Genomic DNA, 144,179 nt, shown 5'->3' on the forward strand with positions numbered 1-144,179 from the left:
CTAACAGTGTATGCAAGTGAAATGTTATCCAGGAATATATGGTAGATCTGTCAACTGACAAACATGTGGCCAGAAAGCAGCACATTTAAAAGAGTTCACATTTAATCAATCTTGTCTTTTAATAAACAGAACCCTATGGGTTCTGTTTTCAATTTTGGGCCCAAGGCAGGTTCTGCAAGTGGTTATAACAGAATGAATACATTGACATTTATCTGCTTTTCAGGTCTCTCAATAAAATACATTCATTGTGTAATATTATAAATAACCGAATATACCAGAATGAACAAGCAGATCGCCTGTGTGTCTCTCAGTATCTACTTCTATTTATTTCACCAAATGTAGGAAAGCATTGACCTTGCTGGAGTCTAAAATTTAAATGAGACTACAACAAGTTTTCTCTCAGAGTTGGTCATAATTTTTTTTTTGTTGGAATACCCAGAGTTGGTCCCTATTTACTTGTGACGAATTCCCCAAGATTCAAAATACTGAGAATTTGTTATATAGGTACTATGCTCTGGCCAGGGTCTGCCCCTTTAATGGCTAACGCTATAGGAATATAAATATTTACTTTATAGTTTGTTTTGCTTCTGGATGTTGAGTATGCTCATCATGCCCTAAGATCTTATATTGCTTTTCCTTTTATGAACTGACCATCTATGAACTAACCATATGTACCAATGCTAGGCCTCACCACATGGCACCACTGACCTTATACAACGCTCTGTGCTGACACTCACTAGCTGAGACTGAGTGTGTGTGTGGATGTGTATACATATATATATATATATATATATATATATATATATATATACATATACAGCTCTTCCCTACTGACCTAGACAATTTTTCTAAAGTTTTAATTTCTTTGCTTTTGGGTTTTATGAACTGGCCCTGTTTGTATTTAAGGATTGCTAAAATTAATGTTTTATAGTTTTATACTAAAAGTAAAATCTAAAAAAAAGAAACAAAAGAAAAAACGCGATTGTTTATAAATAAAACTCAATCTCCTTGCTGTGTGTTGTTTGAAACACTGACTATTAGCCCTCTGAGAAGGAGAGGGTGACAGAGCATTGTGCATCCCTTCTGGAACTCGAACGGTTGAGCACAGACGTCCGGTCTATATTCCCATGCCAACTCGTTGTCATTCTGGGTATTATCACTCTTAGAATAAAACACAGACTGCTTTTTGTTTTGTCTCTCTCGTTTTCAAATTTTCATGGTGAAAGGTTGTTGTCATTTCAGCAATCTTAATGTCTTTCTACAGTCTCTTTGCAATTTTTGGGAGATGTGACCGACTTAAAGAGCCCTACCCTGCAGTGTGCTCTTTCCATACAAAACCCTCTATTTAGAAAGAAGACAGGATGTATCTGCTTCCAAATATTAGCTCTCTTACTGTGTTCCTGTTCCCGTTTATCTTTTTTTTTTTTACCACATCGACCTTCACCCTTTTTCTGTCCACTGCTTCATTAATGTCTCTTTTCTTTAGTCTATTTCTTGCCTTCCTCCTGTCCCTCGCACTACTCTGATTTTTTTCCATCCCTCACTACCCTCCTTCTCTTCTGCTATAATAACCTCTTGATTGTCTCAGCAGTTCACTGTATTACTGCAGGGGGAAGGGGGAAGGGTTTCAATTTAATGTCCTCAGCAATGGTCATTTTAATCACCCTGACCATTCCTCCCCACTCAGTCGCTATTCTCCCCCCCCCCCCCCAACAATTTAATTTCAGATCCAAAAAATGAAATTGCATCTAACGCTACCAGGAACATTGCACAGAAAGTTCACTCCACAGAACAGTGGAAAAAACATCTAAATCTGGGGATTTAGCGAAGACGGGACAAAATATAAGAAACAGTAAAAAAAAAAACCATGTACATCAGTAAAAATGTATTTCTCAAAGTTGTATTCATACTTTTTAGGTAGAATTTCAGTTTTCTGTCTTCTTGATGTTCTGCCATCAGTGAACAGGAGGTTGAGAAGGTTCACACATGTACAGCCATAGGCGTGCACAGCCTATTGCATAAGGGTGTGCCCCCTAAAGCATAAACACACACGCCGTGTATATATATATATATATATACACACACACACACACTGCTCTGTGTGTGTGTATATGAGGGTGCTGTGTGTAGATTCTGTGTGTGTGTAGGTTCTGTGTGTGTGGGTGCTGTGTGTTTGTGGGCGCTGTGTGTGTGGGTGCTGTGTGTGTGTGGGGGCTGTGTGTGGGTGCTGTGTGTGTGTGGGCGCTGTGTGTGTGAAGGCGCTGTGTGTGTGTAAGGGTGCTGTGTGTGTGTGTGAGGGTGCTGTTAGTGTGTGTGTGTGTGTGCATGTGAAAGGGTGCTTTGTGCAAGTGGTCTGTGTGTAAGGGTGCTGTGTGGGAGGGTGCTATGTGTGTAAGGGTGCTGTGTGTGTAAGGGTGCTGTGTGTGTGTGTGTGTGCGTGTGTGTGTGTGAAGGTGCTGTTAGTGTGTGCTGTGTATGTGTTAGGGTGCTGTGTGTGAGGGTGATGTGTGTGTAAGGGTGCTGTGTGTGTAAGGGTGTGTGTTCTGTGTGTGTATGTGTAAGGGTGCTGTGTGTGTGAGGATGCTGTGTGTGTCTAAGGGTGAAGTTAGTGTGTGCTGTGTGGATGCTGTTAGTGTGTGTAAGGGTGATGTTAGTGTGTGTGTGCTGTGTAAGAGTGCTGTGTGTGTGGGGGGGGGCTGTTTGTGTGTATTGTGTGGGGGTGGGGTGGCCGTTTAGTTAATATCTCCCCTCCCTTCTTACCTTTTGTAGGGAGGGGGGACCGTGTTGCTGCCATCCCTGTTGGTCCAGTGGTGAGTGAACTCTAGCCTGCGGGGCTAGAGTTCACTCCCACGAGATCTGAGTGTTGCCGCCTACGGAGGAAGGCACATAGTGCGGTCCACGGGGATTAGGGTGTGCCCAGGCACACCCCGTGCGCACGCCTATGTGTACAGCCCCCACTTAGGTAACATGGGGCCCAAGAACCTCTACACCCAGGCACTAGGACAGGGGTAGGCAACCTTTGGCACTTCAGATATTATGGACAAAATTGCCCATAAAGCTCTTACAGCCATAATGCTGGCAAATCATCAAAGTCTCTGCACTAGGAGATCATTAGATCAGGTGTGTTTTTCTTTTCTCTGTAATCCTTTGCTCTTATTACATAGCTGAGATTAGGTTTTTTGAAAGAAGTAGAAGTTTGTTAGTTTGTCATCTGCTGTTCCTCACCGAGCCAAGGTTTGAAGAATTTCTTTCATGCTTCTTGCAGCACAGAGGTTCTACTGCACTTCTAGTTGCTACATTAAAACATAAGACAGACCGCACCTAAATGGCTCTCTTAATTTGTGCAGTAATTCCATGAAAGTGATGATTTATTTAGAAACTTGCATGAATACAAAGCAGATAATACCCACTAATGTATGGATCCAAAAATTACCAGACAAAGCCACACATCACAAAAGCGGTGAAAAAAACAGAAGAAAGAAGAGATATTACAGAAACTGGACGCGTTTCACATTTGTATTGCTACTTCTGCAGCCCCACTGTGATATGTCCTTTAAACATTTTTTTTAAAGTAGGTTGTTTTGGTCAACTGAGCTACTGTTGGCAGGATCAACATATATTTTATTATAACAAATGCTATGTTTTGGGGATGTGACTACCAACAGCATCAAATGATGAAGTTTTTATTTATTATTTTTCAGCAGCCACTCCTAACGCGTTTTATGACCAGTGGTAAAGTTAGCTGCAGCCCACCTGCTGAAGACACATTACATCATTGTCATTGTTTGCCAATCTGTACTGTACTGTAGCCTATGTTCCTAAGTATGATATATTCATTACTATTTATTTTATAATGAAGACAGATTTGAGTGAGTGATGGAAGGGATATAATGTGTGAGGAAGTGTAGAGAGGCAATAATGGAAACTTAATCAGGTTTAGGGCAGCTTGAAGTATAGACACATCACATGTTGATGTGATGTCCTTTACATGGTGGGCAAGAAAGTGTTGTCTAAAAAATCACAGCTGTACTGCAGTTCTTAAAGAAAAAACAAAACACATCCACCACCAGAAACCATTAAATGCTAAGGATGAAATGAGGGCGAGTGAACATAGAAGTGATCTCGACTCTCTGTGGACAACCGAAGCTTAGAGCCACCAGACATATGTGTCTGAAATAGCAGGACATCTGAACATATTCAAATGCGTGGTCCACTGTCTCTATAATAGTGTGGGGTTAGATGGAAAGACACAGGGATAAATGGTATTTTGCCTGGTAATAGTATACTGTAACATGAATATATGTCTATTTATAGCTGTTATTTTTCTCTCTAAGGGAAGATAATAACTATATGTTTACACACTTCACTGTATGATGAATCCTGTCTGTGGAGTAAGTGTGCCTGTGTATACATATTGTCATAAATATTTATACATGTATTTAGCGTGGCATTGCGGCCTGTCCCCGTGGGAGCTCAGACCTTGTCAGTACAGATAGAACATGCACTTAACTGTATCGTGTATGTGCATGTAATATGTATATTTGTGACACTCAATCAATCTAGGACATTCAAATCCTGGAAATATACACGGAGGTATAAATATCCAGGATATAAAAGCCCCAGATTTTTCTAGATTATGTGCAAGAAATGTTCCCACTGGCTATCACTTTATTCACTTACTTAAAACTCTGAAAATCCGTGAGTCAGTATATACACTGTAAAGCATAATTTTATCATGCTTGTTGGAATACAAATAGAACTAGAAATTATACCCCAAATTCTTCTTGTTAATATCCAAATGTGAATTATATGTGTGTCTGCTTGGTAAAAAAAAAATCTAACAAAGGCCTTGATTTAGTAAGCTTTCTAAATGATTCATAGAATGTGACGGCAGATAAGAACCATTTGGCCCATCTAGTCTACCCAATTTTCTAAATACTTTCATTAATCCCTGGCCTTATCTTATAGTTAGGATAGCCTATCCCACGCATGCTTAAACTCCTTTACTGTGTTAACCTCTACCACTTCAGCTGGAGGCTATTCCATGTAATACTTCCTGATATTATTTTTAGAGCTTTGCCCCTGTAATTTAAGACTATGTCTTCTTGTTGTGGTAGATTTTCTTCTTTTAAATACAGTCTCCTCCTTTACTGTGTTGATTCCCTTTATGTATTTAAATGTTTCTATCATATCCCCCCGTCTCGTCTTTCCTCCAAGCTATACATGTTAAGTTCCTTTAACCTTTCCTTGTAAGTTTTATCCTGCAATCCATGAACCAGTTTAGTAGCCCTTCTCTGAACTCTCTCTAAAGTATTAATATCCTTCTGAAGATACGGTCTCCAGTACTGTGTACAATACTCCAAGTGAAGTCTCACCAGTGTTCTGTACAATGGCATGAGCACTTCTGCTAGCATTTCCTGCTGCTCTATTACATTGTCTGCCTACCATAAAGGCATCTGAAATAATCACCCCTAAATTCCTTTCCTCAGATGTTTAGGTTAGGACTCTATCAAATATTCTATACTCTGCCCTTGGGTTTTTACGTCCAAGATGCATTACCTTGCACTTATCCACATTAAGTGTCAGTTGCCACAACTCTGACCATTTTTCTAGTTTACCTAAATCATTAGCCCTTTGGCTTATCCCTCCTGGAACATCAACCATGTTACATATCTTAGTATCAACAGCAAAAAGACATACCTTACCATCAATTCAATACTGTTCCAATCTATTTATCCACAAAAAAATCGCATAGACTGTAATGGTGACTTCTAAAGATACATCATTTGAAATAGTTTTCTAACAGTATTGATTCACTTGGAGAGACTTTTAAATCAAGGCCAAAATGTTTTATGGGATATATTTGTTTATAAGAAAATCTTCAAATACGCAAAGACCATTGACTCCAAAGATTAGAATTATGAGGTTTGGAGATACCTCAAAATAATACATGAAGCTAAATCTTTAGAAATGGGTTCTGAAGAATTTAGTGGCAAAATAAGGAATTTCATTTTAATATTCCATGATGTATCAATTGACATCCTGATTGGGAATGTTCCCATAACAGCATAACTGGGCAGTAGCCATGTGCACCTGGATCCCTTGATAACCTTGAGATCAACTCTTCTCAGTTCACTTACTTTATGTACGTGGGGTGAAATGTTCATATTATGAATGCCACATTTGTTTCCCTCACCCACAATGCATCTAGTGAAGTGGGTATAAAAAACAAAAAAAAACTATTCATTTAATACATAATAATTGGGTATGTTTTCCCCATGCTCCATCCTCTACGTCAAGACCTGGGGGTCTATTAATAAAGATATGCCCAACTATAACCTGTCATAGCAAGGGGAGAACTCTTATTTCCTCTTACCATGTGTGATGTAAAGGGTTAACATAATATGGATGGCCTATATAGCCTCTAATTGCCTCATCTCATATGATTGGGGTTACACTGGTTTATATATACACAAACCTCTTCATGGGGTGTACCAGCAGCAGATAGTGGATGTGGCTCACATGACAAAATCCTACCACTGCTTGGAAAAGGAAGGACTGAAAGTCAGCACTGAGGCATTATTCCTAGCAGCCCAGGAAGAGGCACCCAGCACCAGATCAATAGAAGCTGGGATCACCACACCAGGCAAGACCCAAGGTGCAGACTCTGCAAATAGGCCTCTGAAACAATCCAGCACATAGTTGCCATTTGCAAGATGTTAGCAGGAACAGGATACAAAGAGAGACACAACCAAGTTGCTGGGATTGTGTACTGAGACATCTGTACAGAATATGGGCTGGACCTGTCTAAGTCCAGATGGGAGATACCTCAAAGGGTAATTGAGAATGACAGGGCCAAGATCCTGTGGGACTTTCAGATCCAGACAGACAAGCAAGTGCTAGCCAACCAACCACATAGTGTGGTGGTAGACAACAAACAAAACACTGCAGTAGTGGTGGATGTGGCAATACCCAGTGACTATAACATTGGGAAGAAAGAACATGAGAAGATTGAAAATACCAAGGACTGAAAGAAGAGTGGAACTCCTGTGGAACTTGCTTCCCTCCTCCGTTAGATGCTCACCCAGTCTCCACTCCTTCAAAAAATCATTAAAAACCCATTTATTCATAAAAGCGTATCAACTAACCCCTTAAGGACACATGACATGTGTGACATGTCATGATTCCCTTTTATTCCAGAAGTTTGGTCCTTAAGGGGTTAAACTGTTAAAGCGGCACTGTCATGCCGAACTTACCTTTCCTCAATCTCTTCCTCTTCTCCCCCTCTCTCAGGATCTGTTATTCTTTTCTTCCTGTCTTCTTTAGTTTTCTTTAAAATCATAAGACAAAGTAGGGACTCTTTGTCTTATGGAGGATTTCTCCGCTTGACCAGCTCAGAGCAATTTTCCCATGATCCCTAGCTTTCCTCCCAGTTCCCACAATGCTTCCTGTCAGTATTGCCGAACGTCCTGTCACTTAGACAGAAAGCCGGCAAAACTGCCGAATTGCATCCTAACAGAATGAGCACTGTTTCTCCATTGGTGTTAGGATGCAATTCGGTACTTTGATCGTATCGGAATTTCATTCTAATGAATGAAACTCCGATCCTATTAATTGGCGCGGCTGCATCTTGCAGCCGCTTAGTAGATAACTCCCTAATTCCCACGGTATTAGGGAGCTATCTACTAAAAGGCTGAAAGACCTAAATTGGTCTTTCAGCCAAATGTACTAATACTAAGTAAAGATTACTTAGTATTAGTAAATAATATGCCCCTACTCGCTATACCGCGAGTAGGGGCATGTCTAGTAAGCAGTGAGCAGCCTGTGGCTGCTCACTGTAAAAAAAAACGAAAAACCTAATTAACCCCCCCCCCCCCCGCGCGGAGGTCAAAGATGGGGGGACCTACTGTCCTCCCCCTGGCCCCCACCCCTGCGCGGTGGGTGGGGGCCCTCCTAATAAAACAATAAGGGGGGGGACCCACTGTCCTCCCCCCCCTGGCCCCCACCCCTGCGCAGTGGGTGGGGGCCCTAATAAAACAATAAGGGGGGGGACCCACTGTCCTCCCCCCCCTGGCCCCCACCCCTGCGCGGTGGGTGGGGGCCCTAATAAAACAATAAGGGGGGGGACCTACTGGCCTCCCCCTGGCCCCCACCCCTGAGTGGTGGGTGGGGGCCCTAGTAAACAATAAGGGGGGGGAGACCTACTGTCTTCCCCCCCTGGCCCCCACCCCTGCGCGGTGGGTGGGGGCCCTAATAAAACAATAAGGGGGGGAACCTACTGTCCTCCCCCCCTGGCCCCCACCCCTTAGTGGTGGGTGGGGGCCCTAAATGAACCCCCCCCCATCAAGGTGACTAGGGGTCCCAAGCCCCTAGTCACCCCCCCCCACCCAAAACATTCTATACCCTACCTACCCCCCTCACCCTAAAAATAGTGAGGGGGAATAAAATAACTAACCTGTAAAAGAAAAAAATTAAACTTACCATTTGACGTCTTTTTTCTAAATTCTTCTTTCTTCAGCCCCCAAAAAAGCCAAATAAAAATCCATCATACCGTCGCACTTTAAAAAAAAAAAACGAGCGCCCAAAAAAATTAATCCATGTTCACCCATGGAGGGCACGCCGCGTACTGAGCTCCGCAGGGCGGGTCAAGGCTTATAAAGCCTTGCCCCGCCCTGCAATTAGGCTTAGAACACACTGATTGGTTGGTTTAAGCCAATCAGAGTGCTCTGTGTCATTTTACACAGCGTGGGAAAATTCAAAAGAACTTTCCCATGCTGTGTAAAATGACAGATCACTGTGATTGGATGGTTTTCAAGCCATCCAATCACAGTGCTCTGTGTCATTTTACAAGCGTGGGAAAATTCCAAAGAACTTTTTTTTTTTTGTGCGACGGGTATGATGGATTTTTATTTGGCCTTTTTGGGGGCTGAAGAAAGAAGAATTTAGAAAAAAGAAGACGTCAAATGGTAAGTTTAATTTTCTTTTTTTACAGGTTAGTTATTTTATTCCCCCCTCACTATTTTTAGGGTGAGGGGGTTAGGTAGGGGATAGAATGTTTTGGGTGGGGGGGGGGGTGACTAGGGGCTTGGGACCCCTAGTCACCTTGATGGGGGGGCTTAATTTAGGGCCCCCACCCACTGCGCAGGGGTGGGGGCCAGGGGGGGAGGACAGTAGGTCCCCCCCCCCCTTATTGTTTTATTAGGGCCCCCACCCACCGCGCAGGGGTGGGGGCCAGGAGGGAGGACAGTAGGTCCCCCCCTTATTGTTTTATTAGGGCCCCCACCCACCACGCAGGGGTGGGGGCCAGGGGGGAGGACAGTAGGTCCCCCCCTTATTGTTTTATTAGGGCCCCCACCCACCGCTCATGGGTGGGGGCCAGGGGGGAGGACAGTAGGTCCCCCCTTATTATTTTATTAGGGCCCCCACCCACCGCGCAGGGGTGGGGGCCAGAGGGGGAGGACAGTAGGTCCCCCCCCTTATTGTTTTATCAGGGCCCCCACCCACCGCGCAGGGGTGGGGGCCAGAGGGGGAGGACAGTAGGTCCCCCCCCCTTATTGTTTTATTAGGGCCCCCACCAACCGCTCAGGGGTGGGGGCCAGGGGGAAGGACAGTAGGTCCCCCCTTATTATTTTATTAGGGCCCCCACCCACCGCGCAGGGGTGGGGGCCAGAGGGGGAGGACAGTAGGTCCCCCCCCTTATTGTTTTATCAGGGCCCCCACCCACCGCGCAGGGGTGGGGGCCAGGGGGGAGGACAGTAGGTCCCCCCCCTATTACCATTACATTACACTGTTGGTAGCCCCAAGAACTGAGAGGTGAGTAAATTGTGCTGCTGTTTTCCACCAAGAGTCTTCAGGCACCCTACTTATTGGAAATGTTCTGTTCTTTAATTAGTTGAGTAACCCGCTGGAATGACAGTCTCCATATTATTGTCTGTCTGGATAAATCACAGTAGAGATTGAATTGACTTCCTTCAAAGGACACAAAGGGAGAGCACCTAGCAGCCCCCCATGAGGGATCCTGTGCCAGAGTCCTGCAAACAGTTAATGAAGATGTCTCTGAGTGCTTCTTGAGAAACTTTTATGTTCCTAAGAAAACAAAATATACCATTACCATTACAGGCTGCTCACTGTTTAGTGGACATGCCCCTACTCGCGGTATAGCGAGTAGGGGCATTGGGGAGATTTTAATCTCCCTTGTACTATTATGGGGGTCATATTGACCCCCATAGAGTGAGGGGGGGGACCTGGGGGGCTTATGAAGTGGTGGGGAGCTCTGCTCCCTGACGCTTCTATAGTTACATATTACAAGGAGGGAGCTGCACGCCGGTAGCTCCCTCCTTGTAATAAACTGAACGAACAAACGAACACTGATACTCAGTGTTAGTTTGTTCATCTGATTTTTTTCTATTCATTCATTCGTCTGTCTGATGAATGAATGAATAGGTGAAATTCCCGTTCGCATGTCCAGGTGTTTCACTGGGCATGTGCGGGAATCTCACAGTCTGTGTAGTGTGGGCAGATGACGTGTCCTACAGGGACTTCACCTACCCACACAAAGATGGCGGCGCCCTGAATAAAGATCGGGGCAGAAGATAAAGAATAAAAAATAGGTAATGTGGGGGGCTTAGGGGCATTTGGGGGTGACTAGGGGGTCAATTGGATGTAGTGGAGGCGGGAGGGGGGTTAAAAAAAAAACGGGATTCGGCATGACAGTGCCGCTTTAATAGCTCCCAACTGATTCCTCTTCTGCAACTGTCACTAGTTTAATACTATCCTTACCTTTTTGTGTCATTTTACCCCACTCCCTCTAGCATGTAAGCTCATTGAGCAGGGCCCTCAACCCCTCTGTTCCTGTGTGTCCATCTTGTCTGGTTACAAGTACATGTCTGTTCGTCCACCCATTGTAAAGCGCTGCGGAATTTGTTGGCGCTATATAAATAACATAATAATAATAATAATAATAAAGAGCTAGAAAATATGTGGAAAGAGAATGTAGTAGTAGGCCCAGTTGTGATAGGAGCCCTCGGGGCAGTGATTCCCAATTTGGAGGAGTTTCTTTAACAGATTCCAGGTGGGACATCTGCGATCGCTGTCCATAAGAGTGCAGTTCAAGGAACAGCTAAGATTTATTTATTTATTCATAAAATATTTTACCAGGAAAGATACATTGAGATTTCTCTTGTTTTCAAGTATGTCCTGGGTCCACAAAACATTGTATTGATACATTAGGGTACAATAACATACAAAAACAATATTAATACACAATATATATATACAAAATTTAACATAGAACAGGTAGGAAATATATAATCAACCATGACAGGTGCATTCTGTTTTGAGGTATATAGAGAGGGATCTCTTAAAGGACTTTAGGCTTGGGGAAGATTTGAAAGTGTGCGGGAGGACGTTCCACAATTGTGGCGCTCTGTAGGAGAAGGAGGATCGGGACGCTTTCTTTTTGTATTGAGGTAGACTAAATAAAGTGCTGGTGCTGGATTGGAGGTTATAGGAGGTGGGAACAGCCGAGGACAGTATTCTGCTTAGGTAGGGCGGTAGTTTCCCAGAAAAGCTCTTAAACACAAGCCTGGAAAGATGAAGGGTGCGTCTGGATTCCAGCAACAGCCAGTTTAGTTCTTATGCATGTCACAATGGTGGGTCCTGTAATTACATTGTAGCACAAATCGGAGTTACACAATGTATCGAGTTTATTAATGTGGGATTGCGGTGCAGGTGCATACACTACATCCCCATAATCAATGATTGGCATCAGTATTTGCTGTACAATCTTTTCCTTTACTGTAGGGCTTAGGCAGGATTTGTTTCTCTACAGGGCACCTAGTTTTGGATAAAGTTTAGATGCAAGTCTTTCTATGTGGAGGCCAAAAGATAGATTGGGGTCTAACAACATACCCAAGTATTTGAAAGAGTGGACTGCGGTCAGTGTGCTATTTGATTTTGTTTTGATGGATAGGTGGGAATTGTGTAATTAGTGTAATTTAGGTACTGTTCCAAAGATCATTGAGACAGTTTTGTCAGTGTTTAGGAAGAGTTTGTTTTTTGCGATCCACTTTTCTACCTCAGTAAACTCTGTAAAAGATTCTGCGCAGAACCCTCAAACTCTCAGGCCTCTGGTAGAAGACTCGAGAATGAGGAATAAATATACCACCCAGGAGAGGGTGAGAAAATTAATTTAATTTATTTATATATAAATATATAAAATGCAGTGCCAAAATTAAAAAAATATATAACAGGTTCTCTTATCTTGGAAACTTGAGAAATCAAATTTTCACAAAACATATGTTCACAACTAACCCAGAGTTCCCAACTTCAAATGAGCATAAACTATTTCCAGCTGCTGAGTCCAGGCCTCCCATCATTGCGAGGTATAAAATCAGGACGGGTGAGTGGGCCTGAGAAGTGACGTCACAAGTGATGCGTCTCATGTCAGTGGCAATGCCCATAATGGGCAGGCCCGCCACAGAATAGGCCTGTGTGCATAATGATGTGCTTGTGCTGTGCTGCCCATGGTGTCCCTAGATGCAGGACGTCATGACAAGACACAGAATTTAGGACTACAGGGGGGTTTGTGACATTAAAGGTCACTCTCGCCACCATAATTACTGCCCGTTATAGTATTTATGGTGCCAGAATGCCCCTGGAGCTATTCTATCTCAAAAAGTTTTTGCATTGTTTAACACAAACTGAGGGTCCCAAGGCGATGTAGCCCATCCCCTAGCTGGGCCTATCGCAGACGTTACATATACACATTAGGAATATCATTTTCAGGAGCTCTGCACTGCACAGCTTCAGTCACATTTTACCATTATGATTTTTAATGCATGGCATGATGTCATGCGTGCGGTATGGGGTTTATAAAACATGATCCGTCAAAGTAACCAACATATTTTATATATATATATATATATACTGTGAATGTATGCAGTGTATATATTGATGTAAACTGTATGCATCTATATTTATTTCTATATAAATGCACAATGTGCAGAGAGCAGGATGTTACACACAGACATACATGATTTATTACTCACAGAGAAACAATAACAGTTCAATAGACAGATGAATATTGTACATTATCCTCATGGGGGGATTGGGGAAGGGGGAGGGCACTGTCAGCTAAACATTACCCAGATGAGTGGGCAAGTTACAATATGTATCCAAGAGTTTGTCAAATTACAGAGCATTATCTTGTCCCATGTTAGGGACCTGCAGTCATTTCCTTTACAGTGAGAGATGAATACAATATCTCAAATTTAACCAGTGATGGCTGGCGAAGTTTCAGATGGTGGTGTGCTGCCCCCCTGACTTGTTAGGTTCTATCCACTTAACCCCATGAGATGCTATGACTTAATCAAAACCAACCAAGGAATATAAACAGCCCAACTGACCCTATGATCTAGCCTACACTATTAACTCTTTCCTGGTCAGAAAAGACAGAGTACTTTTTACGGGGACCTGCAGAAACAGTCACATTAAAGACTCCCCTGCTAAAGGATTTAGATGCACTGAACTTTTCCTTGGCACGTCACTCCATTTCCCCATCAACCCCATGGTATGAAAACACAGAGTTCAGCCACACCTAGACACGGGGACAAGGCAGGCACTGCTCATATTTAAACATGTGGTGGTGACAGAAATTGCATTAACAGATGGGTTTATTCAATAAACTAGGAATTGCAGAAAACTGGCAAGGAAATTGCATATTTTATGCAGCAAAATGCAGAAACTGGAAAAACACACCAATCTAAACATATCTCTAATATTTAATCTGACATTTAAGAGGTTTTATGAAGCTTTACATACATGCTTTTAAGAGACACTCCAATTGCCATAATCATTACAGCTTATTGGAGTGTTTATAGTTCAAGGAAGCTTTGGCCCTCAAGACATTTTATTTTTTACATTTTTCTGTATTCTTAATCCAAGAACAACATAGCACAACATTGATATGTATCTCATATAAAGTAGAACAGCGCAACATACTGCATGCCAGAGTATGATATAATCAGTGGATTGAGTGGTTTGAGTGTTTCAAAAATACTAGAAGAAATACAAAAAATAATACAAATATAAAGCTTCCAACTTTATGACCATTTTGCTACAAGTATATGTCGGAAAAATTGAGGGGACAATCTGCTAAAGTAATGTGCAAAAGTATAAGCCTAATGTGGACCTGAACTGAATAGCATGTATATTAAAGTAGAAATGCAGGGATCTAAAGAGTTTTCAATATATGACATTTTTGCCTACAGAGACAGACTAACATATTGATTAAATTAAAATTGGAAAGAAAGAAACTGAAAAGTCCTCCAGACCCCTCAGGTTGGTTAATCACTTGATGGAACACTCCTTGGCACAAATGGTGTTATCTCATCCACAGACTATGTAGGGTGAGACACTGTTGGTAGCCCCAAGAACTGAGAGGTGAGTAAATTGTGCTGCTGTTTTCCACCAAGAGTCTTCAGGCACCCTACTTATTGGAAATGTTCTGTTCTTTAATTAGTTGAGTAACCCGCTGGAATGACAGTCTCCATATTATTGTCTGTCTGGATAAATCACAGTGGAGATTGAATTGACTTCCTTCAAAGGACACAAAGGGAGAGCACCTAGCAGCCCCCCATGAGGGATCCTGTGCCAGAGTCCTGCAAACAGTTAATGAAGATGTCTCTGAGTGCTTCTTGAGAAACTTTTATGTTCCTAAGAAAACAAAAACTGTGATCTATCACTGTTTAGCTTGTTTAGGTGAAAGTACAGTTTTGATAAGTCTGCGTACATAACGAGGAAGTTCCTCATTGGTTATGGCCTCAGGGACACTTCTTAGCTGTTTGTTTATGGCTTTGGCTCTGTCCTCCATTTTTGCCATGCAGCCAACGATTTCCACGCACTATTTCTGTAAAGAACAAGGGGTTGTATCAGTAACTGTTGGGCCACCCCGGCACCCCCAAGGTCTTGCTTTACTGCCACGATATGGTTAGTGAGTGCAGAAACCTCCTCCTGAACTATCTCTATGTCCTCCTGGAACATAGCCCTGATGTCTGTTATCAAAGCCTTAATATTGGACTAGTGGTACTTGGGAGAATGCTGGTGTTTGAGTAGTTATGCTATCCTTTTCTGAGGAAGCAGAAGAGTAGGTCTCTCTAGGCGCTATCTTGGATGTTTCAGGCTATGGAGCCTGCTGCATAAAAGTCTCTATATCTCGGAAACCGGAGTTCGGATCTGCCCGGTGCTTCTTGGACTTCTTCCCCATCTCTGGCAGGATTGTTAGAATGTCAAACCCGAGCAATTCATGGATGTCAATCACAATAAACAGTTACACCAAGATTGGCACTATAACATAGCTCCGAGAGGGTGCAGGCTCTGCCTCCTAAATACACTTTTATACAGTTTAAGGAAACTCTCAGATTCACAATGGCATATTCTACCTCCTTTGTCTCCTCTAGTTCACTAACCGTGTTACAGGACAATCTCAGTTAGTCAGCACTGGAGGGATTAATGGGGATTTTAGGCAGCCATATTGTTCTAATGAATGCAAATATTTGGATAGGGTAAGTGAATTTTTTAATACACAACTTAGGCCAGTTGAGCTAAAATTGTTGCATGTTGGTGATTATATGTAATCTGTTACTGCACCTGACTGTGTAGTTATTTCTACTCATTTTGTTGCTTATTTTCTGATGGATTAGTAGTTTCTTACAAATGGCTATGCCTATTCCTTACGTGAAATATATGTCCTCATTATCACGTCAGTGGCAAAGGGGGTGGTTTTTAATGAAAATAGTTTGATAGAAATTGTAATGACTGCATCTACAGCCTCCTTACACTGTATTCGCTAGGTTACAATATGCTCTAATGATTTGGGTGTTTGGAGTGTTCATTCAAATCTGATTTATTGTGGACTGTCCCCGGAAGTACCCCTTTGATGTTTACTTGCACACAGGGCTCGAGTCCTGCAGTAATGCGTCGGAACGGCTTTTTTACAGCAGGAATGCCATTTCCCCTGCAGGCACTAACCAGGGGGAAGCAAAAAATGCTGCCCCCAAAAGCCCCCGTGTTCCCCTTCTCATGGGGGGGGGGGGGAACACCTGATGGACCCCCCCGGTGGGCAGCTGTCTACCAGTCAGACGCGGCGAGGGAGCTGTGTTTTCCCAGCTCTGCTCCCTCGCCCGCCGTTTGCTGATGCTGGTAGCTGGAATATGACGTCATATTCCAGCTCCTGGCATCAGTAGACAGCCCGCGCAGAGTGAGGGAGCAGAGCTGGGAGAACACTTTTTTTTGGCATACTCTCCATTCCGCTTGCTTGTGAACCAGATGTATCCATCTTATCTTCTGTTGCCATATCCACAGTGGAAGAGGGGGAGTCAGCAATTCCAGGTGGCATAGCAATAAGGGGCACTGAACTCTCCCTAATAGCTTCATGACATGGTAGAGCTATGAGCTGTAATATTGAGCTTTGGACGTGATATTGAGGAATGCTCCTGCTTCGGGCTGGACCACCGTTAAACAAAGTGGAGTGTGTCTGTGTGTGTCTCTGTGAGTGAGTGTATGTGTGTGTGTGTGAGTGTCTGAGTATGTGTATCTGTGTGTGTGAGTGTCTGAGTATGTGTGTGTGTGAGTGTCTGAGTATGTGTGTGTGTGTGTCTGTGGGTGTGAGTGTCTGCGTATGTGTGTGTAGGTGTGAGTGTATGTGTATGTGTATCTGAGTATGTGTGTGTGAGTGTACGTGTGTCTGAGTATGTGTGTGAGTTTCTGAGTAGGGGTGTTTGTCTGTGTGTGTATGTGTATGTCTGTGAGTGTCTGAGTATGTGTGTGTGAGTGTATGTGTGTGTCTGAGTGTGTGTGAGTGTATGTGTGCACACATTTATATATGCATACGAGTGTATAATGTATTTATTTTGGGGAGCGGCTTGACCCCTGCTTGCACAAGTGTGAGTGGGCATGGCCTCATGATCTTTCCCTAGTTGGGAGCAGGGTAAACCTAAATTACTATACCTAGACGGGGCATGTGATTCTGTTTTCACTAAAACGTAAATTGATGATACTCATCATCATCATCAAAATTCATTGTGAAGACAGCAGGGTTCACTTTGAGAAACAATGAGAGCTAAAGGTCACAATCAGGCACTAAGATGTGTCAGTGCTGGTCAGAATCAGACACAAGGTCAAAATGAAACACAGAGAGGCGTCACAGATCACATTCAGACACAGGGATGTGTGTTGTATCCTTTCAGATTGTGACCCCTACTCCTTCCAACACACAGGAAGATGCAGATCAGTCAAACCACAAAGTGCCATGAAATACGGGATTCACTACAGACTCTAAAAGGACCCTTTGTATCACTTGTCCCCAGAGCGGCGTCAATCCCTACTAACTTGGACACAAGAAGTTCCCTTCCAGTGGTATTTGGGATATGCCTTCTATAATGAACAGTCAGAGCCACAACCCATACACATATTAAAATAACAGGGTCTCATGTGTCCTGACTGCCAGTGAACATTGACAGTAAGACTCTAGTCCCCACCTGATCCCTCAACACACACAAACATATATACATACATGCTATACCAGATGAAATCAAAACAGTATTTTATAAAATTACATATATTAACTATGGGGCTTATTCACTAAACACAAAATTACAGTGATGTGATGTAATGTACTGTTTGTAGTCCATATATCAGATGCTGTAACAGTTATAACAGTTAATATACCCAGTCTCATAAATGTAAAATAGTATATCATATCCATATTTGCACAAAATCAACATAAAGATACTAATTTGTGCCTGTCTGTAAATTTATGAATCATAAATAGGGCACATCTGCATTATAGTGCTCATATATATTTGGATCTCTGATTAAAATATTTTGATTTTATTATGAGGCTAAATAGCAGAGCCCTTAAAGGACGACGTTAAGTTGTTATGGTACCAGGAGTGTTCCTTTAATCTATCTGCCCGCTCACTAGAGGGTTTCTTCACTAATCAGCAATTTTGGCCTGACTTTTTCTATTTAGCTTTCAATTAACCAGCGTACTTTATTTAGTGAAATAAACTCATCACATACGAGAAATCCAGAATTAAAAAAAATGTAGGCAAAGACAGCAGATTGGAACAATAATCCGTGTCACGTCTAATTTTAGTTTGGGTTTCGCTGTTCGTGTTTCGCTTCATGCTGTCACGACATTGTATTATTTTGTGATCAGTTTACAATGTTGAGAGTTAGCTTGTAATTTCCCTGTAACACGTTCCACATGTCACATGGACTCTAATCCCCAACATTCCAATAAATTGTTAAATTGTGCATTAGGTCAGCTGTCCAGTATATCTCCAAAGCTCTCAGCTCCCTCCATCCCACCATCCTTCTATCCCTCTCATTCACTTAACATCATCCCCTTGCAATTCTGTGTCTGGCATCTCTGCTCTGTCCCTGCATCCCTCTGACTCCTGTCACATCCTTATCTCGGCTCCCTCACCCCACCCCTCTTCCATCTGACCCCCTCTCCTCACTCCCCTCAATCAGACTTCCTCTCCCTAACAAACTCCTTCTCTCTTTCGCCAGTCCCCCTCTCTCTTCTTCCACAAGCTAATTCTTTATGCTCAGCATCTTGCTCCTGGATTTGACTGCCATCAGCTGTTTTCCCATCTGAAGGATGTTTGAAAGAGAACCCAGCACACACACAGGGGCAGTTACAGTGTGATTTGAGGGAGCTGGAGGAAGATTAGGGTTTAGAATCAGGATAGCAGAGAAGTGGTCTGAATATATTGGAAACATGCATCTCGTCCATCACTTTCACTGTAGCCTGCTTTTCCTAGGTGAGTACTTTTACATCAATCCTCTAACCTATTAGCTAGGAGTCTGACATTATCATGGGTCCCAATCTCAACTTCAGCTCACTGTATCAGATCTACTTCTTTAGATCACACTTTAACATTAGTGCTGCTGCTTCCTTCTGTGTCTCTGTCTGTCCTAAACATACTGTATGTGTCATATCTCCCAGTGTAAGTTTAAGCAGTATGCATTGTGGGTCTGCTACTCTATTATCATATAATGTTTTATGTAGACTGTGAGATAGACTTGACAGTAATATAAGTCTGTACCAAGTGTTGGTATAATGTATTATGTGTATATATGGACATATGTCTGTGAACCTGTGCATCTATGTTGTATAATTTATAAACCTTTAGTCTATAGATGCCTGTTATGAGATATGTTATTTTTGTTATGGCTCTTTTATGGTATATGTATTTTTTTTTTTTTTAATTAATTACTCATTATTGCCTTTAAATGGTGTTAGATATGCAGAGGCTTTGTCATGCTAAACTTATGAATAGCATGAACTAGGCATGTAACTGTATGTTATTACAGTTATACACCCCTCTAAAGTGGATGTCTAAAATAATTCTCTCTAAAGTGAATTCCCTAGAAATACAAGATAATTTTCAGCCCCTCTTAGCCTGTACAAAATAATGTAAAACATTGACTCATGGACACTGAATTAGTGATAATTGTTTAATTTCATAAATTCTTATATATATATATATATATATATATATATATATATATATATATATATATATATATATATATATATATATATATATATATATTTATTTATTTAATGGTGCAAGTGAAGATAAAATATGTGTTTCTCTGTTTTCTTTCTGTTTATCAGTAGCAAACTTGTGTGTAGAGTTATATTTCAATACACTTGAAATTTTCTTACAGGACCACTTCCATTATAATGTTTCTAAGATGCATGTGATATATCATTATAATTATATATATTTGGTCGATTTGCTTCTGTATTACAGCCTAGGTTATGTGTGTGTGAAACTAAATTAGTTTATTTTCATTACTATTTTAATGAATATATTGTTTAACCTGTAGTTATCATTATAAAAGATCTAGGTATCTCTGGTACAATACATTTAACATCTTTTTTAGTATATTTGTATTACACCTGCTATAGAATTGTCTTGCCATGTGTAATTTAGACAGAGTGTGTGTGTGTGTATTTGAATTACTGTATTTAGGACATTCTTGTGCAAATTATATACAGCATAGGTGTGTGCCTGTCTGAATCTGTCTTACAGTATGCCTTATATAGAATGTGTTTGTAGCTTTCTGTATTACAGTATACATTTTATGAATGTGTGTATAGAGTCAGGCTACAGAGCACACATCTCTATGTGTATATGTATTATAGTATATGTGATGGACTGTGGGTATCTATATTATAGTTTTTTAAATAGTTTATATAACATCAATGTTTCTGTGAGTATCTGTGTTATATATAGCATTTTGTGGTGGAAATTGCCTCATATTAGCGTGGTGTACGAAGGCAAATGGCAAATCTGGCCCTGGGTGTGTACCTGTCTTACAGTGAAAGTATATTTGTGTGCTTACACTGAACAATTTCCTTATATTTATTATAATTGTATCATACTCTTGCATGTAGAAATGATTAGCAGAACAAAACCGTTGTGTAAAACTATTTTACTATCAAAAGGGTACATGCAATAAGCAATTAATTATCTCCTGTTCTGGCTGATTCAATAGGTTTATCTCATAACCTTTGCATATACCCTGACAGTCATGGATGTGCAAACATGTCCACATCTGGCTGTTGTATTTGCTTGCATGCAAGCACACCACACACATGCACACACATTTAATGTTGATCTGTCATAACTGAGATATAAGCATCACCTAATAGCTAAGTTGTGCTTTAAGTAATAAAAAAATGAGTCTGTTTATATTTTCATTTGCGCATCCAATATGCAATGTTCCGTAAACATGAGCGTATGCATGTGTACAGCACAATGAAAAGAATACACAAGCATATGCCGTGTGGCATTTCTGTGCAGCTGTCTGAGAATGCAAAAGCACACCCATAACATCATGGGGCATTGACATGACCCTGGACACAGATGTCCTTCAGAGGTAAGTGGAGTTCTCAGTTACCTCTGTTTTGTTTTAATCACCCCACTTCAATAACATATAAGGTAAGGTAAGGTAAGAGCATCAGGGACTACTGTCCAGGTAAGTGACATTATGACAAACAATTAAAAAAATACACTTAAAAATACGGCCATTGAGTGACCTGTCATGTAACAGGCTGAAATTATTGACAGAACAGCCATTTGAAAGACTTTAAAAACGGTATATAAAAACACAGAGCTTCAAGCCTCCACAACATCTTTTCCCATCTCACCAATTTGCTGTTTTCCCCCAAAAAAATTTCACTTGGACTTATATGTTTGAGTCACCACATCTGCCTCATCACGTTTTATTCCGATTACTGGTTTCTATTCATTTTCCTTTCTTATATCCAAAACCCTTAATCAGGTTCCTCCTTTATATCTTAATATCATTAAGATATATTATACCTGAAATCCTTTCGTCTGTATATCTTATCTCCATCTAACATGGTTCTCTTTTTACTTTGCAACCATTTTAATATTCTCAGGTACCCTATCTCTAAACGTGTAGCTTACTGGCTGTCATGCCTGACACAGCAAATATGTATCAAACATTACATATGGATTGCGCTAGAGTGATTGTGATGCTGACAGCTTCATTGCTTTGACCTTTGAACTGGAGACATTGATCAGGCATCATTAGCGGTGACTAATTATCATGAAGATATTTTTTTGTTTTGTGGGGATGTTTGGCAGGCTCGTTACATAGTGAAATAAAGTTATTCTATTAGGTTTTTGCTGATATGGAAATTATTTCTCAATCCATGGTCTGAGTTCTTTACTTGCCATTGTGACTGGAAAGTGTTTGAACGTCTTCCTATTCCAGGTATCTCCTAGGTATGAAATTGACCAAACTTAGGAGCAGTTGATAAAATGTAATGCATTGGTCTAGGTTTTATCCAAATACATTTAAAACAGTGTCTTTCAAATGTGTATTTTAAATGTCTCCAATAAAGAGTGGACATATGTCCATTGGGAAAAAAATATATTATTACAACTACTTACACTAAGGTAAGATCAAGTTTAAGGAGATTTACGGTTGGGGTAGATGGATATTAGGGGTTATGGGATAGATGGGTTAGGGGGATATTTAAGGTTGGAGTAGCAGTTGATTGGGTTAAGATGGACTTAGCTGAAGTTGCTGCCATCGGTAACTCTCATGATCCTCAGTGAGACTCAGTGACCCCCTAACACTTACAGGATTATTCACTAATGTGCGAATTGTGAGGAATTCAAAGTGAATTCCAAATTTTAGGTCAAAATAGGCAAACTGGAAATATATCTGACCTAAAGATAAAAGCATTTACTTTGAATTCACTTTGCATTACTATACGCGAATGAATGACCTTACCCTAAGTCCCTCTTACACTACTTCATCCCTAAGCCCTCAAACCTATGCTTACCTTAGTGGCATCCTATGTAATGGTGTGCCATTATAGGACTACAGCACCATTATCCTATTCATCTATGCCTTTTTAAAGTAGACTTTTCAAAGCCACGTTTTTGAAAATAAACTGCATTATTTATACCCTGGTTAGATTAATATCCTTATTACCAATATGCAGCAGACTAATAGGTGCATCTATACCATATTTCATGTATTGATCTATTTCATAACGGTAATGATGAAATTTATGCAACATTGAATGTCTTCAGTATTTTGGATAGTTATTCATTTGTTCCTGACTTTTCAATCAGCCTGTACATTGTTTCCTCAGTATTTCAGCTACTGAAAGGGATGGTGAGCCATCAGTTATTGTCTGATCGATTGCTGGCTCAAATTCATGACAATATCTTTCCCTCCTCTTACAGAATGATTGCTTAAAACAGAGCTTTATTTAAGCAATATGTGTTCAGTGCCAAGTAAAATACACAACGGTCTGGCAATCAATTCGTGCACTGTCTCAACGCTTCTTTTTAATTGTAGAATCTGTGGGGTTTTTTAAATCCAGATTGAACGCTTTATTGTAGCCTGAAATGCCTGAAGAAAAAAAACACAAGTTTTATGATGCTCTTTTAAAAAAGGAAAATGGTGCAGAAACGGAACTCACATGTAAGAGAACTAAACTGTGCAGAAAAATCTGGGAATATATTGAGTTTGCTTGTGGGCACTATGGTTTCCTTTACAGCTGCAGTGTTGAGTGGTAAAATGGTCGGCACACTTTAAAATGATACGTACTTTGTATGTCATCAACATGTTTTCTTTGTAGAAGAGCTTTCTCAAGATGTTATTGATGTATGAGTAGGTTCTTCATTTAGTAACTGAGTCTGTCACATTGATATTTCACCACTTAAATCTGCAACATAACAGCAGACCACCAAGAACATAGAGGAACAAAGGGACTCTTTTTCCATCAAATTACAGAGGGACATTTCATTTTTTTTTATATGCATATTGAGCCCGATGAAGGGCTTAATGGGCCTGGAGCTACAAATTGTGATAAGGCTAATTACCTAGCTTTCCACATTGAAAAACGTGCAACAAACTTGTTAAAAAAAAAAAAAAAAATATTTGAATTTTAAATTGGTGAAATGGAAGTCAAACTTGACTTGTTGAATTTTTATGTATGTCTTCTCTACTCTTGCACAGCACTGCACAGTATGTTCGCACTTAATAAATGATAAAAATAATTAACTTAAACGGTCACTCTTTCTATAATCACAAAGTTAATGGTACAGACAGCCTCTCAGCGCTCAGGCGCCCAAAATGCTAAAGTTGCCCAATATCAAATTTGTTCAAATTGTGTGTTCAGGGTGCACTTTAATGTTTAGTAGCTTTTCCTTTTCATTCAGAGTCCACTGGAAGCCACCACTGAATAATGTAAGCATTAAACTACCAATGCCTGTGCTGTGCACCCTCTTGTTGCAGATGCATTCATACTGCTCCAATTGGCACTCCATTATATGCCTTTTTATAGACTATTCTGACCTCTGAAATCACTGATTTTGGCTCTGTTTTACTGTTCTCTTACTCTTGTTTGCTTGCAGACTAAACTCTATACTTTCAAACATTTACCCCAGCCACCCACAAGCTGGGCATAATGTCTTTCCTGAGGTTTGCATGTTAGGGTGTCCAGCATTAACAGAAATTTAGTATGTAGGGGGAATCCTTGCTCAATATTAGTGCTCTTCGCCCCGATGCACATGAGGTAAAGGACAGGAATACTCATCATGTAACCGTTACCCAATTAATGACACAAGAGGGCCATGGTTTTTTGTTTAGTTTTTGGGGTTTTCAAGCATTGTTGGAACTACTCATATTTGTTTGAATGAGGAGACCATTTGTGACTTGTTCATCCTTATAGGAGGACTCCCCAAAAGGTTGAATTATTGTTCTGCCCTATTGTGTTTGATTCAGTGCTCTATTTGAGGGTCCTCGGCTCCCAGTTTTAGTTTTACTTAATGTAAGAGGCAGCTATTTATTCTATGTAAGAGGCAGCTATTTCTTCTGAGACTTGAAATCATAGCTTGAAAATAGAACTGAATGGTTCGAAAGGGTTACATCAGATCCCTTCCCAGATTCGTTGGTGAATAAACCAATGTTTGGTTGTATGTATGGTCAATACTCTGTGGTTAGATATGGACATTATAAGAATGATGATATTGACAAAATTATTATACAGCTCTGGTCATCTATGTCATTTCACATCAAGGTAATAACACTTTAGCAGCCTTTCTCTTGTAATAAATCCTTAATAATATTGTGAAATATATGTTTATTGAAGGATGGTTATCAATTCCTAAATCCAAACACACATAAAAATCACAGCTGGTAAATATAGAAACATAGCTAACATAAACAGGTAGCATATTTCATGTTCTCAAAATAACAGCCATTCATGCAAAGACCAATCCTTACAGAATACAAATATTTATCTGGACTGTATGTTCTTAACAATATTTATCTAGCGTGGTCCCATAAATCATCAAAATATGCTCTGATGTCACGAGTAAAAAAACAGAGGAACGGCAATGTTGGAACAGCTTTGAAGATTGAAAGTGGGAGAAAGTGTGGGAGTAAAAGTGAGGAATACATTATAATCAGATAATAAAGGTAATGATGCCCAAACATTTCATAAGTGGTGGACTATGTTCTTCATGATGCTTAACCAATCAGTCCAAATAATGGGTATACAAGGGCTAATAAACAACAGATTTCTCCCCTAAAGGACTACCTAGCTTCCCCTTTGCTCTTGCACTTTTTTTTTTTTTCTCGTAAAGGTAAGAATATGTCTGTCAGGATTCGCGTGGTTAAGGTAGAAGTGACTAAATTCCTCTAAATCCTCATGTACTGACATTTGTGATGGAATTCCTACACCTAGTATTTTGTCAAACACAAAGGATGTACACCAATCAGTGACTTAAATCACTATATGTATAATGATTGGTGACATATGGGTCCACTGATATATTACATGGCCATATAATGGTTTGCGTGACAGTACTCACGGTTTGGCAGGTTCGAACATACATTTAATTGCTTGTTTGAAGACTATTTTACTACACTGTGTTATGTACATGAACCCAAGTTAGCACTGGCCTACTTATAGCGGTCACAGGGGTCGCAGCTGCGACGGGCCCGTCACTCCAGGGGGCCCGGCCGCCCTGCAGACCCCTGCGACTGGGTGCACGCCATCATCATATGCGGCCCCCTGTGATGAGATCTGCCCGTCACTCCTCCCAGCTATCATTGAGAGCCCTCGCGGTAGGAAGCAGAGGGAGTCAGAGTGGGAACTCTGACTCCCATCAACCTGAGCCACCACTGGACCCCAGGGAAAGTCACCCTCCTGCACCTAAAAGGTAGGAAACAGGAGGGTGACTTAAATATTATGTGTGTGTTTGTTTGTATGTATGTATGTATGTGTCTGTGTCTTTCTGTCTGTATGTATATGTGCCTGTATGTTTGTATGTATGTGTGTGTGTGTCTGTATGTGTCTGTCTATCTGTATGTATGTGTGCCTGTCTGTTTGTATGTATGTATGTGTCTTTGTATGTATGTGTGCCTGTATGTGTGTGTGTGTGTGTCTGTCTGTATGTGTGTGTATGTCTGTATGTGTGTGTGTGTCTGTCTGTGTGTGTCTGTATGTATGTGTGTGTGTCTGTCTGTATGTATGTGTCTGTGTTTATCTGTCTGTATGTATGTATGTATGTATGTATGTATGTGTGCCTGTCTGTTTGTATGTATGTATGTGTCTTTGTATGTATGTTTACAATAGAAGATGGAAGTGCACTCAACCCATCTGTCTTGGAATCCAGGGTGCTCCAATGGAAAAGTCCCAGTACCAAATGGACCAAATATGAAATATAAATGTAGAAAGTAATCCAGGCAATCCAACGTATTCCAAATAAATAGGCAATTTTATTAGAACCAGGAACTACACAGCAACGTTTCAACCACCTAGGGTCTTTGTCAAGCTGGACAAAGACCCTAAGGGGTTGAAACGTTGCTGTGTAGTTCCTGGTTCTAATAAAATTGCCTATTTATTTGGAGTTCGTTGGAGTGCCTGTATTACTTTCTACATTTATATTTGTATGTATGTTTGTCATGTGTGTCTGTATGTCTGTGTCTGTCTGTCTGTGTCTGTCTGTCAGTATGTATGTGTGCCTGTATGTATGTGTGCCTGTCTGTTTGTATGTATGTGTCTTTGTATGTATGTGTCGTGTGTATATGTGTCTGTATGTATCTGTCTGTGTCTGTGTGTGTGAGTGTCTCTGTATGTATGTGTGTGTGTGTGTGTGTCTGTCAAGGGGAGGAGTTAGAGGGGGGTAGAGGGAGGGGGTGACCCCATGGACCAGTTTCACCCCATGGGTTGTGAGTACGGCACTGCAAGTTAGCATTATTTATTCAACACATATTAAAGGCTGTTCCACTACATTTACATCAGCACTTGAACCAGATTCTTGGTCAAACTATATAAGCAACACAATTAGCTTATAACTTGCCAGAAAGTGGGTACCATAGTCAAAAGTATTTTACACACGCAACGGTGAAATACATTTAAAAATAATTAAATTGGGTAATATGTGTATCATTCCGGCAAATGTTATTTTGGGCATTTTGGTTATTTCAACTGGCTGACTTTCAATGTCCATCAGATTAATGAGGAATTACAGTGAAAAGTGCTGGTAATATCACTATCCAAATTATCTCCAGTTTGATACAAATTATCATGGAACTGGCAATGAATAACACACTATCTGCTTTTCAATCACGAAAAGACTTTAAAAAAGTATAAAAGACTCCAACTGGAGGTTTCTGTTATCTTACTCACTACTCTACAAGCAAAAAGCATACATTCCAAGTGTTCCTATTTAGTAAGGACAGTCCCTATTTTGGGCCTAAATCCCTCTGTCTCTCTATTCTATCTTAATGTCAATCTTTTCTATGAGCTCCATATTGTTGGATTGTCTGAGTGTATAACAGGGCTCCAAAGCAATAATACTCTGAGTCTTTAAACTACAATACATTTGTTCAGCAATTAGTCTGTATAAATAAGATACATTGTTCTTGCCATAAATTATATTTTAGTTGCTTAAAGTGTTATTCATAAGTCACATAAAATTTATCTTGGCTGCCCTTGTCCACCCCCAACACGTCGAAATGAAAGTGTCTATTTAAAGGACGTATAAAAAACAAGTGACATTATGAGTTTTATTAGTTTTTATTAGCCAATTAGTTTCATTCATTCCTTTTTTTTTTCTTCTAAGAATTAAGCTGCAAATATGTATAGCTGCTGTACAGTATGTCTCCTGGATAACTCTGATATTGTCTGTACAAGTTAAGGATTATTATTGCATGCTGATGCTGCAAGTGTGCCTGTCTTACAGCACCGTGTATGGTCAAGGGAAAGCAATGCTTCCCCCTGTGACATTTCAGTGGGGGCTGAATGAATATGTAGCTGCAGCAATATTAGAAAATCATTGCAGATACAAAGAGACTGAAGCAGGGTGCTCCTGATTCTTGGATAATTATAGTGCTTGTGATGTCCTATTAAATAGTCACTTGAACATTTTCAGACCATTTTCGTATGTTTTTATTAAGATTTCGCACGTGTTAAACATAGACAAATATCAATAAAGAGCATCTGTGCAACATATGAGTATCTAGAAATGTATATATATATATGCACTTCAAAATAACAGATGCTGCATAACAGTAATTACATAGATTCCTAATGCCTGAACCATAATAGCAAACATCAAGACTACTTTTACATTTTTTCTATTTAAAAGTAACCAAGCTATTTATAAAGAAACAATGAGTCTGGTGGTGGTCTATCCGCAAGTAGCTTGGGTGTCAACATCAAGGTCCCCTTTCTTCCTTAGTGATTAGCTCTGAGAGTGATGATAGCCTATTTCCAAACATTAGTCGAGGCTTAATGTCATGGTGAAATCAGATTGATTTATTGTCAGGAATGTTGCCTTTTTATACCTGGGTTCCCAACAGGGGGACACCAGGAGAACATTAGGGATTTCACAATACCTGGAACCTAGGTGTCTGTAGCTTACCAGTTACTTTTATTAGCGCACAGACACCTTGGAGCCAAATAACAATTTTATACAATAAGCTGGGTTCCCATGCCACATCTCCTAACCAATGCCATTCCCAGAAATCTCTCTCCTGAGTGCCCATTCTGTCCAAAAAGCGCTTGTATCAGAGGTGTCTAGCCTACAGTATGGATGTTTGACTGGGCCGCAAGCATCCTCCGATCAAGCACAGAGTTCCACAACGCTGAGTGGGAAGTCCCGGTCACCTTCAATTGTGGGGCTTGCAGTCTGTTCTTGGTATGGTTCGATGCCTCACCACCTACTCTATCACTCCTCAAGATAGCGCTCTTTTTGGTGACTCTGGGATTGAGAGCACCCTTAACAAAGGGATCACAGTGGCTCTGTGATCCAATTAGGAGTTCCAGAGTGTTTATGGGTTGCATTCGGTCAGGTTCACCGTGGCTCTGTGAATTCTGCCACAGCCGATGCTGTCTCCTGGGTCGCTGGGAAGCCCTTCTGGAGGGGCAAACGTAGGTGATTATATTACGGGCGATTATATTACTTTTAGAGGGAGGTGGTGGTTGGGGTGTGCAAGTCCTAGGTGACTAGGTGATCTGTCACAAGTCTGAACTGTGTGAATAGAATATCCACAGGCATAGGGCTGTGAAAGAATACTCTGGCTCATGCACTTCATCTCAAAATCTAAACCACTTAAATGTTTTCCTATTTTATAACAGCTATGAGCTTCTCTGGTTTGTTTTGCAGATAATTGTGCCTCTTGTTTATGTTATATACAAATATTAATATTTCTGTTGCAATAACACAAATGGCAATGGGAAGACATTCGGCTTCAGTAAATGTTTGCCTTATTTAGCAATGTCTACTAGAACTGAGAAATAAATGCCTAAAGGAACACTTTAGTGTTAGAAATACAAAGATTTATTCCTAACACTATAGTGTCCCTCTGCCAAATTACAATTTAAAGTGATGATAAGCCACTATTGACACTCAACTGGGTGGTTAGCAGAGTAGAAAATATATTCTTTAAATAGGGGTCACTCCTAGCACCGTAACCACTATAGTTCAATATAGTGACTGTGTTGCATTGAGTTTTTGTGTACGGTCTCCCCAGTTTCTGTTAAAAAAAACTTGTGAAGGGAAATATGGTGGTTTCTTTCTTTCAATGACCAGGCACTTTGCTGTGACTTGGCTAATGTAGAAGTAAACATTTTGACTTTTTTCCCTCAACTGATTGGTTGAGAGCCCAGGGCTAGTGCTTATAGTGTACCAATAAGTAGCTGTTTCGTATACGGTTGGAATTATGGCTGGTTTCAGATTTAGTAAAAAGATTAGTGACTCTTGACTCCATGTTAAAGAGACACTCTGGGCTCCAAAAGAACCAGCGTGCATCTCATAGCTCTTGAACTAAATATTTAGCCGTATGTCTTCACATGCTCAGTTTTGCATAGTAGTTGGAAAAAAAAATGCTTCAAAGCATTCTGCATTTTAGTCACCACATCATATGACCCATCTACATGTTCTAAAATAAATCCTACTTGCTGGTTACTGCACTTCAGTATATGATATTACTGTTAGGCCACCGACAGTAACCAGTGCTGAAACACTGGCATCATTGTAGAAAGCAAATACCTTTGTGTCCTCTTGTCACTTGTCCCTGCCTATAATATTATTTCACACTGGCTGCAGTGAAAGATATGTTGGCTATTACAGTTATTTATTCTGGGTATGTTTTTGTTAATGAGTCTTTTTTTTTTTTTATAAATACTTTTGCTCCATTAGCTCATGTTTTCTGTTTGTTTTTCTTAATCTGTGTTTCTCTTTTTACGCCAGTCACATAGCCATTGATGTACATGTCATCAGGTAGCACAGCAGGGATATCTGGAGATTTTAGCATCACTGCATAAATATGTAAAAAGCTCACATGTGAACTAAACCTCATGGAACCCCACTGCTCTGCCCGAAACATTCTGTGATTTATGTGATAAAGTCAGAAGTCAATGTTGCATCCTAATTGGCTGTTCTCTTTCTGGTCATGGTAGTTGTAATAAAAATTGATATGTTACTGGGGGACTTATTAAAGAGGTGGTGTAACTTCCCAGGATTTGTATTATGTTTACTTATCCCCTACATTTCAGAAAGATATATATGTGTAGGAGTCTGAAAATAAAATAAAAAATATTATTTGATACTGCTCTATCCTGGGAATGAGTTCCATCTTAGCTCCTTGTCAATCAAGACATGCGCATAGTCCTATCGGCATTTTAAAAATGTAACCCTTATAAAAAACCATATTCCCATAAAACATAGACACCTTGAAGTTGGGTTAAATTTATCACAGCTTTATTAAAAATATTTAAACTTGTATTTAATAATTAAATAAAGGTCATTATCAACAACACATAACACATTAATAATTAAATAAAGGTCATTGTTAATGAAATCAGAGCACCTAACTTTAACCCCAGACAATTACCGTGCCATAAATAACATCAATACATCCTTATAAACATATAACATTAATATAACACAAACAGTTAACGCAGCCACCAAGGGCATCCATTTCCACTTGTAGGGGTATTCCAAGATACCCCTACACACCCAGGTTCCGAGCTACCGATTAGCTGGAACCTACCAAAACCAAATCAAACATCCTATTGCTCCTGAATTTAAAATATATCCCACCTGTTGAGCCAACCTATCCCCCAATTTCTCTCTCCATCCCCGGAGACCAAACAGGGGAAGAACTAACCCACAAAATACAGCCAAAACAAATTAGGGAGGGAGGATGGGCCAGAAACCAGTAAGTGAAAATTTTCAATTAGAATGGTTTATCACCTAAAATGGCTGCTATATATATATCAACCCAAAGCCCCGCCCCCTTGACTAGGTGACAAGACTCACATTTTCCTATGCTTGCCTCCTAGCTATGTCAAAGCCCACTCCACCATTTGCACCTGACAGTCAAGTTACAAAGAGAGTTTATAGAACCACTGTAATGTATTGTGGGCTCTAGCTGTGTCTGATAACATGAAAAATATGGTAACGCAAGTTATAGGGGATTTTCGGCATTTTATTCAATGGTGTAATTTCCAGAGAAGTGACAGGTCTCCTTTAAACCTAGAAATGTATTCCAAAGGCAAGAATTTCCAATTTGAGCATCATTTTTATTTTATAATTGTACTGTATTGCAAAATGGTTTGCCAATTCCAAACTGGAGTGACCTTTTAAGCTAGAGGTCAGTTTGGTTAAGAGTTATTATATGCAGTGTTTGTTTGCGGTATCTCTAGCTTGGCAATAGAGGGACGATTGTGATAGTTTCTTCCTATTTGTTACTAAATGGTGTCTTGGTGGAGATATAAACTAGAAACCAAATGATCTGTAATTCTTTCCAAGTAATAACACTGAGTGCTAAGAACTTTCACGTACAAATTCATGTGCAAGTTGTGAAGAATAGGAGTCTGTGGTTCATAGGAGAGTTTGCTACACAAACGATGTGCACTTTCTTATGACACCTTTACACTCTCCTTAAAGGTTCAGCATCTCCTAGTGCAATACTCACCTTAGGTGATAGAACTACTGACCCATTTTATCTGACTCTCTTACCTGAATGGGAGGGAGGGGTCTTTCTTCTAATGGCTGCCCAGTCTCATGCCAAGGATATTTCGTTTTAATTCTACCTATACTAGAACCAGAGTTTGTTTTGTAGCACTTGGTGTGTCCTCTACCGTAACACCGAACTCCCAGAAAGAAATTCATTATGCAGCATCCCTCATATAGAGCTCTGCAGCTGGGAAACTACACTTTTAGCTTACAGTACTTCCAAGTATTCTCTAAAGGATTATCTAACTAACCTGAAAGAATGCAGTGATATTCATTACATCTATCTATCTATCTATCCATGGCCGGCGCTACCATTAAGGCGAATAAGGCATTCGCCTGGGGCGCCGACCTCTAGGGGGCGCAAACCGACAGGTTTCCCGGTGGGCTGCCCTGCTGTCGCTGTCTGGGAATGCTGTGATGGGTGAGCGGCTCCTTAGCCACCCCCCAGCACAGCCACTCACCTGCTGGGCTCCCTCTGCAGCCGATTACCTTCTCGGGCAGTGGGGTTTGCTATAACCCCATACCCCGAGCAGAGCACTGTGCTTCCTGGAGGCAGGGGGAGCACCGGAAGCACGGTGAAGGGAGCAGGAAGTAGACTGTGCTCACAGTGCACGGCTCTCCTGCTCCCCCAGGAGAAAGAGCAACATCCTGGATCCTGCAGCCTGGACCTCTTCTCTTCACAGTACCCAGGTATGGCATGGTTAAGGTGGATTTCTTATTGGGTGCATGTTTGTAAATGGGGGAGTGTGTAAATTGGTTTGTTTGTGTGTGTAAATAAAGTGTGACTTTATGTAAAGTTTGTGTTTGAGTGACAGTATGTGTGTTAATGAGTGTGTAAGTGACATTGTGTGTTATTGTGTGCAAGTGACTGTGTGTGTGTTAAGGAGAGTGTGCAAGTGACTCTGTGTGTGTGTGTGTGTTAAGGAGAGTGTGCAAGTGACTCTGTGTGTGTGTGTGTGTGTGTTAAGGAGAGTGTGCAAGTGACTCTGTGTGTGTGTGTGTGTTAAGGAAAGTGTGCAAGTGACTCTGCGTGTGTGTGTTAAGGAGAGTGTGCAAATTACTCTGTGTGTGTTAAGGAGAGTGTGCAAGTGATTCTGTGGGTGTGTGTTAAGGAGAGTGTGCAAGTGACTATGTGTGTGTGTGTTAAGGAGAGTGTGCAAGTGACACTGTGTGTGTGTGTGTGTGTTAAGGAGAGTGTGCGAGTGACTCTGCGTGTGTGTGTTAAGGAGAGTGTGCAAGTGACTCTGTGTGTGTTAAGGAGAGTGTGCAAGTGATTCTGTGTGTGTGTGTGTTAAGGAGAGTGTGCAAGTGACTCTGTGTGTGTGTTAAGGAGAGTGTGCAAGTGACTCTGTGTGTGTGTGTGTGTGTGTGTGTTAGAGAGAGTGTGCAAGTGACTCTGGGTGTGTGTGTTAGTGAGAATGTGCAAGTGACACTGTTAGTGAGTATGTGTTAGGGAGATTGTGCAAGTGACACTGAGTGGTGTTAGAGTGTGTAACTGACAATGTGTATGCCAGTGAGAGTGTGTATAAGTGAGAGTATGTAGGTGACATTGTGTGTGTTAGTGAGAGTGTGCAGGTGGCACTGTGTAGGTAAGTGAGAATGTGTATGTGTTAGAGTGTGTAAGTTGGTTAGAATTTGTAAGTGTGTATGCCAGTGAGAGAGTGTGTATTAGTGAGATTGTGTAAGTGACACTGCAAAGGTAATTATTGCAATTTTTTAAAGAAACTTCAATAATTACCGTTCAGGGTTAACTCCTCTAGTGGCTATGCACGGGGACGTCCAGTCACAGAAATACCACTGCAAGCGCGGCCAATGAGGAGCGAAGGCGGAACCAAGCCTGCGGAGCCTAGGGCGGCAAGAATCCTTGCACCGGCCCTGTATCTATCTATATATCTATATATCTATCTATCTCTATTTGTGATTGAATATATGATTAAATTGCATGTATGGAAGGGGGCCAGTGCTCTCCATGTCTCCTTTGGATGCGATATAGCACAAAATATATTTTGATTGAACGAATAACAAGCTTCTCAGTGTGATACACGTGGAAAATTACTGGGTATCCAGTTATCTCCCCTGTTTTTACTCCAAACTGCATGTTTTATGCTCTACGGTTCTGTGGAAAGAGATCTTTTGTATACAATTTAAGTTTGTTAATACCTATACAATTTTATATATATATATGTAGAAAGATTTATAAATGTATGTGTCATGTCCATAAACATCTATCCTTTTCATTTATATGCATCAAAGACCCCTTTAGTTAACGGGAAATATTGACATTTATGAGGCTTTACAACAGAAAGTGGATCAAGTAAGCCTGGGGTTCATGTTGAGGGTTAGAACACATGCCAGCCTTCCCTGAGATCCAGATGTGACAAAATAATGGGTTCTTTCCTTATTGATGGCTATCCTGAAGAATAGATACAACTACCTCCTAATGTGTCTTCCAGTTGCCTACGTCTGGTAGAACACTGAGGGAGCAGTATTGTTGTAATGTAGGTAAGCCGATCGTTCCCACTAGCACATGAAGAGCAAGGGCCATCATGCTTTACGAAATATATATATAAAAAAAGGGGGGTGGGACACATATAAAATAGCATGTGGAGAAGGGCGGCACAGTAGAAAATTGGAGCAGTATATATTAAATGGAGGGACTGTAATCATAACATTTGCCGTTACCAGATGATAATGTGAAAATCCATGGTATGAACCCGTATGTGTTACTGTGTGAAAAAGATGAGAAATATATTAATGAGGGTTTCTTCCTTCGTTACTTAGCGTTTAATAGAATAATATTTCAGAAAGGAGGGCAAAGAAATTCAAGGGAGAAAAAAAATTAACGCATATAAGCGTGCTTGCTGTTTAAAAATGTCTGTGTTTTTCTTTTACTTTTTATTAAGAATAGTTACCCTTGTGATTTTTTTTTTTTTTTGGGTGGGGGTATTAACTACATACTTATATATGTTCAACCTGTGAGGTCAGGTTGCTTACAAATGTTATATGTAGGTGTAAACAATATTTAAAAAAATAAAAAATAAAAAAAGATAGTAAAATAATACAATAAAAAATTAATAAACTCAAAGTTACCTCATACTTAGTGAACACCAACATAGCAGATATTGAATTGTTACTTTGGCACAGGGCTATTTAATGTTTTATATTTGCCTCTACAAACCATGTGTTTGAAGCATGCTATCTAATCTAAGAGGGTATTGGGTTTTCTTTGTCAAAGGCTCTCCCCTCTTTTGGCATTGCTCTTGGAATGGTAATTTGGTTGCGCCCTATCTGCACTCATGTTGCACATATTAAAAACCATGTTTAATGCTGAGTTTGAAATATCCTCAAAAGTTAAAGGATTCCAGAATGTCATTAGGAACATTTTGTGTACAACACGGTCTACAGAAATTCCTTGTATTGAAATTGAATTCATTTGTATATAGAAATCATTCATATCCCTTTGCAGGCGCCTCTGTTACCGTATAAACACACCCAATTTGGAAAGCCTGGCTTCAAAACGGAGAACTTCCATTCCTGTAATAGTTTGTTTTGCCAATCTCTAAACCAAACTGGAACTTTCTCCATTTATAGCAAGTTTAGTGACCCCTATATTTCTCTTTTTAAACAGTTTTCTGCCAAGTATAAAATCGTTCTCTGACCTAGGTCTATACATGTAATTCACAAAGTGAACTTTTATTCTAAATAGATCACATTTACTGCCCCAAACTGCATTATATTGTGTCTTTCTCTCCCAAAGAAAAGTACATTCACATGACTTATTACTCATACACTCCCTCTTATGACACTTTTGTGTAAAACAAGTTCATTGTTTTGTAGAACTGCAGTTTAATCTATTTGTGTGTTATGTGAGTCACTTTGAATATGGGCTATTTTTATTTATTTCTGGTTAAGAGGGACAATGTACCAAGTCTCACGGTACCTAATGCTGCACTCCCAGTATTTACCTGCAAATCTGTCACATCTAAGGTTCAAAACAGCACAGCTTTGAGATATTGTACTTACAGAGAGTGAAAGGGTAAAGAGTGTATGTTAAAAGAGGAATAACCAGAGGAAAGAAAGAAGAAAAAGTAGAGCTGATATAGAAGGGAAACAGGGAGAACTGAGATGGAAGCAGTGAGGACAGATGTAGAAAGGGTAAATCATATGGTCGGAACAGCATTGAGGTTTTGATGGAGGGTGAAGATGCAGGGAGTGTTATTTTGTCAAGAACGGGTAAGTTAAATGAGGAATGAGAAAAACAACATATTGTTAAAGGGATTTAAATGGGTAAAAGGTAAACAAAAATAGCCTGCCAACTTTCAGATCTGTGACTTGATTTGTGGAAAAAATGGGCTCAAACTTAAAATTGGCTTTCTATCACATAAGTTATTTCAGTAACCGCCCCCCCGCCTGGACTCAGCTTAGCTCAGTCTCGTGGTAAGCCTAGCAAAAACTGAAAATCTGTCTCAGTAAGATGAAAGTTCTTGTTTTAGGTATGTATGTGCATTACATTTATATAGCGCTGAGTTCTAACATGCCTAAACTAGGCCTCTACAGGTTACATTGTTTAAGGTGAAGTATGGACACTGATTACAAATCCGTTATAAAAGATGTAGAATACTCAAGTCTTAGGGTATGATAAGTGAGGGTGTCCCTGCCCCTTACATCTTTTTTTTTTTTATCAGTTCTCAGTGGTAACAGGATTATTATCATTGACACCCAATGTTTTTCAAGGCTTTTAGAGTTGAAACGTGACTGGGTACACATTGGTGGAATAAACGCTCATGTTAACTCTTTTAACTTGAGACTGGTGTTGCGTATCTCTCATATTATTCTACAGTACACATGTTCATTAAAGGAGCACTAAAGTGTTTGGAACACAAAACATATTCCTTAAACTATAGTGTCCCTCTGCTTCCAGTGCCCCCTCTCCCTCCCTCCCCCTCCCCCTCCCCCCGCACGGTCCTTACCTGATTTCAGTGTCGAGGTCCAATGGCACTGGATTGGGCCCCTAATCCGGGAGCCAAATGCACATGAGCGACAAGAGCCACGCGCACATTAGGTCATTGAAACAATGCTTTCCTTTGGGGTTTATTTATTTATTTTTTTAAATTCTTTATTTTGTAATGCAAAATATTTTCACACAAGCATCTGCTGCCAGTTCAGAATTATCAAGCTTTGATATCTGGTGTGGCATTAGCATGCAACAGAGAAACATTGCACATCTTTTCAGTAAGGAATAACAGGAACAGTAAACAATTTGGTTAGTAACATCTACATAGTGGAATTGGCCCAGTGGGGCCGAAATGTTCTTGTCAAGTGAGAGAATTTGTGGGCTGGGATTGTTGTCATTTTGTTGTATGCGACTATGTAGTCTGTGTAATAGAATTTAGACTCTACTAAGTAACAAGCTAGTTGTAGTAGAGCGAATGCTGGGCAGGCAGGGTGGTTCTTAGGCACTAACAGCTGTATGTCTGGCTGGTAGTCTGCTCTCATGAGGGCATTGATCTTGTTTAGAGTGTCTATGGTCGTGTTGAGTCATGCTGTGTATCTTGTAAGTCGGGAGCATAGACATTGCATTTGTGTCAGGTGTAACGGGTCTGTAGGCAATGCTGGCGTTGGGAATGCCCTGCTTTGCCTCTGCATTGAGGGTGAGAACCCCTAACCAAGAGGGGAAGGGGTGTGTGTGTGTGAGAGCTAGGCACCTGTCTGGGTGTCCTCATTTTGGCCTTTGGGGTTTTTAAAGACGCTGGATGTCCTCGTGGAGTTAAGCTCTTTGTAAATGCAGGAAGTGCCAACAGCCACTAAAGACAGTCTTAACATTGCAATGTACACAGGGAAGAGAAACACTGTTAAGTGAACAGGAGAACTGCAATAAGATGAAGTGAGAGTTCTGAGTGCCTGCGATGTCCCTTTAAGAGCCAAAGGGTCTTAAAACTGGAAGTTAGTGTCTGAAGATTCCTGTCTTGCCTTCAGAGGCAGTAGACTGGTGTGGGGCTGTGACAGCTCTGTAATTTTTGCAGTACATAATTACTTCATCATTAAGTTACAGCTTAGAGATTTGTTCTTTAAGTATTACAAGTAGTAGCTTAACATAATAGTACTTCTTTATGTCCTTCCAAGCATGCAAAGCATATTTAACTTCTGCTCTCATGCTGGGACCAGTGATCCATCTAGGAAGTTTTTTTTTTTTTGTTTTTTTTTTATGAACAATCCAAAGATAAATAGTTAAAAGAATAAGATTGTATATGCCATTTGCATACTATGGTTATACAGACAGAATAATTTAATTGTCCAACTAAAGAAAAGGACCTCCAAGGTAGGATTTTCAGAAACCTTACCTGTGCCGCACGCTACAGTAGAAAGGCAACTCATACCTCCACTGCAGCCCCTAGTCCCACTGCAGCCTCTATCCCCTACTACAGTCACTACCCTTCAAATGTAGCTCCTATCCCCCAATAAAGTCCTGACCCCCAAATCAAGCCCCTACACCCCAATTACAGCCTATACCCCCACTACAGTCTCTAGCCTCCCTACTACAGCCCCTTATAATCAAACAGCAGCCCCTAACCCCTACTAATCCCTGCTCCTCACATGCAGCCCCTGTCCCCCTACTACCGCCCCTACCGCCCACTCCCCCACTACAGCCTCTACTCCCTCACTACAAACCCTACCCCAACTGTATGTGCTATCCCCACAATAGTCACTACCCTCCAAATGTACCTCCTCTCCCACACTACAGTCTCTACTCCCCAAATGCAGCCCCTATCGTCCCACTACAGTCAATTTCAATCTATATCCCCCACTAAAACACTGCAGCCACTATCCCGACACTACAGCTCCTACACCCACTACAGTCCCTATCCCCACTACAGCCCTACCTATCTTACAACCCCTACCACCCCACAGCCTCTATCCCCCCTTGTGCAGTGCTTATCCCCTACTAGAGCCGCTAACCCCCCCATTTTACACCCCATACCTCTTAATACAGCCCCTATTTCCTTACTAAAGAGCCTACCCCCACAACAGTCCATATACTCCTCACTACAGCCTCATCTACATCCAATTGCAGCCCATATCTCTCACACCACAACCCCTTTCCCAAATTGCAGCCATCCCCTTACTTCAGCAATTAACCCCCTACTACAGCCTCTATCCCCCCACTACATTTCCTAACCGCTCAATTACAGCCAGATGTGGTTAGGTGTGTTATGTTTGTGAAGGGGAGGAATAATCGATATAGCCACGCCCATCCAAGAACGTAAAAAATATTCTTGCACCCAGGTCTCAGAGACCCTAGGAGCGGCCTTGATATCATACACTATGCAATATGACGTAATAGGCATAATGGAAACATGGTGGGATGAAACACATGACTGGGCAGTTAACGTACATGGTTACTGTCACAGGTTCTCTAGTCTATTGTCGTTATTCCTTCAATCAATCTGAGCTTTATTAGGCCACACTCTGCTTTTTATGCAGTGCCCCTAGCATGGGGTTTCCAAGACAAAATCACAGGGGTTTCCTTCCCACAGGCCTTTGAGTTTGAGAGATAATTGAGTTCCAATTAAGATAACTCACTTATCTCTCAAATACAAAAATTTACTTATCATTTTAACATATCACAAAAATACATGAAAACAGTACAGGAACCCCACAAAAATAATATATCCGAATAGCCCCGATCTAAGTGCACAATATATCCAAAAAGCACAAGGTTTGATAAAATGAGAGACACGTTCTAACAAAGTTTTCGGGGGTTCCTGTGCATACACCAACATGGCTTTTAAGGAATTAATGCTTCCCATCTTCAGTATTTCCTTACTCCCAAACGCCTTTCTCCTAGATGGTCGGGAAGTCGGACGGCAGTGGTACAAGTTTCCACAGGGCCCGTGTAGCCGACCCAGAGATCCATGCAGTCGACGACCATGTACCACTGCCTGCGTTCGGGAGACAAGATTGCCACCAGTCCTGATATCACATGTGTTAGTATATGCGAATGGTGGCCACCCAGAGAAGCACTTGAGATGATTGCTTGTTTGTGGTTAACAGCCAGGGGTAGTCAGTGATTATGAGGTGCTAACAAGGGGGACCAAACATAGTCTGTTCGGTAATCGAACAGACGTAAATGGATAGCTGAACACAAGGGAAACAATTATCCATTCAAATACAGAGTGATGTTAGACAATAAAAATAAGGGAACACGTATGAGGAGTCCTATCTCCCATGACAGTTACACATTATTAGGAAGGAGAAGAAAAGATTGTGGGGTGTGCTTGTATGTCAACTATGAATCAATGCCAAATATTCAGCAAGTGGAATGTAACAAGGAAAATGTAAAAGCTGTATGGGTAGGTATCTGCTTGGTTACAAAAGCAGGGCTGTATTTACCGTGAGGCAAACAAGGCATTTGCCTAGGGCGGCACTTTCAAGAGGGCAGCAAAAGATGATGCCTTAAGTGCCTAGACAAATCCTGTGTTTGCCTCATCTTTGATGGTCCAAGAGGTGGCTGGCTGGCCACCTTAAGGCCCCCCAATGCATTCAGATACTCAGCGTGTTGGCGGGTGGGGAGGGAGCGAAGTCCTCTGAGCTCTTCCTGCTCCCCCCGCGCCCTTATATGTTGCTGGGAGCCAGAATATGACATCACTCAGCCCCAGCGGAACAGAACTGGAAGAGTTTCCTCGCCGCCTTCATATCTGCCCAGCCAGCAGCCCCAGCCAGCCCGGCAAGGAGCCTGTCAGCAGCCCCAGCCAGCCCGGCATGGAGAGTGTCAGCAGCCCCAGCCAGCCCAGCAAGGAAAAAGCAGGGTTTATAGGCGCTCACTATACCGTAAGATAACAATGGGGGCTGCTGTATACAATACAAGGATTCCCAAACCTTGTGTATTAGTGAAACAGAAAATATAGGATATGGCGTATACTGCGCCCAAATATTATACGTACATACACCTCTGCGAGGAAAAGTTGGTAAAATACCTCGGAATAATAAAACAGAAAAAAATAATAGTGCAATACAGTATATAACAGTGCAAATATTTGTGCTAGGTAACTGTAGGAAAAACACTCACATACAGTAGAGCTATATAAGAGCTCTACTTTTTTCAGCGTGGACGGTATAATCCCCGTCTAAGGATGTAAGGTGGTGAAGATGGTACTGGTCCTCCAAATGCACAATGGGGATAAAAGAGAAAGAGACGCTCTGATAGTGTAGTAAGTACTATAAAATCAGGGTGATAAGATAAAGTAATGTACTTACAATTTTTAGAGCAAGACTTGCTCTAGTTATCACAGCATGGGTGGTACTATCCCCACCTAAGGATATGATGGCACCAGGTAGTTGAACAGGACATAGAGGAATAATATATAAAATAATAAAAGAATAAATGTCTAAAAGTATAAAATAGACTATTTATTATCAAATATCACATATAAAAATATAGGTACAAATGTCCAAAGTATAAGGGGGTCCCACTTGACGCGTTTCGCCTCTCCAGAGGCTTTATCAAAAGTGACACTTTTGATAAAGCCTCTGGAGAGGCGAAACGCGTCAAGTGGGACCCCCTTATACTTTGGACATTTGTACCTATATTTTTATATGTGATATTTGATAATAAATAGTCTATTTTATACTTTTAGACATTTATTCTTTTATTATTTTATATATTATTCCTCTATGTCCTGTTCAACTACCTGGTGCCATCATATCCTTAGGTGGGGATAGTACCACCCATGCTGTGATAACTAGAGCAAGTCTTGCTCTAAAAATTGTAAGTACATTACTTTATCTTATCACCCTGATTTTATAGTACTTACTACACTATCAGAGCGTCTCTTTCTCTTTTATCCCCATTGTGCATTTGGAGGACCAGTACCATCTTCACCACCTTACATCCTTAGACGGGGATTATACCGTCCACGCTGAAAAAAGTAGAGCTCTTATATAGCTCTACTGTATGTGAGTGTTTTTCCTACAGTTACCTAGCACAAATATTTGCACTGTTATATACTGTATTGCACTATTATTTTTTTCTGTTTTATTATTCCGAGGTATTTTACCAACTTTTCCTCGCAGAGGTGTATGTACGTATAATATTTGGGCGCAGTATACGCCATATCCTATATTTTCTGTTTCACCAGCCCAGCAAGGAGCCTGCAAGCAGCCCCAGCCAGCCCAGCAAGGAGCCTGTCAGCAGCCCCAGCCAGCCCAGCAAGGAGCCTGCAAGCAGCCCCAGCCAGCCCAGCAAGGAGCCTGCAAGCAGCCCCAGCCAGCCCAGCAAGGAGCCTGCAAGCAGCCCCAGCCAGCCCAGCAAGGAGCCTGTCAGCAGCCCCAGCCAGCCAAGCAAGGAGCCTGTCAGCAGTCCCAGTCAGCCAAGCAAGGAGCCTGCCAGCCCAGCCAGAAGGAGCCTGCAAGCAGCCCCAGCATAGAGCCAGCCCAGCAGCAATTAGGGACAGGATCCTCTTCAGCTCTCCCAAAGGTAGGGAGGTTGGGTCAAAACTAGAAAGGACACCTGTCTGGATCTGGTTATAACAAATAGGTCAATCTTCTGGCAAACGGACAGCACTTGGGAAATAGTGATCACAATATAGTGTCTTTTGAAATAAACTCAAATAAGCAAATGCACTTGGGCATACTAAAACATATTTTAAAAATGGCAATTTCAGCTTTACAACATAAAAGCTGGTATAAACACAGAGGATAAATGGAATATCTTTAAACAAATATTACAAAGGTACACTTCTCAGTATGTACCATTTGGGCAATATATATATAAAAGAAACAACTTGAAATTATTATGCCTTAGTGGGAAAGTAAACAAAGAAATTAAAAATAGGAAAGGCACTAAAAGCATTAAAATGAGACAAATCAGAGGCATTCTATGTAAGATATAAGGAAGTCAATAATGCATGTAAAAAGGCAATTAGATTGGCTAAACTAGAAAATGAGAAAGTGATAGCCATAGAGAGCAACACCAACCACCATTTTTGTACAAATGAATACATTAATTCTGAAATACTAAAATATGAAAGTGTAGGTACACTGAAAACAGGGATAGTTGTGTTAGTTAATGAAGATCAGGAAAAGGCAAACATTTTAAATACCTATTCTCCTCAGTATATATTAAGGAGGATAAGCAAATGATTGCTGCAAAAACTTGCAGAAAATTGTGATTGGGTACTCTAGCAACTAAAGAAAGTTCATGTAAACAAAGCTCTGTGGCCTAATGGTATTCACAGACGAGTACTAAGGGAGCTAAGTGTGTAAATAAGTGAACCTCTGTTTTAAATCTTTCAGGATTCTTTTCTATCAGGAATTGTACTGGAAGATTGGAGGAAGGCAAATTTTCTATATTCAAAAAGGATTCAAAATATTTGCCTGGAAATTATAGACATGTGAGCTTAAGTTCTGTCTGGGAAATTATGTGAAGGGTTAATAAGGGATAATAATCAGGAATTCATTGGGAAGAATATTGTTATATAAAAAAAAAATCAGCATAATTTATGAACATAGGTCATGTCAAACTAACTTGCCTTTTACAAAGAAGTAAGTAAAAGTATAGATCAGGGTGTTCCAGTGGATGTGATCTACTTGGATTTTACCAAGGTGTCTGAGACAGTTCCATGTAATAGGTTATTGTTACAATGAAAAGCAATTAGTCTAGATGAAAAATCTTGTTTTTGGGAAGTGCATTGGCTTAAACATAAAGTATAGAGAGCTGTCAGTAATAGTAAATTTTCAAGCTGGACAAAAGTGGTAAGTGGTGTCCCTCAGGGTTCTGTTCTATTTAACATATTTATAAATGATCTTAAAATAGGCATTGAAAGTCATGTTTTAGTGTTTGCACATGAACAAACTCTGTAAAGTAAAACAATGTGAGCAAGATATTATTGTGCTGCAGAGGGATTTAGATAAATTGGAAAACTAGGCATTCCAATTGCAGATTAAATTTAATATAGAAAAATGCAATGAAAATATAATGTGCCCTCTTTATAAATATATGTTAATACCACACCTTGAATATGCTATGCAATTATGGCCACCTGTTCCAAAGAAGGATATTATGGCACTAGAAAAAGTGCAGAGGTGGGCTACAAAATTAAGGCATTGAACATTTTAGTTATGAAGAAATACATTTTTGTCTGTTTATTTTATAAAAATGGCACCTCAGAGGGGATATGATAGGATTATACAAATATATTTGGGGCCAATACAAAGCATTGTCTTAAAGTCTATTCATAAACAGGATTATACATAGGACACAAGGCCACGCATTTAGACTGGAAGAAAGGAGATTTCATCTAAGGCAAATGAAAGGGTTTTTACAATAAGAACAATATGGATGTTGAATTCTCCGCTTGAAGATGAGGTTTTATTAGAGTCAGTACAGATGTATAAATAGCAACTGGATGAATGCTTGCAGAAACAAAATAATCAGGAATATAATTTTTAATTTGTGGGGTAATACCTTATTTATCCAAGTAAAGATCTGACTGCTATTCTGGGGTCAAGAAGGAATTTATTCCTAGTTTGTTGCAAGATCGCAAAGCATTTCAAGCTGTGTCTTTTGCCTTCTTTAGGATCAACTGCAAAAACAGATGTGAGAAAGGCTGAACTTGATGGACACATGTCTCCGTCACACTGTGTAACTATGTAAAATATGTCTATATTCCCCTCTGTAGCAGATTTATATTTTAGTGTGTTATATAGTTGCCTGTATGACTCTCCATATGATTATGTTTTATGTATTGTATTGAGTGTTCCTTAAGGAAACATGTATTCCTAATGCTAGAATGTCCTGCTTGTTGTTAAGGAAGTTGGCCTCACTTGTAAGGAGTAAAAACTTTGATTTACTTATCTTATCTCCTTCAACGCAGTGCTCTCTCTGTGCTTGACACACATGAACAGATACAGTGACACACACATGCACACACTGACACACATAAACAAACATGCACATACAAATACACACACTGACGCACACACACGCACACATTCACAAACAGCGAACCATATGCACACATATACATTTGACTCACCCTGACTTGGAGTCCAGCTCTCCTTCGGCATTGGCAAGCCCCCTGACTTGCAGGGGCCCTGGTGTGGTATAACCAGCTGCTCCACCAGTAGTACTGCCCCTGAGTCAGGTATCTGCCTGGAACAACGAATGTGTAGAGGGATCTATTCCTGTGCAGGAGAAAGAGTGTGTGAAGGGGTCACCTGCCTGGGAGGCATGGTGGATCCTGTCGCTCCTGGAGGTGGGACAAAAGACCTAGCAGGACAGTTCTTGATCCCAAGCTGGGGACCATTCTACCCTGTTTTGTGACATATATTTCATAAGGATTGCTGAATCAATAATGATTTTTATATGAATAGTAATATGGAAAACCACATAGTGTGTGGAGAAAAGTATCCATGAGATGCAGTTGCATGAATTGCTCATAGCAAAAAATACCTCTTTAGTTTACACATATAGGGTTGATGTTCCAGGAGCGATAAGCCAAATGGCAAATGATTTAGGTGAACTAGAAAAATGGTCAGAGTTGTGGCAACTGACATTTAATGTAGATAAGTGCAAAATAATGCATCTTGGATGTAAAAGCCCAAGGGCAGAGTACAGAATATTTGATCCTAACCTCAACATCTGAGGAAAAGGATTTAGGGGTGATAATTTCTGATGACTTAAAGGTAGGCAGACAATGTAATAGAGCAGCAGGAAATGCTAGCAGAATGCTTGGTTGTATAGGGAGAGGTATTAGCAGTAGAAAGAGGGAAGTGCTCATGCCATTGTACAGAACACTGGTGAAACCTCACTTAGAGTATTGTACACGGTACTGGAGACCGTATCTCCAGAAGGATATTGATACTTTAGAGAGAGAGTTCAAAGAAGGGCTACTAAACTGGTTCATGGATTGCAGGATAAAACTTATAAGGAAAGGCTAAAGGAACTTAACATCTTTAGCTTGGAGGAAAGACGAGACAGGGGGGATATGATAGAAACATTTAAATACATAAAAGGAATCAACACAGTAAAGGAGGAGACTATATTTAAAAGAAGAAAAACTACCACAACAAGAGGACATAGTCTTAAATTAGAGGGGCAAAGGTTAAAAAATAATATCAGGAAGTATTACTTTACTGAGAGGGTAGTGGATGCATGGAATAGCCTTCCAGCTGAAATGGTAGAGGTTAACACAGTGAAGGAGTTTAAGCATGCGTGGGATAGGCATAAGGCTATTCTAACTATAAGATAAGGCCAGGGACTAATGAAAGTATTTAGAAAATTGGGCAGACTAGATGGGCCGAATGGTTCTTATCTCCCGTCACGTCACATTCTATATTACGTCCTCTCTATATATTGTAAAGTGAGAGCTCTCATTAATAGTTAGAAATTGCAAGAATGAACAAAATAAAACATAGCAGTCAGGAAAAATAACACGAGGCATGACAAAGACACTGTTTAGTGTTGAAACATCATCCACTTGGATGTTTTGAATAAATTTTCTTACTGAAGTAGTGTTGCAGAGTCTTCTGTTTCGCCATAATTGAATATTGAGTCAATGGTATATTGTGTGAATGCCCTTTCACATTACTCTATACACAGTAATGTGAAAAAAAAGAAAGAGCAAGAATATTATATGGTGAGAGAAGAAAAAAATAAAATGAAAACAATGCTCCCCACACTATTACTGTAGGCATTTGACCACAATCTCAATGTAAACTGTGATAGAGGGGGAAAAAAGAGACGGGGAGAGGAGAAGGAAAAACAGGTAAAAAAGAGTGCAAGACATAGTGGGGTGTGATGATGTGAGTTAGGGGTCCAGTTCTCAAGAAATTTAGGTTAAATATTTCGAAGGATGACTGACTTACTTTGCATTATCATCATGCTGCACTTGGAGAGCTGTCATTGTTACTTAAAAAAAATATGTGGTTTTGTTATTTGGTTTCTGAGTGACACGCATCATGTTCATACCTCTCAACATTGGGAGGTATGTAATCGACACGGGTGGGTGGGCCTTCTTGGGGGTGTCACCAGTGAAGCAACTTGTGTCACTGGCTACACTCATAATGGGCTGCCCACCAGGGCCAGATTAAGAGCCGGGTGGGCCTGGTGCTGACAATTATGATGGGCCTAATTACAGAATCTTATCGACCAAAAACTCTAAAACAGTCATAACTCCCAATCGTCATGTATCTGGCGGAAGTGTTGCTGAAGGGAAACTCATAGGATGCAGCTATGAGAAAACACACACTCTATGCTAATCTCTCTCTAATTGCTTTCATCTTTCAAATAAATCCATACCCCCTAACAGCAGTGTCCAGTAAAGCAGGCAGTCAATGAGCGGGGTAAAAGGACGCAAATCATGTAATCAGAACTACCAAAAGAGGCTAACATGTCTTAAAAAGGGGGCATGTCGGGGGCGGGGCCGGACCGCCGAGCTGGATGGTCGCAAGTGAGACCAGCTCCTGCAACCTAAGGCCTAACAAGCAATATATTTACATTTTCAGGCACAAAACTGACCGGCAACGGCGGCCAACAATGGGCAGAGAGCCCTGGATCCAGGGTGAGGCTGGCCCAACAGGCTTTAGTCCCCTGGAGGAAGAATCCTACCGACACGTCTGAGGCCTACTCTGGAGGCGAGCGTGGCGGACGACAGCTGCCCTGCCGCACGCCGTTCAGCGCTTAGAGTCGGACCCGCGGGGAACCAGCCCCGTACCCCCCCCCCTCTGGACCGGGGGGGTGATCCCGGTCCCCACTCTCAAGACCCAACCGCCGCAAGCACGACAGGCGAAGCCACAGGGCCGCCAAGACGCAAGCCCCAGGCACAGTCACCAAGATGGCGGAGGACACATGCACAGGCGATAGGGCCAGAGCCGCCACAGGATGCTCCCTAACAACAGCAGTACGCCGAGCGGATGGGAGTTGCCAAAGGTACGGACAGGACGGCAGCCCAAATCACCGGTACACACACTCAGCAAGCATTCCGCACGTACCTGTCACGGCCGCGAAGACCCCCGCCCGACAGTGACCACAAGATGGCGCCGACAGCGGAGTCCTTCCACACACGCACACAGCCTAGGCGAGACCACGCTGCACATTGATTATCTTTACCTCACCTTAAGCAAGACCGTATTAATGCTATGCGATAAGGGCTTGGTGCTGCCTTCAGTGAACCTTACCAGTTCTGCTATGCACCATGTGGACATATAATGACTGCCTGATCATCAGATGCAATGCTATACATAACCCTGTCGTATTAGTTATGACATAGTACAGCTTGAACAGTGTAGCATCTTAACGTTTTTATCAGGGTTACCATTGTTTCACTTATATTATTCTTTATTCGTTTCATGGTCTTTAACTGTCTGACGACTTAGCATTCTCAGAATACTTTTGCAAAATCGTATACTGTCTTACAATTCATGCCAGTCATGCTCCCAGATAGCCTATCACCTACTTATTTTATGCTGTCTAACCTCACTGCCTGGCAAATCCTGTGGTACTTTTCCTTTCTGGTACTAGTATCTTAGAAGCATGCATTATACTTATGGTCCCATATAACCGCATATACCTGAGCAACTGCCTAACTAGATAGCGACCCAACACCTACCCAACACCCAACACCTACACGGAAGCATATGCAGGCAACATTGACACCTAGCATAGCGCAGGAGAAACATGTTGAACAGCATTTCTCTACTCGAGCATTATTATAACATAACTTGAAATGTATACCTGTGGCTCCACCTACTGTATATTATGGTTATTTAAACCAGAAGTCAATGTACGATATGCATGTCCCTCTCTTAAGTATAGTTGAGCATACCTCTATCAATGTCGAGAAACTGAAGCGATGACACCCAACATATATACTCATTTTAAGCTACTGAGCTAAACGTGTTTATACCTTAAAATTGCACTGAACTATCAAGTGTTTAAGCTACCCATGAACCTAAACCGTTGCAATTTTGTTATCTGTAACAACAAAAAATGTGCCTGACATTCGACTGCCACAACATGTAATGCAAATGTTCATTGATGTACCTTGAAGACGCTGTTGTGGCTCACCAAGGCGTATTGTTATTTTTGTGCACACCAAAATAAAGAATATAAAAAAAAGGGGGGCATGTCTGCCTAACGAATTGGAAGGCTAGCCTGGCATGAATGCATACTATGCAGACAGCACCCTGAGCTTGGCATCTAATGATGAGTTCGCTCCACGCTTTCTAAGGACTGTCCCCTAGCACTGGCTGGTCCATTCCTCTCCTTACCTCCTTACTAGCAGGTAGAAGCTCCTGGTATATAGTCTTAGACAGATAAAAGGTGGATGTAGTGAATGTAGAAGAAAGGGAACATGCCACAGTGTTAGAGAGACTGAAGCAGCAAGAGCATTTGCATTGTGCTTTACTGATTTCATTGTAAGCCAGTCCACACAAGTTTTGTTCCCATACATCCCTCTAAAGATTCCATATTTAAGCAAGAGTATGTGAAGGATAGTTACCTTTCTTGGAAAAAAAAATACCAGCCTTACTAATTTGCATAATTAATTATGTATGCGTGTAAATCACAAGGAGTGACCTAAGAGAAAATTCTGTAAAATCACCAAAAAAACTACCTACATTTATTCTGCTGAATAAAATATGGATTACTCCCCGTGTCTTCCTGTCTCCCCGTGTCTTAGTGTCCCCTAGTCTCCTAGTTTTCCAGGGTCCTCATGTCTCCCAGTATCCCGTAGTGTCTGTGTCCCCTATGTATCACAGATTTTCAGTGCCTCATGTGTCTCAGTGGCCCATGTGTCCATATTGCCCAATCACTTGGACACCAGGGGACACTTAAAAGACATGGGAACACTGTGAGACATTGGGATACTAGGGGACACTGGGAGACACTGAGACATAGCGACACTGGGAGCCATGCGGACACTGAGACACTAGGGACACTGGCTGGGAGATATAGAGACACTGAGAGACTTGGGGACATTGGTAGACATGGGGACACAGACGCTAGGGACCCAGTGTCTCAGTGTCCCCATGTCTTCCAGTGTCCCCAAGTGCCTCAGTATCCCTTAGTGTCTCACAGCGTCCCCTAGTGTCCCCTGATCTTCCAGTGTCCCCAGGTCACCCAGTGTCCCCTAGTGTCTCAGTGTCCCCATGTCTCCTTGCAGCCTTTACCCCATCCCTCACTTCCCTGAGCTGTAGGCTGTCTCTGCAGGCTGGGAGCTGCTGTCTGGACTCTCTGTGCTGTGTAGATGCTCCTCTGTGGATCAGTGAGTAGTAGAGAGATGCAGGGAGAAGCTATAACTTTCTGTCCCTGCCTCTCTCCACACACACAGCGACCCCTACTGGCAGGCGCAGATATTGCAGAGTAATCTCTGTTTATACATAGAAATGTGCTGCGATTTGTATTGCCGGTTTTACTGCAATACTGACACTGGCCAGGGAGCCTCAAATACCATAAAATACCAGCCAGATGGTAACCCTAAGAGTAATGTGTAAAAAAAAAATTTCTTCAAATCAATGGGCCTATTCCATGGGCCTGGGCCTGGAGCTGCAGCTCCATCAGCCCCGATGTTAATCCGGCCCTGCTGCCCACCCTGGGACTTGGAGTGCCCACCCACTAAAGGGTGTGTATCAGCATGCTGACAGACAGCCTCCCAGAGAACTCCCCACATGTGGGACACCTTCTAGCGTTCTCTGATTGGTTCTAGTGCCTGCTGAATAGGTTTGTGCTGCCCAGTGAGAGGACATAAGAGAACTATGAAATGGGGACTATCCCGCTGAAATACTGTTGGGAGCCCCACATCTACTTCCTCCTCTGAAAATTATCACTAATCCAGGTTTATGAATGGCTTCTTCGACTTGGCATTTAGTCATCAACTGTGGATCTGACTCACAGTCACATAGTTCTGACATTTTTTATAGTGGTTCTCCAGGCTGGATTTGAGCACTGTTTTAATGCATCATATAATTTTATATAAAACATTAAAATTAAAATTGCTCACCATTGTTATTCCTACATTCACAGCAAATGCTCAGTGTATTTGACATGAGCATGGTCCAGACCAGAAAGTATCTCATTGGCGGAACTATCGCCGGGGCCTGCACACTGAGGTGGCCTATTAGGTGCCCATGCACTTGAGGCTCTCGATGGATGCACAGGGACCATTTAACAGCATGACTGGGCCTCTGTAGTATCAGCAGAGCTGGGAGAAAGTGAGAGCCTGTCACTTACTCCAAATTACAAAGGAAGCTGCATGGGAAGGAGGGAGAGAAGGAGGCACAGTGAGTATGGGGGGAGAGAAACAAGGAAAGCTGCTCCAGTCAGTCCCACACTCCCATCAGGCTCAGCCAGAAGAAGGACAACACGGAAGCCATAAAAGGTATGGTAACAAGAGGGTGGCTGAAAATATAAAGAATTATGACATATGGTTTTATAGACTCCATTTTGCCATGTTTGTTCACTAGCCTCCCAATGCTGACAGGAGAGGCAGGACGGCAGCGCAGAAAGGGAGAAAAGCAAAGTAAACTACCAGTTTTATTCCTTACAGGTGGGGACCGGGGATCTAAACGGCTACCAGGATGCTAATTCCTAACGCTATAGTGTTAGATTGAGGCCGAAATAGCTGAACTCGAATAATTCTCCCAGTTAGTTATACTTTCAGTTCAGCTATGTTGCCCTCAGTCTGAAATGCACTTTGAATTTAAATTAAGTTTTTGACAATTCTCACTTTTACTAGATAACCCTACTGGAATATGTTTCCCTCCCTGTGCTACCAATAATTAATAATAAAAAAGTAAAATGTATCCTTGATTAAGCCAAAATGTATCAACAGTAGTTAGAGGTTGGCTGTCTCTGAAACATTGTTCCTTAACAAAGGACGCACTAAAGGTGCTTATATTTGTATGAACAAAGAAGCTGTCTATTTATGCAGTGATGAAGCTGTCATCCAAGGAATTGTTAATGAAAGTCACCTTTGATGTCCCCAACATCCTTTCTTTTTCCAATATTGTGGACTGTCCCACATCTGTCTAACAGCTGCCCCCATTCTATCAGTGCTTGGAGCCCCCATAGGACTTCATTAAGAGCTGAGCATGAGACTGAGGGATATGTTCTGCAAAGTACTAATCAGGGGATCAGAGCAATACTCTGCAGAGGGGAGGACTCCGAAGCAATGCTCTGCAAAAACAAGGACATGATCAAAGCACTGCATGGGAATGACTCAATAAACAATTGCTGGCACACACCAACAATTCTGCGGGACTCCAATAAATAAATAGTCTTCTTTGACCCCTCCAGCTATTCCCCCCCACCCCCCCCACCCCCCTGAGAAAATGATGTATTTTATTAGATTTAACCCTTTATTGTCAGGAACCTGACCATCCTTCTATTAGCTTCATATGTACTAGTTCCATTGCTTGAGGTCTGTGCAGTCATTTCTTTATAAAATCCTATACCTTTCTCCCTATGGCTGTGCAGTACGTCTCTTGGATATGTTCAGCTCCTAACATTGCAGATACTGCTGAACATCATCGCTAAATTCCAGATTGTAGTTTATAATCCTAATTATTGTCCTATTCAATAGACCTATTTGTATAATCTCTCTGTCACTTTAATGCAATGCCTGCACATTTACCAGCTGTGCATTTTAACTGTTTGACTGTATCACTATTCCTTTCTAAGAGAATAGGGACTGCATTCTAATCCGTGCCTGAATCTGATTTACCGAACCTTCTGAAACTTTTCATGCCTGACACTCTGTATCTCTTTAGCTCTAATCCTCTCTTCTTCTCTTTCTCTCTTGAATTCTTCATCCTTTCTCATTTCACTTTTCCCCACCCTCACTTGCCTAATTCTGTACACCCCTTGTCCCTGGGTAACTGATGAAGCAGTTTCTCAAAGTGCTAGGTTAGCAAAGTTACTAAATTGAATTCAGTCCCTTTAGTGACTTTAAAGCAAATGCCACTTTCACAAGGGACTCATGGGGGGTGGGGAGACAAATAGACTGGAACTTGGATTTAAGGTGCAAGATAAGGGATTAGTTTAAAAAAAAAAAATATATATATATATATATATATATATATATATATACACACATACAGTACATTCTATGTTTCTAATGAGACACATACAGGGCTAGGAGTGGGTATAGGAACACATGCAGGGCTGGGAGGGTGCTATAGGAACACATGGAGGGCTGGGGGGGGCTATGTGGACAGAGAGAGGGCTAACAGGACACATGGAGGGTTGAGGGCTAATGGGACCCATGTGCGGGCTACTGAGACACATGGAAGACTGGAGAGGGTGAAATGAGACACCTGGGAAGCTCTGGCGTAATGAGACACATGGACGGGCTGGGGAGTAAAAAGACACATGGAGGTGTGTGGGGAGAAAGAGACAGAGGGGTTGGGAAAGGGGAACAGGAGACACACACAGATGAGCTGATGAAGACGAACAAGAGACACACAGAGGGGCTGGGAAAGGAGAGAATGAGACACACAGAGGAGCTGTGGGGAAAGATACACATAGAGGTGCTGGTGCCTGGGAAAGAAACTCACAGAAGGGCTGGGGAAAGAGAGAAAGAGACAATGGGGCTGGGGCTAAGAGCCACATGAAAGGGGCTTGGGGGAGAAAGACACAAACAAAATGCATCTTCACTTGTGTCTCCTGCTCTCCCTGTAACTGGTGAGAGAAAGATGTCGTATTAAAGGGACACTATAGTCACCAGAACTACTATTGTTTAATGTAGTGGTTCTGGTGTCTATAGCCTGTCCCTGTAGGCTGAGCACTATAAATTCTACCTTTTCAGAGAAAATACAGTGTCTACATTGCTGCCTAGGCACATCTCTAGTGACAGTCACTCAAACGGCCACTAGAGCTGCTTCCTAGTCCAGTGCTGCACATTCTGCATGGAGGCGCTGATCGCTCCCTATAGAGATGCATTGATGCAATGCATCTCTATGAGGAGATGCTGATTGGTGCGGTGAAGTACAGCGGTTTGCCACACATGTGCAATAGCCCCCCAGTGCTTTCCTATGGGAATGGAATTGGCATTGACTGAAATGTATCCAGTTGTCAGACAAAGTGAAGAATACACTCTTATTACTTAAAAAAAAGAAGATAACATCATTTTTATGATGTATGCAATAGCATACATTCACAGTTTCAGTCTAAATGACCAAACTTTTAATATATCAAAAAATGGACTGAAACATTAAATGTATGCAAATGCAGTCTGCTTACAATAAATCCACTGTTGTTTGTTTTGAAGCCCTGTGAGTGCTTTCTTTCACATTTGAGTGATAGTTTTCAGTTTTCAAGGTTTGTTTTTCCCCTGCTTCCATATCTGCTCGTTATGCTGGCACAATGCATTATGGGGCTAGTATAGAATTTTTTTTTCCAGGGCAACTTTTTATTCCCAGTCCGGCCCTGTAAATAGGACTCTGGTGTGAGGCACCTGTGACAGGGAAGGGTGCAAGACTGGAGAGTTGGCCTATATATATATAAAAAATATTTTTCTAAAATGTTTTAACAGAAAAATGTGTAGAGGTGTCTTACATTTTCTTGAACGTCCAGGGAAACGTTTCTTGAACCCAGATCAAGGTAGATAGTTATGACACCAGGAGAAATATTGCTATTTGGGCCTGTTGACTTAGGTGCAGAGTGAGGAGAAGTAGGTAGGCATAATGGAGCCTGTGCCATGGACTGCTTAGGGATGGGCTTTGAGCAGAGTTACAGGGACAGAAGAAAGTATTTGCATGTTTTATACTGGATTCTTATACTGAACATACACTGTGTGTTTTAACCTGTCATATAATGCCCCCTGTGAGGGGAAAAGAAGTAGACATAGGCAAGCATGAAGCTCAGCTTTTAAACCTAACTATGATGTTATACTTTTAGATTGCTCTATTTCAGACACTTTCCAGAAAATGTTCTTTACAGATAATCCACAAAAATATGGAAATTGATTGCATTTCCTCACTCTCTCTTTTGTTGTAATTTTTGGTGTAACCATAGTGAAGTTTCCATTTCCTATATCTTCTCCTTTCACAAAGAAGTGTAAATAATAGCTGTACTCATTATCACAGCTATGTATTGTTTTTGTGGGGGAGTGAAAAAAAATGCTGGGTAAGAGAGAAATAAATAAAGGTAGCTGGGGGGATTAAAGGAACGTTCAGCAAGCGAGAGACTGCAGAATGGAGAAAGGAAACTGGTGACTAGTAGAGAACTGTAGCTTGGGGGAATTAAAAAAATGCTGCATGGGGGAATGATCTGAAACTCTTAAAGGTTTTAAACATAGTAAGAATGTATTATGAGTAGTCTGCACAATATTAAAAATTTATTATGAGTGGTCTGCTCAGTGGCCCCCTCAATAGAGAATGCAGGGTAATCAGGGCTGGCCCAAGACATATAACTGGCTGGGTCCAATGATTAAATGCACCTGCCCCAATGATGCAGTGTGTGTAGGAAATGTATTTTGTGTACTGGTGAGCCAGTGTGTCTAGGGATGCATTCTATGTGTGAGTGCTTTTGGATACAGTGTCTGTGTGTGCTGAGGATTTAGTGTGTGTGTCTGTTTGTACTGGGCATGTAGGCTATTTGTGTATGTGCTGGGGATGCAGTGTGTGTGTGCTGGAGATGCAATGTGGGTGCTAGGGATGAAGTGTGTGTTTATGTATGTGCTGGGGATTGGGAAGTTTGTCAGTGTGTGTGCCGGCCGGGGATGCAGTGTATTTGTGTGCGCTGGGGATGAAGTGTGTGTCTGTGTGTGCCGGGGATTGGCTTCCTATCTGCAGCACACTGTGTGTACACTGCAGCCAATCATGACATTTGTACTTACTATATCTGTGGCATGGTGGTGTGACTTTGGCCTGGAGTCTGGAGTAATTCCTAGCAGCTAAGCTAAGCACCTAGCAAGTAAAGCAAACCACTGAAGTCCACACAGTGTCACTTACATACTCTCACTAACACACACTCTCACTAACACACACACTCTTTAACTGACATACACACAGTGTCACACACTCTCACACACACACACACACATACACACACACTGTCACTCAAACACAAATTCACACCAGTTTATATATAGTCGCACTTTATTTACACACACACACACAGCAATTTAACACACCCACACACACACCAATTTACAACCTTGCACTATATAATAAATCCCCTTAACCTCCAGATATGCCATACCTGAGTGCTGTGACTGGAGAAGTGGACCAGCCTCCAGGAAATGTTCTTCTTTCTGCTGGGGGAGCAGAAGAGCAGTGCCCTCTGAGCACAGGCTAATTCCTGCTCTCTTGAGAGGGCTTCCGGTGTTCACAGGTAGGGGCAGCCTGGATACCTGGTCACCTCCCAGCTTCCCCTGCTTACAAAAAATAGAGTGTTCTGTTTGGGAGCTGGGAATACAGCACACCCAACAGATAATCGTTGGCAGAGGGAGCACAGCACATGAAGTGGGAGCACTGGTGGTGGCTAATGAGCTGCCCTGGCCCCACACAGCAGCAGGGAGCCCACCAGGAAACCTCCCAACTGCTTTTGGATTATAACAGGGGTGGCAAAAATGCCACCCATGTCAGAGTGCCTGCTAGAGCCATGGTCCCACTGGGACCTATGGACAGGCCTGCCCTGAGGGGGACAGTAGGCAGCAGCAACCTTACATCCTGATTTAGTAGCAAAAGGCATAGAGCATGCAAAAGTTGAGTATGTGTTATTTACAGTTTTAAAAGGCAACTGCAATTTCTCCCTCAAACTTTCCTTGTAATTCTCACTCAACAGACATGGGACACAAAAAAAAGCAGAGTCCTTCCATGGATTACCAATCTACACACAAAAATAGTGGGAATTCTACACACCGTCTCCTACTGCTCAGAGCTGTATGAACATTGCCAGAGGACTCATTTGTTATAATTCTCACTGACCCCAACAATATGTAGATTTGATCTTGACTGCTTTATTTGCCAGAGAACCCACTAGGCCCAGCAAGTGCGCCATTGTCTGCAACTCATAGCAAATAGTTCATTGTTACTGCACTGCACTATACAGAACCACCATGGTCCACAAAACATACTAACAGTGCTACAATGCAGTGATAAGCTAAACTGACCCTATTTGTACAGAAAAGTCATAGACAAACCATAAACATTAGAGTAGCTAGAACATATTTGTAATCCTTATGGTACATGACTACCTTTGTCGTTAATAGTCTAGGAAGTCTGCGTTTTATAGCAGATTGGGTCTTGTCACTAGTGCATTACTATATGTGTTTTTCTGGTCACTTGCTCTATTCTAATTAGCCTTGTGATGCTTTCACACAGTCAGAATAGAGCTTTAAATTGGACACGCTCAGCAACATGATCACTACAGTGAGCAGTAGTGGCTGTGTTGCCTAGAATACCTTGTGCCAAGGCTGGACAACAGGGGTTGGCTGAGAATGCTGAGCTAACATGCCTCTCTCAGCCAATCAAGGTTGTCCAGGTTGGATAAATGTGAAAAATATTGTGAATTTGAGAATTTTTACCAAATGATGCATTAAAAATTATATTTTCTTTTAAGAAAATGGAATAGGAGTTACTAGCCCATTCAACAACCAGATGACCTAATGAGGTTGGTCTGCACTCGATGGACGAGCACTATTACTCAAAAATAATGCAGCAGATTAAAACGGTTTATCTCTCTTTTTTTTTTTTTTGTCAATCTTTATTTTATTTGTGCTTAGAGAGAACAGAGATGCCTACATCGCCACAACAGCAGGTGTAGGCAGGCATATAAACACATCGTAACATAGGCATAGCAATAAAAGACTTTGCATACTTTGCATTAAAGATACCATATTGTGGTACAAGTCGTTAGGTACAGTGAAAGTACGGTAACTATGCACAATTTTTTTTTTTTTATAGTGGGCTAGAGCGTTATAACGAGTTGTCTCCTTTATGACTGGGGGAATGCCAGGCTAGAAATGGCATTGCCAATGTTGTGGGGATGCGTTGGTTTGTACGCTTGGGGCCTATAGGGTAATTGTCCTCCCACCTGGTGTTGGTGTAGCAGGGCCCTGTTTAGCTATTCTGTGTGTTTGGTCGCCCCCCCATTTGTTTGGTAAATTGTAGTGATGAAAGCATGTTGTCCTGCCATAGTGGTCTAGTGGACCCTCGATGCTCTATGGTGGTAGGGTCTCTCACATCCCCCATTAGGCGAGGTCGGTTGGGGTGCCTCTCTGCCTGGCTAGAGGTTCAACTTCTATACGGAGTGGCGTCGTAGGTCAGAGCAAGGTTGTCTATGTGGTCTTTGGGACCTGTCTAAGGTGGTCGTGTGTATTGGCTATATGTCGGGTTCCCGTTGTGGTATGTGGCGCTCCATGATGTGCTGTGCTCCTTTACCCTGGAGCACTCGGGGGGGGGGGGGGGGGTTGTATAGATGTATCGCGGAGCTGCCGCCTTGTGGCTTAGGCCTATTAGAGAGAGTGGTGATGGTGAAGTATATGCGGACTTCAAAACAGAATTAAAACATAAACATAAATTATAACTTGAATGCTTTCTTAGTTGAAGAAGTTCAGGTAAGTCTCTTATCCCTTCCCGGCTCAAGCGTGGGTTTGGCCGTGGCCGCTCTTGCGGGTGTGTGTCCTTGGGAAGTGGTGCGTTGCTGTGGGATACCCAGTGCCGTCAGCAGGGCTGGAATTTCGGCCGGGTCTGTGGCCTTGTATGATTTGTCATCTTTAGTGACCCAGATTGATCGCGGTATCGCCCATCTGTAGGACATTTTTTTGTTTTGCAGGATTTTCGTTAGGGGTTGCATGGATTTCCTCCACATCAAGGTGGCTCTGCTTAGATCTTGGAAGAGAGAGAGTTGGCAGTGTTCAAATTCATAGGGTGACTGTCCCTTCAGTGCTTGTAGGAGTGCCATCTTGTCCGTGATTGATTGGCATCGCAGAATGACGTCCCGGGGCGCTGTTGCTGGGGCCTGGGGGGATTTGGTGATCCTGTACACACCATCAAAGGTAAAGTATTTGGCTTGTTTTGCTGGTAGTAGGGAGGCCACCAGCCTCCGGATAAAGTGTGGTAGCTCGTCGAGTGGGATTGTTTCCAGGACCCCCCTTATCTTTATATTCTTCCTTTGCCCCCTATCATCTAAGATATTCACTTGCCTGTTTGTTTCTGTCTGTGAGGCCTGTATTTGTTGTACCCATTCGCCCAGCTCCTTCAGCCCTTGCTTAAGGTCGAGCACCTCCTCTTCTGTGGCTTGGGTGCGTGCAGTGACGGCCTGTACCTCTGTGGTAAGCACCGCCAAGTCTGCTTCCCACATTCTCCGGAGGTTGTGCTGGAGGTTGGTGAGCATGTCTTTTATCTCTTGTTTGGTTGCAGGAGCTGCTTCATGTGTGTGTGAGGCGCTCCCTGAGACTGGTGCTGGGTTCCGAGGAGAGGCCCCCCCGCCCGACCATGAGGGTGAGGAGTCCCTCGAGCAGGAGAGTTCCCACAAGGTTGGGGCCGGCGTTGGAGGCTGCAGCATGAGACCGATGTCTCGCTGTGTCTTGGCATCGGTTATCGGCTGCTTTTGGGATTTCCTCCCCATGTCTCCCTCCGTCGGTGTAGTTGGTAGGAGCGTGAACAGGCTGAAGTCACTCCACGTCGGGTAACCCCCTTGGTACGCGAGGGCCTGGTCTCTCACGCGGTAGGCCTTTGGGCCGCGGCTGCGGTTTTTTTTGCCCGGTGAGATGAAAAAAGGCATCGGCCGCTGCAGTGTATCGTTCTGCAAACGGAGCTGCCCCTGGTTTCTGTTTTGGTGGTATGATGCCGCCGTTATTCGCTGATTAGTACGGTAAGTCGCAAGTGCGACCACTCCGTTGCGCTGCTAGGCTCCGCCCCTTATCTCTCATTTTAATGTGGAAAAAAATAGCAAATGTTTTTTGATTTTGTTAAAAAAAAATGTATGGAAAATCATTTTACTTTGTATATAGGAAAGAATGACAAAACTAAATGTCCTTTCTCTGATCTGTATCTTAGAGTATACATGTATAGTGGATCTACCATTTTAAAAACTGCCATTTTCTCTGCTTTGTGTCTGGTTTTTTAGGATGGATCCATGAAATATCCCATTTATACAATGACACTGTGGTTTGTATCTCAGTTAATTAAATGAATCATTTTATCTACCTCTTTCCCTGCAGCTCAGACCACTCTTTCACTTTCTGGGTCAACTTCCCTATCATGGCCTGTGCAAACTGACTGTGTCCAAGCCAATGAGCAGTGTAATACAGACCAGTCCTGCAGTTCCCGATACCGCAAACTACGCCAGTGTCTTGGAGGAAGAGACAGGGATGTTCTGCTTTCCAGCCAGGAGTGTAAGACTGCCCAGGAGGTTGTCCGAGATAGTGCCCTCCATCTCTGTCGCTGTCACAGGGGCATGAAGAAAGAGCTGCAATGTCTTCAAGTATACTGGGGAATCCGTGCTGGCTTGGCTGATGGTGAGAGGTGACCAGATGGTTACATTTTAAAGGAGGTAGTACTAGAATTATTTAGGAGCTGGTGTAAAAGAATGCATGTTGGTGCAGTAAAAATGATTTATAGGATGAGCAGGCCAAGGTCTAAGATGGTCAGTGGGAAAGTATCATAATAAAGGGTCATGAACAATGTTTGTGTTCTTTAGTGTAAGTCTTTATGGTAAAGGGAACTGCTGCCTGTCCTTGCTTTTTGTCTCTAAGGTTTCCATTGAAATAGCTTGCCTATTTTCCTGACCCGGCTATGTTACTGCTTTTGCTTATTGGACATATGGCCTTAATGTTTGTTTACCTTAGCCCTTATACATACTATTTCTATCCTAAGCGATATGCATGGCCACTTTAAGGTCTGGTAATAGGCCTTTCTATCATTCCTTTTGTACTTTTTTTTCTGAGGATTTTCTGCTGGTCCTGACAGGGGGTCACATCTAGTTTTCACCTAGCAGAATTCAGTGTGGCAAGAAATATATCGCCCCTCATGGATGGCCCTTAGTAGGGACTATGCTTATTAGTAGTATACAGAGAGAAATACGGAATAGAAATAGGAAAATCATGCTATCTAGCACTTGTGAGACAGTTGAGCTCTAGTATATAATATCAAATGATTGGTGCAAACTAAGAGGGAGTAATAAGCGGTAAAGGAGTGGAAGATTATACATGAAAGGATAAGCATGCAATGACTTACTGCAGTTGGATATCTTTAGTGATCTCAAGTGAGAGTTGCATTATTTTTTTCTTGTTTTGTTTGTGTATGGTTTTGATTAGTCCATAGTAGATCAAATGAATTTCCAAAAATGGCTAGTCTGTATTACCTTCAGCTGTCCAAGATTCAATGAGAAACATTTCGAAATTCCATTTAGTGTGATTGCTGGAGTTATGTATGATATCTAGAAGTTAAAACATGAAGGTAATGTAATTTGTAGAGGAAGTGAATAGAAAAATGAAAGAATGGTGGAAATTGGGAGGATTTCCTTACCTTGAGATTTCTGCTTTGATTGGAATTGTTAGATTTACACATATAACCTCAGTTACCCTTCATCAAATTTACCTCTCACATGTATTAAACTTTAAGACCCTTGCTTACATAAATATTTCCAGTTCTATTAAAAGAATGCATTTATACCCCAATTATAAAGACTGCCCATTCACTGCATGAGAGAATAATCAAGATTCTTGTAGAGTCAGCAAATCTCTCACAAATAAGTATATTCAATTCTAGGATTTAGTTTTAGAGAATTGTAGGGAAAAGCAGCACAACTTAAGATTAGCTTGTAGATCACGTGCCTATTTTCTTCCCTTAGAAGACCAGCACACTACTGCTTCTAAGCCCAAAACAATTTTAATGTGAATATCACACCTAGTCAGGTTACATCCAAATAAGATGAGTCATTTTGTTCTGTCTTTCATAGTTGAATTCTTTCATGCTATGGGTAGACTGTATCAAGATTCCAACAAGACCTACTATCGATAAAACATATTTAACAACTCTTGTCCAGGCCAAAACAAAGGTAAATTCAAAGATTGAATTGCTGACATTAAATGGAACAAGTCTACCCTCATACACGAATACCAGCAATGTATAGGGTTTGACTAACTTTTTAATAGGCAAGCTGGACTAATATTATGAAGAACTAATTGACCTATGGATTTCTATGGATAGAGAAATCTTGATTTCTGATGGGCTGATTTTCTCACTCCTTTTTCTTTTCCGGAAAATAAAATTATGAAAAGTGTTGTCCAGGTACTGAGTGGCCAAGGAATCACTGACACGAGAAACAAAATGAAGAAGATGACAGTGTATCCAATGTATGTAAAATGGTTATGAAACATAATTCCTGGATGACATTTTTACCTAGAGAAATTAGTTAAGGTACAACAATCAATCACAATACTCAGATCATTTGTTGTTTTACCCATTATTGCCCCATTGCCTTATTCTTCTTTTCTTATCCAAGAACAAATGTTGTAAATACTTTAAATAGGTGGTTATGATATGTAATGGCCAACCTACATTTCAGGGATTCATCAAAATAGTTTTTCAAAAGATGCATGTGTAGTTGGGTATCTTTCCAATATACTAATACATCAATTCAAGCAGCTTTATTAGACATGAACAGACATTGCAACGTTTTGGTCCACAATGGGGCCTTTGTCAAGCTAACCACAAATGTATTGATATCCTTTATAAATAGTTATCAATTAAACAATTAACACGGTGCATATCTAGACATAGATAATCGATCCCACGTCACATTAATGTTAATGATGCATACTAATAAAACGTAAAAATAATTCAAAAACATTATCAAGTGCACAAGTGTCACATGCATTATCATCCAGCAATTATAACAATAAAAAATATGGTATAAGAAATGAAATACTTGGGGTTAGCTTGACAAAGGCTCCCTTGTGTGCCGAAACATTGCAATGTCTGTTCATGTCCAAAAAAGCTGCTGGAATTGATGGAGTGCCTGGACCACCTTTTTCTTTTGACTACATGACATTGAGGGATTGCCATCCCTTGTTAAAGAGCACCCTATAACTGTTTATAAGAGTGTTAATTCCTTTTCTAGTGTGTATATACTAATATAGCCATCATCCATCAGAGACATAGCAAACATGGCAATACAGTAATCTTTAGAGCAGGTGTCACCAACCTTTGGCACATGTGCCATGCATGGCACGCGAGGTTCCTTTGCACGGCACTCAAGGCTGCCAGAGACAAACAGGCTCTGGCCTATCAAGAGTCCCAGTGAAAATTCAAATATTTGATAGTGCAACCCAAGTTGTGATTGCAGGTGGTGAGGGACAATCCTCTATATACGCATTGCAGCACTTAGTGGAAGTGAGCTCAGATAACTTCTCCCAGCACTTGTGAATGGGAATCCGCATTGGAGTAGAGCAGTCCACAGCAGCTATCACAGCTCCTGCCCTTGACCTGTACCTGGCCAGCCTGGTCCCCATTGGACCCCAGGGAATCCAGTCGCACTGCTAGATACACACATAACTGCATCACTGACAACCCTCATGGACACACACATACAACCCACAAGCAGCCTCTCACATACAATACGAATTAATGAATAGATGAAATTCCCGTTCGCATGCCCAAGTGTTTAACTGGGCACGTGCGGGAATCTCACTGCACTATCTAGTGTGGGCAGATGACGTGTCCCACAGGGACTTCATCTACACACACAAAGATGGCGGTGCCCTGAATATAGATCGGGCAGAAAATAAAGTTTAAAAATAGGTAATATGGGGGGCTTAGGGGTGACTAAGGGGTCTGTAAGATGTAGTGGAGTCGGGAGGGGGGTTAAAAAAAATGGGATTCGACATGACAGTGCCACTTTAAATCGCCGAACACCGAACTCGAACCCAAACTGTTACTGAAATGTCCGAGTTCTGGTTCAGGGTCAAAAATCATAATGTTCGGTACGAACCCGAACTTTACAGTTCGGTTTCGCTCAAATCTAGTCATGAACCCATTTCCAAGGGGCTGTATTTGATGTCCCAGCCAGGGATGTATTTACCACAAGGCAAACAAGGCATTTGCCTAGGGCGGCAGTTTCAGGGGGGGCGCCAGAAAATGCCACCCCATGCTCCCAGACAAATGCATTGTTTGCCTCGTGTTCTTGGGGTGTCCACCTTCCTGTGAGTGAGTGAGTGAGTGAGTGTAGTTGTCAGTGTGTGTCTGTGAGTGAGAATGGGTGTGCCTGTGAGTGTGTGTCAGTGTGTGTGTCATTTTATGTGTATCTGAGAGTGTGTGTCTGTCAGTGAGTGGGTGTGTCAGTGTGTGTCTGTCAGTGAAAGTGTGTGTTGGTTAAACAGTGTGTGCCAATGACTATCTGTGTGCCAATGACTGTGTATCTGTCAGTGAGTGTATATCAGTGCAGGTATCAATGAGGGCATGTGTCTGTCAGTAAAAATGGTCTTGACACAAATTGGAGGGGGGGGGGGCAAATTTAGATTTTGGGGGTGCCCGAATTTAGTTGTGCCTAGGGCAGCACAAATCCAAAATACACCAATGGTCCCAGCTACTATATTACTACCAAAGACTTTGGTACCTCTAATACCATGTTAAAGGATTAAAAATGAAAAATAACAACCTTGTTGTATAATATGTAACATCTCTACACCCAAGAAACACAGTGTCTCCATATTTATGGATGTCATAGATCAGGTGCAGCCTTACCACAGAAAACTTTGTTAAACTTTGTTAACTTAATCCTTTTTTGTACTTCTATTTCTCAGTCCTTGGTTTTATTTTTTTTTAAATTCACCTTAGTTGTTTTTAGGGACTACTTTTTCTAAAGGAGAGCATGATTTTTGGCATATTTTGGCAATGGGCGGAACTGGAACAAAGTTCCATAGCACAAAAAAAGAAAAATAGGAGGAAATCTGAGTATCCAAAAACTAAATGTAAAATATAATAATATTGATATAGTGATTGCTGGCATAAGTGGAAAGATACCTAATTCAGTCAAAAAATGACTGAACAAACAAAAAAAACTAAAAAATTGAAACTTAACCTTTACTAAATACTCGTTAAAAAGTGTGATTAACAAAATGCAATAACACCCACCAATAAGAGAAAACACATAGACAATAAATAAATAAATAAATAATAGACTACAAAGGGAGGATCTACTAAATGTAGAAACAGTCTACTTATGTTCCTATAGATCAGGGGTGGGCAACTTTTGACCCTCCAGATGTTGTGGACTACATCTCCCTAGATGCTTTGCCAGCATTATGGCTGTAAGAGCACTATGGGAGATGTAGTCCAAAACATCTGGATGGCCGGAGGTTCCCCACCCCTTCTATAGATAAAGGAAATAAAGAGTAGGAAGGGTAGGTCTACTAAATTAGGTAAAGTAGTTTTGCCTTCAACCATCCAAGTAAATGTAATCCATAGAGGTTATGTGTATAACAAAAGTCTCTAAAAATTCTAGCTAAATGCTAGAATGAACTGACAGACACAGTGTTCCATTTCTGTTCCTAAACTAATTCACCCACAGTCCTTCAGTCAAAAGAATTTTATAGCAGAGCAATAATATTTTAATCTTTACTAGGGATATAAGAAAAGAAAAACGAAAAGAAAAAGTAAACATGAAAGTCGCTTTAACCCATACATTCATTAATTAAATCAGAGCGCTGTCCGCGCGGACTTCTGCACTATATGTTCACGAGAGCATCGCACAGACCATTAGGGCCGATGCCCTCGCGACAAGCCAGCAGCGCTCGCGCATTAACCCTCCCACTGCTAACCCCGCCACACACATGTGTACTCGGTCAATTGACCGTGTACTGTCTGAAAGTGCATAAAGATAGCAGTAAGAAACGGAAAGCTGGGCAAGTAGGCAAGTGATTTCTTCAAAAATGTTAAATGGAAATTTTTTTTAAAAAAAACAAAAAAACAAGAGATGGTATATTTTAACATAGATAATATTAGGATATTGAAAAATAATTACAACAGTGTTTTTTAAGCAGAGACAGAGACATAATCACATATTACATTTTGCATGTATCAGTAGATCCTATTCTATCTGAAAATCTTTTTTGATGATATATATATATATTTTTTTTTACCTAATATGATGTTTTTCACAAGCTGAAATTATGAGATTGTGTTAAGCTGTTCATAAATGCTTTTCAAATTGTGTTTGCTTAATAAAGCCTGTATACTACAACATGAAGTGACCTATTACAATACAACTGAATGCATCTATTCAGCACATTTGGGTACATGAAAGTGACTTTCCCTTGTTAACAACCATAGGCTACTGAAAAACCCCAAATCTCAGAATGCAAATTCAACAAAGAACAAACAGCTAACGTTAATTCTCAGTACAGAGAATTTAAATTGTAGGGACTCAGCAGGCTAATGTTGCTCATCTTTTTATGCCATATACTAAATAAATAAATAAATGCATAAAAGTAGTAGTAATAATATACTAATAAATACAACTAAATTTCCTCATCTGTTGAAAAAAAATACTCAGGATTCACAGATACAGCCGTAAAATGTTGTCAAACCAGGAAGTGGCATTAAGTCGTGATGGTCCCTTCTTTTTCTATGGGGGTTCTAACTAAGCATACCCTATAGGTGCCTGCACAACAGAGCTTTATGTAAATCTTTTTATTAAGGTGTTTTCAAGTTGTAAAAAGCATTTAGTTGGTAAACAGTGTGAAACTCGCAGGTTTCTGTTATTTGCCGAGGCATATTATACATTGAGATATGCAAATCTCTGCGCAATCTTCGAAAGGGAGACTCGCAGGTCTCTTAGCAAGGTAAATATAATGCTTACACGTTGTAGGTAGCGTAAGTGCACAACAGTGCGAAACGGTGGTACCCTACAGAATAATACGTATGGAGCGATCAGAGGGCATCACGTAACAAGGCTACGTGTAAAGGACAAACACAGTTTGTATCGAGACATGCCGTTCTCAACGATTTATGATGTGAGTCACACAACAATGCGCTACCTGAACGTTTGGGCGGGATGTTGAAGCAATAACAAGAAAGGTGGCTCGCAGGCCCCTATTGAGTTCAGACTCGCAGGTCCGCATTGGTGTCGCCAGGTATATCCTAGCGTGCAGGAGTGGTGGGATTACTAGGGCCGTGTTTCGTAGTTAGCGTCACAGTCTTCAGGTATTCACCTGTTCGTATAAGCATATGATTTCGGGGCAGAATCTCCCTCTAAGCTATAAAGGTGGGAAGTAGTTTCCTCTCTTTGGCTGTAAGTACCCATGGGAGATGCCATACACTCCGTTTTGCTGGTGTAATTGGTTATGGCCATTGTCGTTACCCCTCTCGGCAGAGCCTGCAGTTCACGGATATCCCAGGATGCGAGTTATATGTAGTTGTCGGTGACAATGCAATTGTCGAGTGTGAGTAATTGTGCTAAGTCATTAGTGTGTGTATCTGTGTTAGCGCAGGGTGAGTATGATGTAGGTCTATGTGGTACAGTGTCGTAAGCTGTAAACGTACGTTGTCCCTTACATCGACTAACAGAGCTTTATGGACACAGCAGGGGTTTCTGGGAGTTGTAGTTGAGATGTCAGTCTTCTATGGTATAAATGACAGCAGAATTACAATGTCCAGAAATCCTACTGCCCTGCTTCTCATGATACTGCTGGTATACGTGTTGACATCTCTATGGATCTATGTTTGTATATTTTTTTTTTAAATACAAAACATTTCTATGAAACTGTGTTTTTTATATTTTGTAATATTTTTGGGAGATTTAGGCTGACTCATCCGCATTGCTCTGTGTTTGCTTCTGTTGACATTAAGAGGTGCTGATTTTACTGTGGTCTTTTTATGCTTGCTTGATTGCTTGCTTTTTTACTTTAGCAACAAGTCATTTTATGACGTGCATGCCTACATGCACATCGTAATCATATAATCATATAATGGTTATTTGCTATTCATGGGACAGTTAGGATAAAAGGTATAGAGAGAAAATGTTAAACATTGAGAAAAACTGAACATGGTAGAGAATACTTTATTTGGAATTTTGATTGTAGATGTCAGTGTTTCTGTAGACAGACATTATATGGTTTGAGACAAGTTGCGGGAGAGATGGATAGATAGATAGATGGATAGATAGATGGATAGATAGATGGATAGATAGATGGATAGATGGATGGATAGATAGATAAAAAATAGATAGATAGATGTTAGATAGATAGATAGATAGATGTTAGATAGATAGATAGATAGATAGATGTTAGATAGATAGATAGATAGATAGATAGACCTTACGTTATGTGAAAGGAGAGAGTTTCAGAATATACGTACATTGTGAAAAAGAACAGTTAAGATAGAGAGTAAAACTGGAATGTGATGTGAGTGTATGGAGTAGCTGGCAAATATGAATGTAAAATCTGTGAATGATGAAAGAAGACAGTTATGGCTAAAATATTGCAGGATAATGATGGCGTTAAAAGAAAATAGGATGTATTAGCACATAACAGTAATAGTTGGAGAACAGTAGATGATGATTTGAACTAATAATGAGTTGGGTGTAAAACAGAGTAGCATTGAAGAACAGTGGGAAGGACAAGGTAAAATCAAATAAAGAAAGGACAACAAAACACTGTTTTCCTTCTCTGTGAATGCTCCGTGTAGCTGTGATAAACTCTGCATGTCTTCCCCCTCAGGAGATGAATTTTATGAGGCGTCACCATATGAACCAGTTGCCCCACGCCTATCTGACATCTTCCGTCTGGCATCAATCAACTCTGGTGAGTGAGGAACACAAATTTACATAGTTACAGATGCGGAAAGGAACTGAATGTCAGTACATGTTCCCTGCACACTGGGAACACATTTTAAGAGTGGTGTCTTAATTGATGGCATGGTGTGAACAGAACTATGTACTGTAACTGGAAAAAAATGAATTCGCCATCAGTGAACTATAATTCATTGTACTTTCAATGTGAGATAGACATGCTGAGAGAGGCAGATACATAACTTATCTAATTTAAAGATTGAGGCACATAAGGGAATTGTGAATAAGAGTACCTTGTTTAAAGGGACACTATAGTCACCTGAACAACTTTAGCTTAATGAAGCAGTTTTGGTGTATAGAACATGCCCCTGCAGCCTCACTGATCAATCCTCTGCCATTTAGGAGCTAAATCCATTTGTTTGTGAACCCTAGTCACACCTCCCTGCATGTGACTTCCATAAACACTTCCTGTAAAGAGAGCCCTATTTAGGCTTTCTTTATTGCAAGTTCTGTTTAATTAAGATTTTCTTATCCCCTGCTATGTTAATAGCTTGCTAGACCCTGCAAGAGTCTCCTGTATGTGATTAAAGTTCACTTTAGAGATTGATATACAATTATTTATGGTAAATTACATCTGTTTGAAAGTGAAACCAGTTTGTTTTTTCATGCAGGCTGTGTCAATCATAGCCAGGGGAGGTGTGGCTAGGGCTGCATAAGCAGAAACAATGTGATTTAACTCCTAAATGACAGTGAATTGAGCAGTGAAATTGCAGGGGAATGATCTATACACTAAAACTGCTTTATTTAGCTAAAGTAATTTAGGTGACTATAGTGTTCCTTTAATGATAGTTGAACAACGTATATGCTAGTGTGCTCTCAGAGATTTATCTAATTCAAGATGCTCATATTTGAGGCAGGGCAATATGTTGTGAGAGATAGCTTAAAGGGACACTATAGTCACCAGAACAACTACAGCTTATTGCATTTGTTCTGGTGAGTAAATTCATTCTCTTCAGGCTTTTTGCAGTAAAAACTGTATTTTCAGAGAAAATGCAGTGTTTACATTGCAGCCTAGTGATAACTCACCTGGCCACTCCACAGATGGCTACTAGAGGTGCTTCCTGGGGCAGTGCTGCACACTGTGCAGCACCGCCATTCAGGGTTTCCACCCTCTGCATGGAGACACTGAACTTTCCTCCTAGAGATGCTGATTGGCCAGGGCTGTGTTTGACTTGTGCTAGCTCTGCCCCTGCTCTGCCTCCTTGACTGTCTCAGCCAATCCCACGTGAAATCATTGTGATTGGCTCACAGAATCACTTTTGATGATATTGGCAAAGCAGGCAGGTCAGGGGCAGAGCCAGCATCTGCAGACTTGAATACAAGTAAGAGTTTACTATATTTAGTGAGGCAAGGGGAGGCCAAGGGGGACTAGATGGTGGTTTAAACACTATAGGGTCAGGAATGCATTTGTGTTCCTGACCCTATAGTGTTCCTTTAATGTGCTATGTGTGAGGCATAGCTCAGATAATCAGGTATTTTCAATGGAGGCTGAAATAACTTATAGCGAGATAACTTAAAATAGACAATACAGATTACTCAGTGCAATATGCAAAAGGCACCTGGCATGGTCATAATGAAGACATAGGCATCGATTTAATAAACTTTCCAAATAATTCAATACTAGTAGAAAGACTTTTTAAGTGATTTATCTACAGAAGTCACAGTTAAAGTATATTAATTTTTGCAGATATATAATTTGGAAAATTTGTCTTATAGTATTGAATCATTTGGAAATTAAAACGAAGTCATAGTCAGCCAGAAGACAGTCATGAACCAGAGTTTAACTTGTTTATAACTTTTAAAAAAATATCTTTGCTAGGATTGTAATTTTCACTCTATATTGACTATATTTTAAGAAAATATGAGAGTGTGTTGCTATTAAGAGCAGTATGTGGTTTAAAAGGTAGTTTGGTGTGCTGTGAGCGGAAAAGAAAATATATAATTGCACCGTGAATGGGAAACAACTGTGAGTTAGACAGAGTTGTAAATGTAAGGTAACCCCCAGTTGTGAGTGAGACTTAGCTCAGTATGCTGGTACCGATCACTCTGAGTTCCGAGTGAGAATTAGCTTGCTCAGTGCGGTGTGACTGAGTTTTAAGCTCTATATATTTTGATTGAAATTTACATTGATGCTTGCTGTGATAACAGGTGCTGATCCAGTCTCGTCCAAGCATAATGCCTGTCTGGATGCTGCCAAGTACTGCAATGTGAATGATATCTGCAAGCGGCTGCGCTCAGCCTACATCTCTACCTGCACTGCAGGAGCAGGAGACAAGACATGCAATCGCCGCAAGTGCCAAAAAGCCTTGCGTACCTTCATTGAGCGTGTTCCTTTGGATCTTTCATATCCCCTGCTATTCTGTCCCTGCCGGGACAAGCCCTGTGCAGAGCGACGGCGCCAGACTGCTGTGCCTGACTGCTCGTTTATGCGTTCAGAGATCCCTAACTGTCTAGAGATTTGGGCAGGCTGTCGACAGGACACAGTGTGCAGGTAACAGTTTAAAGAGCAAATGTTGGACACCTTACTAATGAATCGAGCTCCTGAGAGCTCTGTATGAACGACCACTGACAATGCCTTTCACTCTACAATGAGCGATAGCAGTTATGATGCTTGGAGAAATGTTATACAAATAAATACAAGATATCAAGTAATTCTTCAGTATCTGTAGATATATATACTTAATTTGTATTTCTCTTTTTTTCACGGCCCTCCCTGTCATCTTTCCCCTTTTCCTTTTCCTTACCCTGATCCTCCACATTTCCAAATTAGAAGGCATAGGGTGTCAAATATGATAAATTAAAAATAAAATAAAAAAGTGTTTGAAACCTGGAGATGAGAGCTAACTAGGAAGTTACCATTGGAGAGGCTTAAAACTTTGTAATAGGAGAAAGGGTGTGGAGGAATGGGAGCAATTATATCAGGGTTGATAACATGGACACATTACAGCCATAGGAACCCATCCAACCTCTCCATAAGTGTTCTTCTGTACTCACACTTACCTCTCTATTCTGCAGGTCCAGGTTGGCAGACTTTGTTACCAGCTGTCAAAGTTCATCTCAGTCTGCAAGTGGTTGTGTTCAGGATAATTACCCTGCCTGTCTGGGGGCATATGCAGGGCTTATAGGTGAGTCATGTAAGGAAGAAAATCTGTAATAATACAAATATGTTTTATAAAAAATGTGGGGATTTTAAATATTTATACCCACAAAATGTTGGTATCAGTTTATTTTGTGAGTACTCACCTAATGAGGTCTTAACTCTCTCTATATTCACAGGATTTGATGTAGCCTTGAACTTTATGGACTCTGACCCACATTCACTGGCAGTGGGGCCCTGGTGTACCTGTAATGGGAGTGGAGATGAGGAGGCTGTATGTGAACGATACCTCAATACGTTTACTCAAAACACCTGTCTGAGTGAGTGAGAGTTATGGGGATAAGACCTATGGAAAAATATCTATATTGGATTTGTGTGGGGTGGTAAAAGGTGCAGTTGTAACCCACGTACCTTGAATAAGGTTGATGGCAGGATTCATAGCAAAGATGACTAACATATCTAGGTTTGGGGGTGTCCCAAGAACAGATATGTTTTATAACAAGGGAGGAATGATCTGAAGCAGGAGGGACATGTGTGCAAAGAGCATTATGAAAATGGTGAACTGAGTCAATTTATTGAGTATAATATGTTCATTAACATTTTTACATATGTGTATGTTTTCAAAGCATAATGTGTATTTGACCTCAGAAAAAATGTATATAGGGCTATATTTTTAGTAATGCATCGTACAGTACTTCATTGTTGATCTCTTCCTAACTAATTATCTGCAGAGAAAGCTATTTATGCCTTTGGGAATGGCTCTGAAATTGGACACACACCAAGCGCACCCAAAACTCCTCATACAACCATCTCACCCCGAACTGAGAGAAGACTTCTCCCCGACAATCAGAGTGACAGCAATATCCAGTATGAGGGTAACACAGGCATCTGCACTTCTCTACAGGTGGGAAATAATTTAATTCAAGTTACTTGAGAACTCAAAACACACCAGTAAACTACAGACACACTAAATATATCCAGAATTGAATAGTGCAGGGGCAAAGTGTTATAAATGATTCAAAAAACAAATGGTCCTGCCGTGTGAGTAGAGGCAGGTGGGTTCTCTTCCCATTAGACATACAGTGCATCACCAGAGCTGGGTTCTTCACCCAGGACTTAAATGCCATACTTCATCAAACAGATTATAATTATCCTTTTTTGAAAAACAAAATTATATTAGGACGTGATGTGCAGGACTGAGCACAAAGAAGAGAGGAACAGGATTTGTGCAGTGCATTGCACTTTCTTATTATAAAATGCGTTAATGTCTCCCTTCTTTGTGCCCCCACTCCCCCCCAACCGCACATTATATCCTAATATAACTTTGTTTTGAATAAGACAATTTTAATCATGGGGTATAGTATTTAAGTCCTAACCAGCGATAGTGATGTATTGTACACTAAATATATCTGCTTTATCAAAGGTACAGAGGCCATTATGTGCCTCCCACACATTTTATACAATGCCCGTGCGAATCACATGAGATGTTACTCGCACAGGGCATGTTCCTGTGTATGCCAAGACTAACCAAAAACGACCTGTTTGACTTTTTAGCTGTTGGCGTTTTATCCATGGAAAAATATATTTTATGGACTTTTTTGTATGTAAAGATTATTAAAAGCTGCTGAACCATTTATTTTGTGGATCAGGCAAGTTTCTAAACACTGTTTTATTTGCCAATACCAGAGACTATAACTCTGGGTTTCTGGGATAATATTTAACGTGTTTTCTGCATTGTTTATTGGAAACTGAGAATTCAGCAGAACTTGCGGATGGTTTCTGAAACCCATGGGTTAAGCAGCTAGTAGCAGACCAAAGAACAATTCATAGGAGTGTATTAAGGGAAAAGCTAATAGTGCTGATTCAGGCATGCACTGTTAGTAATCTCCAGACTACGATACTCATTGCCCAATTAGAATATAAAGCACTCATGGTTACTCTGTTTCAGAACAGGCTGGCCTGGCACGGTAGTGTTGTGTATATTTTCTATTACTGGTTAACCAGCCATATGGCAAAAGAAAGGAGAGTGATGAGATGAGGTCTAAAATTTGCCCAGTGACAGAATAAATATTAATACCATGGCCCAGCCAGTTTTTAAAGAACACTCCTGGCACCATAACCATTTGACTGGAATGAAGTTGTTATGGTGCCAGTAGGATCCTAGCACTAACTTAACTTTAGGGCTTAAACTGTTCATCAATGTCCAGTGTCCACTATCCAACAGGAATTGAGTCTTGAAAGAGGTATCCTTGGACAGGGGCACCACTGAGAGTTGCAGTTGATGCTCTAAGACAATGTGTAGCTCCCCATTCACAATACAGCTAGAGATATGTACATTTATCAAGCTGTTTTGTGAATGGGGAGCTAGTGATTTGCTTAGAGCGTCAGCTGATGCTCTCCACCAAACAGTGGCACCCTTGCCCAAGACTTCTCCTTTTTTAAGATTCTGAGCAGTGGAATGACAGGGGTCAGAGCGACTGGATATGCTGATGCCAGAGGCATCACTCCAATTAAGTTGTTATGGTGCCTGAAGTGTTCCTTTTAATGCTGATAGTATGTCATGGAGTGGTATGGCCCCAGAGGCTGATTAAATAGCCATGGGAGAACCATGTTTTTCAAAGTTTATTGTTCACCCTTCAGGATACTGTGCTTTCCTCTGAGTTCAGTTGTTGATGTATATCTCCACTAGCTCCCTCCTACAACACTAACTTTTCACCTTATTTCAAGTATTTTCTGCCCAAGTAAAACCTGGAATGGAAGATAATGCTATTGTATGGTGAACTAAGGTTTGGGACACTGGGACACTGGGCCATTGGACCTCTCATGTCCCCAGGTATTTTAAGATAAGATAATTGTTGGGTAGTACGCCTAAAATTACTCTGTTGATAGCCACCTACTGTGGGAATTAGTTTCAGTACACTATTTTTTATTATTTTTTTAACCCCTTAAGGACACATGACATGTGTGACATGTCATGATTCCATTTTATTCCAGAAGTTTGGTCCTTAAGGGGTTAAAGACCAGAGAGTTAAACTCTTAAAATGTAGATGATAACCTCATCGTGTTATAGACATCAACACATGTCTTTCTTCATTAAAACTTCATTAAATGTGTGTCAAGGATATAACATGTGATATTAAATGTCTATACAATGCATGTTTTGGTTTGCTGTGGTGGTCTTCCAGATTGATATTAATGTATATTCATTCTCAAGTGAACATTTATATCTGCTCTGTGAATCAAACCTCCTACTCTTTTCTAGGTTCTAGGACTGAGCTAGCGATTCCGTTTTCTGGCAGAGAAGAGCATGCATTTTATTTCATTAATTGAACAGAATAGCTAAGACATTATGTGAACTAGCACAGTGTTAATCGATGTCTGGTGATATATTCCTGTTTAAGGTGTCAATACTCAATGCTTTCCTATGGACGCTGGCGTCTTCACACTGTGAAAATCACAGTGAGAAGCGAGGAAGCGCCTCTAGCGGCTGTCAATGAGACAGCCACTAGAGGCTGGATTAACCCATATGTAAACATAGCAGTTTCTCTGAAACTGCTATGTTTACAGCAGGCAGGGTTAATCCTAGATGCACCTGGCACCCAGACCACTTCATTGAGCTGAAATGGTCTGGGTGCCTATAGTGGTCCTTTAAGTGGCAATCCATTTTGCAAAAGTGTACAATGGTAAATGTGTTATAGCCCTCCTCGATAGAGCATAGAAACATAGGATCATAGAATGTGACGGCAGATAAGAACCGTTTGGTCCATCTAGTCTGTCCAATTTTCTAAATAATTTAATTAGTCCCTGGGCTTATCTTAAGTCTAGGATAGCCTCATTCCTATCCCACGCATGCTTAAAATCCCTCACTGTGTTAACCTCTACCACTTCAGCTGGTTATTCCATGCATCCACTACCCTCTCAGTAAAGTAATTCTTCCTGATATTTTTAAACCTTTCCCCCTCTAATTTAAGACTATGTCCTATTGTTGTGGTAGTTTTTCTTCTTTTAAATATAGTCTCCTCCTTTACTGGGTTGATTCCCTTTATGTATTTAAAAGTTTCTATCATATCCCCCCGTCTCGTCTTTCCTCCAATATATACATGTTAAGATCCTTTAACCTGGGGGCAGAGCCTGACCGCAGATCAAATCAGATGTGTTTAGTCCGAGCTCCCACATCTGAGCCAATAAATCTGAGCCAACTGCGTACCACAAACAGATACTGATCTATGATCTTATTATTTATCAGCCGACGGTGAACTCGGGTATACCCCATGAGACCCTACACAGTATCGCAGTAACCTGATTGAGGCCTGAGGCCTACCAGAGCTTGAGCAGGGGTGAGACGGCCGCTCACCCAGTTCTCCGACCGACGCTTTGCTGTCTCCCCCCCCCCCAGGGCGGTGGGGGTTATCCCGGCTGCCATGGGCGATCACCACTGCACACAGCCGCGCTTAAGAACTAGTCCTGACGAGAATCAAGAACCGGGCAATTACCCCCAAGATGGATGACTACCACAAGCATCGTGCACAACATGGTGTGAGGAGCAAACGGAGCATGTGTGAGATCAGGACACAACGTATGGCGTAGGGACACGCCAGCTTCAGTGCTAAGTTATCTGCCTACCTTGGGCCACCTAGAGCACTGGCTGTGGAGAGCATGCGGGACGAAGAGAGGCGGGAGACGAGCGAGACCCCCCTAGCTGCTCCTTCAACAGCTACGCTACAGCCTCACACGATGGGCCCACCCGGACTGAAGACCACCAGGGACACCCTCCCAGAGCATCAGCTACCGAAGCGGTGGATCCAACGCCGCAGACGGTGATTGCCCATCGAGATCCAAAGCTGTTCCCTGCAACGGAAGAACTTGGCCTCCTTCATGAGTAACCAGACTCGTGGCCTAAATATGCAGGACTTCACAACGGCCCGGGGCTGTGTGGAGGACTTGCTTGGACTCTGCTTCTTGCCACCGCACCACCCCCTAAGCCTGATACCGAGCAGAGGCATGGGATGATTCGGGACTTTGCACCCCAAACACACAGAAGCTGGCGAGATGGCTCACAACTCGGACTATCCACCTAAACACGACATGTCTGCCTGTTTGTATATTTGTGTTTTTTTCCTTGCCCACTTTCTATAACATAACATATGTTTAACTGCTTGTGGGAGGAAGGGCACCAGAAAGGTCATTTTACCAACGCATGCTTTATATGTAAGGAGACGCGACACTTGCATACTTCTAGCTCTGGCACACACTAGCTCCGTTGGGCGCATATACACTCGGCTCCCCCACCGCCATGCCTGTATTGGGGATACAGGGCCCGATACCTACCGCACACAAGCGTATGATGCGGGGTGGGAAACGTGGAATCACAAGCCTGTTACTCTTCATAGTTGTATAAGCAGTTAGCATGTACTCACACATATCTAGCCTGCAACACTAAGCCCATCGCATATTGTACATTCAAGGACACCCTGCATGATTTCTAATGTTTAATGACACTCTGAGCAGGCAAACCTAGCCTGATTAAACGTGCAGCAGTGAAACACAGTAGTTACCTCGCTTAGGAGTTTACCCTATTTAAAGTTGTTATGCATGTTTTTTGTTTCTCTTGTTTAACTCCTTCTGTATTCTTCCTGATCCTATTATTATAAAATTGTGCATGTCTACTCTAATATCCCAATTATAATATGTGAAACTCTGCTTGACGATTGCCGTTGGAGTACCTCAAATGGTTCTGTTATATTCTTATGCACTGCAAAAAAAAAAAAAAAAAGATCCTTTAACCGTTCCTGGTATGTTTTATCCTGCATCTAATAAAATATCACTGTTAAATGTTTAATCATCATTATTTCTTATCATAGGACATAAAGAATACCAGCCTGTCAGATCTGGCAATCTGTGTCTCAGAGGTACTATATAAAAGTATTACTTTAAAATATCTGGGGGGATCCTTATTGTATCCTGTATTTATTGTTATAATACACATTACTGTATTTATTGTTATAATACACATTAGAAATACTTACTAATCACAGAGTCACGCTCATCGAGAGAGACAACCATTCTTTATTTTTATGAGCATTTTGCATCAATTGCATTCAGGAAACCAGTGTGTATGGACAGCTTTTAACTAAACATTAGTACATTTCCAGAAATACGTTTGTTACATGTAATAAGGATTTTGGCTTGCTTTAGGCTAGCACCACGATACCATGTTACTTAGGTAAAACTGGTCTCTTATGCAGGTATGCTCAGGGGATTCGTTTTTGGTTGGTATAACTCACAATGACAGATGTTTGATACTAACAGAGTTATTTACCAATATGACATAAAACTAAGATCAAATTTAATGCCAGTGTTTAATGAACTCTGATTACTATATATACATATTATTATTTCTTTTTTAACTTTGGAACTCTATGATCTTTGGCACAGTCACCAACGATCATGTTTTAAAGTAGTGGCGGAATTAGTCATTATACCTTTATTGAAGTCAGTATAGTGACGTCACATGGGCCTGGAACTTATTATACACTATTCTCTGTTTTTTGTTCTCTCACTACAGTCTCAGCTCAACACAGACGTAGCACCTGACTTGAAGACAGATGAGGAACATTCTGGAATACCTCACCTTCGACCTTCGATTCTATACACTATTCTTACAGTTCTCTATGCCATAGGGCTCTTTCCGTGATATATGTATTATAATCTCCTCACCCCTTTTAAGATGAGATGGACTGATTCCCTAAAAGCATTGTAAATAAAATTCCCAAACTCAAGGGGATGGGGATGAATAAGGGCAGTAATGTGGGATCGCACTTATCTGCCAACCCTAATGTGAAACAGGGGGATGTTTGGCAATCAAGCTGACAAGATGTAATAAACTATGTAAGACTACTTATTCTTCTCTTTTGTGAAAATTACGCTACCCAGGTATGTAAGGGAATGATAGAAAAAACATGAATACTGGAACATATGTCATATGAATGATGTCTGAAAGGGGAGCTGGAGGGAGAGGTATTGGGGTGGACATAGTTGGGGAATTTCAGAAATAATAAAGGAAAAATAATTTGAAAAAAAGATAAAAGATGGTCAAGAGAGGAAGAGAAGTGTGTGGTAGACGAGCAGAAAAACACACGCACTTTGTTGTGTTGACACAGCCATATGGAATACTGGTAACATTGATTTAGTCATTCAACTAAATTACTATCCCCTTTTCATGACTCATGAGAAGAGCACATTAAGCCCACAGATGCCAATGCGTGGGTGCTATGTCTACCACCCCTTTGCCGGAGATTGCAACAAAGAAAGGTCATAAGATGTCATTCTTCCCATCCTCCCATTGGTATATGAGCAAGTTGGTATATTGCATTTCTCCAAACCCATCCATTAATTTAAAAAAATGCATTTTCTGAACTGTTTATCCTTTTAAGCTTATTGTAATAAAACAAAAAAATATAAATATTAACTATTTATTATAATAAGTTATTAGTAAATCTTCAACATATTCCATTGTACAGTACAAAGGACAAAACAAATTTTTTTTTGGGAAATGTGGATTGCCAGCCCTGCCACCTAGAGCTTACAATCTAAAGGAATAATAATAATTTAGGAAAAGGGAATCCAAATGTATCAAAGATCTATGTACCACGTTGAAGCATATGTCTCTCTATATATGTGTAGACACACACATGCACATGCAGTGGATCCGTGTATGGTATGTTAGCCAAAATATATCGACCTGCCCTGAAAATGTATTATTGATGACAAGTGTCTCAGTATGGATGAGCCTTTCGTCGATTTCTCGGGCCTTAGTGTAGTGGACTGTGAGGGGGTGATAGTGCATTATAAGATTAATGCAGTGACTTAACACTTTAAATGCCAGTAGGCAGTTCTGCATATCTGAAGAGTCTGCTGAGAGGGGTTTAAAAGAATGAATCATTGCAGGTGGCTAGCTGGAAGGAAATTGTAAAACACAAATGATGCTCAAGTGATTGTTAAAAATCAGGCAATGGTTTGATGGTGAGACACTCTGTAGGTTTCTCTCTCCCTGTGTATAAATATCTTTTTACAACATTTAAGTGTGCATTTTTCTTCATTTAATGGATTAAAAAATATTGACAATAAAACCTCAGTCAATTATTGCAGTCTCAGGATTTACACTCAATCACATACTCTATCCACGGTACATGTACATTAAATGTACATTCATCATCGTGTACTTATGGTTTAAAGGGAAACTAACTTGAATACTTTTGTGCTTATAAAATATAGCAATTGTCTGTGTTTAATCTATCTTTACATCTACTCACATAGAGAGATAGATAGACAGACATAGTAAAATGTATGTATTTTAAAAACCTGTACATTTAGAATTCAGAGCATAATGATACCCCTATGTCTTGGAGTGGCAAGTAACTTTTAAGACCTGGCTAGTAGCATAGAACTATGAATTTGAATATATATATATATTTATTATGAAACATACATTTTATGAAACACTTTAGTTAAACTCTTCTCAGTATTAAAGCTGTTTCAGTTTACTATGATAATTAAAGCTGCTACAGTAGCCTGCAATATGCCCTCAAGAGAATGATATGGGGTACTACATAGGGGTCAAGTATCACCTACAAATAATACATATTAATGTGATGATGATTGCAACTAATCATATTAAAAGGCTAGGCGGCAGGAAACATAACACATTATAAAGCTAATTAAGTCCAATTTTTGATACAAGTAAAATATCCCCATGGATTTCATGCTTTCTATAGAGCCCATGGGATCTTCTGAAAAGACACTGGAGAGGTCTATATAATATATTTGTGGGAATATTGCCAGGAAAGGTTCTAAAGCGTAATATAATCTCATTGTCAAGTGCACCTGCTTCTCGATTCCATTTATAACCAAGGAGATAATTATTTAGTGTTCTCATTATAGCTCGTCTGAAGTCCTGCTACATATTAAACAGTATTAGAAACCTTTCCATTGTATTCATCAATCACACAAAAGCCAAACTACATAATGTGGATATTATACTTGTATACTTTTTCATAAGGCTGTAGACCAATAGTGTAAGTATGATGTATACATTATAAGTTATGTATCTTGCTGTCTGAATAATATCCACATAATAATGCCATAGATAATTAATCAGTATGAGTACATATATATATATATATTTTTTTTATATCGCATTAATTCTTCATTAAGAATATCATTTGGGGGAAACATTCCCACAGGCTAGTCCATTTTCTTTGACATTTCTATAGTTTATAGGTCCTGTTTATCCTACGTAATGTTCCTTAAGTACTAGTTATTATGATGGATTATCCTACCCTTTGTTCTGCAAAGTGTCTGTACAGAAGAGTTTCACCATCATGGTAGACATTCCAAATGTTCCCATTATATACACTAATGAGTATGTTAACCTCATCTTAAAAAAGCTCCAGGAGCACATTACACGCTTGTTTTCATGTTTAAAGGGGCAGGACGTTAAACTGTTAATTTGAATGATACAAATCAGTTTTGCATCACCTACTCATTTTATATGCAAAATAATGGCGTATGGAGAATGCTTTTAAGATCTGCAGTCAGTGTGCTTCTTCTGATGATGTCATACTTTAATGAACCTAAGAAAGACTCCCAATGGCAATGAAGCTTAATGAGGCAGTTTTAGTGTATAGATCATGCTTCTCAGGTTTCACTGCTCAATTCACTGCCATTTAGGAGTTAAATCACTTTGTTTCTGTTAATGCAGCCCTTGTCACACCTCCCCTGGCTATGATTGACAGAGCCTGCATGGAAACAAAACTGGTTTCACTTTCAATCAGATGTAATTTACCTTAAACAATTTTATCTCTTGCTCTGTAAATTGACCTTTAATCACATACAGGAGGCTCTTGCAGGGTCTAGCAAGCTATTAACATAGCAAGGTATAAGAAAATCTAAATTAAACAGAACTTGCAATAAAGGAAGGATAAACATTAAATGACTCTTTACATGAAGTGTGTAGGAAGGCTGTGCAGGTCACATGCAAGGAGGTGTGACTAGGGTTCATAAACAATTTAACTCATAAATGGCAGAGAATTGAGCAGTGAGACTGCAGGGACATGATCTATACACCAAAACTGCTTCATTAAGCTAAAGTTGTTTTGGTGACTATATTGTCCATTTAAGGCTCCTATTCTATGGAATGGGCTAAATTTTTTACTACATGGCTGCATAGAATTTCCAAAACGAAATAAGAGATACACCTTGTGTTGGACTAGAAATGAGACTGTGGTAATAGTTCATCTGGATAGAGCTGTAGTATAGTCACTGCCTTGAAACTAGGAAATCTGGTTTCAATCCTGGTTGTATTACCACAACAGTAAGTGTCCCCAATGATATATATCTGCCTACATCAAAATCTAATAGATTGTAAGCCTTTTTTAAATGCCCTTCTATAATTGTACAGTGCTGTGGAATATGTTGGCATTACAAATATGCTAATAATTAATTAAGGAATTAAAGGTACATTATAGTCACCAGAACCACTGCAACTTAATATAGTGGTTTAGGTGTCTACAGCATGTCCATCCAATGTTAGCACTGTACGCACTATCATTTCTTTCCAAGAAAAGGTAGTGCTTACATTGCTGCCTTGGAACATTTTTACTGGCAGCCATTCAGGCAGCCATTAGAGGTGCTTCCTATCTCAATATCAACACGCTCTGCATAGAGGTTCTGACCATTCCCCAAACAAATGCATTGATCCAATACATTTCTATGAGGAGATGCTGATCGGCCAGGGCAGCAGTTTGCGGAGATCGAGACAGGTACGGCATGAGTGAAAGGTTTTAAACCTTCAATGTCCTCAGAGAGGGAGGCCTAAAAAGGAATTCTTGCACTATAGTGTTTCTTTAAGTGCTCCGTTATCTGGGGTAAAATGGAACTAGTATCATTCTAGTACATTGTTATGTCCTGCCTTTAGGTGCAAGAAGCTGGTTATCACTAGTATTATAATGGATGACAATCAATTCTTCAAATATGGCCAGATGTCAGAGGTACCCTTGATTCAAGTTATTTGTCACCGATGTCTTCTACTCAGCGGATTAGCCTTGTTCAAACTATGCTGCTGTTAGATGTTGACCAACAAGCACACGTGACGTAGCACAACAGCCACTTGAAGTTGCACCAAGTGCTTGTGACTGCACTATTTCTGGCAGCAGTAAAACAATCTCATTGTGGTAAATAGACAAGCAAATATAGAAATCTCTGCAAAAATAGCTGAGATGTACATTAGTTCATGTTAGTCTATTTTAGCCAGGTCTCCAAAATGCAGTGTTAAGAGAATAACTCCCTATGGTTACCTTCTAAGGATAAGAACAAGCAGACACCGATTCTACTAATATGTAGAGATTACGAAGATTGTGATTACCAAAATTGTGTTAGTGCTCTTTTTATTGTTTAACAATCTATCAGATTATTGCTTGACTGGTTTTGTTTCAATTCCCAGCAATTCAGACAGGCCCTATTGAGAGCACTAATTAATTGTATCACTGATTGTTAATTGTATCATGTAACATCACAACTGGCACATCTGCTTCTGAGTACTGCATGAAGAATTATAGTAATCAAACCCCTGCATCTCTATAGCGTTCCCAGATGCTTTTTCTTTTGCACTCTTTATTTCTTGTAGTCGTTTATTATTTTATTCATTGTAGTTGTTTTTTTTTTTATCTATAATATTGTAAACTATAGGTACAATTTATATTGTATAAAACAGGTGAAAATAGTGCACTAACTTGAAATGTTACTTTTCTAGCCATTGTTGAACACCAGTGGTAGGATAATTTTAGGATTTACTTAAAGGGCAACTGTCACTGTCCAGGACTTAAAATGTTTTGTTTAGTTATATATTTAACAAATATGTTTCTGTGAAATCTGAAAAGTTAAATTAAAGGGACACTATAGTCACCAGAAACACTACAGCTTAATGTAGTTGCTCTGGTGGATATATTCTGTCCCTGCAGACTTTTCAATGTAAACAGGAAAAGGCTGTGCTTACATTGGTGTCTAGTAACATCGCTAGTGGCAGTCGCTCAGATGGCCACTATAGGTAATTCCTATTCCAGTGTTGTACAGTCTCCACCCTGAACGTTTTGCAGCGCATTTGCATTAGCATTGCAATAAGCTCCCAATACTTTCCTATGGGAAAGCATTGGGTTGGCTGAGATCGTCAAGATTGATGATCTCAGCCATGGAGGTAGAGCTAGGCGAGGCTAGCCGCGACGAGAGATCAGAACGGTGTGTGTTGGTAACCTAAACAGCCACTTCAGCACTTTAGCGTTATACTTTAGCGTTTAGCGGAATATATGTTTGTTTACCCTGATTTTCTACTCCTGTGCGTTATCTTGCTACGAGCCACAGTGCATTCCGCTTTTCGGAATTGTCTAAGCTTGTAATGCTAAACACTAATATGACCGAGCAGGTTTCCTAATATGTTTTTCCCTATCGCATATTTAGGTTCCCATCTCTAGGACTCCCTGTGTGCCACACCCTTCTAATATGTGTCTCCATGTAATATGCACCCCGGGGTTCACTAGGGTGATGTTATCTTGAATTAATATAAAAAAATAGTTCAGCAATCATGTCATGTACCTTACTTATCTGATATATATTCTTTTTACTGAAATGTCAACAAAGCAAAAATAAGGAATTAAAAACCAAACAAACTGGAATTCAGCAATAACTTGTTTGAACTTAGGAGTTTGGGGAAAAAAATTTAGGAGTTTTGGCTTAGGAGTTTTGGGGAAAAAATTGCACCTAAGATGCTTTACTTGACTGAGAATGAGTTACATGCACAGCATGTCCAATATCTTTCAGAGGGACAGCACATGATTAGCCGAATTATGAAGGGTTTCTTTTATTGTACAGTGGTTATAGTATCAGTTTGCACATGACTGCTGAAAAACATAATAAGGTATATTCACTACAACCATCCACTACTACACAAGATTTATTCCAGACCTTGTAACACAATTGCAATCCCCAATGAGATCTCACGAAAGCAAGATTACAATTTAATGTTTTACAGAAATAGAACAAACCTGAGAAAGAATAAATAAAACTGCTCACTGAGCCTGGCACGTATTATAGACTCTAGATTTGTGTTACGAATTTATATCACAAACATATGTACTTGATAATGGTCCAAGGTATTTTCCCATGCAATGCTGGATAAGGAACATTCACTGTTTCTTTTCAGAGCCGGAAATTAAACTAACAAAACATAAAATTAGAAATTCCCAGATGGCAGTTGGTCCGGCTAAACAATCAAAGTATAAAAATTGCATATATTAGATACTGTATGCCAATCTACATAGCTAAAAAAAAAATTCAACCTAAGCAATGGGATGTGATGTCCTTTGTTTACAGTAGCTTTTGTACTTGTAGAGCAGGGATAGTCAGGACTGTCTTAACAGCATTATAGGCCCCCTGGGCAAAGCAGTGCACTGGGCCCCTGCCTACACAACCACTCACAGGAATGAACATGTAAATTATCGATACAGTTAAGCTTATATTTATTGGTACCTCCAATAAAATCAGTGTTTAAACATGAACCCCTTCCCGACACTAGACGGAAATGTTCCGTCATGCTTGTCTTACCGTTAAGGACACATGATGGAAAATTTCCGTCATTTACTAAAGGTGACCCCAGATCACTGCGACCACCACAATTGCGGGCTTAATGCTCCTCCAGTCTTCCTCAGTATCCGAGACAGACCAGGAGCACCCAATCGCGCTGTCACTGCTGTCAGAGCAAGCACATGTGCTGCAGGGACTCCTGGTCCGCCTCCCTGCGCTTCCATGGTCAGTGTGAAGTGCAGGGAGACGGATCACTGCTGATCCTCTTCTCCCTGTGAAAAATAAAGATTGAGTTGAATCCCACCCCCTTTCCCATCTCTAATAAAATCAACCCCTTCTCTGCCATCAGATCACTGCCTACAGTGATCAAAATACGGATGACAGTATTATACTGTTATCTGATTATTATTTTCGTATCCCCTGCGGGTTAACTTTTATTTTTTTTTTAATCCTCAGGTGTTCAATTTATTTCATTAATTAATTTAAATATTTAAAAATTATATTGCTAGTTGGGGTGGATAGGAGTTATGGGAAATTGGGGAATTTACTGTTAGTGCTGCTTACTGCTAGTTAGGGGTTAACGGGAAAAAGTTTATAAATATTTGAAAAGTGTAAAATAAAATTAAGAAAGTTTTAAAAAGTGTAATAAGTAAAAAAAAGTATTAAAAAAGGTTTTAAAAAGTCAAACTAGTTTAACAAAGTAAAACAATACATTCTTTAATGCTCATTATCACTACAACTGCAACAAACTAGCAAATGATCCCACGCTAAGGTTCAAAATATGCCTTTTGAAATACCCGAGGGAGTACTCTTTAGAAAAATGATATGCGTTTGTGGGGTAGTTTGAATAACAAACCAGCTAAACTACTCCAAAATGAAACATGGACACAGCATAAAACTTCAAAGTTAGAAAAAAAACAGAATGGCTGCGTCTCAAATGTGCCCCTTCAACATCCACATATACCTGGCAAAGGTGCATATGGGGGTATTGCTGTGCTCAGACAACATAGCTGAGCAACATATGAAGTATTATACAGCCGTAGCACACATAAGGTTTGCAAAATATACTATGCAAACTCACTTTGTGTGTCAAAAAGGCAGAAAACATGCTTATTACCACTACACTTGGTACAAGCTAGCGGAAAAATGACCCCATGCCAAGGTTCAAAATATGCCGTTTGAAATATGGATAAGGATCTGCATACTAAAGATTGAATTGCTACTAAAGGTTATTCTGTTATACCAAGACCTAAGCAATAAAACACTTACTTTGAATATTCTTAAACACTTATTTCTAAATCTGCAATTGGGTTCCAACGAACTTGTATTCCTAAGTATTACATATTGACTGAGCCTAAATAATGGAACCAGCTCGGATTCCCGAGGCTGCCTTCAGGGATTCACGCTGTACGGGACACTTAACACCCTAGACAAGACCCACTTTATTTCACTGACGCCTTGACCCCTGGACTGACAGGTGCTCCTACAAATTCACACACCATAGAGACAATCACCCGTGACACAGACGATCAGATGACCTCACTTTGAGTAGGTGAGTCGGCAATATGGAGATGAAGGTGGCTAGTGAGCATATCTCGAGCTCCGCTCTGGATGATTGTCATGGGGGAAAGGTCGCCGCCCGCACTAGGACCTGGGTCCATAATATAGGTCCCTACCCGTGGATACACTGGGTGGAGGCTTTGTGATGGGGGATTGTCGAGTGACTGACCTGTAACTTAACTTAAGTAAATTGGTTCGAGGTACCTGAATACCATTGAACAGACGCTTTACTATATGGTCAGCCGCTCCGAGTCTTATCCTCTAAGATGATGACTGTTCCTCCGATGCATTTAACCCTGCTCTCCACGGGTGAGCCCCGGACACAGTTTATGTCCAACCAAAAGCGGCAGCACACTACGGGTACACGCTCATACATCCCTACATACATTACTAGAACACCCTAAGATGATGCTCGCTCTCTGCACCCACACCTAGCGGAAGGGAAGCACGGGACCCGTCAGCAGATCAATACTCAGAACCCTTGATTCTAAAATGTTTAACTGCATTGGCTCTGTTTAAATTGTACTGTATTGGTTCTTGAAATTCTTATATTCGCTTTGCCTTTCTTATGGAATTGTTGCCTAGTTGCCTAGTTGCCTGGCCTGCGAGCCAACTCTATGCTGATCATTATACCTCAATAAACAGATTTACCAAAAAAAAAAAAATAATGGAACCAGCAGAACTTAACTCACAGCTAACGTCATTAACCCAGTGGATTGAAATCTTAACCCAAGGAATGCAGGAACTACAAAACACTAATGAAAGGCTCCTTAAAGGGACTCTCCAGTGCCAGGAAAACAAAACCATTTTCCTGGCACTGCAGGATCTTGCAGTGCCCCCCTCTTTCCCAGCCTCCATCCCATGTTGCTGAAGGGGTTAAAACCCCTTCAGTGACTTACCTGAATCCAGTGCCTCGGAAACAAAGAACAAAGAACTAGAATTAGAACAAAGCTTGCATTACTTTTTATACAATATCCCTGGCTAATTCTGAGCACATTATAGTTTTAATATTCACATTCTAACTTGTAAACAGTGTTTTATGGTTTTAATATATAAAGCATTGTGTTTTACAGAAAAATACATTTTAAGCATTGCTTTGTTTTGCTAATATATAGTTCTAATAAAGCAGAATAAAGGTTGTTTAAATTGTTTATATTACCACATTTTTTGTGCCCTCTGCATAAATTAATGATGATGTGGGCAGATTAAACAGCGTTAATGGAATTTCTCAGGGACGATTTAACATTGTAAAACATTTACAACACAAGTAATTGTTTGTTTCATAAGCTGTATTGAACAATGATAGTTGCATAAAGGTGATTAGCTTTAAATACCACTATTTTAACAACGGACAAAATAGATGTGACAAAGGTCACATATTGGAGACTAGAATTTTGAAAACAACGTTTTTTATATGCAACGTCACTTATTAGTATTACATTACCATGGGGCTCCAGTAAGATCCAGTAAGATCCTGTGATAATAAAGTATGTCAATTACTAGTTACTTTTATCTCAGGTTAGCCAGGTTAGCCTAACATGTTCCTCTCTCTTTTTTATACTTTCTTTTGCCTTGTTTATACACTGAACAAAATTATAAACGCAACACTTTTACTTTTGCTACGATAGACTTTTTCTATGTACACAAAAGGCCCATTTCTCTCAATTATTGTTAACAATTCTGTCTAAATCTGTGTTAGTGAGCACTTCTCCTTTGCCGAGATAATCCATCCACCTCACAGGTGTGGCATATCAAGATGCTGATTGGACAGCATGATTATTGCACAGGTGTGCAGTCAGGGCCGGCCTTAGGGGTGTGCGAGCTGTGAGGCCGCACAGGGCGCCATGTAGCAGGGGGCGCCGTGCGGCCGCACAGCCGGCCGGGATTTAAAAAAAAATAAAAAAAAAAAAAATTTTTTTTTTTTCTAATTTGCAGCGGGGGCGGAGCTTACCGTGCGGCGGGGGCGGAGCTAAAAGCGCCGGGAAAACTGCTGCAGGGGAAGCAGGAAGGAGTCCCTGCTTCCCCACCAAACAGTCACCAGGAGCTGCACTGCCTCCACAATGAACTCCACAGGGATTGTCAGGTGAGTGTGACTCTCTGCCTGTGTTAATTACTGTCTGTGTGTGTATGACTGTCTGCCTCTGTGTGTCTGTGTGTATGACTGTCTGCCTGTGTTTGTGTGTGTATGACTGTCTGCCTGTGTGTGTCTGTGGGTGTGTTTATGACTGTCTGCCTGTGTGTGTCTGTGTGTGTGTGTATGACTGTCTGCCTGTGTGTGTGTGTATGACTGTCTGCCTGTGTGTGTCTGTGTGTGTGTGTATATGACTGTCTGCCTCTGTGTGTGTCTGTGTGATGACTGTGTGTGTCTGTGTGTATTACTGTCTGCCTCTGTGTGTGTCTGTGTGTATTACTGTCTGTGTCTGTGTGTATGACTGACTGTCTGCCTGTGTGTGTGTGTGTGTGTGTATGACTGCCACTGTGTGTCTGTGTGTATTACTGTCTGCCTCTGTGTGTGTGTCTGTGTGTATTACTGTCTGCCTCTGTGTGTGTGATTGTGTGTATGACTGCTTCTGTGTGTATGACTGCTTCTGTGTGTATGACTGCCTCTGTGTGTATGGCTGTCTGCCTCTGTGTGTATGGCTGTCTGCCTGTGTGTGTCTGTGTGTATGACTGTCTGCCTGTGTGTGTCTGTGTGTATGACTGTCTGCGTGTTTGTCTGTGTGTATGACTGTCTGCGTGTGTGTGTGTGTGTGTGTGTATGACTGTCTGCCTCTGTGTGTGTCTGTGTGTATGACTGTGTGTGTCTGTGTGTATTACTGTCTGCCTCTGTGTGTGTCTGTGTGTATTACTGTCTGTGTCTGTGTGTATGACTGACTGTCTGCCTGTGTGTGTGTGTGTGTGTGTATGACTGCCACTGTGTGTCTGTGTGTATTACTGTCTGCCTCTGTGTGTGTGTCTGTGTGTATTACTGTCTGCCTCTGTGTGTGTGATTGTGTGTATGACTGCTTCTGTGTGTATGACTGCTGCTGTGTGTATGACTGCCTCTGTGTGTATGGCTGTCTGCCTCTGTGTGTATGGCTGTCTGCCTGTGTGTGTCTGTGTGTATGACTGTCTGCCTGTGTGTGTCTGTGTGTATGACTGTCTGCGTGTTTGTCTGTGTGTATGACTGTCTGCGTGTGTGTGTGTGTGTATGACTGTCTGCCTCTGTGTGTGTGTATTACTGTCTGTGTCTGTGTGTATGACTGACTGTCTGCCTGTGTGTGTGTGTGAGACTGTCTGCCTTTGTGTGTATGTGTGTGTGTATGACTGTCTTCCTGTGTGTGTGTATGGGCGTCTGACTCTGTGTGTGTGTGTGTGTGTGTCACATACAACCAATACACGCATATCACACACTGTTAATACACCCATTACAAATATCACACATAACATACATATCACACACCGTCATCACACCTACTATCACATACACAGACAACACAAACATTACAGCATACATGGATGACGGGGGGGGGGGGGGCGCTGTGAAGATTTTTCGCACAGGGTGTCTAAATGCCTAAGGCCGGCCCTGTGTGCAGTAGGCTGGCCACAATAAAATCCCCCTCTAAAATGTGCAGTTTTATCACACAGCACAATGCCACAGATGTCGCAAGTTTTGAGGGAGTGTGCAATTGGCATGCTGACTGCAGGAATGTCCACCAGAGCGGTTGTGTCACATCCTGTTCCTAGCTGTGGATCAGTCTGGTGATGGCTTCTGGTATCCAGTAATCCCCAGTATCCAGTAATTCCCAGACTCCAGGATTCCTTTAAATGTTTGTTTTATGTTGCCACACCCGTTCCTTTTCCATGATTCCTTTTGTTTCAGTTGGAGCCTGCATGCAGTGAAGATTTTTCGCACAGGGCGCCCAAATGCCTAAGGCCGGCCCTGTGTGTACAGATCCTTGCAACATGGGGCCGTGCATTATCATGCTGCAACATGAGGTGATGGTCTGGATGAATAGCACAACAATGGGCCTCAGGATCACGTCATGGTATCTCTGTGCATTTAAAATGCCATCAATAAAATGCACCTGTGTTCGTTGTCCATAACATACACCTGCCCAAACCACAACGTTGACATCAGCAAACCGCAGCAAACCGTTTACCCACACAACGCCATACACGCTGTCTGCCATCTGTCCTGTACAGTGAAAACCGTGATTCATCCGTGAAGAGAACACCTCTCCAAAGTACCAGACACCATCGAATGTGAACATTTGCCCACTCATTCGGTTACGACAACAAACTGCAGTCAGGTCGAGACCCCGATGAGGACCACGAGCATGCAGATGAGCTTCCCTGAGACGGTTTCTGACAGTTTGTGCAGAAATTCTTTGGTTATGCAAGCTGATTGTTGCAGCAGCTGTCCGGGTGGCTGTTCTTAGACGATCTTGGAGGTGAAGATGCTGGATGTGGAGGTTCCGGGCTGCTGTGGTTACAGATGATCTGCGCATGGATGTATTGCCAAATTCTCTGAAACGCCTTTGGAGACGGCTTATGGTTAAGAAATGCACATTCAATTCACGGGCAACAGCTCTGGTGGACATTCCTGCAGTCAGCATGCCAATTGCACGCTCCCTTAAAACTTGTGACATGTGTGGCATTGTGCTGTGTGATAAAACTGCACATTTTAGAGTGGCCTTTTATTGTGGCCAGCCTAGGGCACACCTGTGCAATAATCATGCTGTCTAATCAGCATCTTGATATGCCACACCTGTGAGGTGGATGGATTATCTCGGTAAAGGAGAAGTGCTCACTAACACAGAATTAGACAGATTTGTGAACAATATTTGAGAGAAATAGGCCTTTTGTGTACATAGAAAGTCTTAGATCTTTGAGTTCAGCTCAGGAAAAATGGGGGCAAAAACAAAAGTGTTTATAATTTTGTTCAATGTAACATGTCCCATTATTTTTAATTATTGGTTACCTGTCTCCCATATTTATATATTACGTGCATATCTCTGTAAATCTAAAGTTCTTGTATCACCTTCTGTGATGGGAAGTGATATATCAAAATGTATATACATTTAGGAGTAATAATATTACAGAATTTAATATAAATAATTTGGAATCAGGTTCAAGCAGGGTGCTTTATTGTTTCAGACCTTTTATGTATTTCCAGTCTTATGTTTCATACATACATTGGAATGGGTCACTGCTTTATATTAGTTAAAATGCAACCTTTTCAATTGCCAGTGTTGCCCGCAGCATGGCAATAGGCAGTCAGTCATTTAAGAAGAAATTACAAGTTGTAATTAGTAGAGAGATGATAGATGGCTTGCATGGTTCCCCCTCAAACATCTCTGTAGTAACTCTGTATGGACTCTTGGCAGTTCAAGAGAAAGACAGCACTGGCACGCACGTTCAGGGATACGACACTTTCATTTACACAGACATTTTTTTGTGCACGCAATATAAATCTTCTAATTGTAATTCTTCTGTATGTATCACCTTCCGGTCTCTAATTTTGTTAGTACTGATCCAGTGTCTGGCTCTTTTGCCAATGCTGGGAACTAGTGACATTTGATCTGCCAATGGACACTGACTTTGTCCCCCAAGTGCGCACAACAAAGGCTCCGTGTCACTGCTAACACCCAGAATGGAGCTATTTCTGGAAATGTTTAGACTTCAGCTAATACAGTTACTGATGCCGTTCCTATAACACGAAAAGTGTCTGTCCTACTGGGACTACATAAATTATAGGATCATGTTTAATGGGTTAAATTATCCAACCATTTGATTCAATTGTATCTGGCCATTACTACTTTGCAAAGTAAAATATATTAATATTATTATTGCAATTGTATTATTATTATTATTATTATTATTATCCCATTGTACAGCGCTACGGAATTTGCTATATAAATAAAAATATATTAATAATAATTATTATTATTATGCTGCAACATAATAAAATGTTCTTTTTTGTGATAGTTCCCCTTTAAGAGGTTTAATGATCAGTACCTCATACGAGAAGTGAGCTAATACTAATGGTTAAAGCAGCAGTCCCATGTAAGAGTATAGTGACCTAATGACAGTTACAAGTTTAATTGCTAGTCTCACACAGGAAACTAACGACAAATGCCTGACAAATGACAATTCCGATTCCTATTCAGCATTCAATGCAGAAACAGGTGTACATAAAGGGGGTTATTTACAAAGAACTATTCTGGTGCAAGGTGCTAAATGTAGAGCAATGGAAACCAATGAAATGTTATAGATGATTGCTTCCCTTTTATAGCTATACCCCAGAATTATAAGTAACCCCAGAGTGCCCCATTTGCATTCATTAAGGATCTGATGAATAATACCAATCTTTTTAGGATGGACAAATTAAGTAAGTAAATCAGATGGCAAGCTTAGGACACTTACAGCTTGATTTACTAGAGACCTTAATGGGCTTTTTTAGGTGTCTCAGCAAAGTTACAATCGCTATTTATTTACTCAAGTAACTTTACTGCAAATACAATTAATAAAGGGGCTTGGGAGGTACTGTGCCGGGCAGATGGGAGAAATGAAAAATGTGTATTTTATAATAATTATATATATATATAATTAATATGTGTTTGTAATTAAAAAAATAAATTAACTTTCCCCGGATATATCCATGGCAGTACTACGTATGGGTATAGCTCCTCCCCTTCTCAATTGGACAGGAACACCTCCTAAATAAAAGAGACTCCCCCCTACACCCCCTCAGTCTTTTTTTCCTGTCCACTTCTCAGGGACAGTGGAGGTTGCATCTCCTAAAATTTTTATTGTGTGACTTATTCGGGTCTAATTGTACCCCTGGCCCATGGGGAGTTCAGCCTCTCTCCCCATGGAAGCCTCAGGACACGGGCCTCACCAAGGGCGACCCCCTGGAGGATTCTCCCTGTAACGGATCACCTGGCACCCCGACTTGGTACCTCCGTTAATGGATGCTCCTAGTGCTTCCTGAGGACTCCAAGCACTCTGGCAGACACCACAATCACCGAATCCGAGAAACCTTTTAAATTCTCCCAAGCATATGAATGCTGTAGACCATTGAATAGGAACCATACGAATAGGCTTGTACTCCTAGCAGTCAACTGGAACAGCATGCAATAAATCCTTCCCCCCAATAATGAGACGACACATCACTTTGAGGGTAAAACAGGAACTCTCGACTGGCTCATCCAGCCTGGCTTTTATTACACTAATCCACATACAGGCCACCCCCAGGGGGAGGCATAAAATAACCAATCACATACATGGTTCAGCCCACACATCCCCTCCCCTCAGATAACATTAAACTCAATTATCCGGTACACTTTTTCAGCCAAGTTCTGGATGTACCCCAAAACCCGGGGGTACACCTTTAAATCCAGCATCGCTGGATAGCCCTTATTCAGGGGGACAACATATCCAAAATTCAAGTAATTCGGATGAATGGTTCGGGAGATATGGGGTTCCAAAGATTTGACCGACCGCATGGGTAAAGTATCCGAAAACAGTTCCATGCATTTTGGCCCTGCGGTCGGTCACAAACAAGGGAATGAAAACAGACGAATTGCCTGTGTTATAGAGCCTGGAGAGGGTTTGAATGAATTCCCTTGTTTGTGGGGTTCTTTCTACCGAACGGCGGGTCATTCGGTAGTTTCCATACGAATTTCTGGAAGTATGGAGGTCTCAGCGGTGTTTGCCTAGTCAAGTGTCCGATTTTAGTTCCAGACACTCGACGGCAAAACACAGCTGTTCGGTAGTTTAAGATGGCCGCCGCCACGTGTTTGTTTCCCGAATGGCGGCCACCCAGAGGACAAAGAAAACATTACACTGATTGCCAATTACCCATTTGCAACATTGTTGCAAACTGTAATTGGAGGCACACTTATTCCTGGGTGGTCTGGTTGTTCGGTAGTTTCACTCAATATAATAAATGGAGTGATTCTACCGAACAATCAGGGGAATGCTGCATACATATCCCAGGTTAAACTTAATACACATATAATATTACAGGCAGTACACTAGAATATGTATCACAGTCTTAAAGGGACAGTAGTCCCAAAATTCCCAATATGTCCATAGATGCTGTTAAAAGGGCCAGTAGCAGCAATATACAGTACAATATGCCCCAAATAACCCAGGGGCCATAGTCAGTAGGTAGGAGGCTAGCAAACAGGCTTCTCCAGGGCCCAGTGGCGAGGTTGGTTTCGCCACATTTCTCCCCTTTTCCAAACAGACTAACAGGGTACCTGACCTCTTGCCGGTCAGTGCCCTTGTTAGTCCAGCAGCCCACCCACAAAACAGAAACAGCAGTACAGCCCACCCACAATAAATGGTTATTACACCTGAGTAAGGGAAAAACTTGTCCAGGTCCAGGTGCCTCACCACGGCTGTGTGGGGGACTGGTAGGCTGTTTTGGTGGGTTGCTGAGTGGGCAGAGGCCAGCGGTACTCTGCCCTGGTGCCAGCACTACCACGGGAGTAGTCTGGTTGGAGCCTGGTTGCTGGAGACCGACTGTCTCCCCTTTAGCTGCGCAGCTCTGCTGTTGGAGACCGATTGTCTCCCCTTTGGATACATAGTTCCGCTGTTGGAGGGGGAGACCGACTGTCTCCCCTTTGGCTAAGCAGCCTTGTTGCTGGGGGACAGGACTGACTGTCCTTACACCCTGTGCTGTAGCTGCAGAGACCGTAGTCCCATCTGCACAGTTGTGGGGCTTACAGTCTCCCCCTGGTACATTAAGCTGCCGCTGGGGAGAGGTGGTAACAATCTCCTCTCCCACGCATACTTTCAGTCTTTGTGGAGGGAGACCGACTGTCTCTCCTCCCAATGCAGTGTCCTGCTGCTGGGGAAAGGAGACTGGGCTCTCTATTCCCAAAAAATCACGCTGCTGCTGGGGGGTAGGACCAACTACCTCTGCCCCCTGTAACTCTGCCTGCCGCTGGGGAGGGAGGACGCTGCTCTCCTCTCCCTGCCCTTCACACTGCCTTCCCGGCATATCACTCTGCTGCTGGGGGGTAGGACCAACTACCTCTGCCCCCTGTAACTCAGCCTGCCGCTGGGGAATGGAGACTGGGCTCCCAATTCCCTGCAATTCACACTGCCGCTGGGGAATGAAGACTGGGCTCCCAATTCCCAACAAATCACACTGCCGCTGGGGAGGGAGGACGGCCCCTTCAGCTCCCTGTAACTTGGGCGCAGAGACCACGGTCCCATCTGCGCTGGTGTGGGGCTTACTGTCTCCCCTTGGTATGCTAAGCTGCCGCTGGGGAGAGGGGGTAACAAACTCCTCTCCCTTACACACCTTCAGCCGCTGGGGAGAGGGGATAACAGGCTCCTCTCCCTGCACCGTAGACTGCCGCTGGGGAGCAGGGCTGACCCTCTGTACTCCCTGTAGGCAGGGCGCAGAGACCACGGTCCCATCTGCGCTGGTGAGGGGCTTACTGTCTCCCCTTGGTGAGCTGTGCTGCCGCTGGGGAGAGGGAATAACAGGCTCCTCTCCCTGAACCGTAGACTGCCGCTGGGGAGCAAGGACGGCCCCTTCAGCTCCCTGTAACTCACACTGCCACTGGGGAGGAAGGACGTGACCTTCGGCTCCCTGGGACTCACACTGTCGCTGGAGATCTGGGTTGGTTGCCCAGCATCCCTGTAGGGCCGGTAGAGAGACCTCGGTCCCATCTCTACCTGCCATCTGGAGGTCATCGCAGGACCAGTCAGTGAGGTCTGGTTCTGCTTGTCGGGTAGGTTGGGGCTGCATGAAGCTGAGCAGGTGTTGGTAGTCCTGCTCCAGCTCCCACTCCCTTGTTACCAGGTGGGTCATGTCTTTGCTCACCTCGCATTCGTCAGCCCAGACATACATGCCCATCCGGTAGTCGTAGATGTCCCAAAACCTAGACCCCTCCGTGCTGCCAAGATCAATGTCGTCCTCCAAGGCATCCCATAATAAACCCGGGCCATCATAATCATCCCCCTCCGGTAAGTCGTGCTCGGACGTCCAGGGGGTAAGTCGAATGGTATGCCACCAGAGGGCCTGGTATGCGTTGTCTAGCCAGATCTCTCGCCATACCAGGGTCTCTAGTCTTGTCACCCACTCATCCAGGGGCTGCTCTCCCAATAGATACATCCGCATCGCCACACGCTTCTGTAGCCGCTGCTCATCACTGGGGAGACTCTCACCTCGCCGCCACTGGGCGTCTTCCAGGGCATCATACCAGAGTTCCTTTCTGTCTGCATCCCTGTAGTCCGCGGCCGCCTCCTCCTCATCATCATGGAACGCTGTCCAAAAACTAGCTGATTCCATCCTGCTGTAGCCAGGGGCGCTGTACGGATACTAGCGTTGCCCTCAATTTGTAATTCCAAACGTTACCAGTGTCTCCGAGCTGCTTCTCCTCGCACTAGGACGCCATCCCACCGCTGCCACCAATGTAACGGATCACCTGGCACCCCGACTTGGTACCTCCGTTAATGGATGCTCCTAGTGCTTCCTGAGGACTCCAAGCACTCTGGCAGACACCACAATCACCGAATCCGAGAAACCTTTTAAATTCTCCCAAGCATATGAATGCTGTAGACCATTGAATAGGAACCATACGAATAGGCTTGTACTCCTAGCAGTCAACTGGAACAGCATGCAATAAATCCTTCCCCCCAATAATGAGACGACACATCACTTTGAGGGTAAAACAGGAACTCTCGACTGGCTCATCCAGCCTGGCTTTTATTACACTAATCCACATACAGGCCACCCCCAGGGGGAGGCATAAAATAACCAATCACATACATGGTTCAGCCCACACATCCCCTCCCCTCAGATAACATTAAACTCAATTATCCGGTACACTTTTTCAGCCAAGTTCTGGATGTACCCCAAAACCCGGGGGTACACCTTTAAATCCAGCATCGCTGGATAGCCCTTATTCAGGGGGACAACATATCCAAAATTCAAGTAATTCGGATGAATGGTTCGGGAGATATGGGGTTCCAAAGATTTGACCGACCGCATGGGTAAAGTATCCGAAAACAGTTCCATGCATTTTGGCCCTGCGGTCGGTCACAAACAAGGGAATGAAAACAGACGAATTGCCTGTGTTATAGAGCCTGGAGAGGGTTTGAATGAATTCCCTTGTTTGTGGGGTTCTTTCTACCGAACGGCGGGTCATTCGGTAGTTTCCATACGAATTTCTGGAAGTATGGCGGTCTCAGCGGTGTTTGCCTAGTCAAGTGTCTGATTTTAGTTTCAGACACTCGACGGCAAAACACCGCTGTTCGGTAGTTTAAGATGGCCGCCGCCACGTGTTTGTTTCCCGAATGGCGGCCACCCAGAGGACAAAGAAAACATTACACTGATTGCCAATTACCCGTTTGCAACATTGTTGCAAACTGTAATTGGAGGCACACTTATTCCTGGGTGGTCTGGTTGTTCGGTAGTTTCACTCAATATAATAAATGGAGTGATTCTACCGAACAATCAGGGGAATGCTGCATACATATCCCAGGTTAAACTTAATACACATATAATATTACAGGCAGTACACTAGAATATGTATCACAGTCTTAAAGGGACAGTAGTCCCAAAATTCCCAATATGTCCATAGATGCTGTTAAAAGGGCCAGTAGCAGCAATATACAGTACAATATGCCCCAAATAACCCAGGGGCCATAGTCAGTAGGTAGGAGGCTAGCAAACAGGCTTCTCCAGGGCCCAGTGGCGAGGTTGGTTTCGCCACACTCCCCTTAGCGACCGGGGAGCTATGCTGCAGTAACCCTATAGGTAGCAGCTGGATGTGCCAGACCCAGGGAGGTGGTAATTCTCACAGAAGGGTTCACCTACTTGCTGCAAAAAATTTGGGCTTCTTGGCTTTCCCAATAATAATAATGATGATGGCCTGCCCTATCCTCAGGATGTAAGTGGCAGTGAATTAAGAACTTACCTGACCGGGGGTGGGCTCCTGTTTCCTTGTAGCTGATCCATTCCGGTCGTGGAACGCATGGTGGAACGCACGCCGATTTGCTAGCACTTCCGTTTTCGGCACTTCCGGTCTTTCGGCCTATCTTTTCCCTCTCTCCAGCAGTGAAACGCAGGTGGAACGCACGCCAGAGGAAGGCCAGCAGCAAGGGGTTTTACTTCCTGGTTCGGCATCCTATATTTAAAGGGTAAGCACCTTTATTCTGTCAGTATGCTGTTTGATGTATATCTACATATCTGGATTAAACTTCTGTCTTCTGGCTGCAGGTAAGTTACATTTCTTGTCCTTTTATTATAGTTTCTCTATTCCCCAGTCCTTTTCAAGGCAATAATTGGTTGCTGGAAATTCAAATTTTTTTCCAGCTACCCATACTATGGATTCTCCCGGTCAGGCTTCGAGAAATAGGTCGCAATCTAGAGGTTCTGAGTAAGTCACTATCCAAATTTTAAAGACACAATACATTAAAAAAAAAGTGCCTTTCAGACTTCTGACTGGAGGATTTTCAGTTCTGCCCACAGGTCCTCATACAAGAAAAAGAAGGATAAGACCCCCTTATGTGAAGCTTGTGACGACAAGGTGCTTCCTGGGAACAGGCTCTGCTTAGCTTGTCTTAAAGCAGCAGCAGGCCATGCTGAACCGGATCCAGATGTTCTCTCTTACATCCGTCAAGCAGTTTCAGAGGGTCTTCGACAGTCTGAGAGGGCTAAGAAAAGACGTAGATCTTTTAGCCCAGAGGAATATGCTGACTTAAGCTCTGACGAATATGTACCCCCGGTATTTGAGCAAGACGAGCTGTCATCTCAAGAAGAGGAACCAGCTTCTAGTAAGCACTTTGCTGACCTGAGAAGCTGCAAACCCACTTTCCCATTACATGAGACAATTGAGGACCACATTAAGCAAGAATGGAAGAAGGCTGAAAAAATAATCACTATTCAGGGTCGTTTTTCTAAACTATACCCTTTTAAGGCTACGGACAGTAACCATTGCCCCCAAAGTAGATGCAGCAAGTGTCCGATTAGCCAAAAAGACCACCCTTCCATTGCATGATGCCGGTACTTTAAGAGATCCAATGGATAAACGTATGGACTCAAATTTGTCCAAAGCCTATATAGCCTCTGGCTCTGGGCTTCCTCCTGCTGTAGCCTTGACATCTGTCTCTAGGGCCTTGAAGCAGTGGATGGATGACCTCGAAGAGGACATATCAAGTGGAGTCAGTAGAGCCAGGCTGCTGGAATCCTTAAGGAAAGTTAAGCTGGCTATTGATTTTTCATCAGAAGCTTCCATAGATTTGGTTTAAATCATCTCCAGAAGCATGGTCCTTACTGTAGCATCAAGACATGCTCTTTGGCTACGTAATTGGGTGGCAGATAATTCCTCAAAAAATAGCCTGTGTTCCCTTCCCTTTCAAGGAGAGATGCTCTTTGGCAAATATCTGGACGAATGTATCAAAAAGGCAGTAGAAGAACGTAAGGCCTTTCTTCCTCAAGATTCCTCAAGATAGACGTCCTAAAAGATCCTTTCCGCAGGACAGACGTTCCTTTCGGGACAAGGACTTTAGACAATACAGACCTGGTAGAGAGTTTTCCAGATTCCAATCCTGGAAAAGTGGTCTCTCCTCTTCCAAAACCACCCGAGGACGTGGTGGCACTGGTAAGCCTTCAAAGCAATTCTGATGGGACGCCAGTCCAGCCCTTAGGAGTGGGAGCAAGACTTCTTCACTTCTACGAGTTCTGGGCTCCAGCAATACAGGACAAGTGGGTTTTGAAGACCCTAAAATCCGTCTACTACCTGGAATTATCGACAAACCCTTATCCCCGGTTCATGTCTACAAGCATGCCTATGGAAACAGAGAAAGCAATGGCCATTCGGTCTTTTGTTTCTTCCCTTTCAGCAGAAGGAGTTATATGTCCCGTTCCTGCAAAAGAAAGAGGATTGGGGGTTTATTCCAGACTTTTTCTCACTCCGAAAGCATCAGGGGAGTGGAGACCAATTTTGGACCTTCACGAATTAAATAAAAATCTGTATGTGAGGAAATTTAAGATGGAATCAGTAAGTTCCATTATAAAAGTCATCTCCCCAGGCGACTGGTTAATCTCCATAGACCTTCGAGACGCTTACTTTCATGTTCCTATTGCTCCACCACACCAGAAGTTCCTGAGATTTGCGATTCACCATCAGCATTTTCAGTTTCAAGCCCTTCCCTTTGGCCTGAGCACAGCTCCCAGGACTTTCTCAAAGATTCTGGTTGCCTTAATAGCATATATCCGTCTGGAAAGCATCTCAATATTCCATTATCTCAACGACATCCTGATTCTCTCACACAGCAGAGATATTCTCCTTCTTCATCGAGATTGGGTTCTTTTAATTCTTCAAAGATTTGGATGGTTGGTAAACCTCAAGAAGAGTCAGCTTTCCCCCTCTCAAGTTATGATATACTTAGGGGCAAGATTCGACACAATCCAGTCACAAGTCTCCCTATCCTTGGACAGGGGGCTTCGTATTCAATCAAAGATCCTTCATCTTCTGCATCTGAACTCCATCCCGGCCCGGGAATTTATGAGCCTTCTTGGAAGTTTGTCCTCTACAATAGGCCTTACGAGATGGGCCCAGTGGCATATGAGGATTCCACAAGAAGGGTTTCTATCCCAGTTTGCGAACAAGGATCTGAATCAAGCAATCTCTTTATCATCAGAGATGATGAAGGAACTGGCATGGTGGCTGATGAACGAGAATCTATATCAAGGGTATCCTCTGAACAATATCCCTTGGGTTACTCTCACGACGGATGCTTGCCAATCAGGTTGGGGAGCTCTTTTGGGCCTTCTTCATGTTCAGGGGCAGTGGGAAAACAAACAGTATCCTCTATCCTCGAATGTTTTAGAGTTGCAAGCAGTCTTCCAGGCTCTTCTGCACTTTCCTTGTCTGAAACAAAGTTGGGTGAGAGTAAGGATAGACAATACCTCTGCAGTTACTTACATCAATCATCAGAGCAAACGCTTAATGAAAGTGTTGACCCCACTTATGTCCTGGTCAGAGAAGAATTTGAAGGGGATAAAGGCAGTTTACCTTCCGGGAAAGAACAATCAAGAATGGGAGTTAGCCCCTCTGGCATTCCAAAGCATAGTCCAGAAGTGGGGTTTTCCTCAGTTAGAACTGATGGCCACAGCGAAGAATCGCAAAGTGGGAAGGTTCTTCTCGCGTTACTTCGACCCTTTGGCGGAAGACCAGGATGCTCTCTGTTGCGAGTGGAAGTTCCATCTGGGGTATGTTTTTCCTCAGACTCCTCTGATTTTCCCCTGCTAAAAAGGATCCTGCAGGAGCAAGCAACGATTCTCGCAGTGATTCCCTTCTGGCCCAGACGGCCTTGGTTTCCTCTGCTTCAGAAACTCTCTCAGGACATACCTCTGAAATTCCCAGATTAACTCAGTCTCCTACAACAAGGTCCGATCTCTCACCCATCTCCTCAGTCTCTCAATTTAAGGGCTTGGATATTGAGAAGCAACGTCTCTCCAGCAAAGGCTTCTCTTCTTCAGTAATTTATACTCTTCTGAATGCCAGGAAGAAATCCACTTCTTCAGCTTACTATTGTATTTGGGACATCTTCTGTAGCTGGTGTTTGGCACATAATATTTCTCCTTTGTCTCCCAGTATCTGTGACATCCTTCAATTTTTACAGGACTGATTTGACAAGGGTTTGAGTCGCAGCTCCCTAAAAGTGCATACTTCAGCTATCTCTGCTCTGTTAGATCGGAAATTGGCATTGATCCAGATATTGCCAGATTTTTTCAAGCCATTCTCAAGCTGCGCCCTCCAGTACGGTCTTGCTCCCCTCCTTGGGATTTACCTCTGGTTTTACAGGCCTTATCTGATTCTCCGTTTGAGCCCTTGGAGAGTGTTTCTATACTTACTCTTACGTTGAAAACCGTTCTGTTGGTTGCCTTGACCTCAAGTAGAAGAATCTCGGAGCTAAACGCTCTCTCCTGTGAGTCTCCCTTTTTGATTCTTCAGGAAGACCGAGTGATCCTTCGTACGATTCCAGCTTTCAGACCCAAGGTGGTTTCTGCTTTCCATATGAATCAGGATATCATTTTGCCAGCCTTTTTCCCTCATCCCTCATCGGAAGAAGAAGAGAAATGGCATTGTTTGGATCTGGTGCGCTGCTTATCTACATACCTGAACTGGACTTCAGACATAAGGAAGACATCTAGACTGTTCATTATTCCTTCAGGTTACAAGAAGGGTCAAGCCGCTTCTTCATCTCATATTGGCCGATGGATCATCTCAGCCATTGGTCAGGCCTACTCAGCCTCCAGAGTTCCTGTCCCTCAAGGCCTTAGAGCTCATTCTACCAGATCCTTGGCCGCTTCTTGGGCAGCTGCAGCCAACATTTCTGCGGATCGCATTTGTTCGGCAGCAACATGGTCCTCCTTCAACACGTTTATCAATCACTACCAGTTGGATGTAGTGCGTTCATCTACCACAGAATTTGGTAGAAGTGTCCTCTCTGCTGCCTTATAGTTTATGGATCAATAAACCGTATTTGCATGGATTTATGCGTTGTGGTTATTATTCTCCCTCCCTTCCTCCTTTCAACTTGGGTATAACCCATACGTAGTGCTGCCATGGATATATCCGGGGAAAACAGAAAATGTATGCCATACCGATATTTTCTTTTCCCGGATATATGCCATGGCAGCACTGCGATCACACCCTCTTCTGAAATCATATGTTGTTTTGTAGCTTTAAACTAAGACTGAGGAGGTATAGGGGGAGTCTCTTTTATTTAGGAGGTGTTCCTGTCCAATTGAGAAGGGGAGGAGCTATACCCATACGTAGTGCTGCCATGGCATATATCCGGGAAAAGAAAATATTGGTAAGTATGTGTATGGGGACAGTATGTGTGTGTTTTTGAAAAGGGCAGTGTATGTGTGTGTGTGTGTGTGTGAAAGAGAGGGGCAGTGAGTATGGGGCAGTATGTGTGTGTGTGGAAGGCACTGTGTGTTTTGGGGAAGGGGGCAGTATGTGTGTGTGGGGGTGGCACTGTGTGTTTTGACTGTGTGTTTGGCACTTGACTGCATGGGTGTGTTTGTATGTAATGTTTGCATTTGATTGCAAGGATATGTTTGTATGTAGTGTTGGAATTTGCTTGGCTGTATGCACATATACACATAAACTGCCACATATACATACATACTTACACAAATACACATTAACAGACACACAGATACACACACTAACACATTCACACACTCAGATACACAATGACACATACATATACTCAGATACACACACTGACATACAGATACACACACACTGACACATTCACACACACTCAGGTACATACTGACACACAAATAGATACACACAGATTGACACACAGATACACTAATACACACACTTACACACGCAAACACGTAATGATTTGTATATTTTTAGCCCCTCACCTGTTAGAATACCTTTGGCTTTTCTGGGTCCTGCTAGTGTCTGAGGAGCATTTTTCTCCTTGCTTCTTCATCCCGGCAGCCTCTTCATTCTCTTTGCCTGCTGCCCTGCACTTTTTTCGGAGTTGGGAGGAAATGACCGGCACTCTTTTGTTTTATGCTGCCGATACTACAGGGGCCCAGTTGCGCTGTTAAAGGGCTGTGGTGCCCGACTAGCCCCTGTTCACCAATAGCCACCCAATGGGCCTCGTGAGCATGCAGGCCCTTGTGTAGCCGCACCAGTGATAGTTCCGCCGCTGTCTGAACAACCTTCTTCTACAGTTTCAGACATAGTATTCTATAATGTGGGCCGGAGGTTCATATCTTCTTGATATGTATGGGCTTTAGGGATGTGTATAGGGACACTCTACATATTTTCTATGTTCAAGGTATATATTAACAATGCACCTTTTAAGCATTTTCGCTATCCATTGCTGGTTCTGCTATTGAGTTTATTCGTAAAGCATTTCTTTAGTTTGTATCACCTAAACCTTCTATCATCACAGTACGTTTTTGGTATATGCTGACAAGCTCTTATTTACGGTAGCTCAACTTGAAATTTTGCTCCTGCAATGTTGGACTTTTGCCAATGCAATGTGGGTAGTCAATCTGAAAATTAATTTTACAAAGTCAATGGTTCTGAACATCACACATTTCTTCAGCACCTGGCTTTGCACTTAAAGGGACACTTTAAGCAAGAACACAACTTTAGCTTAATGAAGCAGTTTCGGTGTTAAGATCTTACCCCTACAGTGTCATTGCCATTTTCTGTTCATGAAGCACTATACCCTCCTTCCCTCCCAAGGCTGTAACTCCCATAGCCAACATACACATGTATTCATTTTCAATCAGATCTTACTGCACAATATGTTTACTTTATAAGTTTTTATATCCTGTTTTTTTAACTGAATTGTAATCACACACACATAGGCCCCTGCAGGCTCAAGCCAGCAATTAACAGAGCAGGAGGTAATACATCCAACATTAAACATATTGTACTATGTAGGAAGTTCAAAAATGAGATCTCTCTTTGTAAGACGTTTGTAGATGGGCTGTGTTAGTCAGTGGCAATGGAGGAGTGTTTAGGATTGCATAAATCAAAGGATGTAACTACTTAATGGCAGAGAATTGAGCAGTGGAACTTAAAGAGCATGACGTATTGATGTATACACCCAAACCACCTAATTATGGTAAAGTTGCTTTGGTGCTTAGAGTATTCCTTTAATGACTCAGATTCCTTTTGTTTGATGCCATTCAAAGATGAAATACATAGGTCTGGCTTTATGCAAACCTATCATGCATATTATGTAAGTATGCTTTCACTCAATTATCCCACATATTAGCTTATGATACAAATATATTCAATATACATTATTTTGGCAACTAATTCTACTCAGTATGAATCTTCTTCACCATTTGCTTTATCTACCCATATTTTTCCACTATATACCCTCAAGTTTCTATCAAACACTTTGTTCTGAAATGATTACGTTTATTTAGAGAGGTTGTTATCATTCTATAAGAATTTGGTGGTCTTGTCCCTCACACAAATATGATTCTGTATTGAATAACTGATCCCACATGATCTGTGGATTGACATTGAGTGGATGGATCTCTATTTGCCTTTGCTTATTTTCTTTAGTGTGGATTTCTTCTTTAAAATAGACTTGTGCATGTGACATATCACCATGTTGTTGTCTAACTAACACTACAAAACAGTACTAATGTAAAGCCTAGTTTCTACGCGTACCCAAGAAAAACATGCACCACAGGCAGTGTGCCAACATAGCGCATCCCAGGAGGTGGCTGGCAGGGCCGGACTGATCCACCGGGATACCGAGAAATTTCCCGGGCAGACAGCTGGTGTGGCCACAATTAGGCTGCTCACGGCCGGAGGGAGATCTGTGCTGTCTCTGCTCTGGTCCCCCACCCTTGCGCTACTTAATGAGACCGGTGGCCTGGAATATGACATCATATTCCGGCCCCGGTCTCATTAAGCTGCCCGCCCTGCACGACCACCCAGCATGTCGCTCGCCTGCACAATCTTCTGGCCGGTCACCCACTGGACCCCACAGGTAGGAATAATGTGTGAGTCTGTCATTCTTTCAGTGTGAGTCTGTCATTATTATTATATTGTCTGTGTGTGTCAGTGAGGTTATGACCTCACTCCAGAACCCGGCATCAGTAGTGAACAAGGGAGCTACACTGAAAGAGCATGAAGATTACGCAAGCCCCTCTCTAGATCCCAGAGAAAGGTTCCCCACTGGACCTCAGGCAAAAGATTCCCACTTTACCCCAGGGAAAGAATTCCCACTGAAGCCCGGGTAATGGATCCACACTGGACCCCAGGGAAAGGAGCAACTCCAGCTCTTCCAAAGATAGGGAGGCTAAGCAGACTTAAAGGGACACTATAGTCACCAAAACAATTTTTCCTTAATCAAGCAGTTTTGGTGTATAGATCATGCCTCTGAAGTCTTACTGCTCAATTCACTGCCATTTAATCACTAAAAATCACTTTTGTTTCTGTTTATGCAGCTCTAGCCTCATCTCCTCTGGCTGTGACTTACAGCCTGCATGAAAACAAAATTATTTCATTTAAAATCAGATGTTAACTTGCTTTACACAAACAGGAGGCTCCTGCAAGGTCTAGCAGGTTATTAACAGATCCGGAGATATGACATTCTAAATTAAGCATAATTTACAAGAAAGAAAGTATAAGCATTAGATGACTCTTTACAGTATGTGATTAGGAAGGCTGTGACTAGGACTGCATAAACAAGGTGATTTAACTCCTGAATGGCAGAGAATTGAGCAGTGAGACTGCATGGAACATGATTTATACACCAAAACTGATTATGTAAACTGATTAAACTAAAGTTGTTTTGGTGACTTTACTTCCCATTTAAATAAAAATAAAAAATATGTGTGAGAGAATGTGTATGTGTCTGTCAGTGAGTTTGTGTGTCAGTAAGTGTGTCTGTCATTGTGTATGTGTGTGTGTGTCATTTTCCTCTGTGTGTAAATGTGTGTGTCAATGTCCTCTGTTTGTAAATGTGTGTGTCTCAGTGTCCTCTGTGTGTAAATGTGTGCGAGTCAGTGTCTTCTGTGGGTACATTTGTGTCAGTATGTCAATTAAGTTAAATATCAGGGTCCACATATTTCACTTGGAATTTAAATCAATAGAGATCTCTTTCTCGAGGCCCGGGTACTAAGGAATTTTGTTTTAGACCTGCACAAGTACTTCTTCATAAAATGTTGAGAAACACTGATGTAAAGCATAAATGTAGCTTTCACTTTACCTCTCGACTCCTCCCGCTACCAGACGACCTATATATTACATGAGACAACACTGTTTAACTTGATATTAAATGTTTGTTTTAATGGATACAGGCATACCCCACTTTTAAGTACACAATGGGAACAGAGCATGAATGTAAAACGAAAATGTACTTAAAGTGAAGCAATACCTTTTTCCACTTCCCAGTGCATGTACTTCATTGCAATAATAATTTACAGGCAAAACTGATACTGCAACTTCAGATTTCCAGTGATTTTATTTCCAGTGATTTCTAGTGGGCTTTTATTCAGTTAAAACAAACAGTAAAAAAAAAAAAAAAAAATCTAATTCCAGATTGTACCATTTATCTTTAATGTTTTACTCATCTGACAACCTTAAACTGGGAGAAAAAGTAAAATAAACCTGCCCACTGGGCCATTTTCTGCCAATACAGTGCCAATGTGTATTTATTAGCAGCTTAGTTGCACACTTTGTTTAGAAACACCTCTTCATCACTTTAAGCATTTATGGTGTAACTTTGAATCCTCAGAATAGTGGCTAATGCAGCTAAGCTGCTAAGTCATAGTTATAGAAAATGGCAGGGTAAACCCTTTCACTGGATGGCAGCCGATTGCAGAATATCGACAATGTTGGGGCAGAAAAAAATATATATGTTCAGCTAGGAGTAGACATAAATGTGTCCTAACATGTTTGAGGTTTACAGATCCTAACCCAACCCATAAAACAAAAACAGAATGAGATGATTAACCTGTGACATGTCAGAACGTGTGAAAAGTTCAATTTCCTGTTCCTGTTCGCTGACCGAAGAGGCGCGGGAATTTCTGTACTCACGAAGCGCCTTTACGAACACTTGCGGGTATGTCCGTACTTGAGAGTGTACATAAAGTGAGGGTACGTAAAGCGGGGTATTCCTGTATTTTGGTTTGCTGTCGTGGGTTTCCACATTATTATTATTAAAGGGTTATTCCTACCCCTTTACAGAAATCTTTTTTTTTCTTTATAGTTCCTTATTGGGCACTATGTAATAGTTCCCCCCTTAATAGTTAAAAAATATAAAAATAAAAATAAAAAATTGGCTTAAATCTTAACCGGAATGCAGCGCTGAGTGGGGATCTACCATGCCTCATCCCAAAGTCATGCTACATCACTATCTTCCTCTCGTAGTTGAGTCAAATGCTTCTGAAAGAATGGCATTCGATTGGGTCGTTTGACCTGCACAGAGAGCCTGCGGGTGCTGAGCTGATAAGAGGAGGGAGTGGGGGTGGACAGAGGGTGGGAAGGAGGGGAAATAGATGTTTGACCTTGCAGCTGCTAGCTGACGACAGACGTAAATTGTGCACAGAATTGACATCAGGCAGGCTGAAACAATGTTCTTGGATTCCTAAGTCATGTATTGCCGGGGCTGTAACTAGCTCCTGGTACAAAAGTGCAAATATCTAATATGTGCAGCATTTCAAACAGAAATGCTGCACATCCAGACACCTACTATCACCAGGACTACATCTAAAAGCAGAAGTGGTCATGGTGGTTGGAGTAATTATTTAATGGACATGTAATGGACACAATGGACGGAATGTGATGGCGCTTTATAAATAAAGTATAATAATAATGTATATTCATTAATAAGTAAAAGGGATGTTAGCAACTCTGTAATTTATATCAGCTCTGTGAATCAAGCCTCCTACTCTTTTCTAGGAACGAGTTAGCAATTCAGTTTTCTGGCAAAGAACAGCAAGCATTTTATTTCATTAATTGAACTGAATAGCTAAGCAATACATTATGTGAACTAACATAGTGTTAATCAATGCTTTGTGATATATTCCCTTTGAGATGTCAATCGTTCTTCAAGTAAACTGGATGTAGATCTATACACATAACAAGGCAAGTCTCATGAGAAGCTAATTTTGCCTCTTAGAGTGCTGTGATAGGATAGCTACAAAGCCTACCAATCACTGTGCTCCTACTGAGCATTCAAGGGGTATGAAGGCATCTCTCAAGGTATGTTTGCATGCTCAGTCTGTGTTGAGCCCTCTGTGGATTTTTTATTGTTTTGAATCTTTTTTTTTTTTGTTTTTTTGTGAATCAGGACTTTGAAAAAAAATGTGATTTTCCCCTGAGGAAGTCCTAATTAGGACGAAACGCGTCGGGCGGAGGGACCTGGAAAGCACTTTTTAAAGATTTGAATGCTTGTTTTATTTATTTATTTGTATTTATTTTCTGTACATCATCTGGCTGTGTCCATTACTAGGAAAGCAGCTCCGGAAAGGACCCTTTCGAGTCCTTTGATATGCTGGATTTTTTTCCTTTATTCTGTAAGTGCAATCATGATAAATTTTGATTTCTGAATATTATTGGTGCACTCTGTGTTTGTCCCTCCTCATTTAAGGTGATATACGAAGATACCTGGAATTTTCCTGAACTTCTAAGATTTCTTTTTTTTTTTATTCTTTATTTATTCCAAGGCAGTACATTACATTGAAAACATAATGCATCATAACATTGCAATATATTGTTACATTGTGCATGACAGTATTCTATCGTATTTTCAATAACAGTAGGCCAACACTCCTTTCAAACCGTTACTTAACCATTGTAACATGGAGTGCGTCTATCATACAGTACGTCGCTGTTTCCCTGTCTGCCCCGGTAAATTTTTAATTTATAAGGAAAAGTATAATAAACATAAAGAGTGTGAAGTTACCATACAAACATTTCTTTTATCGATAGGACATGCCCTATCCGTTCCTATGCGGTCATGTACGGATTCTATAGATCCTTTTCGTGAGCTCATTCAATTTTCTATCCGTTTGCTCCTGTTATCACATGTCCACATCCTTTAGCGATGCAAATTATTTACATATTGCATGGAAATGTTAGATCAGTTGTGATGAGTTCTCACAGAAAAAAACAAGAAAAAAGGGAAAAAGGAAAAGAGGAGTAAGAGGGGTAAGTATGAAGATAGGAAGTGGGAGTATGGGGAGGGAGAATGGGAGGGGAGCGCGGGGGAATCCAGGCCAACTTACATCTATCCGATCCAAGCCCATCCAAGGGAGTCTCTCGTGTGTGTCCATCAAGCACTTGCTGCGCTGGCTACCCAAAGGCCCCAATTTTTTTCAAACTTTTTTTCGTTGTACCCCTAACCCGGGCTGTTAGGTCATCCATCAGGTAATTATCTTTAATTTTCCGAAAGACTGCAGTGATTTCTGGGGGCTCTCTTTGCAGCCATACCTGTGCCAAAGCTCTCCTAGCGGCTATGTTCACCTTATGTAATAGGGTCAGTTCTGTTTTTGTCCAGTTTTCTATAGATCTGGCTAGTAAGAATACCCATGGGTCTATCTTAGCTCCCTCTCAAATATTTCTCGCAACAACTGCACAATTCGTTGCCAATAAACTTGTGTAATTGGGCATTCCCACCACATGTGAATATATGTGCCCTTGAGGCCGCACCCCCGCCAGCATAGGTCTGTAGCAATTTGGTTCATACGGCTCAACTTTACCGGTGTAGCATACCATCGAAATAGCGTCTTATATGATTGTTCCTGCAGCGAGACACACATAGAGGACTGCGCGGCTGCCTCACATATTTCCTGCCATTCCACTCCCTCCAACGTCTCTCCTAATTCTGCTTCTCAGTGGTCTATGTATGTAATTCCACCCCATTCTAATGTGTTGTTGCACAAATGTGAGTATAGAAGTGAAATCAATGCGCTTGGGAACTGTTCCTTTGGCAACATCCTTTCAAAGAACGTCATCTGTGCCTCTGCGGCTTTTTTAACCTGAAGGTCTTGGGCATAGTCTCTAATCTGGAGATATCTAAAAAAGTCAAAGGGTTGCAGATGAGTTCTAGTTTGCAGGTTCCTTGAACGTCACAAATGACCCCCCCTCGTACAACAGGTGTAATCTTTGCAACCCTGCGTGTTTTATGCCTCTGAAATCCCGGGCTGTCATTCCTGGTAGGAATGCTTTGTTCCTCAACAAATGGGTCATTGGAGAAGGGGAGGATACCAAGCCATACTTAGTAGCGGCTGCATCCCATATCGTCAGTGAGTTGAAAATTGCAGGACAGGTCACGCTGATGTTTGGTCTGTGCTTCCTAGGGGTCCACATATAGAAATGAGGCATATCCATGCCCATAAGGGATGCTTCCAGGTCCACCCATCTCCTTTCCTCTGGTAGAGAGTGCCACAGCGCCACCTGGGCTAGCTGGGCTGCCTCATAATAAAAATAAAGGTGCGGAAGGCCCAGCCCACCCCTGTCCCTAGCCCAGTAAAGAATGTTGCGTGAGACCCTATGCTTCTTATTCTGCCATATAAATTTGCCAATGGTTTGTTGGAGCGGTCCCAAGTCAGATCTGGTCACTCTGATCGGGAGGGCCGAAACAAAAACAATATTCGAGGTAGCACATTCATTTTTACGGAATGAATCCTCCCTATCCAAGAAATAGCTTTTTCTGTCCAGCTCTCCATCTCCGTCATCAATGTCCTAATCAGCGGGTTATAATTCTGTTGGAATAATTTAGATGGGTCTGCCGTCAGTCGTATGCCTAGGTATTTAATGTGGTCGCTTGTTATTCGTAATTGATAGGTCTTCCCTATGTAGGTTACGTCCATCTCTGACATACCTATGGGTAGTACGCTGGACTTGTCCATTTTACCTTTTATCCAGCCAGTTCTCCAAATTTCTTCAAGACATCTGTTAGCGCCGCCATGGATTCCCTCGGTTCTGTCAGTAAGATGTCATCTGCAAATCCTGACACCACGTATCGTTGCCCTCCGACTTCAACCCCTTTAATGTCTGGGGCTGCGCGTATCGCCTGAAGGAGTGGTGCCAACGAAAGAGCGAACAATAAGGTCGACAATGGGCATCCCTGTCTAGTGCCGTTGCTTAGACCAAACGGAGTTATCTTTGCTCCCGAAATGCGAATTTGCGCCCTGACATTAGTATACATGGCTCTGATCGTCGTTGTGAACTGAGCTAGGAAGTCATAATGATCCAGCATTGTGAATAAATAAGGCCATTTAACCCTGTCGAACGCCTTCTCGGCGTCCAACGACAGTATCATCGTCGGTATTTTCCTCGTGTTTTGTCTCCATATGAGGTCCACATTACGTCTGGTATATTTTAAAAGAGTTGCCTATCCGGTATGACCCCCACCTGGTCAGGGTGAACCAGCCGATTCAGCATCGGGTTTATCCTGGCAGCCAGAATTTTCGCTAGTATTTTTGAATCATGGTTGATCAGGGATATCCGGCGAAAGTTTTCTGGGACTGATAGATCTCGAACCGGTTTCGGCAGTAAGACAATATCTGCTAGCGACATGTCTCTGTCAGGTGGACCTCCGTCCATTAGTTCGGTGAACCAAGCTTCCATATGTGGAATAAGTTCTTCCCTAAAGGTTTTCTAATAGGTGCCATCGAAGCCATCTGGTGCCGGTTCCTTGTTACTCTTCAATGTGGATATTGCTACGTCTATTTCTTCTGCCGAGTTGTGTTTCCTCAAGGTGTCTGCTTCTGCCCCGTTCAGTGTTGGCAAATCCAGCCCAGCAAGGAAAGCTTGTATCTTGTCTCTTTCACTTTGCATATCGGCGAGATCTGTTGTGGAATGATTATATAGTTTAGTAAAGAATTCTGTGAATACTTTTGCTATGTCTGTAGGGTTTGTGTGATATGGACCTGAGGCGTCTTTAATTTTGGTGATGTGGGTTCCATGTTGCCTTGGTTGGAGTGACCTCGCCAGCATGGTGTTCATCTTGTTGGCTTTTTCAAAATAGGTCAGTTTAAACCCTATAATAGCCCGTGCCGTATCGTCTAGCAGCGTTCCACGAACTGAGGCCCTCAATCCCTGTACCGCCAGTAGGTTCGTGGGTGTAGAATCAGTCTTATGTCTTTGTTCATCCTTACGCAAGGACACCAGGAGGGATGATAGTAAGAGGGTTTTAAGTTTTTTCTTTAGTGTTGCTTCACAAATTAATATGCTATAGAAAAAACACACTAATCACCCGTTGAAAATACAAAACAAGCACACAAACAGGTATCAATAATACCTAAAAGGTTCTAAACTGTAGAAAACAGGACTCCTCCCAGTCCTTGCAAAACAATATACATAGAAAAAAATCTACAGAGAAGAAAAAAATAAAAACTCATAGAGTAGTATAGCCAATATACAGAAATACACCAATTAATAGGTTGCACTCACAGACGCAACTTGATAGCAGGCATATCTCAATAGTAGGGAGGTGATATGAGGTCCTCAGCATGGAAGCATGGACATGTAGGAGAGAAATAAACCAGAAATAAGTGTAGATGATATATGTTTATATCCTGCACTACAATAAATTGCACTTATAAGATAGTAGTGATGTACAAGCATATCATCAAATGTTTTCCACAGCCATCCTCCTCCGGTTGACACCAAATATGAGGGATCCTGTTATAAGTTGTAAAAACTATTTATTGTTACAAAAATAAAAACAAAATAACAGAATAAAAACCTCACTACAATAGTCCAACCCTACGCGTTTCGTCCGTAACCAATCAGACTTCCTCGGGGTAATCGCTTCAAAGCTCTGCAGCGTTGTCCTTCTCCTTTCGGCGTGGTTTTAAATCACCCGGTAAGGCTTCCACCTTACTCATCCGCCTATCCGCGTCAAGCTGCTCCGACTGCACTGATAGCGTTCCAAGCCTCATTCTCATGTGCCGTTCTTCCTTGTGCGCATGTGCTATAATAATCGGTTGATCAAAAAGTCCATGCAGAGTCCTCCCATCTTTTCATAAACCATCCCAAAATGGCTCATAAAACATATATAGAGGAGGCAAATGGCACATAAAAAAGAAAAAGTTAAAACAGAAATATTCCATAAAAAACTATATATCTTTTCAACAACACATGTAACAAAACGTGTCTTAGTGTATTATACATACCACAGGAGTTAATATGTATCCAGAAAAAATATCCAAGTGATATATACCCAAAACCTTTAAAGGAAAACACCAACTGCATCCTGTGTCATCAAGAGTAAACCCCATATACAAAAAAAGGTCTAAAGCTTATAAATAATCCTACTAAAAAGTACTACTAAAACCTGCAAACCCCAATATTTTAAAACATAGAAAAGTCTTAAAGGGACCCAAAAAAAAAATAATATTTTAAAAAACAAAACTAAATCAAAATCTACATTCAGGCCTCGAGGTTGCATCGTTTTTAACTTGTGTATCCAAATGCCCTCTCTTTTTCTTAATTTAAGCAATAAATCTCCTCCTCTTTCATCCAAACTCACTTGTTCTATTGCTATAAAATTAATATTATTCTTAAACGAGGGGCATTTATTACAGTGTTCCGGAACTGTATGTGTAGTAACTTTTTTCTGTATATTGTTATAATGTTCCAGACATCTTACTTTAGCTTTCCTTCCCGTTCTCCCCACATACTGTGCACCACACCCACAAGTGATGAGGTACACAACATGTGTGGAGGAACATGAAATCCGGCTCTGAATTCTAAATGTCTCCTTGGTTTGGGTACTCTTAAATTCACTATACGATGTAAATGAATATCTACACGCCTTGCATTTTACACACGTGTAGAATCCAGTATGCGATTTAGTTTCCTTTCTCTTCCCCCTAAACATACTTGGAGCCAAAATATTTTTCTGATTATTTCCCCTCTTAAAAATCATTCTAGGATTATTTGGAATTATAGTCCTAAGGAAATCATCTTCTAAGAGCAATGACCAGTGTCTTTTCACAATCCTTTGGATGTCAAAAGCTTTGGAATTGTATTGTGTATTAACCCCTTAAGGACACATGACATGTGTGACATGTCATGATTCCCTTTTATTCCAGAAGTTTGGTCCTTAAGGGGTTAAAAGCATACTCGTAGCCTAAAACTCTCTTATTCTCATGATTCTCTTTTAATAAACTCCCTCTCTCCTTTTGTCCTTGTCTAACAATCTCTGCGTCCAAAGAGTCCCGAGAATAACCCTTTTCTAGAAATCTGTCACAAAGGATTTCACTTTGAATAAAAAACTTATCTTTATCCGTACAATTTCTCCGGATCCGGGTAAACTGGCTCTTTGGTACTCCAGTCAGCCATTTGGGGTGGTGACTACTCTTCTTCTCTATGTAGCTACTTGAATCAGTATCTTTAAAAAAAGTTTTTGTCTTTATTTAATTATTCTCTACATAGAGGGTAAGGTCCAAAAAATCAATTTTCTGTTCATCAAAATTCAGGGTAAATTTAAGAGATCGATCATTATTATTGATAAAACCAATAAACTCCAACAAAGATGCTTCGGGGCCCTTCCAGATTATTAAAATGTCATCAATGTACCTCTTCCAGAGCACCAAGTTCGCGCCAAAAGGATTATTGGTCCAAATATTGGACCTTTTCCAAAAATCCATAAATGTATTGGCATAACTTGGCGCGAACTTGGTGCCCATGGCCGTACCATTGATCTGCAGATAATTTTTTTTATCAAAAATAAAAAAACAATGGGTGAGGACAAAATTATAGACCTTAATAGAAAATCACTAAAAGCCGCGTTATGGGCTTCCATCGTGGACTCCACTCGTTGTTCAAGGACCACCGTTCTGGTCCCCAATGCATGTATCTCCGCCTCGGGGGTATTCCTGGCTATTTCCATTACCAGGTAAGTTCTCACTTCCGCCAAGGTCGACAGTATCTGCTTGGCGTCCGTCTCCTGGGGTCCAGGTGTAACACTAGATCCCGGGCTAGAGGGAGATTGAGGCCCTCCAGTGCTCTCCTGTCCGCCATCTTGGGTGGTGTTTCTCATAGCGCGGGAGGCCGCGAAGAGATCCGACACTGTTGCACCCTGTTCCGGTTGTTTTTTCGCCTGCTTTTTTGGGGCCCTTTTATCCATCTCAGGTTCCCCCGCAGGTATTTAACTGCTGCTTTTATAAGCTGTTGGTCCGGCGGTCCCGGCGGAGCTTCACACGGATGGGTCCAGCTCGCTCCTACCACAGACCACGCCCTCTTGAACTTCTAAGATTTCTACGTGTCTACTTTTAACTAATATCTTGTGACTGCATACTTGACACTTAGCGTGTTTTCTGGTGTTTCAACATACTACACCATATTTTTGGTCTTTTATGTCTTTATGTTTATAGATTGTTTTTGCCTATTAAGTTTGTAAAGTAGTTGGCTGCACTAAGGATCCTGATGAAAGTCCACAAGATGGACTGAAACATTGATCTATTTTAGAAGCTGGAATAAAAGTTATGTTTTACTGGAATCCGTGAGTGCAGCCAACTACTTTACAAACACATATATATAAATATATATATATATATGTGTCCAATCTGAGGGGAGTGGGTGAAGTGGTAAGCTGTCTTCGGTATCGTAGGGTACACCATATCCCCAAGGTTGCATCAATCATAGGGTTTGTTTGTGCGTAGGGCGCTGATCGTAGTGTTGCCCAGCCACAACCTGGAGGGAATGTTGCCCTCTGCCTATAAGATCTCCATGGCTACCTGATTGTTTTGTGTGCCAGTCAACTAGTCGGTGTAGGTGTGTGGCGTGGTAGTATGTCTCGATGGAAGGGAGGCCTGTTCTGCTGGCTGCTTTTGGGAGTTCCAAAACTGCTTTCCTCATGGGCTTAAGTTCCATATAGCCGGCGGATGGCCATTGTAACAGAGCTGAAGAAAGCTTTAGATATTGCTATTGGGATGGTGTGAAACAAGCATAATATCCTGGGCAGGATGTTCATTTTGACCTCATTGATGTGCCCAAACCATGATATATAGTGTGGGGTCAATTTTTTAAGGTCCGCTTGTAGTGTCTGGAGCAACGGGAGGTATTATGTTGATAAAGCTGTGAGAGATCTCTCGGGAGCCAGATTCTAAGGGACCTGAGTTTGATATTGCACCAGTTAAAAGGGTATTGTGAGCGTAGATGCGTAGGCGCTTCATGAGTGTGGGAGAGGTGGAGCACCTCCGATTTATCCATGTTGAGCTTTAGATTGGAGATTGCTCCAAATCGTCTGAAGGCAACTTGGAGATTGGGGAGGGAGAACGTCGGCCGCTCATGGGAGAACAGCATGTCGTCCGCATATGCTGCGACACAATATTCTCGGCGTCCTAGGGTGAACCCTGTGATGCCCCCGTCCCATCTGACTGCCTCCAGGAATGGTTCAAGGGAGAGGGCAAACAGGAGGGGGAACAGGGGACCCCCCTGGCGTGTGCCATTTCATATGGGTGGTGAGTGCGTCATTGATTTGTATATGAGCGTTGGGGGTCGTGTATAGGGATAGCACCCAGGCACACATGTGGGGACCGAAACCCATGTGTTGGAGTGTGTATGCGAGGTACATCCAGTCGACCCAGTTGAATGCCTTTTCTGCATCTGTAGATAGAAGCAACAGTTCTCTCTGGGATGACCACACTGCATGGATAATATTAAGGGCCTTGATAGTGTTGTCTCGCCCCTCCCTTCCAGGGATGAATCCGACCTGGTCCGAATGAATCAGGTCAGGGAGGTATTTGAGATTCGCAAGGCCATGGCCAGGTCCGAATTAAGAAGTGAAATGGGTCTGTAGCTAGCGCAATTAGAGGGATCTTTGCACTCTTTGGGGATGACCATTACAACAGCCGCCAGTGTGTCAGAAACTGGCCACCTGTTTGGATCGTTTTGAGTCCTTTTAGGAGTTTTGACAATAGTATGTCCTGGAACGTGCACAGATATGCCAATGGGAGGCTGTCAGGACCTGGGGCTCTGTGGGATTTGGAAAGTTTTAACGCCATTCCGAGTTCCTCTATCGTGAGGGGCTGTTCCAGTTCTTCAGTCATTTCGGGTGTGTATTTCCTGTCAACATTCTGGTCAAGAAATTCTGTGATTGACCGTTGGTGCTGTAGGGAGGCTTCTTCTTTGGGTCTGGGCTAAGTTATATAGTTCGGTGTAATAGTCTTCGAAAGTGTGCTGTATTCCGTCTGGAATCTGCCTTGTCTCTGCCTTCCCCCACTGTTTGATTTTGTGAATGGGACCCTCTGACGGTCCTTAACCTCCCTAGCGGTATTCCCGAGCGTGACTCGGGGTTAATTTTCGCTGCCAGAAGCGGTAACCCCGAGTCACGCTCGGGGTAGAAAACTCCGAGTCTCCTTACCTTCTCCCTGCGATCCAGCGATGTCCCCGCTGTGATTGCCGGTGAGAGCCCCGGCGGATGCCTCCATCTGCCCTCCCGGATCCGTCTCTGTGAGCCGCAGAGGCTCATGGGGGCGGAACTGGGCGGGTAATTCAAATGTATAAAAGTTTTAAAAGTGACACACACACAAAGTTAGATGATACAGTGTAATCCTGTCAGATTACATTGTATCACCTCAGATTTGACACAGTATCACCTCAGATCATCCTACACTGCCCTGCCTGCCCCTTTTGCTGTAATTTCTGCCCATAAAATATTTTTTTTTACCATGGCATCAAAGCGTCACTTTAGCATCTCCAAAGCGGCTTTGGATCAGATGAGTGACAGCGGCAGCGACACAGAGCCCCTCGCAGAATTGAGCGACGGCGATAGCGATTCGTGGCAAGATTCGTCATCCGACTCTGACAGTGACCAGAGTAGTGGCGACAGCGACGATTCTGCACCCGAGCTCAGTCATGTGCGCACTTGGTGCCTTATTGATTGCGGTATGGATGAGGCACCGCCGCCAAGATTTCCGTTTACTGGATCACCTGGGATGAAGGTAGACGTTGAGCACAATGATCCTTTGGCATACCTAAAATTATTTCTCACAGATGACGTCATTGAAAAGATTGTCACGGAGACAAATCGCTACAACGAGCAGCAATCAGCTACTCTGCATAGCAAGTTTTCCAGGAACAGAAAATGGAAACCGGTGACTAAAGAGGACATCTGGAAGTTTCTGGGGCTAATACTTCTTCAGGAGGTGGTGGGGAAACCCCAGCAGAAATGGTACTGGACTACCAATAAATTGCTGGCAACCCCATTTTTTGGCACCATCATGTCCGAGTACCGATTTTCCCTCATAATGAAGAATTTGCACTTCACCAACAACGAGGAATTTGACGAAGCCACACATCCAGCGCCAAAACTCAAGAAGATCTGGGAAGTATACCAAATGATCCTAAAAAATTTCCAGCAGGCCTATGTGCCAGATAGAGACATCAGCATTGATGAAAGTCTGATGGCTTACAAGGGACGCCTCAGCTGGATTCAATACATCGCATCCAAGAGAGCACGGTTTGGAATAAAATCCTATATGCTCTGCGAGTGTGCCACTGGCTATATATGGAATTCCGTCATGTACACCGGTAAAGGAACACAATTCAACCCCAGGTACAGCGGCTATGGGATGGCAACGTCATCAGTCCTTACACTGCTTGAGCCATTGCTGAATCAGGGGTATTGTGTGACAACGGAAAACTTTTACACATCGTCTGAGCTGTACGAGTTTCTGATAAAACACAAGACTGATGGATATGGAACCGTTAGGGCCAACCGACGTGACCTGCCATCTATGTTTGCCAAGCAAAAACTGAAAACAGGAGAAATGGTTGCCTGGCAGAAAGGAAAGATGATGGCAATGCGTTGGCGTGACAAAAAAGACGTATGCCTAATGAGTACAGTGCATAACACCTCCACTGCCATGGTCCACACAAGAGGTGGGAAAGATGTCATGAAGCCACAACTTGTGATTGACTACAACACCACCATGGGAGGAGTCGATAGAGCTGATCAGGCGATGACATTTTATCCGTCTATGCGGAAACAACAAAAAAAATATTACAAAAAAATCTTCAGGCATCTACTGGAACAATGCCTCTGGAATGCCTATATACTGCACAAAGGAAAGAGTGACATGCCTCTTGTTCATTCTGACTTTATCTGGAAGGTGGCGGAGCGGATTTTTGTGAACTACCAAACGGCATCAGTGGTCGTGAACAGATCTGGACGTCGTGCTGTTGACGTTGTCAACCCAGAACGCCTGACTGGTCGTCACTTTATGGATTACATCCCGCCAACCGCAAAAAAGGCAGCACCTACAAGGATGTGCGTAGTTTGCTGCTCAAAGCGAGATAGCAATGGAAAAAAAATCCGAAAGGAAACCAGATTCCATTGCCCTGATTGTGATGTCGGTCTATGTGCAGTCCCATGTTTCAAAATTTACCACACCCAGGATGTTTACTGAATTTTCTTTGTTTGACAAATTTCATTTATTTTTCATTTTTTTATTTTTCAAATTTCATTTATTACATTATTGAATAAAATTATATTATTTATTAGATTATAATTCATGATTTTATGTTTCAAACTTTATCACATCTGAGAGTACTTTTGGTCAGGTTTAAGAAAGTAATTACTGGCCTACAATACATAACACCAAATTTCCATGCAAAAAAATGGTACCGCTTTTGGTACAAAATTCCTGACATAATCATACCGCCAGGGAGGTTAAGCTGTCGCGCCAGGAGTCTCCCGCATTTATTCGAGTGCTCAAAGAAAAATCTTGAGGACCCCTTATGGGTTTGGAGGAGGCCCTGGGCCAAGAGGTCCCGACGTTGCTGTGCTTTGAGGAAGAGGTGTCTGCCCTGGGGGTCTGTCAGTTGGCCTGTGCATGAAAGGAACTGTACGGGAGAAAAGAATCACTACTTCTGCCTTCTTGTCATCTGGGTGGTTAGCGTAGTAACCCATAGTGAAGCGTCCATTCCTCAGGGTGGGAGCAGGCGTGCCCCTAAGGTGGGTTTTCTGGAGAAACGCCACTGAGTCATGCTCTGACGATAGTGTTCGGAGTATTTGGGTGGGCTTCTCAGGGATGTTTACACATCGCACGTTATTAGACCATATTCTGAATGGTGCTGGTCTGTAACTCAACCTCATCGTGGGCTATCGCCCGTGGGGCCGAGGAGGGCAGGGCCGGATTAACATAGGGGCTGATGGAGCTGCAGCTCCAGGCCCAGGCCCATGGCATAGGCCCATTTAAAAAAAAAAATTTTTATTTTTTACACACACACTACTCTTAGGTTTGCCACCTGACTGGTATTTTACTGACACAGCCGGTATTTGAGGCTGCCTGGCCGTGCCGGTATTGCAGTAATAACGGCAATACAAATGCAGGTATTTTTCTCAGAATAAGTGGAGATTACTCTGCAATACCAGCACCGGCCAGTAGGGGTCACTGTGTGTGGAGAAAGGCAGGGATAGGAAGTTACAGCATATCCCCATAGACATATAATACCTAGACGCCGTATTGACCTCGGGGGGCCATGAAATGCGGGCGCCATTTTGGGCCGGTCACCCGGTGTGGTATTATATGTCTATATATTAGGACTTCTGTCCCTAATTTTTTTAATTTACTTCGACTTAGTGACAAATCTCACTTTAGTAAATAGTGATGTGATTGTTTGATTTCTCCTATTCTCTTTATGCTATCTCTATGCGGACTTCAAAGTGAAAAATAGGTGAAAAGTAAATACATTACAAATCAGGCAAAGATCCAGTCCCATTTTAAAACATGTATATTAAGACGATAGATTGTGGGGTTAGTTCACTAAACTTTTAATTTTAGCAAACCTAAATCCAAATGCAACGCATAGTTTCAATCTGGAAATTCAAATAATTTCAATGTATTGAGTAAACTTAGTTGATAACGTAAATAACCACAGAGGTCTTAAAGCAGCAAATGTCAGTTAATTTTATTTAATATCCCAGGATTAAACATCATGCTACTGGATCTATACACCCTCCTGGTGGATTTTAAGACTAACCATGTTTACTTTGAGGACCTTGCTCTGCAGATCATAGACATATATGTTCTATATATGTCTATGCTGCAGATCACACTGTGACAGATCCAAGATGGCGGCCCCGCGGCTCATCAGCGCCAATAGGAAGTAGCGGTCAATGCGGCGTCTAGGTATTATATGTCTATGCATATCCCTTCCTCTCTCTACTACTCACTAATCCGTGGGGAGCAGCAACACAGCACAGAGTCCAGACAGCAGCTCTACAGCTCAGGTAAGTGAGGGATGGGGGGAAAGGCAGCAGGGACACATAGGGACACTGAGACACATGTGGACACTGAGACACTAGGGAACATATGGGGACACTGAGACACTAGGGGACACATGGGGACACAGACACTGGGAGACCTGGGGACGCTGGGACACATGGGGACGCTGTTTCTCCGAGTGTCCCCATGTCCCCCATCCAGTGTCGCTAGTGTATCAGTTTCCCCAAGTCTCCCAGTGTCTGTGTCCCATGTCTCTCACTGTGCCTAGTGTCCCCGTGTCCCCATGTGTCCCAGTGTCCCTATATGTCCCAGTGTCCCCATGTCTATGTCCACAACTGTCCCCATGTCTCCCAGTGTCCCCAAGTGTCTGTCTCCCAGCCAGTGTCCCCTAGTCTGCCAGTGTCCCCTAGTCTCCCAGTGTCTGTGTTCCCATGTCTCTGTGTCCCTAGTGTCTTAGTGTCCCCAAATGTTTCAGTGTCCCCATGTCTCCCAGTGTCTGTGTCCCTAGTGTCTCCCAGTGTCCCTATATGTCCCAGTGTCCCCATGTCTATGTCCACAACTGTCCCCATGTCTCCCAGTGTCCCCAAGTGTCTGTCTCCCAGCCAGTATCCCTAGTGTCCCCTAGTCTCCCAGTGTCTGTGTTCCCATGTCTCTGTGTCCCTAGTGTCTTAGTGTCCCCAAATGTTTCAATGTCCCCATGTCTCCCAGTGTCTGTGTCCCCATTTCATCCCAGTTTCCCTAAATGTCTCAGTGTCCCCATGTCTCCCAGTGTCCCCATGTCTCCCAGTGTCCCCATGTCTCCCAGTGTCCCCATGTCTCTCAGTGTCCCCATGTCTCTCAGTGTCCCCAGTATCCTAGTGACATGGGGACACACTGAGACACTGGGAGAAATAGGGACACTGAGACACTGGGAGACTAGGGGACTGGGCGACATGGGGACACTGACACTGTGATACATAGGGACACTGAGACACTGGGTGACTTGCGAGACTGAGACACTGGGAGCAATCCATCTATACAGCAGAATCAAACTGTGAGTAGTTTGTTGGTGATTTTACAGAATTTTCTCTGATGCCACTCCTTGTGATTATACAAATGATTAAGGCTGATATTTTTTTCCAAGAAACTAACTACTCTTCACATACTCTTGCTTAAAGTAGCACTATAGGGTCAGGAACACAATCATGTATTTCTGACCCTATTATGTTAAAACCACCACCCTGGCCCCTTCTAGTAAAATATAATTTGTATTCAAGTCTGCAGCTGCTGGCTCTGCCTCTGAACTGACTGTCTGCTAACATCATCAGAAGTGTTGGTCTGAGCAAATTACAATAATTCCCCATAGGATTGGCTGAGACTGTCAACTAGGCAGATCAGGGGCAGAGCCAGCACAAGTCATAGCCCTGGCCAATCAGCATCTCCTCATAAAGATAAATTGAATCAATGTATCTCTATGAGGAAAGTTCAGTGTCTGCATGCCGAGGGTGGAGATACTGAATGGAAGTGCTGCACACTAGGCAGTACTGCCCCAGGAAGCACCTCTAGCAGCCATCTAAGGAGTGGCCAGTGGAGTTCTTTTCTCTGAAAAGACAGTGTTTACTGCAAAAGCCCTTAATGGAATGATTCTACTTACCAGAACAAATAAAATAGTCTGTAGTTGTTCTGGTGACTATAGTGTCCCTTTAAGTTTGGAAGCTTAAGAGGGATGTATGGGAACAAAACTTGTGTAGACTGACTTACAATAAAATTAGTTTAGGTAATGCAGACGTTGGTCTCTCTAACACTGTGGCATGTCCCCCAGGGGCGGACTGACCGGTCGGGCACTTCGGACATGGTCCGAGGGCCCGGCCGGGAGGGGGGCCCGCCATCAGGGGGCCCGGCCGCCCCTTTAAATGCTGCAGCCGCCTGAGCGCTCTCCTAAGAGCGCTCAGGCGGCTGCAGCTTCTCACCTCCCCTGTAGCGTGGCCGAGCGGCTTTCCGGTCCGCGGTGCCCGGCCGGAGTGATAGGAAGGTGCACACTGAGTGTGCACCTTCCTGTCAGTCCGGCCGGGTACAGGAAACAGAAACTCCTGTTCCGCGCGGAACAGAAGTTTCTGTTTCCTGTACCCGGCCGGACTGACAGGAAGGTGCACACTCAGTGTGCACCTTCCTATCACTCCGGCCGCGGACCGGAAAGCCGCTCGTCCACGCTACAGGGGAGAGGGTAAAAAGAGAGAGGGAGGGGGGGTTGAGAGAGGGAGGAGGGGGGAGAGGGAGGAGGGGGGGAGGGAGAGGGAGGAGGGGGGGATGGGGGGGGTTGAGAGAGGGAGGGGGGGTTAAAAGAGAGAGGGAGGGGGGGTAAAAGAGAGGGGGGGTTAAAATAGAGGGGGGGTGTTAAAAGAGAGAGGGAGAGGGGGGTTAAAAGAGAGAGGGGGGGTGTTAAAAGAGAGAGGGAGGGGGGTTAAAAGAGAGGGGGGTTAAAATAGAGGGGGGGTGTTAAAAGAGAGAGGGAGGGGGGTTAAAAGAGAGAGGGAGGGGGGGTTAAAAGAGAGAGGGAAGGTGGGGGTTAAAAGAGAGGGGGTAAAAGAGAGAGGGAGGAGGGGGTGAGAGAGGGAGGGGGGGTGAGAGGGGGAGGGGGGGTGGGGGGGGAGAGAGGGAGGGGGGTTAAAAGAGAGGGAAGGTGGGGGTTAAAAGAGAGGGAGGGGGGGTTAAAAGGGAGAGGGGGGTTAAAAGGGAGAGGGGGGTTAAAAGAGAGAGGGGGTTAAAAGAGAGGGGGTTAAAAGAGAGGGGGGTTAAAAGAGAGAGGGAGGGGGGTGTTAAAAGAGAGAGGGGGGTGTTAAAAGAGAGAGGGAGGGGGGGTTAAAAGAGAGGGGGGTTAAAATAGAGGGGGGGTGTTAAAAGAGAGAGGGAGGGGGGTTAAAAGAGAGAGGGAGGGGGGGTTGAAAGAGAGAGGGAGGGGGGGTTAAAAGAGAGAGGGAAGGTGGGGGTTAAAAGAGAGGGGGGTAAAAGAGAGAGGGGGTTAAAAGAGAGAGGGAGGGGGGGTTTAGAGAGGGAGGGGGAGTTGAGAGAGGGAGGGGGAGGGGGGTGGGGGGTTAAAAGAGAGAGGAGGGGGGGTTAAAAGAGAGAGAGGGGGGTTAAAAGAGAGAGGGAGGGGGGTTAAAAGAGAGGGAAGGTGGGGGTTAAAAGAGAGAGGGAGGGGGGTTAAAAGGGAGAGGGGGGTTAAAAGGGAGAGGGGGTTAAAAGAGAGAGGGGGGTTAAAAGAGAGGGGGGTTAAAAGAGAGGGGGGTTAAAAGAGAGGGGGGTTAAAAGAGAGGGGGGTTAAAAGAGAGGGGGGTTAAAAGAGAGAGGGGGGTTAAAAGAGAGAGGGAGGTAAGAAGAGAGGGAGGGAGGTAAGAAGAGAGGGAGGGGGTAAGAAGAGGGGGGGGGTAAGAAGAGGGTGAGGGGGGAGTAAGAGGAGGGCAATTGCCCCCTTCCCTGTCCGCAGGCACCGTGCGGGCAGCCGGCAGGGGAGGGAGGAAGAGAGGACCCGGGAGCTCAGCCTGCAGCTCCTCTGGGTCCTTCTTGCGCGAGCACAGATCATTGCCGCGGTTACCACGGCAACGTTACGGCTCTCGCGAGAGTAAACTCTAGCCCTGGAGCTACGGGCTAGAGTTCACTCTCAACACTGTGACCACCAGGTATTCCTGGTGGTCGCAGTGGTGAGAGTGAACTCTAGCCCAATAAACACACTGCCCCCACACACTATACACATTCACACACTGCCCTCTATACACACACACACACACTGCCCCCACACAGACCATACACATTTACACACATTGCCTCACACACACACACATACACTGCCCACCCATACACACAGCCCCCCATACTAACATTGCCACACACATACACAGCCCCCTCGTACACACATTGCCCCACACACCCTACACATTCACACACTACACCCCCTCACACACACTGCACCCCTTACTCATTGCACCACTGCTCCTATACCCTACTACAGCCTCATATCCCAGCAGACCCCAGGTAAGTTGTCAAACTGTTCTTAAACGGTTTGACTACTTACTCTAGGAGGGGGGCCCGGCCCTCCTGGCACCATAACGACTACACAGAGCAGTAGTGGTTATTGTGCATGGATTATTTCTTTAAATAATCTACGAGTGCCCCAGTAGCCAGCAAGCCAGCCAGCCCACAGGCCGGCCAGCCAGCCAGCCAGCCAGCCAGCCAGCCAGCCCACAGGCTGGCCAGTAGCCAGCCAGCCAGCCCACAGGCCACCAGTTAGGCTTAAAGCCAGCAAGCCACAGCCTGCCAGCCAGCAAGCCACAGCCAGCAAGCCGCAGCCAGCAAGCCGCAGCCAGCAAGCCCACAGCCTGCCGGCAGTAGCCAGCAAGCCCACAGCCTGCCAGCAAGCCCACAGCCTGCCAGCAAGCCCACAGCCTGCCAGCCGCAGCCAGTAAGCCCACAGCCTTCCAGCAAGCCCACAGACTGCCAGCCAGCAACAGTAATTAAGGTAAGAGGAGCCAACTTGGCCTAGGTATCAGCGAGCTATGTTGTGTTGCTATATTGTGAATAGGAACCAGAGTGTAGGAGAGACCCCCCTCCAGGCCCCATTAGACTCCATTGTAGTCTCTAATGGGACCTGGAGGGTATTCTTTCTAACACACTCTCTAAAGGACACTGAGATAGCCTCTGCTAGAAAGACCCCCCTTCATGGCTCATTAGCCCTCAATTGTAGTCTCTACTGGGGCCTTGAAGGGATTATTGCACTTTTGTTCCTTATGTCTAAAGATTGTGTTGGGTGTGGCTGGAGGCGGTCCATGGAGGCGGGACATGGGTGGCGCTTGCTGCGGAGTATGGGTGGGGCCTGTAAGGGGGCCCTGGATTTATTTTGCCCGGGGGCCCTGAGGGTTCTCAGTCCGCCCCTGATGTCCCCATTCTTCTACACTCACTACATACACCCTTTATCTGTCTCAGACTATATACCAGGAACTTCTGCCTGCTAGTAAGAAGGTAAGGAGACAAGTGGACCAGTGAGTGCTAGGGGACAGTCCTTAGAAAGGATGGAGTGAGCGCATCATTAGACGCATTTATGTGAAGGTCAGGGTGTTGCCTGCATAGTTTGCCCTTAGTTGGACAGCCTGCATGATTGGCAGGCAGCCTGACATGCATTCATGCCAGGCTGTCCTTCAAATTCTTTGGACAGACATGCCCCCTTTTTGGGCATGTTCCCCCTTTTGGCAGGTCTGGTCACGTGATTCGCACCAGTGGCCCATCCTTTTACCCTGCCCATTGACTTCCTGCTTCACTAGACACTGCTGTTAGTTGGTATGGATTTACTTGAAAGATGAAAGCATAAATTAGAGAGAGATTAGCATAGAGTATGTATTTTCTTATAGCTGCATCAGATACATGACGCTTGGGAGGTATGACTGTTTTAGTGTTTTTGGTCGATAAAATTCCGTAATTAGACCCATCATAATTGTCAGCACCAGGCACAGTGTGCTCTTAATCCGGCCCTGGAGGAGGGGGGTGGGGGTGTTTTTTCCCTCAATGTATAGTTTTTATTGGCAATTGTTGAAATAGGAAGGGGTACATAAACAAGGAATGCATGACTGATTGTAAAGAAATGGAAGATTGGTTCATTATACATAAGAAGCAGGGCCGCCATCAGAAATTTTGGGGCCCCTGACAAAGCACACGGTCTGTGTGAGTCAGTAATGAATGTAGTGTGTGTGTGTTAGTGCAGTGAATGCAGAGTGTGTGTAAATGTGTAGTGAATGCAGAGTGTGTGTTAGTGTTTAGCGGATGCAGAGTGTGTGTTAGTGTAGTGAATGTAGAGAGTGTGTTAGTGTGTAGCAGATGCAGAGTGTGTGTTAGTGTAATGTGTAGTGGATGCAGAGTGTGTGTTAGTGTAGTGAATGCAGAGTGTGTTAATGTGTAGCGGATGCAGTGAGTGTGTTAGTGTGTAGTGTATGCAGTGTGTGTGTTGTGTTAGTGTATGCAGTGTGTGTGTTAGTGTATGCAGTGTGTGTGTTGTGTTAGTGTATGCAGTGTGTGTGTTAGTGTATGCAGTGTGTGTGTGTTAGTGTATGCAGTGTGTGTTGTGTTAGTGTATGCAGTACAGCACAGGCAAAATGTCGTAGTTGGAGGGTTATTTGCCTGTTGAATGTTCAGCTGTTATAACATGTGCTTTATTCGCAGAAAGGTGAACAATTCCCCAAGCAAATCCGGGAAGGCCTTCCGCCCTTGTGGGTCAAATAAGGAGCTAATGTGTATTGCTCCTCCTTTCACCCAGGGTCCCAGTGGGATCCCATAAGATAGAGCTTTTAGAGCTTGTAGGGGAGCGTAATATGCGAGTGTGGCTTGTGCCATCAGTCTTGGGCCCATTTCCTCCAGCTTTGTAGGAGGTAGGAGGTGGATGGGAGTACACCCAAACTAATCTGTGTGGGTGTGGTCATCATCCACAGCAAGTGGCTCAATTGAAAAGGTGTTAAGAACAAGTTTTCTAGAGGGAGCCAAATGGGGGTGAGGTTCGAAGTACGATGTCCAGGCCCTGCGTCATTATGGACGCTCGATAGTACATGGTGATGTTAGGTATTCCCAAGCCGCCCTTGTGGAAGGGAAGCCAAGTCATGCGCCTAGACACTCTGGGAGGTTTATTTTTCCAAATATGTGCATTGAAGATAGATTGTAATTGCTGTAATATTTTATTAGAGATCCTTACAGGGAGTGTAAGAAAAAGGTAGAGGACATGCGGAAGGGCCATCATTTTAATGGCGTGAATTCGGCCGAACCACGAGATCTCTTGGTTATGCCACAGATCTAGTTGTGACCTTCATTTATGATTTAGGACCGCATGGTTTTCTTGGATTAGATGGTGATGTGACTTGGTTAGGTTTATACCTAGATATTTCAGGGAAGTTGTAGGCCAATTGAAGGGGAAGGACTGTTGTAATGATTAGACTTGAGCTTGTGGTAGCCCTATAGGTAAAGCCCTAGTATTTTTACCATTATTTTTATAATATGAGACCTCGTCGTATTGTTTCAATAGATTTTGTACGTCAGCTCAGGAATAGAGCTCTCGGGGTTGGTGATGAACAGTAAAATATCGTCAGCAAATAATGCTAGCTTTTGTTCTCCTATTGGGGTCTGTAGGCCTGCTATATGAGCGTTTTGTTTAATGTGATGATCAAGTGGGGTCTAAGCAGAGAATAACATATTAGTGGGGAGAGTGAGAACCCCTGACGAGTGCCATTGGTGATAACGAAGCCAGAGTTGAAGACTTTGGCAGTTGGATTTTGGTATAGGGTCTTAATACTAGTGATTAATGCTCAGGGTATGCCCATTTTTAGAAGGGTGGCCTGCAGGTAGTCCCAGTATAGGCGGTCAAATGCTTTTTCAGCGTCAAGCGCTACTACCACCCCGTTGTGTTTGGTGGTAGATGCCCAGTCAATTAGATTTATAAAGTGTCTGGTATTGTCTCCAACCTGTTGTCCTGGAACAAACCCTGCCTGTCTTGCAGAGATCAGGTCAGAAAGATATGGTTTCAATCGGGATGCTAGCAATTTAGCGTAGAGTTTAATACAGGGTTCAACAATGAGATTGGGCAGAGATTTGTGCGTTCAAAAGGGGGTTTACCTGACTTGGGCAGCGTCACCACATGTGCTTCCAGCATTTCCTGAGGTACCCACCCTGATGTCTTAATATCATTAAAAGGTTTTGTGAGGGGTGGGGTCAAGAGTGGTTCTAGGCTAATATAATAATAGTTAGAAAGACCATCCGGTCCTGGGGCTTTATGTTTTGGTAAGGTCTTTATGGCCAGTTGGATTTCAACGATCATAAAGGGCTGTTCAGTGAGTTGATCTGCTGTTGATTCAGGCTTGGTAGGTTTATCACGTCTAGGAAAGCGTTGATGGAGTCTTCAGTCGGTTGTGTTATTGTAGGGTCGTGTTACAGGTTGTAAAGCATATTGTTGTATCTGGCTAACTCATTCACTGTCATTGGGGTCAAAGAGTTTAGTATGCTGTTCCGAGTGGAAGAAGGGAATTTTAGTTCGTGTATACTTGTTTTACAATTTGCCCGCTTTAAGTTCATTTCGTATTTCCTCTAGTCTCCTGGTGATTTTTTTTGACGGGTTAAGTTTATTTTTATTGCCCAGGTCAGCTTGCTCTTTAGTCAAGCGGGCCTGAGTTTAAGACCTGATTTGTTTCTTTCGGGAGCCTATCTGGATGAACACACCTCTCATAACTGCCTTATGGACGAACCATTGGTGGCCAATGAAGACTGGTCGTCGGTGTTCTGTATAAAATAGTTGGTTAATGCTTTAGTTATAATTGGTAGGGCATTGCAGTCCCCCAGTAAAGCATAGTCTCCATTATCCTCTTCCCCTCGCTGGGTACAGCGTTTTGAAGGTTATTGTAAGAGGTGCGTGGTCTGACCATGGTCACGAACCGACTGATATTTCTGCTATATTGGCTAATGTTGATTTATCCACCACGCATAAATCTAGGCGCGAGTATGTAAGGTTAACTTGAGAAAAGAAGGTATAGTCTTTCCCTGTCGGATACTTGCAACGCCATGCGTCATAGAGATCATGCACATGCAATAAATTGGACAGTGAGTCGCTATGTGAAATAGCGCTTGGGAGAGGGCGTTTGTCGCCTTCGCGTTTAATGTCTATGTCAGAATCTAGTGTGCAATTAAAATCGTCACATATTATTGTGTGACCCTGTTTAAGGGATATTTTCTGAAAGGCTCTGCGCAGGAAGGGGATTTGCAAATCATTGGGGGCATAGAGAGAGGCAATAGTAACGAGAATCTCATTCAGAGTTATTATTATGTTATTATTTATATAGTGCCAACAAATTCTGCAGTGCTTTACAGTGGGTGGACGAACAAACACAAAGTTGTTACCAGACAAGTTGGACACACAGGAACAGAGGGGTTGATGACCCTGCTCAATGAGCTTACATGCTAGAGGGAGTGGGGTAAAGTGACACAAAAGGTAAGGATAGTATTAGACTAATGACAATTACAAGAGAGGAATCAGTCAGGAGCTACTAACAGTTTAATTGATACGCTTTTATGAAGAATTGGGTTTTTAAAGATTTTTTTGAAGGAGTGGAGACTGGGTGAGCATCTAACAGAGGAAGGAAGTGAGTTCCACAGGAACGGTGCCACCCTCGAGAGGTCTTGAAGGCGAGCATCAGAGATGGGAGTATGGACAGAAGATAGACGTGAGTCTTCAGCAGAGCGTAAGGGCCTAGACGGGACATACTTGTGTATTAGGAAGGATAGATAGGTGGGAGCAGCATTATGTAGAGATTTAAAAGCAAGAACCAGAATTTTAAACTGAGCCCTATATCTTACAGGAAGCCAGTGTAGGGTCTGACAGAAGGGTGAGGCGTGGGAGGTGTGGGTGGACAGGAAGATGAGCCTCGCCCCCGCATTTATTATGGACTGTAACGGCACAAGTTAGGAGGACGTAAGACCACTGAGAAGCGGATTACAGTAGTCAAGGCGAGAAAAGATAGTGGAATGGACCAGCACCTTAGTCGCATCTGGCTTTAAGTAGGGTTGGATGCGTGATGTTTTTGAGATGGAAGGATTTGGCGATAGACTGAACATGAGATGTGAAGGTGAGGTCGGAGTCAAAGAGAACACCTAGGCAGCGAGCCTGTGTGGTGGAGCTGATGGTAGCACCGTTCACTTGGAGGGAGAGAGACACAGAAGTAGCAACACTTGAGGGAGGAATGACCAGAATTTCAGTTTTGGTCAAGTTGAGTTTAAGGAAGTTGACAGCCATCCAGTTAGAAATAGCAGAGAGGCAGTCAGAGACACTAGTCCAAAAGGGCGGGGTGAGATCAGGAGAGGACAGATAGATTTGCATGTCATCCACATAGAAATGATATTGGAAGCCAGAGGAGCTAATGAGTTTACCAAGGGAGGCAGTATAGATGGAGAACAGTAGGGGACCAAGGACTGAACCTTGGGGGACATTAACAGAGAGGAGTTGGGAAGAAGAACAGAGCCAGAGAAAGAAACACTGAAAGAACGCTGGGAGAGGTAGGAGGAGCACCAGAAGAGAGCAATATCTTATAGACCGATATTGCGGAGGATGAGAAGAAGCTGTTGATAATCAACAGTGTCAAAAGCTGCAGAAAGATCAAGGAGAATAAGGATAGAGTAGTGACCACGAGATTTTGCAGTTCCCACTAGAATCAGTAAGCGGACAAATTCATCTGTATACTGTTTGTCTAGTTGGAAGGCCCAGTCTGAGTGAAAGAAGAGGGAAACACCTTTCGATTTGTGGGGGGGAGTATGCATGAAAGGCTTGCGGATATTTTTTGGTTTGCAGTTTGGGCGGTCTGTGTGTGCAGAAATGGGTCTCCTGAAAGCAGACAACTGCAGCCTGGGACTTGCGCATCTCCTGTATGGCAAGCCTCCGTGTATGCGGGCTATTAAGTCCTTTGACGTTAAGTAAAAGGATTTTAAATTGTGGATCATTCATTTATCTTTGGTGTGAGATGCAGCTTTGTCATATTACACATCTGTGTATATATCTCTGACTGGTTTCTGAGATTCGGGGGCGACCAAGTCTGGTGCGTGAATGTGTATATGGGGAATTGGGGTGACCATGGAATTTCTCACTTCCCAAGAGGGCCCGGTTTGGGTTTGAGACACTCGCTTGATAGACCAGCGGTCCTAGGATAGTTCCATAGAATCAGGGCTTGCGTTCTGTCTAGTTCGGTAGTTTGGAAAATGAACAAACTACCGAACATGTCAATGATCTTACCCTGGAGCTTGTTCCCCTCATCTAGACGAACAATATCACCGAACAGTGCCCTTCTAAAGTGTACAGAATCCAACGCAGGCGATAATGGTAGTCCAGCAGTGTTCTGGAGTTTCTGTGTCCAATTTTTGTTCCATGAGATTCATGCCTAAACACCGCTGCCTGCGTTCATACGAACAAGATGGCCGCCACCTGGTGGTTGTCCATAGGAATTGCGGCCACAGAGACGAACAATTAGAACACTGTGGTGAGAACCATTCCAAGGTTTTAATAGGTGTTAACAAGGTCCCGGGCAGTCCCTGGTGCGTGCGGTTGTTTGGTAGTCAAACGGGACAATGTTAGAATAGGAGGGGAATGAAATCTACCGAACAGAATAGCAAAAAGGCACTAACAAGGTCTTTTATGAGCCTTTTTACATGGCCCATAGTCCTGAGGCAGGAGGCTGGTAAACAGGCCCCTCCAAGAACCATTGGCGAGGTTAATTACTTTCGCCACACAGCCTTACACTTAGTTGCCGTCCTCCACTGTGATCAGGTGTTACCTAAGTTGTCTTGGGTTACCACAGTTAAGGAACTGAAAGTTTTTTTTGTTTTGTTTCGTATAGTGGGAGCACAAAGGCTGTGTTATGGTCCTACAATGAACAACTGGAGCTGCATGAGGGCGAGTTTTTCTAGTATTTTAAGTGTCTGTGATCAAATGTATAACAGTATACACAACATCCATGCATATCATATAACATTAATGACCTGTTGGCATACTCAGGAGCTGAGTAACAGTAAATGTAGCCTTAACATCCTCTACTTGGAGTAGATATGATCCATTTTGGCTTGGCCTATGAGTTACCGCCTAGAAGCCTGATGGAGGACCTTAGTGTGAACAGGGTGTAGGTAAAACACAGCAGCCAAGATTCACTGCCCCATCCACGGAAGTTAGCCATCCCACCTGTGCACCCACCTGGGGAATTCAAGGCTCAGAGTGATATGGTGTTCAGCAGGGTGGTGCTCTCTAAGCAAGGGCTTTATGTTGCCACAGGGCGTAGTGTAAACCTGTGTGGCTTAGGCTTAGTGTGTGGTTGCTCACCCGAGGGTAGCCCCAAAGTGAGTGCAACATGGGGTTATCCATTAGGTGGTACTTTACCAGGGTGTAAAGCTTATGGAGGATTATGCTACTCAGTATGTGCTTAACCCCTAGGGATAGCTAACTATGACAATGCGTGGTAAGCAGCTTTGTAATCAAAATTTACCATAAAACCAAACAACAGGTAAGCCTGTATACTCAAGTGCAGTTGTGGGTGGTCGCTGCAAGTGTTCAGTCTTTGTGGCGGCCTTTGGAAGTCTCCAGGGATCCCGCCATACGCCACTCTGGTTGAACTTTTGATAGAGAGGATCTTCCTGGGGGTGATGGGTCCGACGTCTGAATGAGGCCCCATTCTTTCAATTTGGAGATGCCCATCTCCGGTTCCAAAATTGTTACGGAGTGTCCCTTGTACCATACCAGCAATTTTGTGGAGTAACCCCAGCGATAGGATATCTTATGATTTTGTAGTGTCTTGGTGACATTTATGAATTCCCGTCTTCGCATAGTAGTTGTCGTGCAGCGTTGAGGGGTTGATCTTTGGAGGTAAAATAGGGAAAGCGGGCTATCATGTCTTGTGGGGCATCCGCAGTGAAATGCTGGGGTCTCAGCAAGCGGTACACTTGGTTGAAGTCCCATGCGCTGTCCTCCAGTTCAGATATTTAGGAAGGTCTTCGTTGGAGACTCAATCTGCAATTTCCCTAAAGCGAATATTGTTACACCTTGCCTTGTCTTCGATGTCCGCAATTTTATGTTTTAGGGCAGCCTGGTCTTCTTCCATTCATTGCAGTCAATCTACGATCTCATTGTGAGCCACGCAAAGTTCTTGTGTTCAAGGTGGCTAGTTCTGCCTCCCAGGTCCGCCATTTCTTTGCGGAGATCTGTGGCTAGTTTCTGGAAGTCAGCTTGTAGGGTTGTTTGCAGCTTGAGGAGCATCGTGTGCAGGCTCTTTTTCGTGACCAGAGTGTCCACAAGCGGGAACGCCAAAGACTCAGATTACGAGGGACTCTCCGATGCTGGTGAGTGTGCCATGTGGTAGTCGCCATCTTGCATCAGCTTTATAGGGCCTTTTTTTTTGCGCTTTGGCGGACCGAGTCAGTGAACTTTAGCTGCTTTGATGGTGCCATGTGGGTCACCTGAGTAAGTGCTCTTGGGCTTTGTGAGTTAGGAGAGTGTTTCGGTCGCTTGTGAAGGTATATGGGCTCGGTGTGCCGGGTGCAACTACTCCATGTGACTTCTCAGCTCGCTGGCAGGACAAGCCCCGGTTTTGTTTGTTTTTTTATTTGTATTAGTACTATTTTATTTTGACTGGTTTGATTTTCATGAAATTGTACATTTCTGTCAAATGTATATATATATACATGATCTGACTGTATTTAGTGCTAAATGTTGTTAATGTTATAATGTTTGTTTAGATATTGAAAATACAATTACAACTATTATAGTTACAATATTATACTATTATACAACTATATATAGAAGCAGCATATTCCACAGCGCTGTACAATAGGAAACAAAACAAACTTTAAGTTCTAGGGAACAGTAGCTAATGAGGACCCTGACCAAATAAGCTCACAGTCAAAATAAGATAAACTAAAATAAAACAAGAAAACAGTGAACAATGTCTACCATTATACTACGGTGTACAATATTGTATGATCACAGTGTGTTTTTCTACGTCTCAGTGAAAAAAAGTAATCAACATAGAGGTAATGTGGCCAATGCCTGGAATCTGTTATTGGATTTTAACTGCTGAGTCTTTTTGTTTGTAACATCATGCTGATACATTCTGTTTAGAGGTCTCTGCAGGCTTTAGGCATCAGCACTCAAACCCAGAATTTATTATCAAGTGGCAGACTTTACTATTTAGGAGTTCTGCATCGCAGTCACATCGAGGGTAGAGATAAGGACATTTGTTTATAAATGTAAATGCTGAGGGGCAATTGGGGGCAATTTTTGGAGCAATGATTTGAATTGATTGCTATGATATTTTGTTCCAAACTTGTGTTCTGTCTTCACATACATGGAGAAGGGGTCACTGATGTGAGAGATTATAGATGTGTCACAGATTAAATTTGTTTTCTGGAAACACCTAATTGTCATTCGATATGTGCCCAATATTGGAATCAGAACATGAGTACAATCTGACATTGAATTAATAGTACTATTGTCTACCTCCAAAAGGAAAATCTCTATCTGCCAACAATAGATTTTACTTTACATAGGTGTTGGCTATACTTGGATAGGACATCCTACATTGATGCATAGAATACTCTAAAGAGATATGGTATTGCATATGGATAAGACATCCTATATGGATGCAGAACGTTATGGATAACCTTTATCCTCCAAGATTAAGCTAACAGGTTTGAATGCCTATATGACATATGACGGTAAAGACAGTAATCGCACTACAAAGTAAGGCAAGCACGACGCCAGGGTGGGAAAAAAATGATCACGTTGTAAAGATCAAAGTTGCAATCCAAAGGTTTGGTCAAGGTGACTTATCTGGGGCAATAGAAAGAATATGATCAAAACAGCTAACAGAATACAGTAATTATTAAAAAGCTTTGCTACAATTAGTTCTAGTAAGTACGAGCTGTGGAGAGCTAACTCCTTGCATAATCTTGAAAAGTGTGCCGTGTGTGTCACAGTGATGAACAAGATACGGCAGAAAGTAGAGAGCAGGACTGGTCACTGTGTATTTGCATAATTAGGGTATGATTGGTAATTGTATAGAAGCTGATAAATTAATGTTGGGTGCTACTATGTAAGAACTTGGTAATAAATGATTAAGGTGAATAATCAAATTAAAATTAAGATATGTGCAAACAACAGAGTATTATGTTTTTAAGTGTGACTTCTTAACGGTACAAATGTTCCTACTTATTACTCTAAACATATTATTGCTATCTATTGCTGTTTTAAAAAATAGGAGACCCAACCTGACATTGATGGCATCCAAAAGCACATACGGGTCTTTCTAGGATGAATTTACACCATGGTCTATGCATTCAAGTCATATTTAAAGGCTTCAGGAACATGTGTTAAGTAGGATATATATTAAATAAGGCATGGTTTCACGTGACATACCTGAAGCATCACATGGCCATGCAGAAAAACTCTAAACTATAATTGAAAATGCCAGCCTGTGACAATGAGTCTTCAAAAGGGCTCATTCAGAATTCACTGAGAAGTATGTGCACTGCAATATAACTGTATTTGCTGCATATGACTGGCAAGTAATACAATGACAAATATTCCTGGGTCACTATTCTGTACATTCATTGGAAGATGATACTTACAGAAGCTTCATAAAGATATATTTCCATGGGAGATAGAAATGCAGCAAAGTGACTGAAATTCTTAAAGTTAGAGGACACTGATCAATGCAGGCCAAGAATCATTAATGAACCCAAACTGTGCGTTTTCACTGTATTCAGTATTCTGCAACACAAGGTCAGCTGAATTATTTTGTCACAATAATTTTTGTGTTGTATATTGTTATCACTTGCTATAGGAGAAATGGGTTTGTCGAGCAGCTATGCTAATAAATGGCTACATATTTTTTCTTGAAATTCAGTTGTTTCTGATTTCAGTATGTTAATTTTACTTATTACACCACAAAAATAGAGGAATACAATTTGTGGAACCTCTCTGTAATCGTAAATTACATTAACCGTAAATGTACATAAACCCTAATCTCCCTAACCGAATACAATCACGAAAACCAAGTCAATCTAATTCTACTACATCCCTACCACTGCAATACCTAAAAAACTACCAGAAAACACTAACTCCTCCCAACATTAACTTTACATATGCGTTGTCATTTTTTTGGAGTGGTTAAATGATATCGGGATCAAAAGATACAAGCATCATTATTACTCTTTTTGGTGCCTGAACCAACTGCTCTTTACCATATGTTGCCATCCTTCCTTGTTCTTCCTTACTTGGTGTCCATTTACCAGAAGAAATGTCCTACCAACTAATTAAATTCCTAACCATGATGTTGCTGATCCCTGTCCTTTTCATCAATACTAAGTTCCTATTTCCTAATTCTTGTCAGAGAAGGATTTAGATTTCATAGGGCCCCAGACAAATTTGCGTCTCTCTTTTTTATTATAGTGTTATTCACTAAAGTGAGAATTGTTGAAAATTTTTGTGAATTAAAAATGTAAGTCCAAAATAGCCAAACTGGAAGCAAAGCTGACTTGGAGAATTTTCTAGCTTGGTCATATTGGCCTTAAATTCGAAACTCCCTTAGTATTCACCTAGAATTCTAAACAATTCTCAGTTTAGTGAATAACCTTGTTAGTGCATGGTGTATGGGGTCAAGCACGGACAAGTAGTTTTTAAGTAGCTTGTCTAAACATTAGTGCCATAACTGAATCTGTTGAAGGACTGTTGCTATAGGCTCTAGGAGAGGAAATGCCGTCCTGTCTTTCCTCACTTACTCTCTCTCTCTTGACTATGAGACATTTTGCTTTTTAGATCTTCATATGTGTGCTGTGCCCTCACTTCAATTTTTGTTTGCAGCTCGACTCTAACACACAATTATCTGGAGTTGTCAAGTTATAGCTTGGATCTCCAACTTCATACCTCTGAATTGTTCTGATTTTGACAGGACAGCCACAATACTGGGTCCCTGTCCTGCCATTACATAGGCTGAAAAAGGACATGTGTCCATCAAGTTCAGCCTTTCTCAAATCCGTTTTTTTCTGTTGATACAAAACAAGGTAAAAAAAAAAACAGTTTGAAGCATAGTGTCACGCCTAAGGCACACCTTTGCAATAATCATGCTGTCTAATCAGGATCTTGATATACCACACCTGTGAGGTGGATGGATTATCTCGGCAAAGGAGAAGTGCTCACTAACACAGATTTAGACAGATTTGTGAACAATATTTGAGAGAAATAGGTCTTTTGTGTACAAAGAAAAAGTCTTAGATCTTTGAGTTTAACTCATGAACAATGGGGGCAAAAACAAAAGTGTTGCGTTTATCATTTTGTTCAGTGTAGTTGCTGCATAAACATTTGTACAGACGGATAAAACCCCTTCTTCAAGCATAGAATTTCACATCCTCACTGTTCATACAGTAAAAAAACTTTTCCTTTGCCTAAAGACTAAATATTCTTTCTTCCAGTTTAAACATGTCCTATGTATAGTCCTGTTTGTAGATAGATTTCCAGACAATGGTTTTGTCACGTATCCTTCGTATCCATCTGGCAAAAACAGAGATAATTACCTTCTGAAGATCGAGGGGAGTGCCGCTCGGTGGTCTTCTGCTATGATGCCTGGCTTGTGCAGCATGTCGGTGCACGCTGGCCGCTGCGGACCCACGCAATTATATAGCCCCACGTCCCTCCACAGTAAAGACGCCGTCGACGTGCGGGTGACGTCACGCAAAAGACGCACACGCACGTTTTGGGGTCAAGGGCTAGGTACAGCCAATTGGATCTGCAAGAGGGTTATTTAAAGTCACTTATTCCTTAGCTCACTGCCCTGACGTGGTTTCCCTTAGATGGTTATCTGAGAGTGTGTTCCTGGTCGTGTTTTTCTGTTTTTTGGCTTTGTTTTGACTTCCCTGATGTCTGGTACCCCTGACTTTTGTTTTTTCCTTATCGCTGTGTTTCGTTCTGTGTCCCTGACCTCGGCTAGTTTTCTAACTATTCTTGGGTATGTTAAGTCCGGCCATGCCAAGGCCCGGTAAGAACCCTTAGTTCTAGGGTGTGATACTATTCTGCGTTCTGGATCAATATAATCCTGACAGGTTTGTATTGGCCCCAGATATATTTGTATAATGTTATAATATCCCCTCTGAGGCGCTGTTTATCTAAACTAAAGAGGTTTAAATTTGTTAACCTTTCTTCATAGCTAAAATGCTCTATTCTTTTTATTAATTTTGTAGCCCGCCTCCGCACTTTTTCTAGTGCCATAATTTTAGAACAGGTGCCCATAATTGTACAACATCTTCAAGATGTCGTCTTACACGTGATTTTTAAAGAGGAAAAATTATATTCTCATCCCAAGAATTAATGTTCTTTTTTATGAATTGGCATTGCACATTGTTGCCTAGTTTGTTGTCTATAACAATTCCCAAATCCGTTTTTGCCTGTTGTTCCGTATCCAGGGACACGAGGGAACATTCCCCAGTGTCAGGGTACCTGTGGTCTCTACCTCCAAAAGAGGTAGAGACTTAGCTGTTCCACCATCCAGACGGTCTGATGACTCCCTTCCCCACGGTCTATCCGGTCATGCAAGGCCGGCCGCGAGGGAGTGACTGCCTTTTACACCATCTAGGCAGGAAGTCATCATCAGGACACTCCCCCGGATCGACCTGTCAGTCAATTGCTGCAGGACCAATCAGGACGTCTCGGAGGTGTGGTTACTGCTCTGAACAGGGTATTTAACAGAGCTTCTTTCATTAGCTCATTGCCCTGTCGTGGTTCTAGCTTGTTCTAGTCACTCAGTGCTTGTGTATTCTATTATCCCTTTTGGTTTTGACCCGGCTTGTTTACCTTACTCTGCTTATCTCTGTTACCCTTGATTCGGCTTGTCTCTCGCTTACCTGTCTTCTGTTACCCTCGACCTCGGCTTGTCTTTGACCATTCTATACTGTACTACTTACGTTAGTCCAGCCATTCTAAGGTCCGGTATACGTATCTGGCTACTGTTTGTACTCTGCGTGTTGGATCCCTGTCCCGATCCTGACATTACGACAGGGCCAATGGATCCTGCAAGTACAAACAGTCAGCTGGCTTCTCCTGATCCTAGGTTTGAAGCCATGGATCACAGAATGGATCAGATGGCGCTTGCGCTACAGGCTCTATTATCTCATGCCAATAACCCACCAGAGGAGATACGTAATACCCCTGTTTCTCCTGTCAGTTTAGGTCTAGAGGTAGCCACAGTGGGTGCTTCTTCTCGCATTACCCCCCCAGTACGCTATGGTGGGGCTCCTGAGAAGTGTCATGGTTTTTTAAACCAAATTAGTATCCACTTTGAATTGCAACCCCGCTCTTATCCTACAGATAGGGCAAAGGTAGGATTTATTATCACCCTACTTATTGAGAAAGCTCTGAGATGGGCCAACCCACTATGGGAGAACGATAACCCATTAGTGTATAACTATAACGCATTTGTAGCTGCTTTTAGAAGAACATTTGATCCTCCAGGTAGAAAGGTTAATGCAGCCAGATTACTGTTGCGCCTGAGACAGGAGAACCGAACACTGGTGGATTATGCACTAGAGTTCAGGTCTCTGGCGTCAGAAGTCAAGTGGAATGAGCAGGCGTATATGGATGTATTTTTGAATGGCCTATCTGAAGTAATCCTTGATGAGGTTGCTACCAGAGAACTCCCTGAGAATTTAGAAGATTTAATTTCGTTCATCTCTCGTATAGATGAACGTTTAAGAGAGAGACAGAACACTCGAGAGAGGAACCGGAGACCTTCTTTTAGGTTAGCCCCCGCTTTTCCAAGTCCTGACTCCACGGTATCTTTGCTTCCTGAACCTATGCAGATAGGTTATACCCGCCTCTCTGAGGAGGAAAGACAGTACAGGAGAAGAGAGGGTTTGTGTATGTATTGTGGAGCCAAGGGTCATTTACTCTCGAACTGTCCTAACCGTCCGGGAAACGCTCGCACCTAAGTCTCTCTAGAGGACAAGCCTTGGGTGTTTCTATTTTGTCCTCTACTCCTAATTATAAAGATCACAGGCTTCTGCTACCAGTTTCCTTAACTTGGGAGAAGGAAGTAGTAAGGGCTATGGCATTGATAGATTCCGGTGCTGCTGAGAATTTTATCGACCAAGCCTTTGCTATTAAGAACAATTTCCCATCCCAGCTAAGGGAGACACCCTTGGCCGTTGAGGCCATAGATGGTAGACCACTACTAGACCCTGTTATCTTTCGTGAAACCATACCCATTAGTTTAAATGTTGGTATCCTACACGTGGAGAATTTATCTCTTTTGCTCATTTCATCCCCTTCCGTTCCCATAGTTCTGGGGTACCCATGGTTGAAGAAACATAACCCTATTATCGATTGGGAGTTAGGGGAGATACTCTCGTGGGGCCAGGGTTGCCAGGATAGGTGTTTATGCAAGGTTTCTCCATTAGCTAATGTTAACATACCTGAGACTCCTATTCAGTCCACAGAAAGACAGATACCAGACCTTTACCTAGACTTAAAGGCAGTATTTGACAAGAAGAATGCCGATTCTTTGCCGCCACACAGGCCATTTGATTGTAAAATTAAGCTTCTACCTGGGACTATGCCTCCGAGGGGCCATGTATATCCTTTGTCTGTTCAGGAAAACTTGGTTCTAGAGGAGTATATTCGGGAGAATTTAGAAAAGGGATTCATTAGGAGGTCTTCTTCCCCGGCCGGGGCTGGGTTCTTTTTCGTTAAGAAAAAGGATGGCACGCTGAGACCTTGTATCGATTACCGAGGCTTGAATAAAATAACTGTCAGAAATGCCTATCCTATTCCACTTATTACCGAGTTATTTGATCGTCTTAAGGACTCCAAAATCTTCACCAAGTTAGATCTCAGAGGGGTATATAATTTGGTGAGAGTCCAGCAGGGACACGAGTGGATGACGGCGTTCAATACTCGGTACGGTCACTATGAATACACAGTTATGCCGTTTGGACTTTGCAATGCTCCTGCAGTATTTCAGGATCTGATTAATGAGGTACTTAGGGAGTTTCAACATGATTGTGTCATTGTCTACCTAGATGACATACTGATACACTCTAGGGAGATTGAAACTCACCATAGACAGGTCAGAGCGGTATTACAGAAACTTCTGCAACATGGTCTATACTGTAAATTGGAAAAATGCAGCTTTGATCAGTCTCAGATAGATTTTCTTGGTTACGTGATTTCTGGGGAAGGTTTTAAGATGGACCCTGACAAACTCCAGTCTATTTTAGATTGGCCATTACCTAAGGGACTCAAGGCTATTCAGAGGTTTATTGGTTTCTCCAATTATTATAGGCGCTTCATTAAGGGTTACTCGTCTATTATTGCGCCCATTACCAATATGACCAAACAAGGGGCAGAAACTAAGACGTGGTCTCCTTAAGCTCTCGCTGCTTTCAAGAGGCTCAAAGAACTTTTTGCTTCTGCTCCAATATTAGTCCATCCTGATACGACTTTGCCGTTTCTACTCGAGGTCGATGCCTCTGAGACAGGAGTAGGTGCGGTTCTGTCACAAAGATTAGCGGTAGATAAACCATTACACCCGTGTGGTTTTTTTTCCAGGAAACTTTCTGGGGCTGAGAGCAGATATGACATCGGAGACAGGGAACTGTTAGCAGTCATTAAAGCCTTAAAGGAGTGGAGACATTTGTTGGAGGGGACCCTACACCCTATTACGATTTTGACAGACCACAAAAACTTGT

General features: G+C 42.4%; 1 protein-coding gene across 1 annotated transcript; it reads left to right on the forward strand.

The window, feature by feature from the left end:
• The first annotated feature begins 18,361 nt into the window (after positions 1 to 18,361).
• GFRA2 (GDNF family receptor alpha 2) lies at positions 18,362 to 78,898 on the forward strand. Its single transcript, XM_063445519.1, has 9 exons — positions 18,362 to 18,830; positions 60,275 to 60,571; positions 68,774 to 68,857; positions 71,053 to 71,395; positions 71,920 to 72,029; positions 72,181 to 72,321; positions 72,733 to 72,905; positions 77,863 to 77,910; positions 78,567 to 78,898. Exons 1-9 carry the CDS (start codon positions 18,788 to 18,790, stop codon positions 78,693 to 78,695), a joined length of 1,368 nt encoding a protein of 455 aa, XP_063301589.1. The 5' UTR covers positions 18,362 to 18,787; the 3' UTR covers positions 78,696 to 78,898.
• The last annotated feature ends 65,281 nt before the right edge of the window (positions 78,899 to 144,179 follow it).

The sequence above is a fragment of the Pelobates fuscus genome, chromosome 3, assembly GCF_036172605.1.
Source record: "Pelobates fuscus isolate aPelFus1 chromosome 3, aPelFus1.pri, whole genome shotgun sequence".
Lineage (NCBI taxonomy): Eukaryota > Metazoa > Chordata > Amphibia > Anura > Pelobatidae > Pelobates > Pelobates fuscus.

Coding starts and splice junctions, on each gene's coding strand:
- GFRA2 (XM_063445519.1), top strand. CDS start 18,788: ATGCATCTCGTCCATCACTTTCACTGTAGCCTGCTTTTCCTAG. Junction 68,858..71,052: donor TCTGGCATCAATCAACTCTG/GTGAGTGAGGAA, acceptor CTGTGATAACAG/GTGCTGATCCAGTCTCGTCC. Junction 77,911..78,566: donor TGGCAATCTGTGTCTCAGAG/GTACTATATAAA, acceptor CTCTCACTACAG/TCTCAGCTCAACACAGACGT.